At 45.3% G+C, this 141,699-nt stretch overlaps 3 protein-coding genes across 8 annotated transcripts; all 3 read left to right on the top strand.

Annotated features, from left to right (window-relative positions):
* The first annotated feature begins 1,389 nt into the window (after positions 1–1,389).
* LOC136564517 (septin-2) lies at positions 1,390–35,415 on the top strand. 3 transcript variants are annotated; one of them, XM_066562535.1, is made up of 13 exons: positions 1,390–1,471; positions 6,778–6,828; positions 7,924–8,023; positions 9,456–9,542; positions 10,131–10,254; positions 14,289–14,423; positions 14,881–14,998; positions 18,322–18,423; positions 19,226–19,371; positions 20,363–20,446; positions 21,373–21,430; positions 27,928–28,021; positions 34,628–35,415. In XM_066562535.1, the coding sequence occupies exons 2-12, from the start codon at positions 6,802–6,804 to the stop codon at positions 27,994–27,996; spliced, it is 1,050 nt and encodes a 349-aa protein (XP_066418632.1). In that variant the 5' UTR covers positions 1,390–1,471; positions 6,778–6,801; the 3' UTR covers positions 27,997–28,021; positions 34,628–35,415. The 3 variants fall into 3 exon arrangements, with proteins under 3 accessions (XP_066418632.1, XP_066418631.1, XP_066418630.1); XM_066562534.1 differs by lacking the exon at positions 1,390–1,471 and adding an exon at positions 1,918–2,007 and having other exon boundaries at positions 34,625–35,415; XM_066562533.1 differs by lacking the exon at positions 1,390–1,471 and adding an exon at positions 1,919–2,007.
* Positions 35,416–38,644: 3,229 nt separating this feature from the next.
* SEPTIN5 (septin 5) lies at positions 38,645–80,830 on the top strand. 4 transcript variants are annotated; one of them, XM_066562532.1, is made up of 11 exons: positions 38,645–38,720; positions 70,129–70,225; positions 70,745–70,831; positions 71,398–71,521; positions 71,625–71,759; positions 72,435–72,552; positions 72,927–73,028; positions 73,899–73,995; positions 75,201–75,336; positions 76,868–76,970; positions 77,285–80,830. In XM_066562532.1, the coding sequence occupies exons 2-11, from the start codon at positions 70,216–70,218 to the stop codon at positions 77,339–77,341; spliced, it is 969 nt and encodes a 322-aa protein (XP_066418629.1). In that variant the 5' UTR covers positions 38,645–38,720; positions 70,129–70,215; the 3' UTR covers positions 77,342–80,830. The 4 variants fall into 4 exon arrangements, with proteins under 4 accessions (XP_066418629.1, XP_066418628.1, XP_066418625.1 ...); XM_066562531.1 differs by lacking the exon at positions 38,645–38,720 and adding an exon at positions 58,886–58,949; XM_066562528.1 differs by lacking the exon at positions 38,645–38,720 and adding an exon at positions 65,520–65,738.
* Positions 80,831–82,407: 1,577 nt separating this feature from the next.
* GP1BB (glycoprotein Ib platelet subunit beta) lies at positions 82,408–84,715 on the top strand. The gene has a single exon (XM_066562536.1). The coding sequence runs from the start codon at positions 83,253–83,255 to the stop codon at positions 83,862–83,864; it is 612 nt and encodes a 203-aa protein (XP_066418633.1). The 5' UTR covers positions 82,408–83,252; the 3' UTR covers positions 83,865–84,715.
* The last annotated feature ends 56,984 nt before the right edge of the window (positions 84,716–141,699 follow it).

The raw sequence follows: 141,699 nt of genomic DNA on the forward strand, positions 1-141,699 counted from the left end.
AGTCACACACCCCAAACAATTCCACTTCTGTTGCCTGGCATTCCTGGGAACTGCACTTTCATAATGAGTCTCATAACAGGTTTCAAAGGTAACAAAAGTACATTTTCATCAAGTGACTAATGCACTGTAACACTCATTGTCACAGGATGCTCTTTAATGCCAAAAGTTGGGATGGGTTCAAAAAGCAAGAAGAAAAATTCATGGAAGAGAGAACCATCAAGATAAAACTTCTGGCTCAAGAAGCTGCTGAGCTGAGCTGCAGATTGCAGGAATCTGGGAGGATGCACAGGCACAGTGCTGCTGTTATCTTTTCCTAAGCATCTGCTCCTGGGCACTGCAGAGGCAGGGCACTGCCAGGACTGACCTCTGCTCTTACCCCAAGTGCCCTTCCTTTACAGCACTTTCTGGCTGTGGCTTCCCTGAATGTTTTGTATGACAACTGGTCAGCGATCTGATTCAGCCATGACTTGGGAAAATTATTGCCTCAATAGCAAAGGATTTAAAATTTCTGGAGACCCCTTGCACCAAATCGTGCCAAAGGGAAGCACTAACACCCACCTGTCTCTGTGTTGATGGCAGTCTGTAGTTTGGCATTGTCTGTGCCAATTTCTTATAATTTCTTCAAATACTAAGCAGATTGTGATAGCAGTGCATGTGTGCAAAATCTTGTGTCCATCACAGTGTTCTAATTTAGTGAAAGAAAAACTGCCACTGTTGTTTCTCTGATGATAGCACAAAACACCTATATGGAAATCCATGGAATAATTTAAAATAAAACCTTAATTTCTAAGGAAGACTGAAATGCCATCTTTTAACTCCTCCAGGAAGGAAGTGTGAATCAGAACTTTTAGTTATAACATCACATTTTGTCCTAGGAAATGGAACTTGCTTGTGCTTTCACTGGCTTTTATCTTGTTCTTACTCAGATTCCATCAATGCTCAGTTGATAATATGAGCACAATGTGAGTTGCAGATAATGCCAATCTGCCTTCTGCAGCATTTGTTTCACTCCCACATTCTCCTGTTGTGAGCTCCAACCCTGTTTGCTTAATGGATGGGAATACAGACAAAGGAGAAATGTGTTTCTTGGTATTCAGAATTTTTAGTCAAAAGATTTACTTCTAGGTCACACACAGAAGCTGCCCTCTCAAAATGTGTGGATTGATGTCCAGGAACTTTCCTGAACACAGTTCTTGCAGCTGGAAGGTTGGTAAAAGCCTCCCCGGTACTTCTGCTAATACGTGTTTTAGTTTTGACAGTGTTGCATTTAGACTTTGGGCTATGTAACACTGTTTCCCCATGAGATCCGTGTCTTTAACCTAACTGTAGGTGTCATTTACACTCCAGGTTTGCCTGCTGGAGTCCCTGACAGCTCCGAGAGCTTGCAGGAGGATCCCACTGGGCGCTTCAGCGGTGACAGCGACCGGGGCTCTCGCAGAACCAGAGGGAAAGCCGTGAGGGAGAGAACAGTATAAGTAAAACAAGACCGGGATTTTTTGTACAATGTTTGGGAGAGGAATTTGCTTTATGTGTGAATGAGCACCTGCAAACCAACCAGGCTGGTGCTAATGTAATGCTACATACTGCATTACAGTCAAACAGCACAAAGTTTAAGCTCGATTTCCCCCGGCTATCACACCAGCCATGATTACCGCTGGGGAGTATCGCTAAACCCGCTGTAAGTGGAGCAATCCCAAAACTCAACGATGTTTGGGTGGAAAACAGAAACCAAACCATTCCGTGTAGATGTGGCACCTCGGAACATGGCTCGGCGGTGGCTCCCGCCCGCGGGCCGCCATGGCCGCGCTCGGCGGGGCGGGCGGGGGCCGCTCTGTCCCTCCTCTCGCTGCTCCCGGAGCCGCCTCTCGCTGCTGGCTCCGGCAGGCGTGCACCATAGAGTGGCGCGGGGTAGGCGGGCGCTCCGCCGCGGTGGCTGCTGGGATGCGGGAGGGCTGTGGGGCGGAGCGGCGGATCGCGGCCTGGCGGCGGGAGCGGCCGCGGTCTCAGGTGAGCGGCGGGAAGGGGCCCCGGCCCCGGCGGCGGCGCCTCCGTCCCCACAGCGCTGCAGGGGTTCCCCGTGCACGGCACAGCCCCGACCCTGCCTCCCGCCGCTGTTGTGGGGGTTGTGCAGCCGGTGTGTGGGACGGGAGAAGTGTAGCCGGGGCAGGAGCCCCGAGACGCCGCGGTGGGGCCGTTCCGCGCACACCTTGATTTGTTTTTAAAGCAAGGAGGGATTAATTTGAGATGCGGACAGGGCCGTGGGGCTGGGGTAGCCGGAGATGCGAGGAGAGGATGGAGCAGGAAGTGCTGTCTCCACTCAGGCATTCCTCGGATGTTTCTAAACTTGCAGCGCCCACCGAGGGATCCCGGGAGCCGGGGGTGCTGCGGGGATTCACAGAGCCACCCGTGCCTGCTTTGGCAACAGACCCCACCCCTGCTGGACTTCTATTTGTCTTTAATTATTGTGCACGTATAGGTCAGAGACTTCATGGTGTCGTGAGACTTAAGCATGACTTGGAAATGATTTAAGTACAAATTTACCATTTTGCTGTGCGTTGGCAGTATGTACACAATTATACTTCAGCTCTGTGGGTATGAGGCAGAGCTGCCTATTTCCTGATGAGTGATCGTGGCTAATATGTTTATCTTTTTATTTTTAAAAAGCCCTTGTTTATCGCAGTTATAGGTCCGTTTAACAGTGCTTTTTGACACAGTAACTCGGCAAAAATACTGTCAAACGCTGCTTGCATAGAAACAACATCATCCCTAAAACTGATCATTCACAAGAACGGTATCACTGCCTGCTTTGTGCATTTCAAGCGGCTGTTTTCATTGATAAAACAGTATGAAAGGAAGTTGTTTAGAGTCATGTGTTAGCATTGAAATGGAGCTTTAAATAAAATATTTAAGATTAGAGCTTTAGGTTTGTGTCTTGCTTTTTCTTGACCTTTTAAGAACAGTGCTCATACTTGGTTGAACTCCTGTTTAGTCCTTGCTCCTTTTGCTGTGCATATGTGTGCTGTTGAGTCAGAGGCATGTTCCAAATTTTGATGCATTCCCAGTAGTAATCCCTGTACAGTTTCCTTGGTTTAAACACAATACCAGAAGGAAGTCTGTAGAACTTATGAGCTCTGAACATCAGTTCCAAGCCATAGCGTGGTCTGTCTGGAAAAGTCACAGCTGGGTTGTTGCATTTTTGGTAAATTCCATGTTTGGTGGAAGTGATGCAGTCATTTTCCTGAATAAGAGTAAAGCAGAACTGTTATGGTGTAAAAGAGCATTCCTTCAATTGATAATACCTATTTCTAAAGAGGAAAAATGAAACCATCTGGGATTGTTCATCTGGAGGAGGTTTCCCACAGTGGAGGTGAGGACATGCCAGGAACAAACATGGCACACAGAACAGACTGTGCTGGATGCATTTGTTAGAACTCAGTGATTCACAGAATCATGCCATTTTTCCTATTATTATTGATGTGACTCAGATTTGACATTTCTTCCTTGGGTTTTGTAGTTCTTTTAGTGAAAAAACACAAATAGTGCTTTTTTACTGATATATCTTGGTGTTTCTCTCTGCTTTAAATCTGAAAAATGGCTTCAGAATGCTGATGCTGTTGAGACCATTTCCAGCACTGGGAAACCTCTTTAAGTCTTTACTCCTGTCTGTGGCTATTAAATACTGCCAAAAAGTATCTGAGTTATACAGCCTCTGACAGAAGGAAGAAGCTTCATTTGAGCAATCAGGAGGGCTCTTCTGCTTGTCAAGATGGCTGTGAGGTCACTCAGAAGTGATTATTTGAAAATGTTGTCTGATATCCTTATATGGCCAGGCTCTTTGTACATGTTTGTAGTGCTTTCTTTGTGCTGGCTCCTATTGAGAAGCTCCCAGTCTGCCTGTTCCTCACAGTTTACTTCTTGCATCCTGACAGGAACAAAGGAAATGACCCATTTTCCTTCTCCTCTCTTTCTGTCTCCCCGGAATGCTGCTCTTAGCAGAGGACAGTGGGATGGCACGTTCCAGCTGCAGCTGAACTCGGTGGCACTTTGCTCCTTTGCATTGCCAACATCAAATTGTTCAGGATAGGAGTTTGTTGGAATCCAAAATGAAACTTTGTTGCATTATTCACTGTTCAAAACCAGATTTGGACATTCCTATGCTGTAGCACAGTGTCCCTTTTTTACTGCTAGGCCTGCTAAATAAAGCCCAGCATTATTTACAGAGAAAGTTTCACTGCTTTTTTGTAAGTTGTTGCAAATGTATCTTATCTATTCCTTTCTCCTTGAACTGTTTTGTATGTGCTGTTTTGCTTATCTTATGCTGATTGAAAGAGTACTTTGAAAGTCTAAAGAAAATGGAGCAGATACAGTTCTTGCTCTGGTTTGCCTCAGTTGAGGGGTTTTTTTATGCATTTTGTTCTGGACAATTGATATGAAATTAGATGCTACAATTTTCAGGTGTGTGAACTCCCCAGAGTGTTGTCAGAGACTCAGCTTCACCTTGTTTTGGTGTTTGAGTCAGCTGTGTGCAGACAGAGCTGTGAGTTTCTGTGCTCACTGATGCACAGCAGGGACTGGTGCAGTGCCAAGCTCTCACTGGTGAGCAGTGCTGGGAGTGCTGTGCTTGTTTGGTGCTGAAAGAGGATTTAACAGGTGGCATTTTGTTCATTCTGAGGTTTTGATTTGTACTGTATGGTAGAGCTTTGGGAAGGCAGCACATGGTCACCAGGGAAGTTTGGTGGAATGATTTTCAAGGAAACCTCATGAGGGCAGTATTAGGAATTGCAAAATGTCAAGGCTGAGCAATTGAGCTCCCAAATGAACCCTGGCACCTTAACTGTTGTGGAACAGCAGGTGTTTCTGTAGGGTTTTTTGTTGTTGTTGAGGTAACTTTTGGCCAGCACATTTCTGTTCTAACAAAAGACATTGGGAAATCACTAACTGGAAGTGTGAGCTGCAGTCATGATCAGAGCAGCTGGGCTGCTGCTTTGCCTACAGCAATTTTCAGTCAGAGTAAGACACAAGGTGATGTGGTTTGCCTTGTAGGAAACAGGTTTTGTAAGCTGTACTTGTGGAACAGATGATTTTATGAAAAAATGTTCTTTATGAGATAACAGACCCACTTTGAGGCTGTGTGTGTCATAATCAGTTGATGGCAATTTTGACTCTTCTGCTTTTTAATCAAGTAACTTGAGTAATGCAGCAATAGATGTGACTCCACTGTCAGCTTAAAGTAGAGGTAGGGAATTTGCCATACATATTGAAACCTGAATCATCCCCCTGTCTCTCCTTTATCTATGGGCAGTGGGCCTGGGTGATTCTCCTCGGTCATTACTGTGAGAAATGGGTCAGGTATCTCTACATTGGCACTCAGTAACTATGAGCTTTTCTAAACTCTTGAACTATGTTACTAATTTTATTGACAAGGTGACAACAGAGGTTTCCAAACTTAGAAACAAGATGTCAACAGAGTTACTTCTGTCAGTGGGATTGTGAGTGTTTTTAAGGATCTGTGACAATGGTTGGCTGGAGGCTGGAATGAGCCTTTGCGTACTGGTCAAAGGAAAAGAAGTTCTGGTTTTCAAAACCATTCTTAAGGGATGCTTTCCAGAATGTTTTGAGGAATACACAATTAGAGGCTGACAGATAATTAGAATGAGGACCTCCCTATTTTCCAGGCAATGGGTGCATTAGGCTTTCATTAGTAAAAGCAAATGAGCTGGGTATGGGGGAAACGTTGGAGGAGGAAAAAAAAAAAAACCAACTTTCCTTGCTTATAGGGTAGCTGGTACCTGCACAGCTGCCAGGATTTTAAATGCCTGCTGCAGGGCAAATGAAATACCATGGGAACTGAAGATCTGTTTTCTTTAGAACTCCAAGCAGCAATTATGCTAACTTTGACTTTTCCTTCAGTCCAGAGCTTGGACTCTGCCAGAATTTGGCTGTCAAACTGCCAGTGTCAGAAACTGGACTGTATCCTGCTAGAATGACTCCTGCTACCCAACAGGAAGGTCTGAACACACAGGTGCCTGCATAGGTCACTTCCCTACTTTTCCAGGCCAAGAGCTGCATTGTCAACAAACCAAGCTGTGAAGGGCTTCTGCCGCTTCTGCGTTTCCTGTCCCTGCTCTGGGGCTGCTCTAAATGAAAGGGCTTTGCTCTTGCCCTGGTAACTAATCTATAGCACAGCTAACATCCTTGAGTAAAGAGATAAGGCCTTGCCAAAGTCCAGCTGTTCTGGGTGTCTGAAACTGAAGAACAAATCTCTTTTGATAGTCCTTCACCCTGGCAGGAATTTTTGCGTCCAGCATGGGTTAGCCAAGTGTAGTGTCCTGTTCAGCAACAGCACTTTGAAGTCACTGAAAATAATGTTATGTTCTGACCCTTACCTGGGAATCATGTAGGTGTCCTGTTCTCATGAGAATTTTTGGGTGTGGTAATAATTCTCAAATGTAATGTTTGGACAACATTTGCATTACATTCACCTATCTGTGAACCATCCTTCTACAAAGACAGGATGGGTGAAAATTTGTTATGATACTAAATTTTAATATTTTGCATTTTAAAGGAATTTTTCTGTTTTGAAATTTTTAAGTATTAAAATTAAGTACTCCTGTGATTTATTTCAGAGGGAAGACATTTTGATTATGGCTTGTTTGTTCTGGTAATCCTTGAGTATGTGACATTTCATTCTACTAGAATAGAATGTGATCAGTTCAAAATTAAAAATAATTTAATCTTCAAGTCAGCTAACATGCACTATGGCTTTTTTTCTTCCAGTGAAGAAAATTGAAGTGAAGAAACATGTCTCAGTCCGGTGAAAAAGTAAAGGTAAAGAGATGGCTGCATAGCTAATATTTTGTCTACAATCTGTTTAACTTCTGAAAGCATTTGTAGTTTTACTGAAATGCTAAAATTGTGAATAAATGATACCTTATTGCTTCAGATGTGTTTCTTAAAAGCAACTGCTCAGTTGAAACAGAGATTGCATGTGATCCTAGTGATGGACTTTCTGGTGTTCACCAGACATTCAGTCTCTGCTTACAAACCTAAAATGGTACCTTCACCTAAGGAAATTTCATGTGACAAACCTTCATTCGTAGTGTTTTTGCCCACCTGGATGGGCATTAAAAGGATTGTTAGCAAATAAGTAATTATCTTTTAAGTGATTTCCCTTGTATCCCCCCACACCACTGGAAGTGTATGGCATTGTAAAAAACCTGTTCACCTGTTCTTATCATAAACTCATCTGTGAAGAATTCATCTGGTTGCAGATAGCCCACGGGTCCCTAAATCAGGTGGCTGCAGTTCTTATTTAGGCTCCTATGAGGTTTTCAGTCAATGGGTAACAGATGTTGGGGCAGACTGCCCTGTTTATAGCCCAAATCTCTCTGATAAGTTTTTCAGACATGTTTCTTTTTCCTGCTTTTGTGTTAGAAGTTAAAGATTGTGAAGATAGGTGAACAACTTAACCAGCAAAAGATACATCTCTTGTGTGATTGTATCTCAGTAATCCCCCAGTAGTATAATGTTCTTGTTTTTTACCTGTAAGCATATGCATTATTTTTATAGAAGATAGTAGCAGCAGACACCAAATTTCAACAGAAGTTTTTATTCTGAGCTGTATTTATTTCTTGAGATTAATAATAGTGTGTTCTTGCAACTTTTTATTTTTATTTTATCCAAGGGGAGACTTTTGTTTGTGTAGCTCAAGGTACTTATCTGATTTCTATTTATATCAGCCTGCTTGGTAAATGAGCCTTTTTAAGGTCTGCTTTGCTATTGCAGCAAAAATGGTTTCATTCTCTATTCTTCCTTGTGCTTTATATACCCCTGCACTTCATTGTGTAGAATCAAGTAAACTCTTTTTCAGCTTTTTAGGGGGAAAGGGACCTCATTTATATTCAACCTTTGTTTTCTTGTCAGTTTTCCGACTCGGCAGGCTATGTGGGATTTGCTAATCTGCCCAACCAGGTTCACAGGAAATCTGTGAAGAAGGGCTTTGAATTCACACTCATGGTGGTTGGTAAGTGAGCTCTTTAAGTATTTTTGACTGTTATACAACAACATTTCTTTCACATAGATGCGTGCATCTTCCTACTTAGCAATTGACTGTTAGCAGTAGAAAAAGCTTTGAACCTCTGTACACTTTCTAATTACATCTGTTACTGTTTTGTCATGTTCAGTAGGAGGGAGTATTTATAGTGGTTAAAGATGATGACTTGGAGCCAACAGGACATTTTGGCATTCCTGATTCATTGTCACATGACAGGGGTGGTTGTTTAATCTTTCTCTTGTTTCCCCACTGAAGGCATGAATGCACCCAGTGAGTGTCCTGCTGTTGAAATGGTGATACTGCTGTTGTGCTTTCTGCTGTTCTGTACTGACTCACTCTGGTGTCAGAGATAAACCTGTAATTTGCCTTTCTGTCAATGAGCACCTCTGAGTCTCTTCGATGGAGAGTCCTTTAGGCACAAAGCTCTTCCTAGTGAGGTTGAATTATGTTTACATTAAATCAGTTCAATGGTTTGTGTGTGCAAAAGGAGTCCACAGTTACCCTCTTGTAGCAGTCTGAAAAATGAAAATGTACTCTGTAGTACCATTTGGGATTACTTGGTGACAGTACTCAGCAGTGTTTGTGAGATAAACAGGTAATTTGTGATAATTGTAGAGTTCTTGTGTTGTGTAGTTTGTGATGAGAAATACAAGTAATTTTTTCATCTCTAATATCAGGTTAGTAGCATCTAAAATAATGTGGCCAGTTGTCCTAAATGCTGGCTCCTTTGATTCCTTGAGTTAGGAAACAAGCAATTTTTTGCAACTCAGATTTAGTAGTTAAATTTACATGTTTAACTTCGTTACTTAGATGTAGGACAAAATTTTTATCATTTGAAGTTACAGAATTATGAAACTTCTCAGGTGAATTTTGAATAATTTGCTTTATTATTTTCAGTTTCATGCAACTTGTATGGGCTTAAGTGTAAGGCTGCAAAACTTGACTATTTGGGATTGCTTCACTCATTTGTCTTCCCAGCAGTGTTCCAAGTTCAATTTGTAGCTTAGGAAAACCTTCAAGCTCTCAGAAATTTTCAGCAGGAGAGTTACAGCTCCTGATTCTGTAAGTTGAAATGAAAAAGCTGTAATTTCCCTCAAGTAACTGAGCTATCTCTGGATCTATAGTCCAAGTGCTGTATGACCTTTCAGCTTTTATTGTGACATCTGTTACAGTAAACTTACAATTTTCATGTTACATTTATGAAAACACTGGAGGCTTGTTTTTCCGGTGTTTTCAAAGTGCTTAGCTGAACCTTTGATGTTTTTATATCAAAAGCTAGGGTGGATCCTGATGAACAAATTATTTTTCCTCCATAATGTGGGCTTGGAGAAAGACAAGTTACCTTAAAAATCTTGGAGTAAAAAGTATATATGCTTAATAACCTGAATTATTTTGTTTGTAGGTGAGTCTGGCTTAGGAAAATCCACTCTAATTAACAGTCTGTTCCTGACTGATCTTTATCCAGAACGTTATATTCCTGGAGCTGCAGGTAAATGTGGTTTTGCAGTTCCTCCAGCACACTCCACCCTATAAAATTTCTTGTTCTTTCAGTTAATATTGCTTCATTCTTTACCCATTACACCACTTTGTCATGCTGTATTTAAATTTTCTAAATTATGTTTTGTTGAACTGTCATTTTCTTATTTAGATTTCCTTTCAAAGACAGCTTTTGTTTCTTTATCAGCTGCTATTAAAAAAAAATCACCTCCCAAACCTTTTAGGTATCAATATACCTAAATGTGGTTTTGCTCTAATCTCCATTTCTTCTCACTGCTTTTTGTCTGTAGTGCCTTAAATCCTGGTTAGAGGTGTAAATAACCTTTTGACAAAGAATCTATTGTGCTATTGAGTATTATTATTTTATTTTTGCACATTGTCATAGGTAAACCCATGTTTTAGTTCATGGTTTCTTGTTTACTTACAAAAACGTGGTGTTAAATTCTGCTTACTACTTTGTGTATTTTGATAAAATATTTTATGTCATGCAGGTTACACACCTCGAGCTTGCAGTTCCTCCTCTGGGGGTCTCTGCAGGAATTGATAGGCAAATAACAATCCAAATGTTCCTTTATTTTAGAGAAAATAGAGAGGACAGTTCAAATCGAAGCTTCCACAGTAGAGATAGAGGAGCGAGGGGTGAAGCTGCGTTTAACTGTAGTTGACACACCAGGATATGGAGATGCCATTAACAGCCAGGACTGGTATGTGTGGAAATCCTGCTTTGTTAATAAAGTGTGTGTCTTACACAAATACTACTCTAGTGTGTCTGGTACTTTCTACAACTTCCAGTTTCAGTTTTCTAACCACTTCTGATGTTTTTAAAAGTTTTGTAGGGTGTGTCTATGATTCTGCCTCAAAATTAACAGCCTCTCCTTCAAAAATTTTCTCTGAGCACTGCAGTCAGCTTTTTGTCTCTATGGCCTTTCCAATAGAACAAAATTCTGGTGGGGGGAAACTTTTTGTCTTTTACTTTCTGTGTCTCTGGTCCATCCAGTTTCCATGTTTTTAGGACAGTTCTTTTCATTCCCTGTCCTCTATATGTACTACCAGCAACTTGGGTAGAAGTGGTGGTTTTTTATGATGAAGTTACCACTTGGCTCTCTCTGGCCTAAATATCAATGACAATCTTTAAAGGATCACTGTGCAGAGAAATGGAACATAAAGCTAATACAGGTTGATTTGAGTCCTTCACTTAAAGACCAGGAAATAGATAATTAGCAGATAAAATAAACATATATAGTGCTAATAGAATGTTTTGCAATCTTTCAGTGACAGAATGATGTATCTGCAGTGTTCTTTTATCAGATGGATTTTCTCTTCTTTCTATGGTGTAGATGTAGGAACACAGCAAAAGTGAAGGCAGTGAAGTTCTGTAATACACTAAATGAAAGTCTGAAAGTGAAGCTCTAATGAGATTTTTATTTTCCTCCCACTTTTCCTACTTTAGTAAGTAGAAAAAAACTGAACTTTTGGTATAACACAAATGCATCTTTCTGGGCTGCATCATGGTCTTGCTTATTTTGTGCACTGTTGACTAGAGCTTCCTTCCGCTGGAGCTGAGAGCTCTGCAGCCTGTGCATTGTGTTAGAGAGAGCTCTTCCTGTTGATTGTGTTCTAATGCCCTTTGTTTATTCTGCTCAGATGTTTCTTAGAGACCTACGTGTTCAGATTTTCCCCTCTCTTTTTGGAGGTTTTCTGAATAGAATCATTCTGTGGTGATTCAGAGCTGAGTAGAACAAGTTATGCGTGATTTTATGTGACAAATATGAAACATCAAATACACTCCAGGAACAAATAGTACTTACATCTTACAAAATAAAAAGATGCAGTTAATGGTATCTCTTTAGTCCACTTATGTCACATGAAAAGCCTTTCAGCCATGGCATATGTCATTTTGACAAAGTCTCTTAACCTTTACAGGATGTCTTGGGGACTTGGATGGGCAGACCCTTTGTTTTGAGCTGTAGTGAAGACTAACCCAGAGCAACCACCTTCCTTCCTTGCTAGTTCAGAGGAAGGAGCAAGTTCATGTTCTTGAACTTATGTTTGTGTTCAGGAGCATTTACTGCAATCATGGTTCACCAGTAGATAGTGCTGATCATGATCCAAGATTTATAAAGCCTTTTTTTTTGGGAAGGCTGTAATTTATGCAGACTACTTGTTTTTCAAGGTGACAAATTTTACTAAGGCTGTTTTTAAACACAGGTAAATCAAAGTGGCATGTTGTCTCTAGGAGGTAGCAATTGCTGGGAGAGTTTCAAATATCTTTCTCCTGAGTAGGTTCCCTAATGGCTTTTAGTCTCTGTGCATTGATGAAAGGGCTAAATTTTAGAGTTTGACTTTCAGGGATGGGAGCTGAGGTAAATTTTTATGTATTTTATGTCAAAGAAAACGTACTGATTAGGATTCTGTGCTAGTAGGAGTGTGTCCAGGAGGTCTATTGGATTGGATTGGAAAAACACCAGTGTTGGATTGGGAAATGATTTGTTATAGATTAGTACAACATACTTTCTGAAGTAGTGTAATTCTTGTTTTCTGGATGCTATTGTACTTAAAACAGTATGAAAGGTAAGGTGGAGGTGAACCACAGTTAACCATGGTGATTTTTTAAAGATTCTGTGTGAAGCTTTAGTGCTGGCTGGAGTTCTGTATTCTAGAATCAGACCCACAGCTAGGATTGCTCATGGCATCAGTTTAGGGGTGTGTTTGGAGAACAGCAAAATTCTTTGTGGTGGGAGGTTTGACACATTCAGCATCATTCCATGCATAAGTACATTGGGATCATGAGAGAAGTGTGTCCTTAAAATAACATCTTCTATCAGAACAGAGGGGATCTAATCAAGGGAGGAAAAAAATTGCTTGAGGCTTAGATTTACTTTGATATCTGGCCTCAAAAAAGTGGTTGACAAAAACAGACTATGAGTGAACTTGTTAGATATTGCTGATCACACTCTATTTCATCTTGCTTGCAGTGTCACAGGTCATTCTTTGATAGCTGCTCTCAGCTCCTTGGCTGCTGCTAAACTTTTTTTTTCTTTCTTGTTTTGCTTTTTTTTCATAAACTGACTAAGGCTGTATTTTATGGGTTTTGGCAGCTTGATAATATTGTTCATTTTCCCCCAGTGGGCTTAAATGCAACGTTTGTGTTGTTTGCTGTTAGAATACAGGATGTGCTCTCTCCTATGTAATGACAGCAGTGTGGTGTAAGCCAGGTGTTTCCCGGAAGTCAGGAGGAACAGGACACTGACACTGTATTTACAGGGAAAATTAGAGCTGCTAGACCTAGAAAACTGCACGTCAACTAATGGCATTGCCAGAGAAATGTGTGACAGTTCTTTCCCATTGTTCGTGTTTGGTTTCTGCCCTAATATTTGTATGTCTTCAGTCTCGTTACCTTTTACCAGCTAAGAGGGGTATTGAAGATTAACAGGAACAAAAACCATATTGATGTGTTTCAGCACATTTAGATATTAAGATGCTGTTTCCTAATGAGTAGCACTAAGGTCAAAACCCAATGAATTCAGTCTTTTGCTTTGTCTTGTGTGATATGACTTAGAATAGCCAAATCTTGCAATGATGTAAATGTGTGTGTATATATTCTACCATGGATTTATTCCTTCTCAATCCAAAAGCTTACTTAGCTTTAGAGAATCAAATTCCCTCCAGGATCTCTTCCATCATTCTTGTTACTTTTATTATCTCCTTTGCAGCCATGCAGCCCTGGGTAAAACGTTGCTGCCTATTGCAGTGTTTGCCAGCGTTCTGTGTTCATCTTCCAAATTATTAATTTTCTTTTATCTGTTCTGTTTCCTCCTTAAATGTATCTCATCAAGTTTGTGTTTTCTCAGCAACAGAAATATGGGTGTTCCTATTTCTCAAGCTTTCTGCTTAGTTTTTTCTCAAGTAGTTTAAGACATGTTCATGATACACAATCATCTGCCTCAGCTTATCTACATCAGCTGTTCCCTTCCCTTCCCTTCCCCTACAGTACGTAATATAAAGTGTCCTTTTATATAAATGGTGTTTGCAGGTGTCTGCATGCTCTGGAATAGCTTAAAATTATCTTCTTAGTTATGTGTTGCTTTCTTTTCTCTCTAGTTGCTGCTCTCTGGGTCTGATTAATCTGTGATCAGATTTTGTGCTCATTTACTTCTTTGTAGGGAATACTTTAAATTGCCTTGAACTTAGTAGTTTTTTCCTTTGCCAACAGAAAAGAATTCTGTAAGGTAACAAAAATAGCTTAATAAATCATGTGATGCTTGAGTGCATGACTTGCAAATGTAGTTGTACTTAATTCTAACAGAATACCAGAATTTTCAGAGGTAACTATAGAAACCTGGCTTTAGGGTCAGGGTTGTAAATCAAGAGGATATCCGGGATATGTCATTCATCAACCAGTGTAAAAACAAATCTTCAGCCCCTACCACCAGAAAAAAATGCAGAAAGATCCTCAATCTTCTGTTCCTGTGTTGTCTCAGCACTAAGTACTTTTTTCTGAGCTTGCACTTGAACTTTTTATCCAGTGAACAGAGTAACAGTTGAAATTGGCTCTAGGCGTAAGTTGACACTTAGTGGTTCTTATGAAAACACCCTTTGCATTATCAAAATATTTTTCCTCAGTACTGGATAAAATGCTAGGAAATTGAATTTTCTGTAATAGTAGTGTTTTGATTCTTTCCTTATTATTTAAAGCTGATGTAAGATGCCTGTCTTTCTCCCCCCTCCCATACCACAGCTTCAAAACAATTATCCACTACATTGACAACCAGTTTGAGCGATACCTCCACGATGAGAGTGGTCTGAACAGGCGCCACATCATCGACAACAGAGTCCACTGCTGCTTCTACTTCATCTCTCCTTTTGGGCATGGGTAAGAAAAAGCTTGAGCTTTTGTACTTTAGGGTGTTGTACCTTCATAACAGTTCATAAGTCTGTTCATTACTTGAACTGGTAACTTAGCAGTAATGTTAATTGAGTTCCCAACCTGTCAGTTAGTGCAATTAAAACAGCCAATGGAAATTAATGCCCTCCTTTACTTTGTCTCCTTTTGCATTTAATATTGTTTCAAGGCAGTCAGTACTGCATTGTTTATCATCCAGAAGCATAAATGCTTTTAACATCCACTTCATTATATAGAGACAATTTTAATTACAACTTTGCCCAACCAAGTTGATAAGCAAGGGCATTAAGTTTAATGGCTTTATTTATTATGAAAATACTGTTTATGTGGACACTTGAAATAAATAATTTTTAATACATTTGGTCTGTTATAAAACAACACAAGACTCTATGGTTATTTTAATTTTTTTTTCCCTGCTTGTTGGCAGACTGAAGCCATTAGATGTGGAGTTCATGAAGGCTCTTCATGGAAAGGTCAACATTGTCCCTGTGATTGCCAAGGCTGACACCCTGACACTGAAGGAGAGGGAGAGGCTGAAGAGAAGAGTAGGTCTAACACTTGATCATGAGAACAGAGCAACCCATACAATATTAAAGCCAAATATAAAGTAATTTCTAATTGAAGAGGGGTGAATGATATTGGCCAAGGACCTAATCTTGGGGAAGTGTGAGGTGGGAAATCTTCACTGAAGTCTGATGTGCTTTGCCAGTTATACTTGCTAAGAACGTGGCTGTTCTTGGCTTCGTGTATCTTAGCAAAGCAGTGCACCCAGTAGCAACACTGTTTGTAACAAGGGTTCAGACAATCCTGAAAGAAGAAGTTGAGATGTTTCAGACTGTCTCTCTGAGAGCAGCGGCCAGAGTGCCCCTTAGTGCTTGAGAAAGTCAAAAGTGGGGACAGTGTGACTGTATGAACCTTGTCTGCAATGCAGGCAAAGATCCACTGAAGAGAGAAGGAGGTACTTGTACAGAAATGAGCAGCTTTATGGTGAACCAGGTGAAAGGAGAAAGGAAATTTAAAAAAAGTCTGTTCGCTGAGACAAGAAGAACCTTTGAATCTTGCTGGGAGAAATTCTGTCCCAGCTCTTGAACTTTAATTTTGTTCCTCCACAAATACTATAAGGTAACGACAGGTGCACTGCATTCAAATTGAAGGAGCTCATAGGGAAATCATAAAGCAAAAATGTGGCTAATTGTGCAGGTTTTATTGCTTTTCCTTTTCTGTTACTGTAATGACTTTGTGAAAGATTTTTATCTCACACTGTTTGTGTAGCTGCCACTTTTTCTAAAACCCCCATAATTCACCCATTCAGCAGTGTACTTCAGGCTCAGTGTTCACAGTTCCTTACTTTTTGGTTCAGCATTTGGGAGCAGAATGATGTTGAAAGATTTGAAGGAGGCATTTAAGTGAAACATTAATTATTTAAAAATACAATTCACTGGGAATTTACCTAACTTTTAACTAACTGATCTTTAAAACAGTCTGGACTTAGACATATGGACACCACATTTATGCACTGCTAAGTACAAGAAGAAGAAGGGCATCTGTAGTCTAAGGGAGTGGTTAGGGAGCAGGTAAACAAGTTTTATTATTTTTATACTGCTGGTAAAGGTCACTCCGCAAACTGAGTTTATATTAAGTCAAATGTATAATGTGCTTCCAAAGCTTTGAAAATCAAAGCTACTGTATATTGTTCTAACTCAAAGCATCTTGGCCAACAGAGTCTCTAATCAAGAGTAGGAATCAAAGTCCTGCTTTGCTGACGCAGCTTGAAGTCTTACTTTTTTTAGATGTTTCTGCCATTTGGCCATCAATCTGAAGTAAAATGTTTTTGTTTTGCCGCTATGGATTAAGCAGCAAGATTAGCTTGTGGTGCTTGCAAAGGAAACCCAGCTTGGAGTAATTCCTGTTTGGGCTTTCTGGAACTCAAAGTTATTTTTTCAAACTCTTGAGTGGGAAGAAATGCACGACAGTTTCACAAGCTGTGCCATGCAAGGGTGCTAAGGAAACATGCTCAAAAGAATGACTTCATGAGAGGGGAACTAATATTTTGACTTTTTTTTTAATTTCCCATGGGAAGGCTAATCTTTAGGAACACAGAATCCTTTGAGGCCAATAAAATTCAGATTTGAAGAAGCAAAATGCTGTTTCATTGTTAGGAGCATAAAATACAGTTTGTTTTTATTGCAATTCTTTTTCCTTTCAGGAAAGCACTAGGTTTAACAGCTGTAATATATTATTCTAGCACCCCTTGCTGTTGGCTTTCCCGTTATTGTTCCACTTGCATTTTATCTCAAAGATCTCAACCAGGTTAAATGTGCTTTCTTGTTTTATGCAACTACTTAAAGGCATCGAACTGCAGTGCTGCCCCACCCATCCCAGCTGTGCATCTTTTATTGTCATTTGGTGACAGTTCAAGTCTCTTTTATTTTGCAAAATAGTAACAAAATCCATTGATTTAAATGTCATTGTGTGAATGTCTTATTTAATTACAACCCTTACTCCCAAATCTCTTTTCTCTCTACAAAATGTTGCTCTCAGTGTAGATGGGGGCTCGTGGTACTCAGTGCACGCGTGTGTGAGTGCAGGGAATGTTTATATACCTGGCAGGAAAACAATGTCAGGGAACAGCTGTGGCTCATACATGGTCTTTCCTCTGCCAATGGTCTGGAGAATTGTTTTCTTTTAAACACCTGTTAAATAACCAAGTTCTGGTTGGACAATTTTCATTTATACTGTAGCTGTCAGTTGCCATCATGACAGAGGACGGAGGAACCCAGCAATACTCAGAGAAGGTTTATTTTCTAGACTTTTTCTATTTAAAGTCTGCTTGTTTTCATGCTACCAAGTTAATTTCCAGTTGTATACACAGTAATGGCATCACAAGTCCTTACATAGGCTCTTCTGAATATTTTTACCATTACTTTAAAACTCTCTCTGAATTTGCCCACACTTTGTCTGTGCTGAGAGTTCATTGAGCAGGGCAGCTGCTTGGTCCAGGTGCTCTTGGTGGGGTTACAGTTGCTGCACTAGGAAGTTTGCACAGTTCCCCTATTCTGCTGAAACATCCAGGATCCCTTTGGAGAGAGTCATTGTGGAATCTCAGCTTTCTTCATGTTCTCCTTATATCACCACACTTCCGTTACTGAAAGTAACTCTTGTCAGTGCATTTGCTGCAGTGACAAGAGCTGACTTAAGTATATTCAGTAGTGGGGCAGCAGAAACATTCTCTTTGGTTTTGAAAAAGGAATTGACTTGTGCCACCTTTTGAAACTGCAAAAGGCCTGGGGTTATGCTGGCTGCTCACCCCTGCAGTGATTTCATTAGGAAAAGAATGTGCCCAGGAATACAGATACTGTATTTTTTATGTTACCCTCAGACATTAATGAAAACTGTTTTAAGAACAGGATCTTTTTCTTAGTGGATTTTTAATGACTTTCTTCAGTTTAAGCGGATAATAAGCTTTTATCTTTTTTGATTCAAGAGGCACTAGGCACTGTCTTCTACAGATTTTGAATGTATGAAATGCACAAAAATATACTTTGACACAGGGTGAATGGTTTTGATTCTGTCACTAATGAATTCCTTCTTGTTATTTCTACTCTTTTTTCATATTAACCTCACTTTGCTTCTGTATTTGCCTTGTAAATCTTATGTCATTTTTAAATTATTTACTTGCTGTGTTTTCCAAAAATACATTTCTCTTTTGTGCCTTTTAAAAATTCTTCAAGCCCGTGCTATTTTGCAATTTGGACCCTGAGTCAGGTGAATATTTGTGACAGGCTAGTTAATCAATTTCATATATTTTTAACTGAATACCTCTTCAATGAATTAAGAGTATTATTCTTTCTTTTTTGCAAACTTTCAGGTTCTGGATGAGATTTCTGAACATGGCATTAGGATTTATCAGCTCCCTGATGCAGATTCTGATGAAGATGAAGAGTTTAAAGAACAAACTAGAGTTTTAAAGGCAAGTTTCACTCCTAGTTTATAATTTTGCTGCTGTAGTTCTTCAATCTACAACATGCCTAAAGGTACTTTATTCCTTTCACAATGTGTTAAAAATTTCAGTTTCCTTTGTGTGTTGACCCTGAATTATAATCCCTTTTATTCCAGTCTCTGCTTCATCAGAATTCCAAGTGTAGTGTGTCATGACTTTCTCTTCTTTCCTCTTTTAAGTGTAAACCAGTGTTCACCATGAACTTTTCTGACTCAAACGTTTTAACATGTGAGCCAGGAGAGAGATTGTGGGTGTTATAGTTGCTGTACTAATTAACAACTTGCCTTGTGTTAAAGCAGATAATCAAGGTTTTACTGAAGTAATTTCCTCTTTGTGCTTGCAAAGGTGTTTGAAGAATGTGTCTGAAATTCTCTTTCTAGCTACTTCACTCTGCATCTGAAGTATGTTTCTGTTGGCAGTTCTCCATGCATGATGTTATGTCAGATGACACATTATGCCCAAACTGTACTTGAACAACAGTTGAGTGTTCCTAAAGTGAGGTGTCATTTCCTTCTGGGCCTCTGTTAAAACAAATTGACCCTAACACAGCTACACAGGTGCTCATAAGGAGAGGTTCCATTGTCTAAAATGGGATTTGTTCATTTTTTAAAGCGAGAGGGTTTTAGTAGAGAGTGTTTGTCAACATTTCTTTTCCCCCTCTCTTGCCTGTTGCTTGAATTGTTGTGCTTTCTTTAAAAGAAAGACAAAGCAAAATACAAAAACTAACCAGCCAAAAATCAAAACAGTAACTTGTTTTTTCTGTCTCACCTAGGCCAGCATTCCCTTCGCTGTTATTGGATCCAATCAACTTATTGAGGTGAAGGGGAAAAAAATCAGAGGCCGCCTGTATCCCTGGGGAGTTGTTGAGGTTGAAAATCCAGAGCACAATGATTTCCTCAAGCTGCGCACAATGCTGGTGTGAGTAATGCTAAAGTGATCCCATCTCCTGTGGTGACGTAACTGCCACAATGGCTACAAACCTATGGCAACGTTCATTCCTTCATTTAAAACTGGCCCTGATGCCAGCATAGAGTTACATTTTAGTCCCCTGCAGCTTATTTTTCTGCTGTACCCTCTGATCTCTCAATTCAGAAAATATTTTCTATATTTTATGTTGCCAGATATATGTGATGATTTTATGCCTTATGTAAACTTATCTGATGGCTGTACATACCAACTGACGTTTTGTTATATGCAGTTGGTGGGGCAGAGAGGCTTTTAAAATGCTCTTCAAAGTGAAGAGTATTCCAAAAGCAGAGTGCAATTTTCTTGGCAGTAGGGGAAATCCTTTGTTAAATATGATAACCCACCCCGTTATGATACGGATATTCTGCCTGCGTAAATGGTTTTAAGTGATTTTTTTTAAAAACGATGTTTTGCTATTGTTGGAAATGAATTCTGTTGTGTCATTCCAAATTGGGTCTGCACTGGGCAGGGATTGCCCTCTGCTGGGCACTGGGAGCAAGCAGGTTTTCCTTTTTTTTTTCTTGGCAATTGGAAATTGTTAAGCAATGGCAGCTGCTGTAGGAGCCAAGCAGCTCCACCTAGTTCCCAGTTACAAATGATATTTGACAGCACTTAAGAGTAATAAAATACTTTGGGAATTAAAGTATCTTTCTGAATTACTGTCTTTGCAAGTTCTTAATACTGCAAAAACTGGTATAAACAACTCAGCTGAAATAATAATGACCAAGAGGAGGACAGCATCTTTTGGGTCTTTGAATGGTATTGGTGGGGCACTCAGGAATGAATTAAAGATCAATGAACTTGGAAGCAGAGTTCTGGCTGGCTTGGTCTGTAAGGATTTACTTTTCTGCTAAATACATTAGTTAGATAAAACAGAAGCAGAAGATAAAAGAGTGTTTTTCTTTGCTTTGCTGAGTGTTCAACAGCCCTTTGCATGTTGTAGGACTCACATGCAGGACCTGCAGGAGGTGACCCAAGACTTGCACTACGAGAATTTCCGTTCCGAGAGGCTAAAACGCACTGGCAAGTAAGTGTGGGCTGCCCTGGACTCTGCTGCTCCTCACTGCCCACTGACAGGGGACCTGCTCTTCCTCCTAACTAATCCCAGCTGTAAACAATTCCTTCTGATGAGATTTCAGTCTGTGGAATTCTGAAATTTGTATGAAATGCTTTTCTTGAAGAGCAATGATATATAGCGAAGTGCTGTGCTTATAAGCAGCTTAAATCCCCTTTTCTCTATGCATTTAATATGAGTGTGCAGGAAGAAGGTGCCTGCAAGCAAGATAGGTTTTATGTAATGATGTCTGCTTGAAGAAAATGAATGCTAGTGGGCAAATTTAAATAGGCCCCAGTTTATCTTCTTAGGGAGGTATTGCATTCTTGCTCCTTCATGTGTAGCTAAAGAGACAAATCTAGACCAAACAATCTTTTCTGATAATTTGTGTGTTTTGTGGAGTTTATGAAATCTTTTTTAATTCTTGGCAAGGTTATCCTTGGCAACTTAATGCAAAAAATGCACAACTACCTTTGCTTCATCTTTTTGGATAGTAACTTACTTTTGTCCACATTCCACTTGTTTTACAAGTATTCAGCAAAGCATTTTGATGTTAAAGATGAAATAGCCTACACAGCTTTTTAGTGGTTGATTTTTGTACCATGGATGGATAGTGAAGGAAATCTCTTCATTAAAGTAAATTGCAAAAAAAAATTTAAAAATCCATATAGTAGTAAAGAAATCAAATTTTAAGAAATGGAGAGTGAATAGTAGGAGTCTGTGAGGTAAAGATGGCCTTTTACAAAAGGGCAGCATGATTTTTTAAATGTCCTAATTTGCCCTGTATGGAAGAATGTAGACTTTGATGATGTGATATTAATTGAAATATGAGTCTTGAATCTGTTCTTGGAGATTTTTACTTCTGTTTTATGCTGTCAATGCATTTTTTTCTTTACTAGGCCTGTTGAAGAGGAAGTGGTGGACAAGGATAGAATCCTCCAGCAGAAAGAGGCTGAGGTAAGAGGAGCTTTCTAAAACTTGTTTTTTAATGAACCATGCTAGGTTCCAATTTCTGCATCAGCTGCTGCCTGTGGCAGGTAGGATTGGAGTTGTGCACAATAACAGGCAGAACCTGCCCGTGCAAGTGGGACTTAGTGTTTTGTTTATAGTCACTTGCATTGTGGATGGGAGGTACTGTGTGCACTCCTGGTTGTAGGCAGAATGTTTATCATTTCCTGTTTGGGTGCTAATTTTCCATAAGGATATTTGCTATTTTAAGTCTTGAAATCAATTTATGTTTGTCAGCTACACATGCTGGGTGCTGTGGTGGGATAGACTGACAGTCTCATGTAATTTCAGATGTACAGGTGCTTACTGCAAGCACATTACCAATAAATTTATTCTTATATCTTGTGGCTATGGAGTAGAAATAAGCTCTTGAGTTTTAAAAATCCCATAATATAATTAATACATGTGTTTTTTCATCTTAACCTTGACTTACATCATAGTATTTTTGTTGTGCCTGTCAGTTTATGAAATCGGTGTTTTCAAACTCTGATTTCTCACTCTGTTTCCAAGTTATTGCTAGGCTTTTTAACTTAGTATTTTTATGTTGAAGTTGTAGAGACTCAGAAATTTTTGAGCCTGGTATTTAAATTCTAGCAGTATGCTGCCAGTGCTTATACTACTTGCAGTGTGAAAGCTGAAGACTTACTGCCAATTGTAAGATAGTGGGTTTTTTTTTTCTCTTTATCCTTCTTTTATCCCATTCAGCTTGGATCCACATCCATAACTGCAGGAAAGATCATTGCACTTGTGCAGTGATTTGGAATAAAAAGTAAAAAACTACAAACAGTTTTGTGTGTTTCTGAGGTGGAAAATTGATTCCCATACATGGAAATTTTTGAAATTTACTTTGGTCTGTGCATTTCCTTTTTCCCTTATAGCATCCATATTTAAAAATAGCTGACCCTGGTTAGCTATTGGCTAACTCTGGCATGTTGCTATATATAGGAAAAAAAATTCCTATAAGGAAATACAGAAGCCGCTGGTTATCACCATAATTAGTAGTTAATAATATGAATTACTGGAAATTGAGTGAGCTGCATATTTATCTCTATATAACTGCATTTCAGCAGCATAAGCACACTTGTGACTGTACACATACAAGAGTGGAACTTCTGCAAGTGTTCTGTACACAAATTAACTGCCTCCATTTACTGGGGCATGTGCAAAGCAACAGGAACTCATCAGCTGACAGCCAGCAGCACTGAATGCTTCAAAAAGTCAAGAGCATTTTTTGAAAAGATTGTTTGTTTTTCTATTTTTCCTTAATGATTCCAAGCAGACAAGTAGACCTAAAGAATTTAAGGCATAACTGTTTCTCTTGGTGTTTGAACTGTGTAAATTGTATGTGCCTAGTAGTTAAGGAGAATTTTGGGTATCCCTGTAGAACTATTTATTTTAAGATCTATGTCTGAAGAAAGTCTCCTATAAATATTTTCCCTGGAAACTGTTGATATGACAGGCACTATATATATATATTATATACATTTTTTTTTTCTATTTATGCATTGACACAGAGTGGTCAAAATTGACCAGTATATAAATATGTAACGTGTCTTTTATATAACATGGTTTAAAGGGATGAAATTTTGAATTTCTCAGGGGACAGTCTATGTAAGTTTCCTCTGGGGCTAATCATCTCTGAATAATTGCTGCTGAAGTTGCAGGGGATTAGGTTAGAACTTGAAAAAACAAATACATTTTTAACTTCTGCATTCTATTGTTCCAAAGAGATCAAGAGGCTTTGCTGAATCTTCTGTAGATAAGCTGGTATGAAGTCCCTTCATCTCCAAATCATCCCTAAGGTTCAGACTGGGAAAAATCTGTGGAGGAAAGAGGCACAGAGGAAATGGGCTTGCATTCCATGGCCTTCACAGAGAAAACAAATATCCATTTCCCCTCCTGTTCTGCATTCCCATCAGTAACGGTGCTTGATGTTCTATTTACAGTTTGGTGAGGTTTATATAACCTTGGAAGGAATGAATGCTTGAACTACTGCCAGGATCATCTTTATCAAGGCATCACTTTTGCTAAATGGTCTTTTATTATGCCAAAGGATGTGGTCCCCAGTTCAGCCAATTTGTGATTGCTAATCTGTCATTTTGGATTTATTGCTTAGTCTGGTTGTGCTTTTGCTCATTTGCAAATGATGACCTGGTTTTTTTAGAGCTGGAAAATGAAAATAGACATAAAGATATTCTTGTTCCTTACTGTAAAAATGATGCAGAACAGATTATTTTGATGTTGTAGCATAAGTGGGCACAAACTTAGTTTGTAGTTTTGTGCTGTATTTTTCCTACTCTGAAGATGTCTTGTTAATAAAAACCTTTGAAGGTTTTGACAGGTAGTACTTCCAGAAAAATGTTAGGGCTGTGATTGCATGAAAACAGCAAGGAATAAACTCCTCTGGGTTTCTCTAGTGAACTACCCTGAGACTTTGGGCAAATCTTTCCACACTTCTCTTTTCAGTGAAGTTGGTCAGCAGTGGGCTGTATATGGTAGAATGAACACAATGTCCAACTTGTTTTCTCTCTGTTTTTCTACACTCTGAAGGTGTGTAACCCTTTGGCAGATGGGATAAAGAGCCCTGGGTCAGTGTGGGAGTCAGGAGGGGGAGCAGCACTGGGGCTGCCAGGCTGGGGGCAGCAGTGACCCTGTGAGGATGGGACAGATGTGTGTGGGTACCTGCCTGCCCCTGCTGGGCTTTGCCTGGAGAGATAAGGGGCAAACTTCCATGGGAAGAGACAGCGTGACTGCTGATGAAGACCTGCAGACCTGAGGGAAATGAAAACAGGTCTAAAGTTTAATTTATTTTGTGGGATGTTACTGCTCAGTGCAAGGGGGCAGAATGCTTCAGCCTTGCCCTGTGAAGTGTGCAGTTTTAGTCTCTTAGTCCCGGAGAACTTCCTAAGAAGAAAACTCCAATTTGCAATGGGAATCTCTGAGGAATTATAATGCAAAAGTTTTTTTTTTTTTCCTTTGAGCAATTGCTTTTTTTTGTTGTTTTTAGCTGTTTTTTGAAGGAGCAGTGCATGCTTCTTCAAAAGCTCAGTGGCTGTGGCCTAAGTGACTTCTGCTCTCTGCTCTTTGTGAATGTGTCCTATGGAAGACATTTATCTTAATGGTAGCCCCATTTCCAAATTATCAGGAATATTTTTTCCTGTCTTCAGTTAACAAAATTACTTGTGTTCTTTGATATTGGAAGTGTTTTTAATCAAAAGAACTCTTACAGGAACATTCACTAGAAAATCCACTGTCTGCAGTTTTCCATCTTCCCTGTTCTTGCAGCATCTTCACTTCTGTCTTTCTTATGTAAAGGCATGGGCAGAAATAATCAGACTTGGTAGAGGGGAAACGTATCAGTGGGAAGTAAATACTGTTAATTTCTTAATATTTCTCCTCCTCCTGTGATACCTGCATGTTGTCTGAGAAGTTGTTCATGTTGTTTAAATAGGAGTAGTGTCTGTCAGTATTGAGATGCAATCCTGTAGATACAGCAGAGCTGTGTCTGTGGTTTCTGTTTAGGCTGTGGATTCTATTAACCAGATGTATGGTTCACTTTTAACTCTGTAACCTTAGCTCTCATTTTAAATGTTTGTTTCCTTTCTGGTTTGCTGCAGTAGTTACATGATTGTTTGAACTAAATTGTAGACCTGACATAAGTAAACTAAGGGGCATTTATACCAAGGTTATGTTTATTCTTTTGCCTTTTGTTATCTGAGAATTTACAGGAATTATTTGTTTTAACAGATTTCCAAACATTGTTTCCTAGCTTCCTTCCACTCATGATGTGCATTGGCCCTATGCTGTCATGTTGTAGCATCTGTTCTTTAGGGGATGAGCACAAATATATCAATGCTGCTCTTGCAAGTGAGAGGACTCTGCTGAGCAAGATCAAAGTCATTTTCTGCCCTTGATGCTTGCAGTCCCCAACAGCAAAGGGAATGAAGATGTTGACATGACATCAATTTCAGTCTTTGGTGTGATTCTTCTACATCCTCCTTTATTAAGAGCAGAGGTTTTTCTGTCTATTCAGTAGGTCCAGAAAGGTGAACATGAGCTGGTTTTGTTTGTAGTGTAACATGGAGGAGCACCTCTTGTGTCCTGTCCTCTACTCAAAGAGGAATTGCTGAAGAGACTGACGTGGTTACTCCTTGAGCACAATAGAGCTTGATTCCCTTTTCTTAATTTGACAACAATGTACCTTGTTTTTTTCACAGGCCTTGTGCCTGAAAGGTTTTCTACTGGATTATTCTAAAATAGCTTCAGAAACTTGCCATTCCTTGCCTAATGGAAAAGACTGAGACTTCACCACTAGGTCTCAAAAGCACCACATGAGGATGGAAAAGGAAAATCTTTTACACTCTGACTGTAAGAGCAGAGTAGTTTTCCTGGGGCTTTTGTGCTACCTTATATTTGTGTCATATGCAGCATCTGATTTATTCTGTGCTATGGGCATATTTTTATCAGTTAAAGTTAAGAAAATGCAATTCTCAATGCTGTATTTAAGTCTTAAAATATAATGTTGGCTATTAGCAGAATTCTGTGTTTGAGCAATCACCATAATATGTGTGCAGCAGTATCTCCCCCTGTGATTACTGAATGGTTTCTATTTTGGGAATGTTTCATGGCTCAGCTTGGAGTGCTCTTGGGAAAGCTCAAGTAGGAGAGCTTACAAAAAGCTAGTTTTATTCTGATGGTAACTCTGCAGAGAGGCAGTTCAAAAGACCAGGTGTCTAACATATTTACAAGTTGATCTTTGAAGCTTTTCTTTTTTCTTGTATCATGGAATCAATGCAACACACATTTTGGGAACTTTCTGCTTTTTTTTTTTCCTCCTTTCTGCAACATTTTGCCATCTTGATCAGAAGCTTTTTGTTTTAAGTACTTAGCAGAAAGATGTAGATGGGTTTATAATAATCCTCACAGACTTAGCTGCATTTCATGCTGTTCCTGTGTGAATCTCCTTTTGTCAGAGGCCATCTCTGCAGCAGTCACAGGAACCTGAATTAGTCTCTCTGAGCCCTGTGCTGCTGCAGCAAGAGGTTAAGTCCATAAGCCAGTGAGTTTTAGGCAGCTCTGGTACTGCTGGCTGTGCTGCAATCTTTTTTACTCTTTAGTTAATCTTCTGTTTCTTACTTTTTCCTAAATCTGTATCTGGGAGCAGGCAAGAAAAAGTGATATGGGCACTTGCAGTTAGTTTTTCTTGTTCTGTGATGTTTCTTTCAGTTTGTTGGATTTTTTAAACAAAACAAAACAACAGCAACACCACATGCATATATTCAAGCATTTGTCTCAGGCTCTTTTGTATTGAACCTGGTGGAGTAACAAGTATGACAATAGTTAATGTGGTTGACTGGATGAAAATAGAGTATAATTGCTTAGACAGAGTGCTTTTTCAGTTAGTTTCCCCCCTGAAAATAAATGGAAGCACTTCTCTACATAAATTTAAAAAAAGAGAAATTGCTATACAAGCCTCAGATTTATACATGATCTCTGGTTTGAGGTGGACTCATAGGTTATACAATGTGCATGGAAACAGCAGCACATTTCCTTCCCACCTTGGAAAATGGGGCTCTGTATGTGGAGCTTCCCCACCTGCACTTGGAAGGAAGTACCCAGTCATTTGTAAAGCAAATTAGAGGTATTTGCATATATACTTTGAAAATCCATATTAGCGTTCTTTCTTCTGTCTTAGGATCAGTTGTTTTCGTTAATATTTTCTCTTTTTTTGAAAAAAAAACCAAAACAAGCAACAAAGCATTATATATAAAGTGGCCTTTTATGAAATGGAAACTAACTTTTAAGTGTTATAAGAAAATGCCTTAAGCAAACAATTTTTTCCTGGAAGAGTAATTGTTTAGTTGTAAAAAGTATTGCTGCTTAATATGTTTAGTCTGGTGTTCCAAATTTTATAAACATCTTTCTATTTCTCATTTGAAATAGTTTTTAAATCTTGTTTTCATGTTTGGTTTGTACTGCTGCTACAAATTTGCAGAGTTCTCTGATAGTCACAGGATGAGTGTTCTACATGATCTTATGCTTTGAGCACCTGTATCAGAACAAAGCTGCCACATTCAGGTGAAGCTCTTTGCACACCTAAAGGATATGCTTTCCTAATTGTGGGTTAAATGTTGATTCACAGGTCTGCAAGCATAGCTGGCTTCCAAAGATCTGGATTCTATTGCTTAATTTTCCTTACAAGTGTTCTTACAAATCTTTTGTGAAAGTTAGAGGTGCTGAACTGAAGAATAAGAGATGGAGAAAACCAAAATATTCAGTTATGTGAATTATTGAATATTTCCAGTTTGTGAAGAGGAAAATCTGTGTTCTACCATGGCAATAAAAGTTTTAAGGTTTCTTGGATTTTTGGATTATTGGATTTTAAGGATTCTTGGATTTTCTTCCCATGCAATTGTTGTGAACACTTGGGTGCGTTTCTCTTCCAGCTGCGCCGCATGCAGGAGATGATTGCCCAGATGCAAGCCCAGATGAGGATGAAGCCTGGTGATGACTAAGGTGCTTAACAGCTGGATGCATCAGGTATTGCTTTTCTGACTTGTTTCACCTCTTACATAAGATTTTGGCAATGATTATTGTTAATTTTGCACATTGGCCTTGCATTTACTGTACTTAATAGGAAAAAGTGATGTCATGAGTAGACTAGAAAAGATATATGCCAGTGTTATCTTCCAGCTGTTTTTAAGACCTGTAAATCCTTCTCTTCAGTGTCTTACTTTTGGATCATCAGGCTTTGCTTCTGTTAGCACAAGCTGGTCAGAAAGTTAATTTAATATGTAAACAAAAGATAGAGTGTTTTGGGGTATGTAGGCTGCTGAGTTTTTAACCGTTTTCTCAAAGAGCCAGACAGAATTTTGCTCAGGTGTACTGAACATAGACTCCCTTGATATGTCTGATGTATTAGGGGAGATCAGAGCGAGTGAAGAAAAAAATTCCTGTAGCACATACTCATTCTTTCTTCTGGTAGAATTTTTCTTTTAAATGCAAGAACAAAAAATGGAAGGATATGAGAAACCTTGTTGCTTAATACTTCAGTTTAATACTCTAGTTGTGATTGCTGGTCTTGTGGAATGTAAAGCTTGAATAAAATGGATTATATTATCCCTTATGACCTTGTGTCAGCTGCCAACATTCCAAGCCTAAAATAAGGAGATTTTTTGTTGCCTTTATTTGAACCTTCAGTCTTCCTGTTTACATAAAAAAAAAGAAAAAAATCATTAAGAAATAAACTTATTCCCTGGATTCTCACTTAAGCAGAAGTCGATGGTTTTACTGCTATGGGCACTGTTACCTCTGAGTGAAGTACTTAAGGGGAATTCAGTAATTCAGTCTCAGGTTTCTTACAGTCACAGTTTCAACTGTTGCAGATGGAGGAGTCTTCACATCATGTCTTCCAACTTCCATACTAAGATATGTTTTCCCAGAGTTGGAAATCTAAACACTGAGGATAATTTTGTGGCTAACCACATGGTGTACATGAAAGCAGTGTCTGACAGAGAGCTCTCATTGTCCAGCCAGGAGCTGGTCATTTTGCAGCCTGTTCAACATTGTTAAATACTATAGTCTGAATTGAAGGTTCCAAGTTTTCACTGTGACTTTCTTGTCATGTGGCCAAATTCTTACCATTTGTAGAAATAGTTATTTAGTGTAGGAAAGCTTTTTTAGTGTAAATTATTGTTGCTGGTTTTTGCTAAGGAGCTCAGTTCCTTGTAGGTGTTAGAAATCATATTTAATCATATGACACCTTCAAACTGATACTCAATAAGAAAAACACACCATAAATCTACCCTTGTCCACAGTTGTTGTTGGCAGGGCAGAGGATGGCAAGGGATACAAATATATTCAGAGTTCTTTGCTCAGTTCCTAGATGCTGCCTTTGCTGTGCAATCAGTATCTGAGGGCTGATGGGATGTAGTATTCCCATTAATGGTTAGCCAGAAATGGCCCCAGATCCCCTGTGTTTCACAGCTTCTGGCAATACTGGATATGGCCTTTATAAAAAGGAACTGGAGCATGGGTTGTCCCAGGCTCAATTTGCAGCCATGGCTACTTAAGTAAACAGAGTTCTGAGCATGCTCATGTCTGTCCTAGGGAAATGTTCTCCTGTAGATACCTCACTCTGCTAATCTGGAGTGAAGCTTGCACCACTCTGTTTGTTAAGCAGACTTTGCAGATTTAACTGAGTGTTCCCATGATCTTGTTGTGATTTGAACTAAATCTTGAGGTGAAGTTAATTGGGCTGAAATACTTGAGTATGGATGATTCTGAGAAGGATTTGAATGAGATCCTCATACATGGAGGTCTTGCTGTTACTTTGGAATTTGCTAAGCTGCATTTCTGCAGCTGCTGTGGAAATCATGTTTGACAGATTGCTTTTAGGAAAGAGTTTGGAACTTCTGGTTTTGTTACCCTTGAGAGAGAGAGAGTGATAGATTGATTTTTTTAGCGTAATTTGTTGGCCAGTATGCAGTCAGAACTGGAGATGCAGTGCTCCTAAAGCAGGGTGTTGCTTTATGATCCTGCATGTGGAAGGGAATCCTCATCCAGAGCTCAGCCTTGGGAAAGTTTCTCTCATGCATGTGAACTGACTTTGCAACTTAGGTGTGATGAGTTCAACCTCCACCATTCCCATCAGATTTATTTGCTGTATTTTATTGAAATTACTATTTCTAGAGAAACCAGGAAACTTGTAATTAACACAGTGGCTAACAGAGCCAAACTGCCAACAAATTTAAATGTAGTTGGTATTAATCTTTTTGTTCTATCACAGCTTATCTTGAACATCTCTCAGGTTCTAGTTTTACAAGAACTTTAAAGGATCACCTGTTCTACTGAAAGTGCAGTCTCTCCTCCCATTGCTCTTTTGCACCCTTACTTTGTACTGAGAAAAATATATGAGTTTATAAACAGAAAGTTAATGTAAAAATTAATATTTTCACTCTTTCTATTTTGGATATATACCTAATTTTTTGTGTTTTCTTCAAAAGTCCCTTAAAATATTTTCCCCTACATAAAGTACAGTTTTCAGGTATTTTGGGAAAAGTGGGGTGTGGTGTGGTATGTAGACCTTCATAGGTAAGAGCTGGAGAATAAACAATAGGGTAATGAAATGTGTTAATATCAAATATGTGAAATACCCACTTCTGATTTCAGGTGTATTTTGGAGTGGGGAGGAGATTGCTGAATGCTTTGGGGTTTTCTAGGAGGAGCATTGCATAATGATTAAAAAGTGTTAAACCCAAATTGTTGCCAAAAAGACTGACAAGTCTGTGTTACCAGAAAGTGCTACACAGATGGGATGACTGGAAGATCTGGTTTGCCTGATTCCTTTTGAATAGGGCCATCTTAAAAGGTTTTATGGAAAAAGCAAAGGGAGAATTCACTTCAAACAGTTTCCTTTACTTTCAAGGCTGGAGTAAGAGAATAAGGGGAGTGACAAAGGCAAAAATTAGATGCAGGGAATACATTCAAAGTTTCCAAAGAGGACAGACAGATTTCTAGCTGTGGAGAAGTAGAATCCTGAAAGGAAATGAAGATGAGTGCTGGTGGAGACTGGGTTAGAGGTAGAAAAGGAAGATGATTTTGGCACACTGGTTGTTCCTGTTTCCAACTGCAGTTTCTGACAAAAGCCTGTGAGAACAGATTGTGGTGATTAAGATCTTTTGAGTGCAGCCCTGACAAAGGTGTGTTGACCTACACTTTTGTCTCTTTCCTCTAAACATTTAATAGCTTCTGTGTGCAACTAGTGCAGGTGGAGCAGCAATGAGAGCACAGCTAGACACCAGAATATTCTTAGAATAAGCAGTAACAATTTTTTTACCCTGACTTTTGATATACTCCCCTTGCTAATCTTTCTTGGATTTGTTTTTTCTTGCAAAACACAAGACACTGCTATGAAGTGTAGGAGCTTATTGGTTCTTATATTTGACAGTTCACATGAAGGATTGAAAACAAAGATGGAAGGTGGAATAAGGTAGCAAAACCTAAAACATATTTAGTTTTATTTGGGTGCTCAAATATGAAATGCTTTTGGAATAAGCCTGCAGTAACTCCAATAGCATATTTACAAGTTTCTGAACTTATGCATCTCAGATGAGCAATTATTATGAAAATCAGGAATAATTGTACCAAGTGAAATGGTTATTGGTGGATGTTTCTTCCTTTTCCTCCTCTGCTTCTCAAAGTGTATCTCTCTGCAATCTGTTTTCCTCTTGTTATTCTTACAAATCTGATTTGTCTGTCTTCACTCAGTTTCAAGATCATACTGGGACAAATCAGTAACAGAAGCCAGGCTGTGGAATGCTAATACAGCCATCTGGAAATGTAGTTATAGTTAGGAAAATATGTTCAGACAAAAAAGAAACCCAAGCATCTTGCGCTTAAAATATCTGTAGGATGTTGAAAATTCTATTAGTATAGCTTGTGATTTCCACAAGCATTTTAAAACCTCCTGAGCACATTAACACTGTTCTGGTTCTTGATAAGAACAGTGCTAAAGACACCAAACAGCTCCTTCTTTCTCCCAGTGAATTGACATCATTTAACAGAAGAACACAAAGCACTGTCATAGCAACCAGGCTTCTAAAACGATGCTGCTGAATGCTGAATTGATCTGATGAGAAATGTCATTTGAGGAAGTAGAAATGATGTTGTAGTTTTTTTGGCAACTGAAATTGAGAGCCCAGAGAATGTGAAGCTTGGGCAAATTTGTAGTATTTGTAGCAACTGCCTGGCACTGCCAGTGGATGTTTCTCTGGCTAGAAACTAGACCAGGAGAGTGCTGTCAGTGTCCAGCTCTCCTCAGCTCCTCTGACTGTGGGGAAGTCTGCAAGCCCTGCATTGATGGGCTGGCACAAGTTCTTTCACCTCTAGAGAACAGACTTGTGTTGGAAATTGTAAGGTAACATGAGGAACCTGAAAATGTGTCAGGGCCACTTTTCCCTAAAGAAACAGAGGAACATTTCTGATAGTTTTGAAGCTTGGATCCTGATATGTAGATGTGACTCTGTGGTTATCACCCCTATTGACATAAATAACTGATGAGCATTGGTCATCAGTTTAAAGGCCAATTTTGTAATTTTCTGTGAACTGGGCTGATGATGTTTGCTGTGGGGAAGTCTGAGGTCTTGCTACAGAGTAGCAAAGGAAGGGGAACAAACTTGAAGCAGTGAAGTCAACAGAGGGTGACTGAAACACCAGAAAACCAAAATGTTTGGGGTGTGGTGACAAAATGAGTCAAAACCTACAGCAGAGCATTGGTGTCATCCAGTACTCCTCTGCCTTTTGGAAAGATGCCATTTCTCAAAGTTCTTGCTGATGATGGGACACTCAAAGGGCAGTAGTTATCATTAAATGGGTGATATTTGAAGAAAAACAATTGAGATGAGTGAGAAAATGTAGCTGCTTATCAAGCAAATTTCTCTCATTTGGAGTTCAGAAGTGAACACAGAGGTGCCAAGTCACCTTGTGTTGTAGTGGTGTTCTTGTAAGAGCTGAGGGGGAAACAAACCCATTTCTTTACAAGGTGTTCAAAATCTTCACAAATACAGGACTCTGAGCTGTGACCACTGGATCAGGGTGCAGGTGTATGTAGTTCTTGCTAGTTATGCTGCTTACTGAGAGAATTTTGTTTTAATGGCCCACTGGAGGAATATCCTCTTTGTTCAATAGTAGTATGAACTCCTGGTGCAGATGGAGGCATTTGTTAACTCTGGGTGTTGGTGAAATGAGCATAGGGGACTGTAAGGTTGGTCTAGTAAAGCTGGAGGTCAAACTTGGCAAGAATACTATCAACCTAATTGTATCACAAAATATTGCCTTACAAGGAGATGAGGATGAAAGAGCAGTGAAATGAATCCATGTTGAAAGGACACAGACATACTGTGCCCAAATGTGTTCTAGGAGCTTGTAAAATGTAGGCATTTTGTAGCTAATGCTGCTAACATCAATGCGCAGCTGCGCTTAGAACCCAAAGCTTCATGTTTATTGGAAATCCCAGTCTTTTTGTGAGTCTGAAACATGAGTTACAGTTTCTTCTTGAGGTATCTTCTGTAACAGATTAGAGTTGGGCAGGCAGTGGCAGAAACCAAGTTTCTCTTTCAAACTCAAGGTAGCAGTGTAGCACAGCAGGTTGAGTTTGAATTTGAGTATTGAATTTGCTTAGCAATTTATGGACTCTGGCTTTAAAGCCTTATTGCTAGCTTGCTTGTTTAGTTGTTATTAGAAGTGATGGGCTCCTTAAAATGAGAAGGAATTGTGTATTGAACAGAACTCCCACAGTGAGAAGGACAAAGAGCAAAACACATGGCTCTGTATCCCCACTCTAGTCTGGATGAGTGTTACAGTGCATTTTACAAGTGAGTTGGCAAAGAAACACAATAGTGTTTTCTAGGATATTTCTATTTTCTCCATCCAGATGAGCATTTAGATTAAACTAACTTTTTCTGTCAGGAATTAGGATTTTTGGGACTGGAGAATTTGGGGTGTATCCCCTGAGTTCCAAATCTGACACAACTTCTTAAGCGGGATCCAACTTTCAGGAAAAGCTGGGATTCTGCTTTCTTTGTAGCAGCTTTTTTGATTGGCAAGTAACTGTAGAAATACCCAAAACTGATAGTTATTTTTGAAATTACAGACAGTATCCGTTCTGATTTTTTTTTTCAGCCACAGGAACACTGCTGTATGAATGCTTGAAAAAATATCTGCTTTCCTGCTTTACCTTAGCAGTGTTGGAGCATGATGTTGAGCTTGCTGCCTACTGCCTGCCCTGTTTAGCTGAGTGGTTTGTTTCCCTCAGCAGCAATAATGCTTCACAGAGCAGGCCAAGGTCGATGTGCTGTGTGCAGGACTGTTGAGAGGAGCTGGGGGGGTGTGGGTGCCTAAGAAGTTATGCAGCTAAAAATAAGTTCTCATTTAGAAGCTCTTACTGGACATTTGTGATAAATATTTGGGACCAAACTGCCCAGCTGATCTAGTTGCAATGCAGGTGCCTGTGCTGCAGGAACTGCAACTCCCCATTCCCTGGATTGTGCTGCTTTGCTCAGAGGGGCTCTGACAGCCCCCAGTGCTCTGACAGTGCTGAGAGTTTGTCCTTTCTAATGCTCTGTTTTCCACTTTTGTTCCCAGCAGCATACGGTTCTCTAAGTGGATGGGTGCTCTCTTTTCTTTGCCCGTGGTAACGTTCAAATGCTAAAGCTGGATGCCACAGACCAAGACCTGCATTAAAACACAAAGTCTGAAGATCGTGTTGTAAACCTGCTTGTTTTATATAATCATTGTTATTCAACTTATAGTGTATCTTTTTTGATTCCTTTCATAACACTGTCTTCATACTTACCAATGTGGTTTTATTATCCTTCCTGTACCTTTTTATTCAGAAACTGCCAAGAGTACACTGTTTGGACTAGTCATTGTGGTGGGTTTTAAGAATTAATCATTTATCTGCTAGGTTGTTCTGAACAGTTTTGTGGTTAATACTAAGACTTTGTGGCGTGTTTACGGTAAATGTACGTGTGTTTGCACAGTATTATACCTTTCACCTGCCATTTTAGGTTATTATGTATCGTATCAGTTTTTCAGAACTTCCTCTGTGCTTTTGTTGCTTTTGAAGCTTCATCTCTGGTGATTTGCATTTGTGTGATGTATGAGAAAATGTACGAAACGCTGATGAGTCACCAGTGGTTGGAAAAAGCTGACTTTTCTAAATCGCCGTGCCTTAACTCACCTAAACACTCCACACACCAACAACTTGTGTGGATGCCTCTGGAGGTTTGGCTTCATGTTGCAAGAATTGATGGCAAAAATTTGTCACAGGCATTTCTATCTGTCAGCTGAGCGATGGCATGTCCTGATTTTTTATATATACCATAGCACTACTTTGAAGTTTTGTAATAAATTGTATGAATGTGGAAAACGTTGATTTTCTTTTTGGGGTGGTTTTTCTTGTTTTATTTTGCCTTTTCAAGCTAATGTATCAAATGCTGTAATGGCATTGTGCACGGTGCATATTCAAAGGAGTTCTGATGTTTACCCTGGGATATGAAGGTGTTTTCTAAAATTTGTATACCTGCAAACTGCATTGATTTCATTTCAAAACACTTTAAAAAGTGTTTTACCTGTAAGTTAGGTAGCAATGCTTCACATCCATTTTTTTCCAAAGTTCATTAAGCACCTACTGATGTCTTTGGGTGGATGAATATCTTGGAAAATCTGATCACACACCTTACTTTATAAGTTCATAAATGTTGTTATTTCCTTTATGTCATTGCTGAGTATAGCTCTATTCTGCATGCTTTTGTAGTCTTGTGTGTTTTATATATGCACTAGTGTAAGTGACTTTCCAAATACAGGATTGAGACACTTTGTCTTCTTACTAAATTAGGGTGTCTTTCATGTAATGATTACCCCTAATTTTGCTGTCTAGCAATGAGTGTTTAATCAGGATAGGATTCATAAATGATTGGCATTACTGGGATGCATATTTGGCTTGCTTGGAGTTGAACTGCCTAAAATGGACATTACCTTGTTACTTCAGTGGCTGCTGTAACAAAGTTGAAAGAAGAAATGGAGTGACAGATTTGCATTCACACAAATTTTCTGCCATTTTTATGAAGATTTTAATTTACCCATGTCTGTCCAGAGGGCCAAGGTGAGAGACTTAATGGCAAACTTTTTCTCATCATTTGTTTGCTGTTATTTGCACATTTCTTGTTTTTCTTCCAGGATTTTGCATCGTATTTTGCAACCCTCTTAATTATGTGCTGTCCGTTTGTGCTTGTGAAAGTCAGGACAGCCACACCCCTCCTGAGAAACCCAGACTTCAGTTGGAGACCTTAGGTACAAGCTAGATTAGCTCTCTGAGCAAAGGTGGCATGAAAGCTTTGCCTTTCAAAGCCAGCTAGGACAATGGGGAAGCAGACTCTCAAAAGCATGTAGTCTTTAATTTTATTAAAAACTGAGGAGTTTTTTCTCTCTCTTTAAAGCAAGGCACCTAAAGTCACTGTCACGGGTCTTGTGTAGGAAGCCTCAGTGAAAAGCTTTTTACTTGGTGATACTGAGTACTGATTGATAGTCTGTGCTTTCTTTGGGTTTGTGGATTCCAGATGGAGCATTTTGGCTCAAAGTTTGAGATCTATTTTAATAATTGTCCAAGAAGGGCTTGTAGAGCTGCTGATTCCATATGTGAGTATTTTCCTTTCAATGTAGTTTTATTTTTTTATGCTTTCTACCACTTCTTTGATCTTGACTGATGTTAGTTTTCAGTTACATTTGAACTTGGTTTTGTTAAAATACTTAACAGCTTACTGGGGGAATATATAGTTGTTAAGCCAAGTCTTTGTACTGTGGAGCTCTCTGGACAGAGGACACTGGCTAGACCCTGCTTTCTGACTTTGCATTTCAGCTCCCATAGGTGTTGGCAGTCCCAGGGCCTTGCAAGACAAGTCCTTTGCTCTGAATTTCATCCTGGCCTTCTCCAGTCAGATGTTTTCCAGCACTGGGACAAAGTGCCCACATGTAACTTTTTTAACGACTGTTCAGCAGGATCAAAGAGCATTTCACTGCAGTCCTTTCAGTGTTCATTAGTTTTAAAACACTGTGGCAGAGTATAAAACAACTCATGAAAGGCTGATTAGTTCATTGGTGCCTTTAATTGTGGTGCAGAGTCTCTGATGGTCTGAGGCTTTCTAGCATTTAAAAACAAGGAAATTTGCTGACAATTACCTGATTCATTTTTTTCTGATGCTTTGAATCAATGGCTAAAAGTGAACTCAGGGTGAGCTAATGTGGTTTTAAAATGTATGTGCCTTGGATTGCCAGGCCTTGGAAGTGTCTCCTTGTTTTGTTATGAGGGATGTTTTGAATGAGAAGGTGGAAGAAATGCCAAGGTAAATGCTGTGATGACTACAAGGATTTGAACAGTTGGTATTATGGCATCAGTGTCACGTTTGTTCCAGGCAGGGCAGTGCCCTTCAGTTATGCAGCCATCACCCTGCCAAGCTTATCCTGTCCTTTATTCTGAAGAGTTTCAGGTCTGATCATTTGCCTGTCCTTGAAATGGTAAAGGCATGACCCCTCCCTGCAGCCATGGAAGTCAGGGGAAGGATCGGGGTGTCCTTAGTCTTCATATCCCATTCTCCTTTCTTCTCTGCTGTTGAGTTTTCTATGAGTTGTTCTCATGTCATGTGCAACTGCTGCTTTTCATTTAAGTTCTCTCTTGCCTTGTCTTAGAGTTATGCTGACAGCTTTTACCTAAAATAACTTCTCATATAACCTCTTTAAAATTTTTAATGGAAACAGAGCACACATTCCTACTTCACACAGCATGGTTGCAGTATGATTCAGGACTTCCCACTGTATTTTGAGATGTTAAATCTGGAAACACATTTCCTATTTACTCCATTTGTGTTTGGGTTTTGTATTTTTTTTTTGATACTGTATACGTCCTTCTCGATGCTGTGTTTCTATTCGAGAGCAGGGAGTGCTGCCTTTTATAGTGTTTAAACCTTCAGGGAGGTGTAGGGTGGCTGCGGGGGTTATTCCTGCCCATCAGCCGGGCCCGGGGCTGTGTTCTCCAGCCGCTGGCTCGGGGCGGGGCTGGAGGGGGGGATCGCTCCGGTGCTGCGGCCGGCGGGTCCCCTGCCCTGCCCGGCTCCGGCAGCCCCCGGCCCGGCTGTCACCGGCGGGTCCCCTGCCCTGCCCGGCTCCGGCAGCCCCCGGCCCGGCTGTCACCGGCGGGTCCCCTGCCCTGCCCGGCTCCGGCAGCCCCCGGCCCGGCTGTCACCGGCGGGTCCCCTGCCCTGCCCGGCTCCGGCAGCCCCCGGCCCGGCTGTCACCGGCGGGTCCCCTGCCCTGCCCGGCTCCGGCAGCCCCCGGCCCGGCTGTCACCGGCGGGGGCGGGCCCGGGGCGGGCTCGGCTCCCGGGATGGGCGGCCCCGGCCCCTCGGCGGCGGCGCGGGGCGGCCCCGCCGCTCGCACTCCCTCAGTCCCCCAGCCAGCTCGCACACACGGGCACGGCTGTCGCTCCGGGCAGGCACCATGAGCACGGCCATGCGGTACAAGAGCAAGCTGGTCAACCCAGGTGAGGCGGCGGGGACGCGCGGCCGCTCCGCCCCGCGGCCCGGCGCGTCCCCCTCGCCTCACCGTCTCTCCTTTTCTCTCCCCGCTGCCGGTTCCCCCCGCGGGCATCCCGCCCTGGCCGCGCCGCCCCGCAGAGGAGAAGCAGGTAGGTGAGCTCGGCTCTCCGCGGGGATGCGGCTGCTACCTGGGCACGGCGGCCGCTTGGCCGCATTCATCCGGGAAATAGGCGCTTTGCCTGCCGCATTCCCCCGGGTTTTGGCTTGGCTTTCTTTTTTGTCGCTGCCTTTGGGTGTGTCGAGCGGGTTCGGATGGAGAAAGGCGGCGCGGGGCTGGCAGAGGCGTTTGGGTATTGGGAGCACGTCTCGCATCCCTCTCCCCTCCGCAGCACAGATGCGCAGACACAGCCCCGCTCCTGCCGCTCCTTGGTGCTGCAGCCGATCGGCACCTCGCAGGCGGCCAGGATTTGGGTGTTAGGAAACATCTGTTTTGCTTTGCAAAGCTAATAGCTATTTGGAGACATGCCTTTGAGTCCTGGAGAGAGAGGAGGGGTGATGCAATCAGATGACATCGACAGGTTTTTTTGTTGTCTATTTGGTATTTGGAGGGATTTAGGATGTTTGAAAAGAAGATGAATCTTCCTCTGCAGAGCTTGAATGCTTAAGTGAGGGGTTATCAGGGTCCTGTGTGTTCCTCAGTACCCATTATCATGATATAGGGAAGTCTGCTGTAAAGGAAAGAGCCTTTCTGTCTCACAAGGGTGGGGATGGAGATGATGGTTAACGCAGCAGAGCAGTGCATGGGAAGAATCTCACCCATTCCCAGCCTGGTTTACAGTTACCCTTGAGTCCAGTCTTTCTCTAAGGCTCCAATTCTGTATGAAGCAAACACCTTGCCTGCTAAGACCCTAGTACTGCACAGCCTTTTTGGGCCACAAAAAAGCAAACTAGCTTTGTAGCAGCTTGGGTATTTACCTGGCCATGGCAAGAGATGGTGCTTCCCTATATAATGCAGACTTGGCACTGTGCATTTTGTGGGCTGCTGATCGCAGTGATGAGAAGAACAAAGTAAATCTAGGGGTAATAGGATAATGGGATCACCAGATGCATTTTTCCCAAGGTACTTGAAATTTTGCTACTATTTTGTAGTTATTGTGAACATTGTAGTTAATTCTTGGTTTATTTCTGGATGAAAGCAATCCAGAATGTGTTCTGACACTGTGGAACATCTAGTGTAAGCTGTGAAGTGGGGAGAAGCTTTGTGACATCCCCCCCAAACCATGCTTCTACAGTTCATGTTTTTAAATGAAGAAGGAAGGGGGTTATGTATAAGGCTCCTTTCTGTGCATTCCCTAGGGGAAGAAGCGAGGCAGAGATCAGAGGAGTCTGTTGTAGATATTATCATAACTCCTGAAGGCTCTTGTCACACTGCATAGGCAGAAGTGGGCTGGAGTCTGGAGCCCAAAGAGCCCGTGTGTTCAGGCCAGTGCAGTTCCAGCTGGGCAGAGGAGATCTTTCCTGCAGTGTGGAGGAGGTGTGTGTGTAACCGCGTGTCTTACGCTGAGTGTAGAGTGGCTCCTGCATGACAGAGCACAGTTCATTGTGCATTTGGGCCAGGCCTGTTACTTGTGGATGGAAAGGGGAAACCAAGCTGTGAACACAAAGCAATCTGTTAAAATTAAACTGAATACACAAAAGCATAAATGATTTTTATTTAGCATTTTTTAAGAGCGGGATTTTTCTGCCTTTTTTCCAATCTTCTTGCATCTGACAGCAGATAACAATTGAAAGGCTTTACTAAAGCTATAGTTCTTGTCTGAATTGGTTTTTTAAAAACAATTACAAAAGCTGTTTTTTAATGAATATTTGGGAAATGAAGGGAGCTTCTTAGAGGGCAGTACAATAGATTGCATGTAAGTAGGGTTGCTTTTGGTAAAGTCTTAATAATATTCATGACTTACCAGTCCATAGAATGGAACAATGTGGTGTCAAAGAATGTGTGTTCATCCTCCCTCACAGCGTGGTCAGGGCTGATGCATTGTCTGGGTTCAGGGTACTCTGATTTGCAGATTGGGCTCCTAATTACTGCCATTCATCAGGAAAAAATAATGGGAGATTCTCCAGCTCTCTGATTTCCAAGGAATGACCTCTTAATTACTGAAGTCAGTGGAGGTTTCATCCTGGTCTCTGCGTGCAGAGCATCCAGCATTCCCAGGGGAAGGGTTGTGGTTTAAGAGCTTGGGCTGCTGTGGAGCTCTGTGGCAGGTTGCCTGGTGACACCAAGCTCCTTAGTTTTATTGTACCTCAGCTCAGCACCTCTTGGAGAGGGATGGTTTCTTTCCTAGCAATTTATTTACTACTGGATCCCTAAGAGAGATTCTCATGGTGGAGCTGTGTAGGAAATGAAGCAATAACTAATGTCATGTGTGCAGAGGAGTAGGCCCCATGTAGGGAAACCCAGCACTTTGTCAAGAGTTTGACAGGGCAAGTACAGCAGATGGATGCTCTGCCAAAGCCAGAGGTGTTGCTGTGGGAGGAGTAAAGGTGAAACCTTGCAAGTACCTGGTTAAACTGGAGTCTCCTGGCACACTCCTGCAGGATATGCCTCCTATCTAGTGTTGTTGGCGTGTGTGTGTTTGGGGTGTTACCTTGCTGTGTCTCTGAAGCTGGCTCCTGCCCATTCAGGTTCATGTCTCTCATGTTCTTTGAAGTCATTGTTTCTTTTTAAATCAGGAGGATGGGAACCTCTCCTTCCCAAGTTGATCTCTCCCCACCCCATCAACTTGCAAAGTTGTTTGGGTGTGGGAGCAGAGACTATCTGGTGGATCCAGTTCTTTCAGTGGGTTTGAAATTACAGGGCTGTGCCTTTTGCATTCAGTTTAGTCTTTTTTTTCTACTTGAACTTATTTTTAAGTGGTCTGCTTGTCAGTAAAAATATATATGGGGGTCTGTGTATAGAGAAGATGCTGTGCAAAAAGTACTTTGATTGTAGGAGTGGTTTCAGTTCGAGTCATTGAAAACTGAATTCATTGCCCTTATGTTTCAGTTTTGAGAATCTGGGTTTTATATGTTAAAAACTTACATTCAGACTCCTTTGTTTTTTTCTTATAAAAAATGGAGCAAAGATTTCTATCATTCCTGGAACAGCAGATATTGCAACAGCAGAGATGTCTTCTATCTAAAATAGCAACTGTGCCAACACAGAGGATCATTTTTAAGGTCAACTTTCAACCCCAGCCTTGCCTACTGGAGAACACTGGCTGGTGGAAATCCCCCAGTTCCCTGCTAATGTGTACTGAACTGCCTTCTCCTTTTCTCTACTGAGCTTATGGAGAAATAAGCCCAGATGGGCTACAGGTAAGTGAAAGACTGCACTCTGCATAGAGCTGAGACACCCGGGGTAGTTGTAGATACTGCCCATCACACTGAGGGCAACTCAGTGCAGGCAGCTGCTGATGACCAAGAACAGATTAAGAGGAGGGAAAAGTGGTGATTCCTTGTGCTTGCCTTGAGCTTGAGGTTGAATTTGACCTAATGTGACCCTCAGTTCCTATGTAGATACCTATGTGGGGAAAATTGATTAACTGAGTTTTGTGAAACATGTGATGAGAAGTATCATCAGAGTGGTAGGTTCTCTTGTACAGCAACTGTACAACAAAGACCATAAAGCAGAGTTTAGTCTTTACAGAATCTCCCCAAAGTCTCAGCTGGAGTAGCCTGGAGGACTTGTACCTGCACTGTTCCTTTGTAGCATTTCCATCTTTCACCTAAATGTTTTTCTTACAATAACAGTTCTTTTAGTCTTGTGGCTAGAGGAACATTCTTGCTTGTGCAGAAAAGTATGGAATCTGGAAGGAGAACAGACTACCACTGACTCTTCAATTTTCTCAGAATTAAACCAATTATTTTATAATTGTGATTCTTTGAGTCATTGGGAACAGCAGTATGGATCTGTGTTCCTGCTCTGTGTCAATTCAGGGTGGTTGTGGTGAGGTGGCTTTTTTTTTCCCCCTTGGAGAAAGCAAAATTATGTTTGCAGCTGTCTAATGGGATATTTCACCACAGCTGGATAGTCTCTCACTGTGTCATAGCTTGCCCTGGGTGAGGCTGTTTCTCTTTGACTCCCCACATTAATGTCTCTTCCAACCTCTGTGTTTTCCAACCCTGGTCATGCATCCTGGCTACCAAGATGCGCCTGCCAGAAAGGGAGTAGCAAATTAGTCACAGAATCTGGAGGTAAATACTGGAAACACTCTTAAAGCAGCACATCCCTGCTTGTTTTTCTGATGTCCCAGTGTATCTTGGCCAGATGCAACATAGGAGTGGAAGCTTTTACTTCTCTGTGAAAAGCCTTGTGTGTTTCATTCATTTTTTTTGGCCCATTTCAAAAGACAGTGTTGGTGCCTTGCCCTCGGAGCTGGGCAGAGTCTCAGGGCTCAGAACAGTGCTGGGAGGGTGGGACTGCAGCAGGTCGGGAGGTTCAGCCTGTCTGTCCTTCTGCTGTGCATCTGTCCAAACAGCCTGGCTGCAGGAGGCCCTGTGTCACAGCTGGGCTGGGCTGGGAAGGGAAGTTCATCCTGGGCACTTGGACTTTTTTTTTTTTTTTTGCCATTCTTTGTCTGCTTGGCTGCTTGGAAAAGGGCTGTAAAAAGAGGTAAGTGCATGGACTTTGTGGTGAAACAGAACTGCTGGAGAGCTGGGCACAAATTCTGTCTCCTGCTGCTGTCTCTCTTCAATTATTTATGCTCCAAATGGATGAAACAGTTGTGAGTGCAGGGCAGGGGAGAGGTTCAGCCCTCTTGGTGCAAGTACCAATCTGCAGTTTATGGAAAGGAGAAGTAAGTGCTTCCTGCACAGGATTTTTGTCACTTCAATTTCCCCGCTCAGCTACTTGTGCACAACTCCAAAATTCTGCTGTGCTTGTGAGAGTTGTACCGGGCTGTTCCAGTGCTCCAGGCACATTAACCAAATGTGTAAGTTCAACAGATGGTAGGGCTTGATCTTTGCTGATATTGAGGGAGTAGGAACAACCTTCATTAAACCCCAAGAGATGCTGGTGACGCTTGTTCAGCTGCTGGGTTCCAAACTGCTGGGGCTTTGCAAAAGCTTGCAATTGCAGAGGGGAAAATGTTGCTGCCATTTGAACAAAAGAGAAACACAGTCCCTGGGTGCTTTTAGTCTCCAAAGTCAAGGAATCTCTTACAACCACTTATGCTCTCAAAAAATGTTATTGGCTTCATACTGATGTTGTTCTTCATTTGATGCTTCTAGCAGTAAATGTAAGGGGCTTGTGTTGTGACCTCGAAAAGTTGAGGAATGGCAAATCAAGAGAGGGAAACAACTGGTGGAGTTCAGCGTCTTCTAGAACCCATATTGCCCAGTTTCAGTCTAAGGTGCTGTTCATTAAATACCCAGTGAAATGGACATCTTGGAAATGCAGAGGAGATTCCATCTCAGCCAGCTGGTTGCTCACTGTGCCAGGCCAGGCTGGGTGCCTGCTGTGTATCTCAAGAGCTTTGCCAAATTAGTTTTAAATGTTCAGTCCAAGGGGTTTCTCCAGCTGTTTTGGGACACCCCACAGTGGTGGCTCCTGTAACCATGCTGCAGTTACTGTTCATATGTGCTGGAACCAAGCCTGGGGATCTCAGCTCCATCCTTAGTACTTCAGGTACCTCTTGCTGAGATACCTCTTGGCTAAGTTGAGAGGATTCCTCTCCCATTCCCATTCCTCTTCCAGTTCAAGTGGCCTCTGTGTTGCCTCTTTTCTTGGATAACAGAGCATGAACTGGAGGGTGCATTCTTTGCTTACCTGTAAGTTTTCTTTCCTGACCAACACTAAGTGTTTGTCCCCTTCTTGCCCAAGGCAGAGGTTTCCCTGTGACAATGAAACCACACAGTGTAATGCTCTACTCATAAGAGAAAGGTGAGGCACCTCTAAATGCTTGCGTGACTTCAGATGTTTGTGAAGTGTATGCAAGTTGTTTCATAGCATACTGGAATAATTCCCATAAGGGCTGGATTTTGTGTGTGTGTGTGTGCATGTCTACAGTGTGGTTAGCCTTGAAGCACAGGAAAAAATGTTTGTCTGCTGTTACACATTCCTTTCTCCCAGAGATTTGTCCCTGGAGCTGTGAAGAGGTTTGCAGTCATCTTGTTCCCACAAAAGTGTTCAGGAGCTGGATTTGTGTGTGGTGGTGGGATCAGATGCCAGAACATATGCTCCTCATCAGTATGTATGTGTGCTGCTGTTCATCCATGACTTGGCTTTCCAGAAACACTCTTCAGCATGAACAGGGGAAGGCAGCACTGCACACTGAGAGGGAAGATTTGGATGTACAGTGCTGACCACAGGGGCTGGGCTGCAGGAAGTGGAACAGATCTGTTGCTTCTGACTTAAGCAAGAGCTGTCTTTGTTTTAGGACTGAATAGGGTGATACTCTTCATTCCTCCTCTTTGGTATTTCCAGTGCATTAATTGAAATCTGTTATGACCTGCTAACATTCAGCTCTAGACTGCTATCCCTTCCCTCAGTCCTCATTCCTTGCCTGCAAGGCTGGTACCCAGCAGCATCACAGCAGCCAAGTGCTGGGGGTGGCTGGAAGGCAGAGTGTGCTGAGAAGATGCAGGGACTGTTTTGCTAATGAGCAAAGCTTGGCTAAGTGTTGGCCAAGAGCTGAAGAGGAAGTGAAACCCTGCACAAGCATCTGCAAGGGTGTGACGCCAAGAGGGGGGAGGAGAATTGTTTAGTTTCTGGCTTGAGTACAACTGTCCAGTTCTGAAATCAAAAGAAATAAGAGAAGTTGAGTTCTGGAAGAGGGATGTAGCTGTGCTGAGCAGGGCAGGACAGTGCAGGGATGCTCAGGATGGCAGCGACCTCTCTGGATACAGCTGTGGAGCCCTTGGCCTGCCCCAGCCTGGTGTGTACCATGGCAGCCAGGGCTGAGGGAGGCTCAGGGTTAATGCTTGGAAATGTAGCACTGGAGGATCTTGGGCTGTGGTTCATGCAAGCCTGGGGCTCTGGGGGATGTGAGCCAGTGTAGTTGTAAGTCAGTCAGAGGTGGGAAGCCCTTACCAGAGTTAACTCCAGTTGTTCACTCAGCTCTTCAGTCTGGGCTGTTTCTGTGCACGGTGGCTAATGGCAGAACAGCCGTGCTCGCCCTGCCCTGACTCCTGCTGGAGAGGGAGGGGCAGCAGCTGCCTGGCCCTGCCTGTGCTGTGTGAGCCCTCGGTGCCAAGGAGAGGAGACCTGAGCTTTGTGAGACTCAGCCCTTTGCTCTTCCGGGGATCTTCGGGAGTGCCTGTTTGTCGTGCAGCTTGTTATCCAACGTCTCCGGGGTGTGTATGGGGCTGGGATGGCCCATTTCTGCCTGACCCCACCCGAGGCACTTGGTGCCATTCTCTCAGAATGACTCCTGGCTGGGAAACTGGAGCTGAGAGTGCAGGCTGAGCAAATAAACCCCAGGATCATGAGTGCTAGCTCCTGGAGAGTGGCCATGAGGAGTGAGCCCATCCCACTGACCTCTGGACGTTCTCAGTGCAGAAGCAGGGAGGGAAAGAGATCCACTCAGCTTGTGAGACAACAGGCTCCAAGGGTTTAACATCTTCCTTCTGCTTTCTGTGAGGCAAAGCCCATGGCAGTACAGATGTGGCTCCAGTGATTACGTTTCATTTTTTCTTGCAGACCTTTGGTGCATGAAGCTGTATGAACACACATGAGAGCACAAGCCCGGCCTCTTACTGCTATAGTTTGTATTGCAATTATTTTTAAGGTTACTTCCCAGGCAAGTCACTTTGCTTTCAGCTTTTTGTAATGTCTCCTTGCTGTTTCCTCAGCGTGGGAACTATTTTAATCCTTCCTGACGCACTGAGCTCATTCTCGCTGTGATATACGTACACACAAGTAGTCTCTTTAGATCCTGCAGTCTTACATCCACTTTTATTTTCAAATAAATTACATACTACATTAATTATATATTCAGGTGAAATTGAGTCACAAAGGTATCTGCCTGCCCTGTGCACAGTCCCCTTGGCTGTGCTTTCTCTTTGGTTTGAAGTTATCCTGAGTCTCTGCCAGTGATATGAAGTCCTGGAAATGCCCATCTGGACCAACAGTAATTTCCCTCTGCTCAAGGCCTGCTGTAAAAAATGTCAGGGAGATTTATGGCTTTTAAGATTCTATAGATTCTCAGAGGTTCCTGCTGCTTAGGGAGTTTGGTGCCAGCTGGGATCAGACAGTAATGGAAGAAGCATCATAGCCTTCAGAAGCTGATATTTGCCCTGTTTTGTAGGCAGTAGGATGAATCAAGGCAGCAGGAGTTAACTCAAGAGATGCAGCTGGTCTGCAGCAAAGCCTTGCCACGGCTGCACAGGGCCAAGATGAGCAGGAATGTGTCATTGGGACAGTGAGAGATGCTGTCAGGGATGATCTCTTGTCTCCCGGCCATTGTCCTTGCAGTCCTGACTTTCAGAGATGATTTCTGTGATGCAGCTGGAGCAGTGCACTGAAGCTGTAGCAAGCAGAAGAGAAACTGCTTGTGTCCCATCCCAAGGTTTATACCTGGGCTGTTCAGCTGCTTTAAAGAGCTCCCCTCCCCTTGAAGGGAGTCCTTGGCAGCACATGTATTTATGAGGGAAGTGGGTATTGGTGAGGACAGTAATTTAGCAGAACTTGATGCTTTTACTGTGCAGTTAATCCAGGCACATGCTTGGGAAGCACTCCAGGGTCACTGAGCAGCTGAGACCCTCTGGATCAGCTCTTGTCTGCCAACAGCCCTGGGGCTGACACTTCAGAGGCTCAGGGCAGGCCCATGGAGGTCAGTGAGTTAGAGGCCTGTTTGCTGCATACCCCCCATCAGTGCCACATGGACCTGCTTGGGACCCTGATCACCATCACTGTGCAGCAGGAGTGTGTCCTTCTGTCACCTGGATAAGCCTTATCTGCCCTGCCCCACCGTGCTTGACTCACACCAGGTTCACAGCACTGGATCTCAGAGCAATTTGAGTAACCCAGAAGCAACTGGATGGAGCCCAGCGTTCCTGTTCCTCAGTGCTGCCTCTGTTCAGCTGCCAGTCCCCAAATGCACTTGCATGATGGCATTATTTGCAGCAGCTCTCATTAATGTCAGTGAAAGCCTTTCTGTTTGAGGTGATGGGGCTGCTCCTCAGCAGCTGCTCACACGTTCCAGCCAGTGCCAGGCATTTTGCTGCCTCCTTTGAATGCCCAGTGTCCTCTGAACATCTCCCTGCTCCTCCCCTGGTGGCACTGTCATGGGCAGGTGTCAGGCAATAGCAGAATTGTTCTCTTGGTAAACAAGTGATGATGTTATTGGAGCTGCCCCTCATGTGGCAGCAGTGCAGTGTGTGCATGGGGTTGCTAATGAGGGATGTCATGGGGCTTGTTAGTTTGAAAGCTTCATGAGCCATCTTCTGCTTCCCTGCAAAGTGTGTGGATGCTCCTTCCTGTCAGCTGTTCCTGTGCTGCACCTTGCACTTGGGTGTGTTTGGTAGTTAAGTGTGTCCCTGCAAGTTAGAGCTCACAGCACATATTGGGCATTTTGGAGAACCCAGATCCCATTTATCATGACATTAATGGCAGTGGACATCCAGGAAATGTCTGGATGAGACCACTCTCTCGTTTCCTCAGATACCCTGTGTATGCTTGAGAGCTGAGCTTTTTTGTGGCTCCAGTGAATCCATGTGTACTGGGTACATAGAATTTGTCCCTTAGCTGATTAGGGATTTTCCTTCATGACAAATAACTATTTTTCTTCATTATTTTTCAAAAAATAAAATAATTAGGGCATCCACCCACCTCTTGGCTGGCATCCTGCAGTAATAGGCCAGCATGTGTTTTCCTCAGAAGAGGAAGCAGGTCTTGCTTTGTATTTTCAAGGCAATGGTTTATAAATGAGCCTGAAAAGCCTGCAAGGGGCAGTGGGATGAGAACCCACACAGAGAATAGATCTGAGAAAATAAATTCCAGAAGATACATCCCAAGAGATCGTTGTTTGGCCTGGCAAGTCAGAGCCCAGGCTAGAAGCCCAGGAGAACCCCTCCCCACTTTGGATGTGATGGTGGTTCCAGGCTTTGCTTGAAGATAGTTATCTTTGGATTCCTGAAACACATAAAGGTTTGACTTCACGCTGTGCTGCACGTCCTAAGAGCTATTCGTGGGTATGTAATTTGATTTTGCACCCAGTTCTTGTTAAAGAGCTGCAAGTGACAAATTACTCTTGGCCTGGTGTGGCTGTCACTTGAGCTGACATTGCAGGGGGTGCTGGCTCTCTGCTAACCCATGGACTGAGCAGAGCATTCCCCACCCTGCCTCGCTGCTCTGCCTTACCTACACGACTGTTTCCATTTCCTTTGGGTTGCCTTGTAGGAAAACACAGCCCAGCAAATGCAATTTTTTCCACTCCATTGCTCCAAGTTCTTTCTAACATTGCATGTTGCTGCCCCTTGTGTGTCCAACAGCCACAGCTTTTACAGTCAAATGACTTTCTGTCTTCTCTAATATCTTTTTAATCTGGTTTCATTCTGACTTCTAGAAATCCAATGTAATCATCTCAAAGGTGACATCTTCATGAACTCTGCTATTCTAGTGCCTGCTGTGTTAGCATCTCTCATCTTACATCTCATGTACTTCACCATTTTTGTTATTTTCAGATGAGCCCAGAAAGAGATTAATGAAATCAGCAATACTACAGAAAAATTCTCAGGAGGGAGGATTCCACCCTTATCTGTTCCTTACAATCAGGACTCTATTATTGAGCTGCTGATAATGTTTTTTCTACAGGGCAAGTAGAGAGTATAGTGATGACTCTGACTGGATACAGTGGAAATCAAGACTGAAATGGCAGCAAAGACCAGTGTCACAAGGATATTATCAGTAAAGAACATATGTTATGGAGAACTCTGTTTGTTCAATGGTTGGGCTGTGGTCCTGATGCAAGGACAGTAGTTATTCAGTATGGGACACTAACCTTTTGTGATTGCTTTCTCTCTCAGTTTTTAAGGGAAGAAATTGTTATCTTAAGGTGGAAAGGTTTTAGGTGGTGTAGAGAATGCACTTTTGAATGTCTGTCTTTTAATAACCCTCTGCAAGATGTGTGACTTTAGTGTCTGTCTCCTGCAGTCCAGCTGGGTGATAAGGTTTGTTCCTAAGGCTGTAATTTTTGATCAGGAGAGAGGCAAAATGGCAGTCTTTAATTCAGTAGAAAATACCATCCCTGAGACCTTGTCAGGACAATACTTGTATTCCACATCTGTCCTGGTCAAATTGGGTTGCCTGGTCTGGCTGCAGTATTTTATACTGAATTATCAGTGGTGAGATTTGCCAAAATTGCAGTTAGGTTGTAAACCCAGTGCCTTTTTTTGTAAGATCACAGCAGCTCTGATCTTCTTGTTCCAGCTCAATGGGGCCTTGTGGCAAGATGGCAGTTAGTGAGTGTTTGCATGGCAGTGGTGTCTGTGGAGCCTCTCCTGAGCCACAGCCTTGCAGTTTCCCACTGTGCCAGTCCAGGAATGTGGGCTGTTCCTGCCACAAATGAAGTGATCCTGCTTGCAGTGCTTCTGAAATTGTTGGCACATTCTGGATTAACCAAGGAGCTGACACATTCCTCTGGTCTGGGTCGGTGGTGTGGAGATGAAAGGCAATAGGCTGAAACATGAGCATTCCCACAAAGGCCATTGTACAATGTAGTTATTTAAAAGGCAAATTTTTTAGGCAATTTGCAATAATAGGAACCAAGGGATGGCCTTCTTTTAATACAGATGAAAGTGCCTAACTCCTTTGAAACTGAGGAGCTAGATACCTCCTGGATTTTTATAGATTTGGCTCTGGTGAGCAGCCTTGTCACTGCTGTTCCCCCACCATCCCTCTCTGATCTAAGCTGCTGTGTAGCAAGAGCTCTCACCATCTCCCATGAGGAGGCTGCTGCTGCCTCGGCATTTACACACCTGGTGCCAGGCTTACAGCTGCCTTTCATGTGCTGTGGTCCATGGATTAGGTCCAGGAAAGGGCTTGCTGAAGGAAAATACTGTAAGAGGTATGTTCCAGGCTGCTCTGAATGGCCCTTTCATCTTTGCCTCAAAAAAATCAGTGAGAGTTGTAGCTCTGTGAAAGGATCATGGCTGTGCTCAGGAGTGACAGACCCATTTAACATTTGGGTTTCTGTATTGGAATTGAAACTTTTACAGTGCTGCTTCTATTTTAGGGATCTGTTCAACAGATATGTTCTACTGCAGATTAATCTCTTAAGCTCATCCCACCTTCTTTTAAAAATTATCCTCTTTATTTTCCTTCAGACTTCTCCTTAAACCCCTCCTGTGCCTCTCTGGCAGGAGCTGGCTAGTGGACAGTCACTGTTTATCTCAGTGGCTGTTCTGCTTTCTGACCGCTCTGTGTGCCTGGCAGTTGTTTTGTGTGCTGAGCACGGGCCCTGTGTGGCTGGGATGGCCCCTGTGCTCCAGCTCTGCACCCTGACACAGGGATGTGCTCCCTGGGAGTGTGGAGCTGACTGCAGTCTGCTCTCTGGATGACAAATCCAGGGCTGAGGAGCCAGGCAGTGCATTGCCCTGAGGCCTTATGCTCCCATGTGCCTGTCTCTGCTTCATCCAGACTCATCACAGCATGGAAAACTCACACAGGCTTTGCTCTTGCAGATCTTTTCTTATCTTTTGCATGGTTTGGAGCTCTCCAGGGTATCTGGGTGCAGGGTGAAGAGCACAACCCTTCTTCAGTGCTCACCAGCATGGGATCCTTAAGGGCTCAGCAGACAGCATTGGCCCAGCTAGGGCAGGTGTGGGTGTTTGCAGTGAAATTCTCTATGCTCAGAGGTGGTGGAACTGAACCCAGGATATAACAGCTCTGTCTAGAGGCATTTCTGTCTGGAGGCCATGATTTTTAGGGAGACACAGCGTACTTTGATGAAGGAGTGGCTCTGCTCCCCCATGAGTCAATCACACCACAACTAAAGCTTCCCAGAGGCACTTGAACCTCAGGATTCCCCTTAGCCCAAATGTTCAACTTCAGACCTGTTCCTTCCATGTCGTGGTTGGTGCCTCTCAGGGTGTGAAGCACACCCTGCTCCACTCATTGCTGTTGGAGCTCTCTCACTGGGAACTCACGGGCACTGCTATGTGGAAGTTCTGTGGTTCCTAATCTCCCCACCAAGGCAGCCTGTCTGTTGGACAGTCACTTCCCCACCAGATCCTCACTGTGTTGATGACTTCTGCTGGCATCTTACTGAGTTACAGGTGGGAAGCCAGAACTGGCAGAAAGAAGCTGGTGGGAGTGCAGCCAGGGGGAAACAGCCTGCTGCTTCATCTGCTGAGACCTCTTTGTCCTGCAGTGGATTTATTGCTAGTCTGTGCTGAAGAGGAGCTACCTTAACAGCCCAGCTCTGTGCCAGGGGTTGACAGAGATTCCTTTCTTAGACGTCCACTGCTTCTAGAAGGTCTGAAGCCCACAAGAAAAAAGGTCTCACTTTCATTGCAGTTTTGGCTGGTTGTTGTCCAGGGCTGGCCTCTGGAGAGGCTGAGGAACCAAGTGCTCTCTGGGAGATGCAGTCATGCTGTATTTCTCCTGCTGTTCAGCCCCAAGATTGTTGTGTGATCCAAAGAAACTATCACAGGATTGGCAACACACACAACCCAGTCTTCTATCTGCTTGAAGGAAATCTAAAATGATGCAGCATGTGATCAATAGCTGCACTCCAGCATGCTCTGCCCCTTGTTCCTCTACCCACTGCATTCCAATAGCTCTTCCCACCCTGTGGGGTTGTGCCAGTGGCTGTTGTGTCACTAGTGAGGCCAAGGCCATGTGCATGTGTGAGCTGCATTGGATTCCAAACAGGGTATGGATCACAGCAGCTGTATTTGCTGACAAAATGGCCCCATCCAATGGCTGCCATTGCAGTGAGACTGGGAGTTCTGGAAGAGACCCACAAAACCTGGGTGCCTTCCTGTGGTGAGCAAAACCTGGGGTGAGGAGTATGTGTATGACAGTGATGTGTGGTGGCTGTTACTGCCTGAGGCACTGCTGGGTGCTGCAGTTGGGTTAGAGCTTCCAGCAATGAGACACTGATTCATCTGTGGTAAATGTGTTTTTAAAAGAATGCCACTGAACTGTCAGTCTGCTTTCTCCTGGCCAAGTGTGACCACTGCAAGGCTCTTTTCCTTAGGACTCCCCCATGCTGGTGACCTTAATTTTCATTTTTCTTTCTCAGTCTGGTTCCTCAGGCATTTGTGCTGTCTGATCCAAGTGGACAATCCTGCTCCCACCTTGGCCAGTGTGGCCACTTGTACAGTGGAGAATGGGGCTGTGCTGGAGAAACCACAGGGTTGTGGGGCTGGTGCTCAGTGCTGCATTGCCAGTACAAACAATTTCCAACCCTGTGTGTGGGGGGATAGACTTGGGCTGCTGCAGTTGGAGCTGGCACAAGGCAGAGCAGTGTGGCTGGGCTCATCTGGCAACACCAAGCTGTGATTCTTCCCCACTGCTCTGCTTAGTTTTGGGGTTGAGTTTAGTCCTGTGCAGCTTGTGCCATACCCTGCTGTTAATTCAAAGCAGTTTCTGCCAGATTTGTTCTTGCAGGGGAAGGAGGGAGGGTGGAGGGTTCGGATGGCAGTCGACTGGGAGGCAGAGATAAATTAAGTGTTGAGCTCTTAATGGGGAACATGCTCCATTGGTTTGGGTTTCCCTCCCCACCCATCCCACTCTTTTTAATCTGTGGCACAGTCTTGGGAGCAGTTTGAGAACGGAAGTGATTTCAGACTGGAGGTGACCTCATCTGTCTCCAGCTCTGAGGTGGAGCAGTGTTTGGAGGCCCAGCCAGAGCTTATGGTTTGAAAGATGCAGGCAAGGGGCTGAGGCTCCAGGAGAGCCCTGTGCCTCCTGCCCAGTGCTGTACAGCTGTGTGAGGGGGTGGTAAGTGGGTGATGGCTGTGGGGGTTTTCATCTTTCTGTTCTCATCTTTCTTCATGCTAGAGTGGGGGGAAGTAGGAAGGAGAAGCAGAGTCTGAAAGACACAGCTGGATGTGTCACATATCAGAGCAGTTAGTTCCTGATGAGAGGTCCAGCCCTGTCCTGCAGGGTGCTGAGCTGTGCCCAGCTGGAAAACACACTAAGTGTGGTCATGTGCTGTGTGGAAAGGTGCTGAATGTATGTGCATGGATGGAAGAGTCCCTGCTGGGTTCTTTGAATTTGAGGACCCTGTGGATCAGCAGAAAAGGAGATGAGAGCCCTCCTGGAGGGTTTTGCTTTTTAGGACCCAAGATGTCAGTGAGAAATCTGGGAGATTTGAGGATCTGGAGCATGGGGTGGGAGCCAGCTGGGGTGTCAGCTGCTGGTCCAGATAGTGATGAGGAGCACATGAGACCATAGATGCTACTTGCAGAAACTACCAGATAATTCTGCTTCCTGACATGGAAAAGGGCCCTTCCTACTGACTTGATGTCTGCTATTTTGAGGTGGCCAAGATTTTCTGTTGCACAGCTGGAGCCTGGAGTCCTTGGACTCTGCTGGTGTCCAGCAAACCCAGCTCTATCCTGGATGCTGGTCTGCCAGGTGCAGCTCTGGACTTCATAAATGTCCATGTTTTTCAGTAAGGGCAGCTTCCAAGTGCTGTCTCACAAGCTGTGTGGGGGTGTCCAGCCACTTCCCCTTGAGCTCAGTTGTCTTCTGGCTCCAGCTCAAGCTGAAGAGAAGCTGGGCTGTGGTAGGCTATGGCTGGGAAAATAAAAGCAGTATTTTCTCATGTCTCTGTGGCTGTGTGGCTGCAGAAACTCCCTGTAGCTGGGTAGGCAGTATTGGAAGGAAATAAATTGACTGGAAGAATTTGCTTTTTTCTTGGCCTTGTCCCAGGTGGCATCAAGACTCTTGCTTGGAGATAAATTTCCCTCCCACCACTGCTAAATAGGGAGAGTTTAACTATTCATGGGATCTAGCAAGAGACTTTCTCCAGCCTTCCTGCCCCTCTTCCCTGTTGCACTGGGAGCAGGGACTGAAAACGAATCCTGTTGTGACCATGTCACAGTGGGGACAGGAGTTTGCAGACTCCTCCTTCCTGCCTCAGCATTGTCTCCATGCCTGTATGTGATGAAACAGTCCCAAAGTGCATAGACAAACAGGTATTTTGTGTTAAAAATGCCCCTTTTTTTCTTCTCTGCTCAGCATCCCACAGCTGTGCCCATGACACTGAAGGTGACTGGTGCTGGCTGGGTTACAGAGGAGCTCTGCCATGTCTTTGAGGAGGAGTTTGGGTCAGAGGAGTCCCAGGAGAGGTTTGTGCTGCTGTCAGTGGTGACGGATGCACGGTGCCAGTGCTGCCTGGCAGGGCTCAGGACCTTGGCAGCCCCCTGCATCTGCAGCCTCTGTGTGTGAGCCCCAGCAGCATCCCAGAAAGGGACCATTATCCCCAAGCCTTGCCTGCTGCTGAAGTCAGGAGGGCACAATAAAGATGTGTCCTGGCAGCAGCCTGGAGCGGGCTCGTGTGCCAGGAACAAAAGAGGTTTTGTACCAGGCACAGCCTCTGCTGGGAGGTTTGTCAGCTCTGGAGCTGGGATGGTAACTCAGGGCTCTGTGCCCAGCCCTGCTGTGCTGCTCAGGGCCTCCCCTGATTCAGGGCAGGGTCATTGGCTCTTCCTTCACTGGGGGAGGTCTTGGCAGCAGATCCTGCTTGCCTGAGCCCAGCTTTGCCCGGTGGGCTGGGAGCTACAGGAGGCAGGGCTCCCCTGGTCTCTCAGGTTCAGCAGCCCCGTGCTCTGTGGCCTGAAGCTGTGTGTGCTCCCTGCAATGTATCAAATCCCCAAGAGCAGCCTCAGGGTGACTGGGACAGGAATGCAATGGACCAGGATGGCAATGTCACTCTATCTGGAGTTTTGAGGAGAAATGTCTCCTGGGAAGATTTCAGCAGAGCAGGGCTGAGTGGGACAGCTTGACAATATGTGACAGCAAAGCACAGGCAGATTGGAGAAGCAAGGGAAGCTCCTGTGCTACACTTTAGAGAATGCTCTTTTCCAGGTATTGAGAATGGACCTGAGGTCTGGCTGCTCTCCCACCTCTGTCTGCAGCATCAGTGCCATGTTGTTCTGGGACTGAGCATGGTGGTGGCTGCCAAGTGATCCAGAACTGCCCTCTGCAGAGGGGCATGGTTGGAGCTGAGATAACTAAAACCACAATGGGGCAGAGAAGTTGGTGATGGGATTGGGGCAGTAAGACAAGATCATGTTGGGAAGAATCCCTCTATGAAGCTGTTTAGGATGTTTTAGGATTTTGGTTTTGTGGCAGTTTTGTCCAGCCAGTTGCTGCTACTGCAGTATCACAGGGTGTTGCTGTGTTTTATTCATACTATGTCCTGATATCCCATCCTTTCTCACCTAAGAGCAATGTTCTCCAGGAACACTCAGTTCTGCTCTCTCAGTCAAGACTAGGAAGATTTTATTGTGAAGGAAAGGAGAATTTAGGATATGTTCTACTGCTCTCTGCTGTTTTTGTGAGTCCACCACAGGCAACAGATCTTCCAAAGGGAAAGAATCTCTGAAGGGAATTGCAGGTCCCACGGGCAGGCTGAGAGGAGCATAATGTCTCTTCTGGCTCTGAAAAAAAGTGTGCTCAGAGAGGAAGTAGCAAGCACAGGAAAAGGGTAGTTTCCAAACACAAACTGTCAAGAATTAAGCAATCTGTTTTATAGTATGAAACCTCTTGTTGAGAAAGAAGACTGTTTTCCCTCCCAAGCAGGTGTGACTGGTAAAGCAAGGTGGCAAAGGCCTCCCAAAGTTCAGCTGCCAGACAGGACTAATACTTCTATAGCTCTCTCCACACAGGGTGTCCCCAGTTTTTATCCCTTTGTTCCTGCTGCCTTTTTTGGAAGCTGCCTAGACTCTCCCATGGTACCTGCTGCCATTTTCATCCCTACTCTGTGCTTTTGTGTTGCACAGCCATCACTAGCACATTTTGCTCTTTTCTCGGGCTGGGTATGTGGTTTGCCCAAGCAGCATGTATATAAAAATGAATGCATGGAAAAGGTGTCTGGGTAAAGATTTCTTTGCATTAACATGATTTCTGCAGGACCCTGATATAGAAAAAAACAGGGCCTGGTGGCTGTTAATTTAGAGATGTTGGCTTATCAGTGGCAGATTCCTTCTGGCTTTAAGAGGGCAGGCCAAGAGGTGTGTGAACAGTTTTATCAACCCCTCCTCTGCTGTGGTGCCATGCAGAGCAATAATTTGGCATGGGAGCACTTGCGAGCAAGTCCTCTGTGCCTTCAGGGAAGTGGCCTGTAGGTGGATTAATGATGGAGCTTGGTCACAAAATCAAAGGGAAGGGCTGCAGTGCCTCCCAGATGTTCACTTTGCAGAAGGAAGGTATTAGGTCACTGAGGAGGGTGAATTCAGCCCCTGTCCCAACTGGCTGGCTGTTCACTCCCTGTGTGCCCAGGAGAGCAAACCCTCTCTAGAGTCCTTTGCTGTGTAGCTGCTCCTGTGAGCCAGCACATAAATGGAAACAGATGGCTCCATCTCAGTGGTTAGCAGGAATCTCCCACTGCTGCAAAACTGCTAATGAACTCTAGGGCTGGACTGAAGCACACAAGGCTGCTGTGCTGGTGGGCTGTGCTGGGCTCCTGGCTCTGTGCTGGGTGCCTGTTACTGCCCCCCTGTCACAAGAGCACCAAGGTTGCTGAGCTGACCCCCTAGCCTGGCAAACTGTGCTATGTCCTGCAGCAGCCTCAGGCAGGGTGTTCATCTGGGTACTGCAGAGCCACCAGGACCTGTCAGTGTCCACCAGTCTTGGTAAATGATCTTTGTGGTCTATCCTTACTGTGGGCTCCAGATCTTGCAATTCACACCTGTATTGTGGAAGGGCATGGGGAGCCCTTTAGTATCTGACACAATCCCTGCTGAGACTCTGAGCCAGATACTTCTTCATCTGAGGTTCTTTGCTCTATTTCACTACAAACTCAGACTAACTTGTCTTATTTTTGCCCTACTGGTCAACATTTCCCTGATAAGGAGAAGCAACATTCAGCAGTTACTGCCTATTACTCTTAAGCTTAGAAGAAACTTATTTAAATTCCCTTTGACAGCACAGTTTGATTTAGATGTTCAGTGACTTGAAGTTTTCTCCCATCATCACATAAAATGTGACTCTCCAGTCACACTGCAGGGCACAGGGAAGCAGTGAGTTGTGCAGCAAAGGTGTAACCAGGCTTGGTGTTTGCTGGAGCAAGTAGGTGATTGAGAAGGGGAGAGAAAGGTGTTGGAAAGCATTTATTGACTCAGTTTTTGATTATTCTGACAGCTGCCCCCCAGGCACAGCCTCAGTGTCTGTGCTGGCAGGGTACAAGGAGCCAATGTCAATGCTGGATGGCTGCAAAACCACAGGCAAATCCTGGTCCCCAGCTGCCTTGCTGCCCTTACCTTTTCTTCTTCATTCATGCAGCAAACTGCCAGACTCTGTATCTGCCTGGGTGGTGCCACAGCTGTGCTGGGACCTCCTTGGGCAGCCAGGGCTGTGATGCCCATTGGGAACACCATGATCCAGCGTGGGCACCGGTGTGTGCCAGGCCCTGGCAAGCCCAGCCAGGCTGCAAATGGTGCAAGAGGCACCGACTGTTCCATGGCTGCAGTGCCTCAGCCTCGTGGCCTGCGAGCCTGGCACAGCTGGGTAACGCTGCATCCAGCTCTTGGTGGGCAGCCAGCAGTGGGCTGGCATGGATCACAGGGGAGGGAGGCAGCTGCAAGATCCTGGAATCTTCTGAAAGGCATTTCAAAGCTCCTTGCATGGAGCAGGCAGCAGTTTGGTTTTTGCAGCCACATGCAGAATAGAAGCTACCAAGCCCAGGCAGTGATGTGGAGCTGCTGGAAATTTTGCACTGGAGGGCTGTAAGCTCCATGCTCTGCATGGATTCAGTACATTGCCCATGGAGAGCACAGGATGTCACAGGGTACAAGAGGACAGAATTGACAGATTGTCTCTGAAAGCTTCAGTCTGTACATCTCCTGTGAGGGGGAAACTGTGGGAAAGTTGTGGACCCTAGCAGGATAAATTCTCTCTGTCAGGTGGAACTGATGTGTCTGTGCATCTCTGCAGGTCCTGGGGGTGCTTGTGCAACCATCAGGGCTTGAGGTATCAGTACTGCTTCCCAGAAAGCCACTTCTTAGTGGCAGGGGAGGACAGCCAATCTTGTATGCTCAGTGAAGATCTCTTTGGATGCTTCATCTGGGCACACAATCCTCTCCTTCTCTGGGAGCTCTGAGATACAGCTCTGTGTTAAATTACCCCAATTTCAACATTGCTCCATCTCTTCCTCAGGTTTCCTGCAGGAGGGTGTTATGATCTTTTTCTGAGAGCATCTCACACCATGGCTGAGAACCAGGTACGCTTCTTTAGGCCCTGCCCAAAAGGAGTGTTTGGCACCACTGCTCATAAATGGAGCTGTGCTGCAACCCCAGTCCAGCTGATTGCATATTCCTGCTGATTAGCTAATTGCTTCCAATTGCCAACAACATCACAGACATTGAATTCACAATGTGATTCTGTGATTTCTGTGTCACCTGGGGAAAAGGGGCAGGGTGCAGCTATGGGAGGGAAGGCTGTGTTCGCCAGGCTGAAAAGGACAAATGCTACTGCAATGAAGCACTCCAATCATCATGCAGCTCATTCTGCTGTTCATATTGAACCAAGAACAACATCCTGGGGAGGAAGGGAGCAAAATTTCCTTCTGACTAATGCTGCTGGATTGTGCAGGGCTGCGGGGGAATTGCCAGCCAGAGAAACCATCAGGAGGGGAAAGGAAATGGAAAGGGAATCTAATTATCCATCTGCAAAGACAGATGCTAGTCCTGACACAGGGCCCAGCCCTGGGCAGGCTGATGTGGGCAGTGACGTTTGCAGACTGTTTTTATGGTGGGGCTGGGAAACAGGCTCCTGGGGGACCCCTGTGGGATAGCAGATGGTCCAGCACACATCCCAGAGAGCTGGGGCAGACTGGAAGGCACACAGATGCTTCCTCCAGGAACACTGGCCCATGCTGGGCTCTGAGGGACAGCCCTTCACAGCCAGGTACAGCTGTGTTGTGTGGAGAAGGAGGTGGAGCAAGGCAGAGCCGTCCTGGTGCAAAGGGAGGAGGGTGAGTGCATGGCTCCCTCTCAGCAGGCTCATCTCCGTCAGGTGGGCTGGGGCCGCAAGCCCCGGGGTGAGAGTGGGAAGGAAGGGGAAGGTCCCTGTGTGCCTCTGCTGCCTCAAGGTGCACAAGGACTCTGCTTCATGTTACTGAGTGTGCAGAGGCAGCTGACAGCAGGGAGGGAGGGTGTGTGGCTGGAGCCTGGGTGTCTGAGTCCTTCATTAGGGACCTGCAGGAGACCTCCCCTAGGAAGGAGAAGGTGCCTCTACCTCTTTGTTCTGTGCAGCTTTTCGGGGTTATTGCTCACACAGTCTGAGGCCAGCTTTTGTCTCCTTGGGTGCCTCCCAGAACTGAAATTTGCTATAGAGAGCTGACTTTTCCCCCTTAATTAATGGAATTAAAAATTATTTGGTGAGCTGAGTGGGCTTATTCTCCTCTCTTGTGGGCATCAACTACTCCTAAAGTTATGTTAATTGTAGGTGGAAATAAGGTTGAGAATTCTTCCAGGACAGTTGGCTTTCATTCTCCCAATAACGTTTTTGGGAGTCTGCTGGGAGGACAGCAGGGTTAAGAAAGATCTCCTTGCAGACCTGGGAGTATCCATGAGATGGGTGAACTGGGAATGAATCAGGAGAATTTCTGCTTGAGTGGAGCGTCTTTGTTGTCCACTACCTTGCTCTCCATGGTCTGTGCCCAGTGTGCTGTTTCCACGTGTGGTGCCCCAGCCTGGACTGTCTTCCCCTGTGATGCCCTTGGATTATCTCCTGCTGGACCAGGCATAGGTGTCTCACAATGCTCCTCTCCAGTTCAGGATTCAGCCTCTTTGGTAGACAGGCCTGATCCTGCATCCCTTACTCACGTGAGCAGTCGTCTCTATTGCAAAGGGACTACTCGGTGAGTAAGGATCGCAGGATTGGGACCACTACCTGTAACTTAAACTGCACCTTCTGTAGGATCCTGTCCCCACCCTTTTCCTATTCATGTATGTTAACATGCACCAAGAACTTCCAAAACTGATGTTCTTGTCATTTGGATGGAGAACCTGAGAGCTGGAAGAAGCAGTGCCTTTCCATTGCAGAGGATAAGTCACCATTCTTTTCCATCCTCTTCACCAAACTGCTCTCAGCCCAGCCAGCTTTTGTGCCCCAGAGGAATGTGTACCTGTTTGTCTCCCAAACACTGTTGTTCCTGGCTTCCCAGGGCTGGCAGGGTTCTGCTCTACCTCTCCCTGGTTTTCCCAGCTGTAGCTTTGAGAGGCCGGGCGTCTATTTAAGTCTGATCTGTGCTGCAGAGCTGGAGGGTGAATCGGAGGGAGAGATGAGCAGCAGTAGTGCCGAGACTGCCGCAGACCTTCTTGCACCACCCGGTTTCTCCTTCTGTCTTAGCAGACTAAATTTGGAAACCTCTGTCCTGTGCTAAGGAATATGTTCGAAATCGGAGGAAGCAGGGAGGGTGGCAGGTTTGCCCTGTACGTCGATTTCCGTGTGGCCCTGGCCAGGGGAGCCGCCGGGGCTCTCCCCGCTCGGACCCGGCCCTTGCGTGCTCCGGCTTCTCCCTCGCGCGGAGCGCTCCGGTACCGCAGCGCGGCTCCTCCCGCGGACAGGAGCGGGCAGCGACCGAGGGGCTGCGGGGACACATCCGGGCAGCGACCGAGGGGCTGACATCCAGCCAGCTCCACGTCTGCCCAGTTTGTTTTATCGTGCAGATTATCCTAAATGAGGAGCTGGGTGCGAGAAGCTCTGTGAACTCGCTCCAGAGCAAGTCACGGGTTTAAACAAACAGGAGGCAAATTACGGTCGTGGCTCCTTTTTAAGAGCTGGAAGTGGAGGCATGGCATGAGTCACACAGTGCTTCTTGGGAAGCACGAGGCACTTCAAGAGGAAGCAGGGAGCATAAATACCTTTGAAATAGAATTTGATACATTTCTGGAGGGATTATGTGCCAAAGCAGCAGTGATCCTTGAGCGGAAATTAAAAGTTTGACCTGTGGGATAGGTAAAAGAAAACATGAGATCTGGCTGCTGTGCAGATTATGCTGGTGGCACTGAACATACAGAGGATTAATCCTGTGCTTTGGGATTTCTGCAATTCTTGTCTGGTATCTTGCTTTTTGCTGATCATCACAGCATGAAACCTGGCTAAAGAGTCAGGGCTCTGATGCTCCCAGAAGCCACTTAGATGGAGCCTTGCTTGCAAGTTTGAAGTTAAATTATTCATCAGAGTTTAGATCAGCAAGGCTTTTTTCCCTTGGATCAGGTCAGCAGGAGCCTCAGGGTGAGTGTGCAGCTCTGCTGGTGATGGAGCAGCAGAGTTCAGACCTTGCAATACCCATGAGATTCATCTGTCTGAAGTCAGCACTGATGCTCACTATAGTGGGAGAGGAGGCAGCAGGAGAATAAGGTGGTAACTGAGCCCTGGAGGTTCCCAGCTATGCACCTGCATGGAGGATATTGGCTGTACCTCATCCTCCATTGCCCTGGTCCAAGCTGGGAATGGGTTTGCTGCCTGCTGCTGCTCCTGTTCAGCTTGAGCAAACAGCTTCTCTGGAACTGCCCTTCCCTTCGTCCTAGAAAACAGCCAGAGAGAAAACTTCCCTTCTGTGGGGAATACTGAAAATAGCTTAGATGTTTCAGAGGAAGACACATAAATGCTGTTATTACGTGACTGTGTGACCCTGCCAAGCCATAGATAAGCAGTTTCACCACTCTTCCATGCAGGCCAGGCTGGCTGGATGCATCCCTGGTGGGACCCTGTTGCCTGCTCTGTGCTGCTCAAGAGCATCTGTCTCGATCAGGCTGAAGATTTTTCCTTCCATGATATGCTCCAAGGATGGAGCCTGAGCACTGCAGTCCCTAAGCCACAGCACCTCTGCCAGGAAACAGCTCCCCTGCAGGTGGAGGACTTCTCTGCTGTCACAGTTTGACAAAGAGCTGGTCTGTAGGTGGGAAGGACTTGGTGCACCCCAAGTCTGTGTTGCCCTTGCTGACTGTTTGGCAGGTTGGGGCTGGGCAGGTTGGGGTTGTCTGCTCTGACATTCAGAAACCTGGATCCTGCAGCCAGTTTGACCCCCAAGCTGCTGCCTGGAGAGGAACTTAGAGGTGCCAGTGGAAGAAAACACTTTGGATTTGCTCTAGGTCCTGGAAATGCCAAGCTTTTCCCTGCTGAGCTCTGCTGCATGCTTCACAAGATGTCCTCTGTCTTTTTTCTTTTAAGGATTATGTACATCAGATTTCTTGTTGGAGGAGCAGGCCAGGAATTGCACTGGGCATTTCTAGGGGCTGTATGGAAAGAGGATTGTGATCAGAAAGGACAGGGGCAAAACAAGATTGGCTTGGCTCTCTTTGGGAAGTTTGGACACAGATCAGCCTGAGCCAACAGCTCTGGGTGTGTCACACGGCACATCTGAGGGACACAAAGGAGTCTGTCATTTATGGTTTGGTGACTCTGAGGATGCCAGATGAGCATCTCTCCTGTCTCTGGGACAGACAGGAGAGGCTGAGAGCAGTTGAATGTCCTTCAGCATTTTGGAAACCATAGCATTGGCCACTCAGTCTTAAGATGGTCTCTGTAGCCAAGACCTACTCTTCTGTTTCTTTTCCTGATCTGTTCTCTGAGTTGTCAGGCATGGCCTTCTGACTGGAATTCCTCCCTGGCTGCCAGTGCTGAGAGCCTGTATGATGTGTGAGAGCTCAAGGCACTCAGGAGACAGTCGTTCCTTGTTCCTCTCTGCACTGTCAGCACAGCTCCTGGGGCCATGAACAACACTGTGGTTTCGTCACAACCAAATAATTCTTGACTTCATCTGTGATCCCAGCCCAAAAGAATGTTCTGATTTGGTGCAGTGGGCTGGTGGGGACACAGCATGTCTCCATGTGCCTTTGGAAGATGCTTGTGGTTGGTGGCCATGTGGCCTGTGGTACTCAGACAAGAGTTTTCCAAGCCATGAGAATTCATGGGAGTTGGAGAAGGTTTGCTTGCAGCTGTTGTGGTTTATGGTGTGGAAGGACTAGTGAAACCTCCTGTTATCTTAAGAAGGTTTGGATGCACCTTGGGTGTGCCACAAGCCATTGCTCTTGCTGCCCAGTGCAGGCAGTGTGGTGCTGTCACTGCTCCTCAGTCATGTGCCTGTTCCAGACCCTGGTGGAAGAGTGCCCCAGTCCTGGAAAATGAGGATTAGGTGAATCTAGGAGGAAGAAGAGGTGTTGTGAGCATGGCCTCACCTACCACTGGGCAAGGAGACCAATGCAGGGCTGTCAGCTCCCTGGGGAATGGAACAATGCAGCAGAGGGATGTGTTCTGAGCAGTGGCAATTCTTGCCACACCTGGATCTCAGTCCAGGCCTTCTGCTCGACTGCTACCCATGGAAACAACTGGGAACAAAACTCAGTGGTGTAATTAAGGATGCTGCTGGCAGAGTAGGGTGGTTTGGAGAAAGTTTTCATGCATGTGGTATGGCAGCTGTTGTATGGCAGAGGTTTTCCTGCTCTGGGAGTGTTTCCCAGTTCTCCTCCATTTGTTTTTATCAGCCTCTAGGACCTTGTGCCTTTGACTTCTGACATCACCCTCCATCAGCTTATAGGATGGCAGTGCAGATAAAACACTGGGGGGGGTTCCCCTCTTCTTTCATGTGCACACTCACAGCTGCTCCCAGACTTGAGGCCACTGGACCTTATAGTGACTCAGTACCTTATAATAGACCCTGGTGTCAGCCAGACTTGGGGTACATGGTGGAGGCCCTGGGTTGTGGCCCAAGGTGACCAGGGCAGGCCTTGCTGGTCTGGCACTCTATGGAGTCACTGCTGGAGCCCTGCAGATCCCAGAGAAGCAGCAGGAGCTCTGGCTGAGAGTAAGGCAGGAGTATGGCTGCAGCCTGTGTCCTTCCCACTGGTGAGCAGAAAGCTGCTCAGGAACCCGTGAGGCAAGGGACAGGTTCCTCCAGCACCACCAGTGCTGTCATCTCCTGTCACTTGATTATACATGCTGTGGTATTGTCACTTCATTATACAGGCTGTGGTATTAACCCCCCAGTTCCCAGAATGATGTGATTATATGAAATTAGGAGCTTTTGTCTGTTTAATATAAATTCCTGCTCAGTTTCTATGGCTGCACAGAAAAGCTGGAAGGCGTATTTTATAGGAAGGTTCAGAACCCAGATGTGAGATTTGAATAACTTTTTGGTGTGCTGGGCTGTTGTTGGGTTGGATTCTTCTGCCTAATGAACACACAGATACTTCCTTATTCTGAAACATCTTCAGAGCTTGAATGGTTGCTGTAAGATCCAGAATGCATCTGCTGCTATTCCAGTTGGATTCAGAGATGAGGCTGCAATAGAGCCTGGACTATACAAGAGATGAGCCTGCACCACGTGAGGACAGAGCCACGTCAACCAGGACTGCGATCTGGGGGTTATGTTTGAACCCTGCTTTTTGGGGGCTTTGTGGACTCTTGAGACCCTCACCCACACAGCCAGAGGCAGCACTTTTTTGCTGAGAGCAGGTTTCCTCCAGCAAACCTTTGTCTGGGCTGCATCAGGCAGGGTACGTAAGAAATCCTGCAGCTGAATAGGCCCATCTGTCACACGGAGTCAGAGTGATGGCAGGGACAGCATCCGGTACGTGCGCAGCCTCTCCGCGGGACACTGGCGGGGCAGAGACGTAGCCTCTGGCCTGCGGCCGCGGTGGCCTTTGTCCTGTCCTCGCTGGCAGGCTCCTCCCGCGGCACAGGCGGAGGCAGGAAATCCCGGGCAGCTGCCTGGGAGCCTCCTCGCCTTTCCTCGCCTCTCCTCGGCTCTCCTCCTCGGCACCGAGGCGAGCCGAGCCAGCCCTGCGTGTGTGTGCACGCGTAGGCGGGGGGGCTGCCGCATGGATTTAGCGAAGGCTGGGAAGGAACACATGGGTTGGGGTTTTTTCCCTTGGCCCGCCGTGGCTGTCCGTCCGTCCTGCCAGCCGCGGTTATGGATTCGATCATTATTCAGGAGCGGTTAGTGGAGCGGCTGCTGTCTCCCCGCACGCAGGCACAGCGAAGCCACCCGGGCAAGCTGAAGGTACAGGGATGTATTTATAGCACTGCGCGATCCGGGGAGCAGCGGGGACAGGAGGGGGGAGGATGGTGCCCGAGAAGACGCGCGCAGCACAAGATGAGACCTCTGAGGAGCAGAGGAGCGGGAAGCCGCCGGTAAGGGAGGGACGGCGGGCACAGAAAGGAGGGGAGCGGGGCCGAGGGGCCGCGGGGAGATGCGCGGCGCTTTTGTGCGGTTATCGATGCAGTGATTCCCTGCCTGAATGGCGTGTGCGTGCATGGGGAGGCTCAGGGCAGCAGCGCTATGTATGCCCACACGCACTCCGATTTGTATTAATTAACAGTGTTAATGCTGTGCTTTGCTGGCCGCGTTCTTTCTCTTCAGCGAATGCTGGTGGCCGAGTGGTTTTGCCGATTCTCCTGTGCTCAGCCCCAGGCCCGAGGAGCAGATGTCCGTGGCAGATGCCTCGGGGGCTGTTTGTGTTGTGAATTTATGCAGCTTTCTGCAATGAAAGGAAGCAAATGTTCTGCCTCTCCTCCCGGGCTGGGCTGTGCTGGTCCGTGCAGACGCGGATGTGGCGGCCGTGCCTGGCCGGAGGGGACAGGCTGGAGGAAGGGCTGCCTGGGAGGGAGCTGGATGGCTTGTGCTGAAGGCTGTGACACCGAGAGGGCCCCTTCCCCCTGAGGAGGCAGAGGCACCAGGGTCCTAGCACAGCTCCGTCATTTCTGCTCCAGACCTTGACACGGATCATTCTTCAAATTTGCTGTGGTCCCATGATGTTTAATTTTAGCCCTTTTGAATATACCCAGCAAGGCCCCTTTTATCCCCAGGCTGAATGAAGTCACGTGAGATCTGGGTTGGCTAAAACGGCACATCCAGCAGAGAGGTGAGGGAAGGACAGCAGTGATGGAGGCTGTACTCTGCCTGGGAGGTGCAGACAGCCCTGTGAACGCCTCAGTACCAGGACAGCTTCTCCTCTGTGCAACACATCCTGAGGGTTTCTACGCCTCCAGCATGAACAGGGCTTGAGCCCACCCAGGGCTTTGTTGCTTGGCTTGAACTCCCAGGGAGAGCACTGGCTGCAAGGGGAGCCCTGGCCACCTCGGCCGGGTGTTAGAGGATGTGAGGATGTGACATGTTGCTGTAATGTCTGGTGAACCAGCAAGCAGGTGCCAAGGGAGAGTTTTTCTTGGCCTGGGGTGCTTTGGTTTGTGATAGGGTCCCAAAGATTGGCCACAGCTCTTCGTGGCCTCTGTGGTGGTGTGGGGCACGTTCCCAGGCACGTGGTTGCAGGATGTCAGTGGGAACAAAGGCAGCAGCGTGGAGCAGGCAGTGGGAGAGGGGCTCCTTGTGCCAGAGTGCTGCTGGCTTGGCTGGCCAAGGCCCTTTCCTGACAGCTGGAGCTGGCAAGGGAAGCGCAGTGCAGGAACCAGCTGTCCTGGCTTTTGTCAGCTTGATGGGACCTGGCTTGTGAGGGTCAAGAGCACAAGGCTGTGTTGCATTTAGGAACTCCCTCTATCCAAGCCTCTCATCTAACTAATGGATTTTAGCTTTTCATAACCCAGAAAGCCCCCTGTCTCTGGCAGTAGCCCTCCCAGCCTCTCCACCCCATGCATGCTTGCTCTGCAGGTAGTACCTGGAGGGGGTGAGTGGTGTAGTACTTTGAGCAAGGCACACACCAGGCTCAGGAGGCTACTTGGGCTCCTTTAAGTGCCATATTGATGCTGCCATGCTGGCAGAGGTGGTGATACATCCATCTGACCAGCCATGGACACACTGCAGAACCACAAGTAAAGGCTGGTGCAGACACCACGCTGCTGCTCCTGAGAGAGGGCTGTTACAAGAAGGGGATCCCTCCTCACAACTCACTTTGGGTCTCTTGCCTTCACCCTTGACAGGGCTCTGCAGTGTGTCCATGGCTGGTCAGAGGGAGACATGGCTGGGGACAGGGTTTTTCCCCTCACAGGTGTGGCTGCCTCCCATAGTGAGGAAAGCTCTTCTGTTGGTATTGCACTCAGCACTGACCTTCCCTTTTGTAAGGGAAATGACTACATGAGTCATGGGTAAAGGGCAGTGTCCTGCACCAGCTGGGATTTGCTCATTTTGAATATCATGATTCCATGGAGCTATAGGGAGGCAACCAGAGGTACAGCAAATCCATGCTCCCTTTGTTGGGCTGAACAGAAATGAGAGATCAGGTTCAGCCAGTTACACCTGGCAGAAGTAAGTGGAGTTGCACCAGAGCACAGCTCCCCAGTGTCTCCATTGTCAGCCCTTAGTCATCTAGGTTAAAACCCAAGCAAAACAAGAGAAACACACCCCAAGCTTCAGCCATGGTTTCATCAGCACATTACTAGTACTATTTCACATGTCAGATCACTGGAGAGAGCAGGTGATCGTTGTCTTTCCAAAGTCTGGTAAAGATCAGGGCAGGAGAAGCACAAAAGGGAAGTATGTTGTATGTTTGTGGTGCTTGCTGGGAAACACTGGACCTTTTACTGTGAGGAGCTGGCTGTTACGTGTCCGCTTTGGCTGTGCTCATGGATGTGTTTGACCAGGAAGTGAAGCAGCTGGGAGACAGCTCTGGTGCTCAGACAGAGGCTGGAAGCAGAATCTTCTTCCTTGTTTTTGTGACCTTGCCATTATCACATTTCTCACTCTGCTTTGCACACCTCATTGCCCTTTGCTGAGCCCTCTGGGTGGCGGTTTGTGATGTCCCCCAGGCAGGCATTGCTCTGCTGCATGCAGCTCATCAGAGCTGCCATCACTCATCACCCGGGGTCCTGCTGCTGCTTGGGATGTCACTGCCTCTTAGATCAGCCATTACAGCTGCAGTGGAGCACTTTGGGTGCTCTCTTAATTCTCCCCATTTCTTTAATTTAGTTTTCTCTGTCCTTTCCTGCCTTCTGGACTGTGGGGTGGTGAAACAACATTGCTTCAGCTATGGGAGGTGAGGGAGATCAGAACCCACAATCACTCAGGGCTAAAATGACCAAGTTTCAGATCCAAACCAAACCTCAATTGCTGGAAGGCAGTGACAATGCTAAAGGACAGAGTCCTTGGGCCACCATGGCCATCAGCCACATCTGTTCCATTTCAGTGGGCAGCTCCAGAGCAGCCATAAATTGGGAGGAGGAGACTCTCTCTTCCCTGATCAGTGTCCCCAGTGGAACTTTGCAGTCTGTCAGACTGAGGATGCCCAGGGATTCTCACACAGGTGGACATGCAGCTGTAGAGAGCTGCTTGGGAATGACGTTGCCCACCTGCAGTGTGGAAATAGGTGCAAGTCAGCATTGCCCTAAGCTTGGCACAAAATGTGGATCATATTTTGTATTTCTTTGAGTGTGTTGCTCAGGAATGGAGACAGTTAAACTTAGGAACAGAGGTGCTCCCTGCTGTGCCTGGAGAATGGGTGAGGACAGTTATGTCTTTGAAGGCATCCATGGAGTAGGAGCTAGGGCCAGTTTTGAGGAACTCCTGGCTCCTTGGATGTGTCTGTGGTGTGAATACCAGTGGTATGATTATATTCAGTGAAATGCAGAGTCTATGGTGTCTCTAGCTCAGGCATTTGTGAATGGCTTAGTGTGCTTGTACAGAGCATGTGCTATGCTTGTGAGGTGCCTGTGGATTTTGTGCTGTGAGGGAACACTCAGTGACAAGGGGCTCTGTCTTGGGGGTGGTTGGGTGGTAGGTAACACTCCAGTAATACTAAAAGTAATATCCTCACCAAAATCATCTTAGTTCTATTATCAATATTTCCACATCCTTCCACTTCCCATGCTCCTTGAACTTTGGTCTTCAGAAATAACACAAGAGATTACTCAGGATTTCCTCTTATTCAGCCAGGAGTGGCTGTGACACAGCAAGAAATAATCCTCTCTCAGGTCAAGCAGAAGCTGAGCCACTGTACCTTCCTCTAGACAAGGCTCAGGACTGTGCAAGCCCCAGGGTGCTAATTACAGAGCTCTCCATCATGTAGCACACGTGCCTCTGGAGAGAGGGATGTGGAAATGACCTGGGGAGAAGTGGCATTTGGTGACCCTGCTGTGAACGGAGCCTGTGACTGTGCAGATGAAGCCGAGTTAGGAAGGCTGTCTGTCAGCTCTCTGGTGGGAATGGTGGGATGTGCTTTTTCCCTTGTGCTCTCTGTGCTGGGAAGCTGCTGGGAGAGCAGCCAAGCAGGGCTGTGCCTGGGACATGTCCCTTTGTGCCCACCTGTGGGAAGGGCCAAGTCCCTAAGCCCAGAGGAGGTGTGTGCCTTGCCCTGCGCTGCTGCCAGGACAGGGACCCACCTCTCCTCCAGCCCTTGGCTCTGCCCCAGGGGCTTTTTGAGTCCCACTCCCTGTCACTGTGTGAGGCTCAGGGAGAAGAGGTGGCACACTCTGACCTGCTGCCATCCACCTCTGCCCCACAGGACCATGAGAAGCAGTACGTGGGCTTTGCCACTCTGCCCAACCAGGTGCACCGGAAATCCGTGAAGAAGGGCTTCGACTTCACCCTCATGGTTGCAGGTGAGACTGCCCATGGATGGAGGTGGCTGGGCCACACGGTGGGGATGTGGGGGAAGCCAGCTCTCCTCACTTCCCTTAGGTGCTTCCATAGCACCTGGACCCTCCCCTCACTCTGTTCTGGTCCTTCTCTCAGGCCTTGCTTTGCTCCTCAGCCTGTTTCAATTCCCCCAGGAGGAACAGGCCCCTCCTGACCCCTCATAACCCACTCGAGCAAGCTTTTCCTCCAACAGTGACTGCTCTGGGTGGTGAAGGCTCTGGGCTGAACAGGGAACAAGGGAAAGGAAGGAGAGGAAGAATGGGGAGCTGGGAGATCACATTTTTACAAGGATTGAGACATCTTGCAGCAAAAGTCTTTCCACTACTGGAAAAATGTAGTGCCAATAAACAGCTCCTGACAGCTTGTCTCTTTTGCTTCCTCTGGCTCAGGATTCAAAGCCTTGTTCAAAGTTTCATTTGTAAGTCAATTAGTGTGTCATGTTGCTTGCTTATTTCTCCTCCCCTTTGCGCTCTGTCAATTAGGAGAGTCGGGTCTGGGCAAATCCACGCTGGTGAATAGCCTGTTCCTGACAGACCTCTACAAAGACAGAAAGCTCCTCAATGCAGAGGGTAAGTTGGGGGCAAAGCAGGGTGAATGGGACTGTCCTAAGGACTGGCACTTTGGTTCCTTGCTCCAGCAGCAGCTACAAGCTTGGCTGGATCCCAGCCCTCTTGTTTGGCTTTGCTCTCCTTTGTGTTTGCTAAGGCACTAGAATTGAGCAAAAACAGTTTGGCTGTAGGGCTCTTCTGTCCTTTGAAGGGAAGATGAAACTGCAGAGCAGCTGTTTGGGATGAGCTATTGGGGATGAGATGTTTGGGATGAGATATTGAGGTTTGTCTTTTGTTCTTGAATGCTGGAGTATGGTAAGGATTCCCCTTCCCCAGTGACTGGACAAAATGTTCAGAACAGCTGGGCTACAGGCACTTCAGAGCTTTTTGTATCTTCTTGGAGTCTGTCTGCCTGCTGCTGACCCCTGCAGTACCACCCTCCTGAGGCTCCTTAGAGCATGATCTGGGGTTTTTGAAACCTATGTTACTCCCTGTGTTCAGTGGTAAAAGGGAGCTGGCTTGTCATGGGTGTAGTGGGGATCCCCAGCATTACTGTCTGGCTTTAACTCACATGCTCCTGTTCAAAGAGAGGATCAACCAGACAGTGGAGATCATCAAGCACACAGTGGACATTGAGGAGAAGGGTGTCAAGCTGAAGCTGACCATAGTGGACACACCAGGTTTTGGAGATGCTGTTAACAACACTGAGTGGTGAGCAGGGCACTGCTGCCTTCCTTTTAGTCCTTGACCTCACAGCATTAGGAGACAGGAGACACTACTGATGAATTTGTTTTGGTTGAATTGCCCTTCCCAGCTGGAAGCCCATCACTGACTACATTGACCAGCAGTTTGAGCAGTATTTCCGTGATGAGAGTGGCCTGAACCGGAAGAACATCCAGGACAACCGAGTGCATTGCTGCCTCTACTTCATCTCTCCCTTTGGGCACGGGTGAGAGCCCACACTCCAGGCCTGGGGGGTGACTCAGTGCAGAGGGAAGACCCTTGTGCCCCAGGATTGCCCTGTAGCAGCTTGTACACTGCCAGGGCTGTTTGCACAGGAAAGGAACTGTCTGGATGTTCTCCCTCTGCTAAGCATCACAGCACTCCCTTCCCCTCACTGGCAGGACAGACAGCCTGTGAACAGACAGAGCAGATTTCCCTCAGGCCTTACAACCTGATTTGAAAATCAGGAGAAATAATGCCATGCAGACTTGTATATTTCCATCTAGCTAAGCTGGACTGATATGTAGGAAAGGGAGTTTTAAGCTGCCTTTTGTCCCTGCCCCTTGCTGGCTCATGTGTCAGCCTAGCCTGGAGCAGCTGAAGGGACTGTGTTGGCTGCCTGTGGTACAGGACAGCTGGAGGGAGACCCCAGGCTGTGGCCCGGGCAGTATTTGGCCTGCAAGGGAGCAGATACCTAGCCAGTGTCTGTATGAGACACTCAGCAGCTAAAATTGGAGAGAGCTTTCCTGGAGGTGCAGCCCCAGCTGAGGACTGTCCCAGTGCTGCTGCAGGCTCTTGTGACAGTGCTGGCCTTTTCCCTTTGTGCTGGGTGGGTGAGAGAGGCTGGAGGGGGAGCTGCCCAGTGTATCCTTGCTAACAGTGTCCCTCATCCCTGCTGCAGGCTGAGGCCTGTGGATGTTGAGTTCATGAAGGCTCTGCATGAGAAGGTGAACATTGTGCCCCTGATTGCCAAAGCCGACTGCCTGATCCCCTCCGAGATCCGGAAGCTGAAGGAGAGGGTGAGATGCTCCTTCTGTACAGGGTTATACCTGAAGTAGTGGCAGGGATGAGCTGAGGTGGGAGGGCAGATAGACATATATGTATTTATGTGTCTGTACAGCATGTTTGTGTATGTATATATATATATGCAGATAGACATATATGTATTTATGTGTCTGTACAGCATGTTTGTGTGTATACACACACACACACACACAGTATCTGCACATACAGCTGCAGCTGTGCCCTGCTCTCAGCAGAGAGGTTGACTGTAGAAGAAACATCAAATCCTTTTGCCATCTGTAGGCTATAGCAAACCATGGTAGCACAATAGAACAAACCCAGCATTTCTGTATTGTTCAGTTTTACTTCCTTTTGTTTTGCATGGACATAGATCCGGGAAGAGATCGACAAATTTGGCATTAAAGTGTATCAGTTTCCTGAGTGTGACTCTGATGAAGATGAGGAGTTCAAGCAGCAAGACAGAGAGCTGAAGGTAAGGAATCTGCTCAGCAGGGTCTGGGGAATCAGGCTCATGGATTGTGGGTCAGTCCAGAAGAAGCCAGAGCTGCCCTGCTTGTGCTGAAGGCCTGTGCTACTGCTACCCATGGAACAGCCTTGGCTCATGTGGCAGATGGCCTGGAAAAGGTGCTGATGTCCTTGCTGGTGCCATGAAGTCAAGTGTGGCATGAACTCACAGCCCTTCTGCTCTCCCTCCAGGCAGTGTCAGTCTTTCCTCCATCTGGCCCAGCCTGTGTGTTTAATATGAAAGCTGGGTACAGCAGTTCTGAGCCCCTGTTTGTGGGTGATGCCATCAGCAAGGAGGAGAGATTTGTGAGTGATTAGACACCACTGTGGCACATTAGTTGCACTGGGGGACACAACATAGAGGCATATCTGGAGGCCCCAGCAGCCCACTCCTCACTGCCTCCCAAGCCTGTGTGTGCATGCACTATGGCCTTGTTTCTCCTGTCAGAGGGGGGCAATGGGCTTTGACTCCCTTCTGAGCAGAGAGGAGCATGGTCTGTACATTCCTGCTCTTGGCATTCATTGTCCCACTTGCTTGGTGTCCCAGCCTCTTTGCTCTGGCTTCCTTGTAGAGCTTCCCCTTAATGAAGGGATGCAGGCACCTGCAGAGACACAGCTTCCCTCAGGACAGCTGAGCTCAGGCTGGGAACTAGGCTGCCTGTAGATCCCAGTGCTTTCGGCTTTTCTCTGCAACTGGGTTGTGGCACCCTGCTCTGTGGCACATGTGGATGTCCTTTCCTACCAGCACCTTCCTCCTGCTGTTCTGCTGTGCCTGAGCTTGGCCCCTGGGGCAGGGATCCATGGGCTGAGCTGGGCTCAGCGGTGCCTCTCATTCCAGGAGAGCGCTCCCTTCGCTGTCATCGGCAGCAACACCGTGGTGGAGGCCAAAGGCCAGCGGGTCCGGGGACGGCTCTACCCCTGGGGCATTGTGGAAGGTAAGCAGGGAGCCTGGGAGCACTGGGAGGAGGGGCAAGGACAGACAGGCATTCCAGCAGGGATGGCAGGGGAGAGCTGGGACTGTCTGTGCCACCTTTGGCACAAGATAGGGTAGAGACAGAGGCACTGGGACTGGCTCGGGAGGTCTGTGTTACTGGAAGTGTATCAGTAACCCTCCCATTGCAGACTGAGGAAGAGAGGCTCCACTGTGAATTAATGAATGCCTAAGATTTAATGTGCACTAGGACATGGCTTCTCATTAAGCAGGGCAGGCTGGGCATTGCCTGTTTATTTTCTGGGGTGAAGCTGTTGCCCTCAGCCAAACAATCAGAAAACCTCATGCACTCCCTCCTCTGCTGCTGCTCCTGTAAGTGCTGAAATTGCTGGGCTGGAGGCTGTGCTGATGCACAGTGTTTGTCTCCAACTTTCTTCCCTTCTAAAGGGAGAAATTTCATAAAGCTCTTAGGCAGAATAACCCTGGAATGGCTTTTGCTGATTTGCCCGTGCTGGTTTGTTGCTTTAAGACTTTGCAGCTTTAAATCCCAAAAGCTTGTGTTTACACTCATGGGCTGGTGCTGGCTGCTTGAGCTGCTCAGCTATTGGCTCTGCTCCCTCAATAGCTCCAGAGGCAGTTGCATCAACTTTGTGAACCCCTGTGCCCGATACAGCTGGTTTTCCCCAGCCCTGCAGAGAGGCAAATAGAGATCATCACAGCAGCACAGTGCTTCCCACAGCACCATCTGGAGCCAGGCTCCCCATGGCAACAGCAGCTCTTTCAGCTCTCCATTGCCTGCTCTTGGCTTTGCCCCTCAGGGGCTGATTTTGTCTACAGGGGCCTTTTGCTAAGTCCTAAATTCTGATCAGACAAGCAATTTACCTCCAGCACCAGCTGTGCTCACTGCGGTTCATCCCAGTGACATCCCATTACGTGGATCCTCTCTCAGGGCTCTGCTGTATGTGCTTAATTAATCCTTTTACACAGAAAAGGTCCTGGGAACGTGGTGCATTCAGCAGCCTGGCCTCAGTGTTGATAAGTGCAGGGCACCATTGAGGCCTGTGCCAGGGCAGTGGTGGGGGACAATGAGGAAGGAGCCCTGGGGTAGGGTTTTAGTGCAGTCTGTGTGTCCAGGAGCTGAGAAGGGGCTCCCTGGAGAGGCCTGGTGAGATGTGAGATCCAAGCACTCTCCCGTTGTTGCTTCCCCAGTGGAAAACCAGGCTCACTGCGACTTCGTGAAGCTGCGGAACATGCTGATCCGGACACACATGCACGACCTGAAGGACGTCACTTGTGATGTCCACTACGAGAACTACCGAGCTCAGTGCATCCAGCAAATGACCAGGTGGGTCCCCACCTCTGGTGGGAGGGGTCTGTCACCCTCTGTGGAGCTGGGGTTGCTCTCACAACAGCCCAATGGTCAGGAGGCTGTGGATCTGCTGGGGACTTGCTGGGCTGCAGCCTCCAAGAATGGCACTGGGAACTAAAATAGCAAATCCAAGCATGTTTCCCACAGCCTGAACCCAAGGCAGGAATGCTTCTGAGAATCCACATTCCTGTCTGAGGATTCCTCATGCAGATATAAAGAAATAGGCCTGGAGATTCTTTTGAAGAGCTGTTTCTAGCAGTGGATGAAATACATCCAGCCAAATAAAATGGGATAAGCCATCTCTCTGGCAAGGGATAGCTGTGTGCATTGCCAAACAGGAATGCATTCTGTGGTCTGTAGTTATGTCTAAATAATAGCATGACCCTTGGGATGCTGCTGTTTCTCAGACAACAGGGCTCAGGCAATTAGTAAGACAAGACATCTTCAAAGATTTCTCTGCATTGTCTTCCCTTTGCATTTGGTGCTCTGTGGTTTTAGTCAGAATGATCAGAAAACAGAAGAGAGAACACTCACAGGCTTCTCATTTGAGACCTCTCCTTTTCTTTCTCTCTTCCATGACTGCTATACTGATGAAAAAATTTGTCTTTAAGTAGGTCTTGGCTCCTCTGTTGTGAACCATTCCCTTCACTTCCTGCCAGCCCTGGCTGGGCAGCTCTGTGCTGCCACGTTGCAGAGCAGAATGGCTGTGCTTCAGCAAGGAGCAGACCTGCATGTGTGCCAACGTGCAGGTTGGCACATTCTCCTGACATACACTGTATCCCTGTACTTTTGCATAGCAGACAAGCCTGTTTTTTTCAGCAGCAAGTATATGGAGTCCCAAAATAACTATGTTAAATGCTAGAGCTGGGTGAACAGTGTCACAGCTGCTATTTAGTTAGGCTGTGTGTCTATTAAAAGAAAAGCACAGCGAAAAAGTGGTTGCTATGCCTAGAGAAAGCTTCAGTTTGGTACTGATTAGTTCCTTGCCAGTGAACAAGTTTCATAAAGCCAGTACAGGGCCATTTCTAGAGTCATTTTGGTAGGAGATCCTAAGCTCCAAGGCTGGAATTTTCTCAATAATGAGCCAATGGTGACTCCAAGTGGTGAACACGTGCAAGTGGCATCTTGAAGTTCCAATTTTAGCCCAGACTTCTTTGGTTACTACCATTCCCTCCTCATGTACGCAGAGCTCCAGTCATTTGAAAGAAAGTCCTCTCCTTCCTGTGTCCCCTACCTACAGTCATGGGCACCCCAGCCCTCAGAGCAAGGCTGCTGTGCTGTGCCTGTCTCATGCCTCCCACCTGCTGAACAGAAGGTCTCATTCTCCATCCAAGTGCATGCCACAGCTCTGGACTGGATTGCCCTACAGCCCCTCCACTTGGTTGGGTGTGTGATGCTGCACTGCTGGTGGCTCTACCATGGGGAGTGACAGTCATTGTATGGTGACACCAAAGCCAGCCATCCTGGACCACAAGTGACTGCTCTTCCCCTCTCTCCATCTCTCTAGCAAGCTGACTCAGGACAACAGGATAGAAAGCCCCATTCCTATCCTGCCTCTCCCAACACCAGACACAGAGACAGAGAAGCTGATTAAGATGAAGGATGAGGAGGTGAGTACCATTTGTGCCTGTGCCTCCTGGATGTTGGAGCTGGAATCCCAGGAGTCTCTCCAGGGTTGCCCCATAGAGGTGGTCCTGAGGCTTCCCACTCCTGTGTCCCCCTGTGGGCTCCTGGGGTGGAGGACAGGGCTGAAAGCTGTGGCTTCCTCTGCCAGGGAAACACAGCTCCCTTCCACCCCAGACATGGTGCCTCTGTGCTCAGGCAGGAGTTAACACCCCCTGAGGGATCCCCTTGTCAGCTCCAAGGGCTGCCAAGTGTGGATCCACCGGTCCCTTTCTGACTCTCTCTTCTGTGTCTCCTGCAGTTACGGCGGATGCAAGAGATGCTGCAGAAGATGCAGCAGCAGATGCAGGATCAGTGAGAAGCAGGTACCTGGAGGGCAGAGGGGATCCCCCAGTGACCACCTGAGACCTGGCAAGAGCTGTGAACATTTAGAAAAGGTTTCCTGTTGTATAGAGACTTGTGGGCAAGAGCTGCACCCGCACCCTCTAATTTATTAGCAGCAGTGCTGGCTTTTTGACCAGCTGGATTGTGGAGGAGGCTGTTCACTTAACAGTTTACTGATGTGTATTTCTTTTTTAATAATTATTCTTTTGTTTCTTTTTTTCCTTTTTTTTTTTTAAAGAAACTAGCCTGGGACGTCTCTAAGGCATCCTAAAAAAATAAGAAAAGAAAAAGATCCCCCTTTCCTATGTACTAATCTCTTGTTTGGGAATGCTCTGGTATTTAAAGTCCTGGTTTCTCTGGTGTACAAACTTAAAGTATCTGTGTCACTGCACGTAGGTGTTTACTCCCAACTGAGGTGCTGTGCCCTGTCCCTGTCCCCCTTGTCTGGGGCCAGCACAAGCATTGTAAAGGCAGCCATACCCTCCTGTGAGTTTGACCTGTGCTGCTTGGGCTTCTCAGCCTGGGGACAGTGCTGGCCCAGAGAACTGGGGCTGGGGGTTCCTCTGTGCACTGACCTGCTCAGGAGTCCTGATGATTGCCTGGTATCCTGTCCAGGTTTTTATGGATTTTTTGTTTAGTTGGTTGGTTTTGTTCTTCCTATCAAGAAAACTCCAGGGTGTTTGCACTGAACAGCAAGAGACTGAGTGCCTCAAGGAGGCTGGTTACAAGAAAACTGTTCTCAGTTACATCTTTCTGGCAGAGAGGTTGAGTTGTTGACTATTGCCTGCAAGGAGGTGATGGGAGTGAGCACTTTCCCTGCCATGGTTGCCTCCCACAGCAGGCTGGAGGCATTGGTAGAGGAACCCTAAGGCCCTGCAGTAGCTGGGTGAGGGTGTTTCATGGTTTAGCTCTGGTCATCACCGGCAGTGTGTCTTCAGTGTCTGCTCTGAAAAGCACTGTGGCATCCAGAGCAATTGCCAAGACTGCTTTGGAGGGGGTAGAAACCCTAGGGCTGAAATCCAACCCAAAATGCAGACCTGTCCCCTAGCCCCAGGCTTTGCAGTCCCATGAGCACATAGCTGGCTCCAGGCTTCTCCTGGGGGAAGGGGCACATTTGTAGGCTTGTACTGAGATCTGCAGGCAGTCTGTGTGGGCAGGTGTTGGGTCAGCCTGGCAGGTGCAGGACTGTCACTGAGTGGGGCTGAGCACAGCCCAGCAGGCTTGGCTCTTGCTCCCCTGCCCTTCCCCCAGGCACTCAACCCTTCTCCCCCTCCTTATTCCTTGGCTCTTCCTGCCCTAGTGCTGGGAAGGCTGGTGAGTCTGCTGGGCAGAGATAAAAGCACTCTTTGGGCAGCAGCTCCTGTCCTGTTCTTGCTTCCTGCAGTATTTTTAACTTGAGTACAGCCAGAGCAGAGCCCTGGAGTGTGATGTGCCTGACAGGGCAGGGCTCGCCAGCAACACTGCCATGCTCACAGGAGTCAGGGCTGTTGGAGGGAGAGACACTTGGCTCTTCCCTCTGACTCCAGGGACTGCAGCCATGGGCTGGGCCCTTCTGCTCCTTGCCTGACTCCTCTGCCCCCTCTCCCCTTTTGTGTCTGTACCTCCATCTCTGGATCTCCCCAGTAGATCTCCCTGGGTAGGAAGCTCAGTGTTGGCCAGGAATAGCCAGGCCCTAGGTTCTGTTACTAGGCACTGCATTTGTCTGAATCCTCCCTGGGGCTTCAGAGTCCCTGTCAGGGTTTGTCCAGGTGGTGAGTAGGTTGGCTGGTTCCAGTTATTCACTGTACAGAGACTCTGCTTAGCCAGTGCATGGGCTGTAGGGGCAGGGGAGAGACCCTGGCACCGTGTGGAAGGACAAAATAAGGATGGAAGCCCTTTCACAGAACTGTGTATGTTAGGCAAGAGCAGCGTTCAACAATGTTCATGGTTTTTTTTCATGCTCCCTTATTTTGGGCTCATAAGTGGCAGTGCCATGCTAGGAGAGCAGAAGGATTCAGCTTGACTTCAGTAACATGAAGGACTGAGGCACCTGAGAGGAAGTATAACCTTTCTCTGCATGATGTGCTTACTTGGGCAGTGGAGTAGCCTGAAACAGGAGCTTCCTCCAGGTTTTCCTGGAAGGTGGACAGCTGAGTTCTCAGCTTTGTCTGTACTGACATAAAAGGAAACATCTTGAAGTACCTGTCCCCTCTTTTCTTACACTAATCTTGGTGAGGAGGATGTTCTGTTGCAAATGAGCCCTGTCCACCTGGAGATTTTCCTCTTTCAAACAGATTCATTCCTAGGAGACAAAGGAGAGCTTTTCCCCTTAGCATGGACATGGAGCAGCTGACACCTTTGTTGCTGGGCTGTGCACAGAGGTGCTGTGTGCTGGTGAAAGCACAGGGTTCGCTGCTCACAGGCAGGGCTGCTGAGGGTGGATCTGCCCATCCCTCCACCTGGGGATTCTCCATCAGCTCAGTGCCTCCTGCATCAAGTCAAGGGTCACAAACCTGTCCTCTACAGAGAGCTGAAGCCTTTGGCTACCAGCTGGCAAAGATGGTTCAAGTTGCATTTAGGAAAAACCACACAGGAGTGAGGCACCAAAGATGGCTTCCACAGAGGGGTGGTGGTACCACTGAAATCATGTGTCCGTAGGATGTTCCCTGGCCTGAGTGCCAGAATTTAGGGACTGCTTGGAAAGGGATTAGAGACTGATTTTTGGGGACATCAGGGGGTCAGATTCTGACCTGGAAGGTGGAATCTGTTTATTTAAGGAATCTGTTTATTTAAGGAGTGTGGCATCAATTCTCACAGTAAGTGGAGAAGAGACTCCTGAGCACAGGGAGCTTATGTGGCTCTGGCAGCGAGAAGTGTGGATAGGAAAGTAATTTAACACCTCCCCTCATGCAACCCTCCACAGCCTCACATACAATCCCTGCACCCCCTGGCACATTCCCATGCCTCTGCCAAGCTTTGCCCTGCTGAGTGAGTGGCTGCAGGGATGGTGTCCCACCCACAGCTATCCCAGGCTGCAGCTGGGGCTGTTGGTACATCTTGGCCCCTGTGCCTGACAGGATGGATCCATGGCATGAACTCCTTGTGTGCCACTGCTGTGCTGGTCCTGCCTGTGCAGTCCTTGCTGCCTCCCTGCATGCCTCCCCTCAAAGGAGGGGCTCCCACTCGTGCTCTGCAATGGCATTCCCTGCTCTTCCTCACAAACTCTGCTGTGCTTTAATGCTGGCTTGCTCCTGCCATGCACCTTCCTCACCCCCTGCTCCATTCCTAGGCTCTATGTTTCCTGTCCATCTGTTAGGTTATTATAATTATTTTTTTTTGTAAATTTCTGTTTGAACATTTTGTCATTGTGAACAAAGAAAATGAAACCTTTTAAACATATCCATTTTATTAAATGATTATTGTTATTATTATTAATGTTTACTACCTGAATTGATCAGTGAAATAAATACATTCAAAAATCCAACCTCTTTCTGTTTCATCTTCAGCCCCCTTGAGCAGCATTGGTGATACATTATGGGCAGGAGAGAGCAAAACTGACCCTGTTTCTCCTTTTGTCTAATTCAGTCAGAGCAGGTTTCAGGCAGGTTTCCTGCATGGGATTTCTGGCCTGCTTATTGCAGAAGCTAGCAAGATGATCTTGAAGGTTCTTTTATATCCAAGCTTCCCTAGGAATGGTATCTAAATCATCAATGGTCTGCTGGGCAAGATCCAGTCCCAGGAAATCCAGTTTGTAAGCAGCCAGGAGAGCATTGCCAAGTCCATGCTGCATGCAGAGCCACAGATCAGCTCCATGCCACACCTGGCCTGAACACCTGCCTGTGAATAAACACAGCACTGAACACATGAGATGAGGTAAGTTTGCTTAACAAACTTACCCTGCTGTAGTTGAGCTGCTCCCAAGTGGAAAGCAGACTCTGCAGGAAAAACTGGGTTAGTTTGTTAGCCTAAGATATCTTTCCCACTCTGCCCGGCCACCACAGTGAAACAACTGGAATTCTCTGCACCAATTTTGTAGAAATTTAAAGTTTAATTGTTTTCTTCAGAGCATAAAAAATTTCCGTTGGTTAGGGCCACATTCTGCAGCACTCTCAATTCTCTTAACATGAACACATTCAGGGCATTCATCATTTCTGATCTCTAGGATGTCCACGGCACAATGTAACAGAGTTGAGTTCAATGGGGCAACAGTTCCATAATGTGATTCTGGTGGCCTTAGGCTAAGGAGTGCAGTGTATGCCTGGTCAGGCTGATGGCAGAGAAGTGTCTGTGAAGATGCTATGGCCATGAGGAGATGTGATTCTGCCTGAATGCAGTTTTGGTCCTTGGACTTACCTGTTGAAGTATTTGTTGAAGTATATGCAGCTTCTAAATAAAGCATGTGGTCAGTCTTTCTCAGTAACTGCACTTGTCAAGGGCTGTGGGCCGTTTGAAGAGTCTTTCTCTGGAATGATGGATGGACTGGCAGACCATGTCTATCAGCAGATCTTTCACTAATAAGAACTAGATTTGTGTCACTGCCTCAAGGGAAACCTGAGGGTGTGCACCCAGAAAGTTCTAGATGTCACCACTCTGCTAAATTTTCCTGACGAGATGGGAAACCAAAGGTCACAGTGCTGAGGGAGTATGGTACAAACCAGTAACATCACCTTCCAGTCTGAAGTGCATTTTGAGTTCCTGTGCTGTTGAGACTTCATAACATTTCTGTTGGGCTGAGCCTGTGGGCCCAGAATCACAGTTATCAGTACTGGCAGCATCTCCCAGAAAATGTGTTCTTGTGAGCAGTGTCAGCTCCCCTTTCTTGGAAGACTTGCTCAATGAAGCCTCAGCTTCCGGTGACAGGCAGCAGACTTGCAGGAAGACCTCATGTGGGAGGTGTCCCTGGGATGAGGCTGACCCTTATCTTGCCAGCCAGCTGCAAGGGGATTATCTGGGAACAGAGCTCTGCACACACTCTGCACTGGCTGGGCTGCCTCGAGACCTTTCTCTTGTGTTGTAAAGCCAGCAAGAAAGCAAGTATTGAACTACTCTGGTAAGTCAATAATGCTACCTTCTAATCTTTTTTAAAATTTTATTTAATTGATTGACAATTACAATTTTTCAAGCACAGAAAAATGCTCTCTTGTTGCAAGTATGTGTAGTTGTTCTCCTAGAGAAGTTACAGCAGCTCCTGTTCAGCAGTGGCATGAGACTGTAACATATAAAAAGCTCGTTGACCCATGTCTCCCAGCACAGGTGATTATTCACCTGCTGGAGCAGTGTCTAGCATGAAAAACTCCACTGGCCTCTATCCTCAGTGGTCAGCACCTTCACTGCAGCCAAAGACTGTTTATCTCTTCTTTTCAAGGCTAGAAAGGCTATTTTTTACTCATGGTAACAGTAAGTTTATTTCTGAATCTCCTCTTGAAGTTGGCATGAACAAAGCTTTGCTTAAAGATGTAATCCAGAGCTATGATAAGGCATGAGGAAGTTCATATTCTAGTTTTTGATTCCTTGATAGAAATTTTCTTGGCTATCCTGATAATGCACCTCCAGTAAGGCTGAAAACACAAGCAGCTCTGGTACACTTCTGAAGACTAGTGAAAATATCTTTGATTGCTGCATCTAAGCCTTCCACTACCATGTATTCATATCCCTCCTCAAATCCAGGGTTGAAAGACCATGAAAATTCCTTCACCTATACTGAGAGACCAGAATTTGCTCTCTTTTAACTCTGTTCTTTTCAGAGCTCTCGTGTCTCCAGTGGAGGATACCAAATTCACCCAACTGTAGAAGCTCATCCTCAGAACAAAACAACAAAAGACCTTGGCTGTGGTGTCAGCCCTAGAGTGCGTGGTGTCTGGTCTCCACCTCATCCAATCTCACCGGGGAAGTGTTTGCAGGTGAAAATGAACAGTGGAATTCTCTTGTCCCTCCTTGGCTTCCTCCCACTCGTGACACCCACATGCCCTGTGCCATGCAGGTGCACCACCAGCATTACTGACTGCTCACTGAAAAACCTGACTGTAGAAAACCTGCCCACTGCCTTCCGTCCCTCAGCTGAAATCATCCACCTCGCTTCCAACAGGCTCACCTCTATCCCCAACGGGCTCTTTGACAACCTGAGGAGACTCCAGGCAGTCTACCTGCAGGGCAACCCTTGGGAATGCACCTGTGACATCCTCTACTTGCGCTCCTGGCTGCAGTGGCAGCAGAACCGCAGCCTGTACAGGGATGTGAGGTGCAGCTCCCCGGAGCACCTGCAGGGCCGCATCATCGCCTACCTGACAGAGGATGAGATCGTCTCCACGTGCCAGCACTGGTACTGCAGCCTGGCTCTGCTCTCTCAGCTCTCCCTCTTCATCCTCCTTATCCTCCAGTCTATCTTGGTTATCCTCATCATTGTCTACCTGCGGAAATTTCGGAGAATGACCGCTGAAGTCCGGAGCACCACCCGAGAACTAGGCCAGCAGGGAGACCCTTGGGTATCTTCTTCAATAAACCCCTCCAACAATGATTAACATCACGAGACAGAAGACCCTCCTCCCTATGGGGGATGCTGTGCCAAAGTCCTGTAGTTTGTGATACCCAGAGGGGACAATTTAGTACAAAAGCTAATCCTGACTGCAGTCTGAAGCAGGACTTGAACTGATCAGACTTTTGCTGTGTTCCTAAAGAATAAATCTTGTGTTTTTTCAATGCTTTAAATTCTTTAGCATGATCTTGGCTGCTTGTCTGAGCTGGAAGTGGTTTGGTAGACTAAGGAAATCATAAACTACAGCGGCCAGAACTGACTCAAACAGCTCATAAGGGCTCCAGTGCTCGATCCCTCCCCTCCTACAGCATTCCAGCCATATTTCCCAGGATGCTTCTGGTTGTGCTGGGTCAGGTGAGGACAGAGGTGAGCAGTAAACTGTTTGAGTACTGAGCTAGGACAATGGAGAAATAGTTTCCTTCTGCTACCACAGACAGCATTAAGAGCTTTGGACTAGGGATTTAGTCTTCCCCTGCCTTGGTTTCCCAAGTAAAAGAGAAAGGAAATATCTTCTTGCTTGATGCATCTTTTCCAATGTTCTTCTAGGAGAGGGAGGACATGTCTAGAAGCCCACTCACTTTACCTTATCTGCATTCCTTTTAGTTTACTTTAGTTTTAATACTGACTTAATTGAGTGAAACTGGGGCCCTGAATCTTTATGAGAAATTCATCCTGAAGACAAGAATTGTTTGACTGTGCCTGTATGGTGCCTGGCGCAAGAGATCTGGTCTTGAGAGGCTCAGACTACAAACCCCGCTGATGTACCTACTGCTGTTTATGGTGTCCCTTAATTATTTTTGAAATAAAGCAAAATTTAAATAAAATTATGTACGATGATGTAAAGGGCATATTTTTCTATTCAGCACTGGGTATCTTGCATGCTGTTGTGCTCCCTGAGACTGTTCCTAACCCTCAGACTTTGTGCCAAGTAAAACAAATCCTGAGGGCAGGTGGAGAAATTACTGGATGCACCATAGGGTTTAACTTTGGCAGCTGCTGGCTTTTACCATGGGCCAGGAGAAACAGAGAATTTCTCCCAAAGCCGCTTTGTGGCTGCTTGTTTTGTGATGCAGCTGGAATGGGGAGGGTGTTTGTGGGGCCAGCAGGCTGTGGGGTGACCAGCAGGTGAACGACCTGTTTTTGTGCCCTTCAGTCCCCAAACCCAAGTCACGGGGGGTCCGTTCCCCACTCAGCTCACACTGAATGCAGCTCGGCCACGAGAACAGCTCTGCCCGGGGGCTGCTGGCAGCCGTGGGGACGGGGCAGCCGGTGGCAGAGGCTGGGGCAGTGGCCAAACAGGCGGGGGAAAGTGATGGGACATGGGACAGGTGAGGGCAGTAATGGAGCAGTGACAGGACACAGGGCAGGGAGGGCAGTGACTGAACAGGGACAGTGGCGGGACACGGGACAGGGAGGGCAGTGAGGGACCCGGGGCAGTGACGGACACCTCCAGGGGGCGCTGCCCCGCGGCCGCCGCGCGCCCCCTAGCGGCCCGCTGGCCGCTGCCCCAGGCCGCTGAGGGAGCCCGTGACGGGTGAAGGAGCTGAAGGAGCCGGTCCGGGCACTCCGGCGCCGCCTGAGGGGAAGAAGGGAGTCCTGAGGCTTTTCCCTGCCTCAGGCTGCTTCACCTCGGCTCAGCTCAGCCCAGGGGGCCGCGCTAGCCCCAGACGCACCAGGCGTTGCAGTGAAAAGCCGCAGGTGCTCGGGCGGCGGTGCCGATGGAGCTGAGGCGGGAAGATGGAGGCCTGTGGGTCCCCTCACGGGCAGCGCGCGGTGCAGTCGATGGCTCAGAAGGACGTTCCCGATGCTGTGTGTGCCGGGGCCAGCCTGACTGAGGTGAGTAACATGGGGCTCTGCCTTGGGTGTCTCCTTCTGCCATTTCCTTGCTGTGTCCCTCCAGCACTAACCTCTGTGGCATTGGTCTGACTGGCACCAGAACCCCCTGCAATATCACTATGACCACGACCTCCAAGGAGGGACACAGGTCCACCAAGGAACCTTCTCTGTGGAGAGGTCCAGATTGGTGCTCCGTGAGGCCCCATGAGGGGACCCACAGGCCTCCGTCTTCCCGCCTCAGCTCCATCAGCACCACCGCCCCGAGCACCTGGGGCTTTTCACTGCAGTACCCGGTGCTTTTGGGTTCTGCAGATTTTTAGCTGAATTTACCTGGGTTAGAAGGTGCTGCTGGTGCATGTGGGCAGTTCAACAGGTTCAGTTGCTGGGAGAGGCTGAACTGGGAGCAGGCACAGTCCCAGCCCTGTGACAGCTTAGTCTGTTGACACTGCCATGGGGTGCTGAAAATCCTTCATGGCTCAGTGTGTCCAGAGAGACAGAACAACTGCTGGCTTTGGTTTTGCTTCCCTGAGCAGGCAGGAGGGCTCCTAGCTCTGCATCACTAAGTCTTGGCACATGGAAGTTTAAAAGCCTTTTTGGCGTTATTTGCACCTGTGAAAAATGTGACCAGCCATGGCACTGTGATAATGAATTGCACTGAGTGCAGAGTGATTTGTGTGCCATGGCAGCATGTCTAATCCATAAATCCAGAGCCTGCATACCTTGCCTTCTCCTGGCTCAGGAATCTGCATGTCACAGACACTTTCTTGCTCTGCTACCCAGTGGAGGATCTGCTGGGATGTCATTTAAAGGAGAACTAGCTTTCATTCTGAAGGGACACTGTCCAAGAATGCACAGACGCTTTGAAGGGGAAGCAGCAGTGAAATATGGCAAACATAATAAGCACAAGCTATTAAGCTGCTTTGCAAATAATTTTCTAGTATCGAGGCCAATCCAAGCCCATGCCATGCAGGGTTGGGCTGCCAGGCCTGCTGGACAGTCTGCTGCCTTGCCAAAGGTTCAGATGCTTCCAAGCAGCTCCTTTCTCTGAAAGTTACCAGGTTAAAGAAACCTGAGAGACCAGACCAAGGTGTTTGCAGCCTCCATGATGCAGAGCTCCAAACCTGAGCTGTCTAAAAAGCAGGTCAGCACTTCCTGAGTGAAGGAACAAATGGTTGGTAGATGACATTGGGGAAGCACACTGCTTTTTTCTTCCTCCAAATGCCTTGTTTCTCAGTTATCTTTGTGGTGACTTCTGCATGTTTTATAGAGAAAAAGAAGGCTTGAAAGCAGAGCAAGCTGATTTTGAAGCCCAGAGAAATTTAACCCATAATCCCACAGTCCCTGTAGCATACGATGATTGTGGTTCTGTTTTGCTTCGAGATTGCTGCAGGCCCTTGTTTACAGATTGCCCGAGTCCATGTGACCCTTGGGAACCTGTCCCTGTTCTTTTATTTACAATTTCATGGGTTCTGCACCCTCAGGCGTGCAGTGAAAATATCACATCTGTAACACAGGCAACAACTCATTATCACCCTCTGCAGGGCTTGGTCACTGGGACAGGCAATTCCATGCAGCACTTGCAGATTAGGCAGTGCTTGGAGGTAGTATGGAGTGTGGCATATCCCTCTCATGCAGTCAGGGCTGGGTGCTGTGCGTGTGCCCAAGTGAGAACTTTCAGTGGATGCCTTGGTGGCAGCCTGATCTGGCATTTGTTGCATTGTTTACAAATTGTAGAGGCATTTTTCTTGGTCATGAATATGAGGCTGCCTGGCCTTCTCTAAACCCCTCATTTCCCTTCAGGATTGAAGCATGAAGGGCAGCCCAGAGAGAGTGCCAAGAAAACAGCGTTGATTCCACATCATGGGACATCTTATCTGTCCTAGGATGGAAAAACATGGAAAAACAAAGATTTGAGAAATGTTTAATAGTGACTTTTACTTTTTTTATGTCTATATTTGCATATGAAAACAAAGGCTCCCTCAGGTTCATAGGCCTTATTTGAAGGGCTTTAATGGAGAGCACAATTTAATTTAACAGGTTTCTGCAAAAGATAAGTTATCATGGGGAAGTGCATTGAAAGCAGCAGGTTGCATTGTTTTGTTCTGAAGATAGTGTGTGTGTACATACTGTATGTCTAGGTAGGAAGGACAGGATGGAGCACTACTGGAGGATATAAAAGATTTAAGTGGGTTTAGTAAAAAAACCTCCTCAAATTACCCTACAAATTAAATCTACAAGTAAATTTTTTTCTATTTTTTTATATATGGCCTGCTTCTGCTCTGAATTGTTTGTGACTATTGAGAACAGAATATGCTGGGAGGTATTTCTTTGTATTTCCACAGAGGAAAATTAACCTGAGAGTTACAAAACCAAAATGCCAGGAATGCTCTCTGTGGATGTCAAAAGGTTCAGGCTGTGTAGCTGATCTGCCGTCCTGGTCTGTCACAGCTGATGATCACTTCTAACCTGCCCTGTCACAGCTCTTTGGTTCCACACCAGTGCCATTCCTTCTGCATGGGAGCAGCTGTGCTCGCTGAAGGAAAGTGTCTGCAGAGCCACTGCAGTACTGACAGGCACTGGGCCTGCTCAGGAGAGGGCAGCAAATCGCTGTTAAACTCCTGTTTGCTTTGAATAGTAAAATACACATGAGATTTGGGCCTGGGGGAGGGTGAAGGCAAGTGTGATGTCAGCCAGAGGCTAACAGGGATGCTGCAGACTTAGTTGCCCAAGCAGCAGACTTTGCTGCTCTTGAACCAGTAACTACTATTTTTTCTTCTGGGTAGTAACTTAGTTTATTTAGTAGCTACTAAGTAAAAAGCTCCTTATCTCATTGTTGTTTCAAAGCATCAGACTGAAACAGAGAGGGGGGCGGAGGTGGTCATCACGATGTTGTGGCCATGATGTAAATAGGGTTGGTTCTCTGTGTGTGTTTAGTCTGATGAGTTTTGGAGGGTGGCAGTCCATCCTTTGGCAGGTGGTAGAAAAAGCGCTTGCCATGGTCACTGAGTGGTGAGGGCAGTGGGTTTTCACTGACATGCCTGTTGGAGGTGGGAAGGTGCCTGGGCTGTTTTGTACCTCTCACAGGTGAATCTTCATGTTGGGTCAGGAGGATGAGTGGGAGGTGGGTGCTCTCAGAATACCCCAGGGCTATGTAGGAAAGAGGACTCAAAATTGTTGGGGTTGGCTCTGTGCATCTGTGGGACAGAAAATGCAGAGGCTTGAACAGGCAGCTGTGTAAGCACCCATGGAATTGAAATGCCCCTGCACTGGAAGGAGCCGTGGGGAGCTGAAATCTGGATCAAAGGACGGTGAAATACCAACAGCTCCTGTTAGGACACCTAGCCCTTGACTTGGTTGTCTCTCATAGGGTATGATAAGGGATGTGCCTGTGTTTGGGGAGCTTTTACCTCCAGCATTCTCAAGCTCACCAAAGGATTATATGGGTGCCCACACTTGCTCTGTATCTCCATTACCCGATCTTTCAACACAGTGTTAGCAAGCTGGTTTTTTTCCCAGGATGAGACTTTAATTCCTCCCATTGATCATGGCCAAAGAAGAGAGCTCAAATGGAGATTTTATTCCAGAAACAATGGCTCCCTTATGTGCTGTGTCGTGATCTCTCTGAATGAACCTGCTGGTGAAGTGAAGGCTTTTCTCCGGGCTGTTTTGTACCTCTCACAGGTGAATCTTCATATTGGGTCAGCTGCCTTGATTCCTGAAGGGAGAGAGAAGGGAAGTAAAACATGAAATCTTTGTTCTGTGGGGACTGAGACAAAATGAGAGTCAGTGGGACTTGGGCTTTATATTTAGATTCCATAAATCCCCATGTGCTGCAGGGAATTTGTACCCATTAACACCTCCAAAGTGGAGGGCAAGTTCCCTGTGCAGTTGTATGTGTTTTTCTGCCTTAAGACACTTCTCTCCAGGTCCAGCCCAAAGCCTCTTGCCTGGACTGGCTGCTCACTTCCAGCCTAACTGCTGTTGTCCTTCTTGCCTCGTCCTCAGCTCTGCTGTGAGCTGCTGCCTATTCTGTCTGTACCTGCTCTTCCACACCCTTCCCACTGCTGTCAGCATTTCCCAAGTTTTACATAAAATACAGATTGCTGCTTTCCCATGTTTGGCTCTCTGATGGCCGAGCTGCAGCAAACCCAACAAACTTATTAATTTAATCATCCAGTGCAGGAGGAGGCTTTGAAAGCAAGACCTTGGTGTTCTTGATTACTTCCTCTCCTGTCATCCCCTCTTGCCACTATCCATCAAGAACGGCATTTTAATGATCCCTTTGCTTCTTTTCCTTTTTTTCTGAGACTTCAAAGAGCACAAGAAGCAGCATTGTCATTTCTGTGGTGTCTAAATGAAGGGAAACTCTCTCCAAGTGCTGTGTGTGAATTTCAGTGTGCAAATTCCCATGCAGTTTCCTAGAGCAGTGTTTTGTATTCTGTCCATTTCTGGATTTGAGAAAAAAAAAAAAGAATACTGTATTAGTTTCTGTTTCTGTGTTGAGGGGAATAAAGAGATATACTTACACCAGGTAGAGATGGAGAGAGGGCGCTGTATTGTCTGTAATTTGGAAATATATCATGAGATGCGTTTTCCTGTGTGTACATCTGAAAGGAAGCTCCTCAGTAAGTGCAGAACTCTGTGGTGGTGTTCACTCTCTGGAAGAGGTCAGCTGTGGGTAAGTTGCTCTGTGTTGCAATAATCCAGTGCCCTACTTTGTGTTCCAGATGTGTAGTAAAAAATAATTTGGGAATGCATCTGCTGAAAGCATGTGAAACCTGAAGGGAGTGGAGTGAAATCCTGGCCCTGCTCTATTGTGCCATTGACTTCAGTTCAGCTCAGGGTTCAGCCTTTGGAGCATGTGCTGGGCTGTGCACACAAACTGCCAAGAGGAATCTCTTTAAGAAGATCCAATGCAGGGAGGCCCAGTTCTGGGGCAGGAGCACAGGATTATGCATGTCTTGGTAGTGTAACATTAGTTATGTACAGTAAAGCAAGTATTTCTAAAACCACAGAAAGCATCTGAGTCCTGTCAAAATGAAAGAAAATTGGGATGAAGGTTGGGCACTGTATTCCCTAAACTTGTTCCAGTGATTAATTAGCTGTGGAAAAATTAGCATGTAATTTCAATCCCCGTTTGTCTGTGAGTTTCCAGCATTCCTACCTTGCCTTGCCTTTATCTGTAGATGTCTGTAGGGCCCCATCTACTAGGTACTCTATGTTCCCAGGGATGGGAAATTGTGAAATCCATGTGGGATGGGAAATTATCTCGGATGTTTCCCATCTTAGAGGGAAAAAAAAATCTGTCTTGGAAGCAATTCAGCTGAAACCCAGAGGATACAACTGGTGCATTCATCTTCATGCTCACTCGCCTGCCTACTAGCAACACACTTGACTCTCTAAGTGAAAAATAACTAATCCAAAAATTGGAGCCTCAGTATTTGTTAACTGGAAAACAGACAGCTAAACAAGTCCACTGATTTATATATTTTTTAATCTGTGTCTTAAAAATAAATGCATACACCAACTGTTCCTTGGTTGTGCCAAGGCGGGTTTCATATTAAAAAATAAGTAGTTCAAGAATGGTTTCCACCAGCTTTGTATCTTGCACAGCCAGGAGGCTCTGTCTGGGGTAAATGGTCCTTGGTAGTGCAATGACCAGTGACCTCCTGGCCTGCTGCTGGGGGGAGGTGTTTTATGCCATGGGGCACTGTCTTCTCGAGAGCAATGCCCCAGAATGCTTGGGCCACGGGTGGATTCCCCGTGATCCTCATATGGGATGAAATGGGCTGCTCTCCACTGGGCAGTTTCCCCTTGGATTTCCTGAGCCAGGAAGGTTTGACCTGAGCTCTGCAAAGATGAAGAGGTCCCTGGCAGGTGTATGGAAGCATTCCCTGCTGGCTGTTCATTTGCTGCTGTGAGGTGCCTGGAAAAGGTTTCCTCACTCAGCTAAGGAAGAACTTCAGAGTTGACAGCAAACAGCGGCAGGATGAAGTCTGTGCACACAACCAGGAAAAGACCAGGGGTGAGCAGAATAAAGGAGTAGACCTGATGGGCAATTTCCCAGCAACAAGAGCTTGATCTGGGCTGATTACTGAGTATTTACAAACGCTGAATCAGTGCCTACTGAGCTGGCCTAGTTGTCTCCTCAGCAATTCCTCCAGATTGAGAATGAGTGGCAAGAATAACAGAAGAGGAAGGATCTGGTTACAGGCTCAGAGAGGAATGCCAGGACTCCCTTGCCTGTCTGGGTGCTCGCTTTCTCTCCTCTTGCCCTGCCCTCCTACCTTTCTGGCTAATCCAGCCCTATTGCAGAGCACAGGACAGGAAGGCTCTTTTGTTGGAGGCACTGTACCCAAGTCAGTCTATGCCAAGTTGTACATAAAACATATTTGAGCTGCTGCACTTGTAATGGAGAGGAAAACAGAAGAACTTGGGGGCTGCCATGAATACTTCATAGCAAAGCAGCATTTGCAGGACCTTTGTGGGCAGAAGGAAAAAGCTGAAGTCTATTTTATGGAGTAGAGTTATTAAGAAACTTAATCTAGAAAGTTAATCTTGGAAGTATGCTAAGTTTGAACATCTGTAAGTGCTTTGAAATTTCTGAGTGAAAAATGCTGGACAGAAGGAGAGGATATGTCTGGTTCAAAGCAGGGGCAACAGAATGCCTCCTGCCTACAGCTGGGCTGTGCAGTAACTTCTGAAAAACTATTTCTTTGCTTTTGAAATACATTTGACTGCACTAAGTGGCATGGTGTTCTCAAAATGTTTTCCTTGGCTTGTCCAATACCTCCTGGCCTGTCTTCCTTCTCTTTTTCTTCCCTATTCTTTGCAAACAATTCTGTTTGAACCTTACTTTCCTTTGTTTAGGTGTAGTATTTCCCTCAAATATTTATGGCTGTGATACTCATCTTGAGTAGTGAGCCAAGGAATCACAGAAATTCTGTGTTCTCACCCTCCTTTTGCTACACAGTGGCTTTCCCAGGCAGATAGGTAAGCTCCCAACTTGCTTCTTGTTCTATTCTAACACAGCATAAAGAATTTGGTCTTTTATCTTTTGGATGGTGGGACACTTTAAAATAGCTCCAGGCACAGTTCCTCCTTTTCCCTACCTTGTGATGAACCTGCTGTTTTAGGAAGTGTGAGGAACATAATTAGTAAAACAATACCAGCTGTCTCATAGGTCCTTCTCATCAATGGATCTTGGAGGGCTTTGCCAAGCTGGATACCACTTGTTGCAACTATTGCAAAGATGGAGAAACTGAAGCAGGGGAAGAGAGCCTGCTCTCCCAGAACACATCAGCAAAGCTGGGACTGAACACCCCTGCATTTTTCACCACCTTCCTCAGAAGGGAGAGGGAAGGATGTGCAGCCCAAGGTGCATTTTCTGCACGTAGCTCTTCCTTGCTTCCTTCTCAAACACTGGAGAAGAGGCACCATGGTCTCCTGTTCTTCGTGGTTAAGCTAATTGCCAAGCTCCCTCTAGGTTTCAGTAAGTCAGAGGATGGAAAAGTTGGTTTACTGGTTGACATCAGGGGCTGGGAAGCAGTGTCTGTCTCCAGACCCTGGGCTCACATGGGCAGCTGCTGTCACCTCACAGAAGTCTTGTAAAACGCTGCCAGGAGTCTTCTCAAAGTACCCAGATCCTAGGTGCTAGAGGAATAATGGGGAACAAGGGCATTTTTTCATGTGTGATGCAGCTGGGAGCTGTTTCACTGGGAAAAGATCTCCCTGACTCTGCTCTTGTTGACCATGAAATGTATCCTGCAGTCTGGCAATGTGCAAAACTAGCAATGGGAACAGAAGTCTCCTGTCTTGAACACACTTCACTCAAGCGTGCACAGAGATATGGGACAGTGTCCTCTTTCAGTGTGCAAGGGAAGCCAAATCCTGCTTTCATCAGGTCTGCATGGCCTTGGAGTAATTTCATTTCTTTGTTATGCCGCAGTGCTGCACTTGGCTTCCCTACTTGTGAACCCCAGCACCCACTGAGGAATGTGTCTCTAGGCCCCATCAGGCCCTCAGCCATTTTTACTGGAGGCTGAGGTACAAAGACACTTGTGATGCTAGAGAGGGAGAGCAGAGTGTGCGCCTGCCTCCTATGATAATGCATCTCCACCTACGCCTGGCATGGCTGTGTTTTTCTAGCTCTTTTGTGGTTTTGCTGTTCTCCCCTTGCACCCACAAGACCCTGCACTGGCTATAGCAATTGGCTAAACCTTTCTTGTGTTCCTCCCTCAGGACCCAGGCACAAGCCCAGCCAAGCTTTTTGTACGTGTCTGCAGATGGACCTTTGCCCCTCTGGTTTGCCTGGCCCTCTCTTCACCCGTGGCCAGGCACTCCAGTGCATGAAGTGGACGTTTTCCAGCCCTGAGCTGCCAGAGTTAATTAACCCTCTGCTAAGGCCAGGCCAGTCTTTCTGGGAAACTAGATCCATTGGACTGTGCATTCCACAAGCCTCTCTTTGCCTGGCGTCTTGTGTATCTGTACAGGAAAAATCTGTTTCTTCCTCCATGTACTTGTATTTTGGGATTGGAGGGGGCAGAAGCCTAAGGAAGAGAGAAGGGATTAAGTTCCCTAAGTTTCCTTGCTGTCATCAGCTGCCAGGAACTTGCCATGGGAGAAAACCAACCCAAAGCTGCTGGAGATGCCTTGGTTTTTTTCTGGGCAGAGAATGCAATCATAGTTTTCCCCATCTCCTCTTCCTTGTGGCAAAGTTGTCATTGTATAAGGCAGCTGCTATAGTTTCCCACAAACTGCTTGACATGACTGGTCATAGTATTGCCATCCAGCTTAGTCCTTACCTTCTGTCTTCCACGAGGCTTGCCCCACTTTCAGAGGAAAGCAGAAGGTTTTCCTCTGAGGACTGTTTAATTTATGTGGTTTTACTGGCTGAGCCCCTTCAGAATAATGTTGTTAATGCTATCACCCTTTGGGATCATGGGGCTCAATTCCCTTCTGTGCCTTGAGATTTCAGAGGTCCTTGAGGTACCATCTTCCAACAGCCTGAGGAGACAGAAATCAGGGAGAGGGACTGGACTCTCACTGAGACATGCAGAGCTTCAGTGGCTGTGTTCTTGAGGCAAACTGTAGAGTTGAGGGTTGAATTCTTCCCGGGCTGATCTCTGTCTTAAAAGAAAGTACCCCTTTTGCACTGTGCCCCATGCATCTCTGTGTTTTCAGGCTCACACCACCTGTGTCCCTGTGCTTCGTCTCATGGTGAGTTAATGCTGGTGCCAGAGGGAACAAACACGGGGTTGTTCAGGCTCCCAACGCGTACACGCCTGACTCCTGTCCGTGTTGTGCTGTTAAGGTCATTTATCTCCTCCCCGAAAGGCCCTGCAGAACGCTGGCCAGGCCTGTTCCCGTTAACTGTGCCTGTCTTTCCTTGTAAGAAAAAGTAGTGTAATTGTGCAGTCTTCCAAAAATAATAATTAAAAAGTATAAGCTTGCATGAAAGCACGTTATGCTCTGGAGAAAGAAAGATAGGGACCTTTTTGACTGGTGCTGAGGGCAGGATACAGAGAGTTGTTTGCTTAAAGTGAAAAAAGCCAGAATTTACCTGCATGGTCCAGTCCTGTTTGGATAGAGGCTGCAAATCCCCCCTTCCCCACCTAGTTCTGTGAGTGAGTTGCAGTAAATCAGGACAAGCTGAGGGTTTTTTTTGTTGGGTGGTTGGTTGGTTGGGTTTTTTTTTGAAAGGGCCTTGATTGTCCAGCTATTTTTCTCCCTTGGTGCTGCTTCACGCCACTTCTGACTTTGATTAATAGGTCTCTGAATAAAATGTTAATCTAACTAGGGGTCCTTGGCCCAGCCCCCCTGCCCTCCATGCCTTGCTCCAGAAATATCAGAGAAAACACACAGAGGTTTTGTCTCCCTGCAGAGCACTTGTAGCTTTTGATTAATGGGTGGAAGGGCCGAGCTCCAGGTTTGTGGCATCTCTCTCGATGGCAGAAAAATAAGCAAAAAGTCACTGAACATGACACAGAGAAGGCAAGTCCCAGGAGCTGCAACAGGGAGAAAGGAAGGAGAGAGACTAGCCTATAATTTGAGATAAACTGTGCTCTAAGCCCTGGTACTTGTGAGTCCAAGTTCAGACTCTCATCTCCATTTTAATCTTTCTTTACAATGAGCTCAGACCACATTGCTGAATTCAGCAGTTTCCAAACTCTAGAATGTCTTAATTTCTAATATGTGCATCATGAATGTGTGCACCTAATATGTGCATCTAATATGTGCAACTCTGCACGTTGCCCTGGGTCGACACTTCACATGCATGTGTTAAGAGTGGCTAAGATGGCTTAATAATAAAATGAGACCTTACAATTCAAACAGGACATGTGTTTCCCCTATTCCCCTTCAAACTCTTGCCCATTCTCTGAACCAGACTTCTTTTGGAGCTTCTGAAATGATCAGAAACATGTGTTTCATTCTTGTCTTCTGGCCAGTACCGAACTCGGAAGGACTCTTCTTGTATCCCTTTCATGTGGAAGCCAGACCTGGAAATTTTCTTGTTCCCTCAAGGTGGATCATTTGGTGGAACTACAGATATACCAAGCTACTTGTGCAAGGGCTTGTCCATATGGGGCAATTAGACATGAGTGGGTCGGGAAGTCAAACTGAGCTGCTTTGTTAGTCTGAAATAAGAGTAATCATTGAAGGGGTTTATCAGATAAACTGTTCCTCAGGCAAGCCCTAAGTAATGGTGTGGGATATGTGTGAAGTGTGAAGGAGATGTGTACACCACCCTACAGCTCCCTTCCCTTGCAGCCCCTCTGTGGAGCCGTCAGTGCTGTCCAATGTTCCTCTATTTTATGATGGGGTAACTGGGGCAAACTTGTATCAGAGCTGTAGGCAGGTGGGGATTCTTGTATGGGTATTCAGAGACTGTAGGGAAAGGTTCACACCATTCAGAAAAGGAAAAAAGAATCCCTGAATACTTTGAGCCTGGATTTTTTGGTCAGAAAATATGAAGGGCCTTAATTTGTGCAGTTACAATATTCCCTTTTGCCAAAGAAAAGTGCTGCATCCTCAGCTACTGTAGAAATACTTCAGTTAAGAAAAATCAAACCTGATACCAAGAGAATTATGCTTTCTTCACCTGGAAGGAATCTGTGAAGCAGTGTGGCCTTTCCTGGCACTGGTGCAGAGTAGTGACAATCACTGTATGGTCTTTCTTCTCCTCCTGGCATCTCCCCAGAGGCCTCCTCAGTCCTTGACGTGCCTGTCACCCAACTCACTCGGCAGCTGACATGCCTGGAGGATGCAGCCACCCCTGCTGACAACAGCTTTGTTTCCCAGGTGATGGATGGCTTTGTGGCCCAAGCCCGGCCATTGTCCCCTGCCTGTGGCCTTACTTCAGTGATTCTTATCTTGGTCCTGGGCATCCATTCCCTGCAGGGAAGGTGAGCAGTTGCCAGTGCTGCACCTTCTCCCTAGGTGCCTCTCCAGGATGGGTGGGGGGAAGGATAACGGGCATCCCATCCAGACTGAGTGAAGCCAAAGTCTTGTTTACCTGGGCCTGTGAGGCATTGGCTCTTATCACCAGGGGAAGGCAGGCAGTTCCTTAGTCAAACACTCTGTCATTTAGGCAGTGTGGAAGGGCTCGTGTAATTGCCATTCTCTGCTCTCACACTCCTATCTTGTAAATCACCAATCCATCACAGCCCAGGTCCTCGTATTGTTCTATAATTAACTGGACAAACTACAGGAGCATTGTCATAGTTCCCCATTTATAGAGGAGGGACAAAGACTTGAATGAAGATTTCAGTCCCCTTCAGCTTTTTCTTCCTCTCTCCAACTCTTTTTTTCTGTATCTTCTGATCCATTTCCTGACTCTAAAGATGTCTCACCTGCTTCTTTGAATGAGCACTTCTTTTCAAACCAACAATAACAGAGAGAGTGGCCACAAAAGGATAGACCTGAGGATTTTAACCCTTCTCATTCCACTGTGGGTGTGTGCACACAAGGTAACTCACTCCCTAATGCAGGGAGCAGCTCAGTTCTGAACAGGCTTTGGACCCTCTGCTAATGAAAACAGGCTACAGTTGCCTCATCCATTTTTTAACGATAATATGCAGAGGATTTAGCTCCAAGCAAACAGTCTCGTTATGAGTTAGACACTCCCTGGGGCTGGATTATGAGCTACAAGGGAGATGGATGATTTCCAAAGGGTGTGGTAGTGCATAGATTTGGGGAGTTACTGTTACTTTGCTGGTTTTGACCCAGGAAGGTGGATAATGTATTTCAAGGTTCCATATGGCTTTTAAGGCTCTAAAAATGTTTGATGTAGGCTCTGGAGCATGGAGGGAACTGGCAGTGATTTGGAGTAATAAAGCTGGTTTCTTTTCTGTAGACCAGATGAGTGAGGCTGCTGTGCTGCTGGACAGTGTGGAGAGTTGGTTGAAAGGCAGAACTTTCCCTAAATTGGGTCATCTCACTTTAAAAGACTGTTCCCAACAGCCTTTGAAAGGGTTATCCTGCTGTATTGCCCAGTGAGGGTATACAGGGCCCTGGGTAGATCAGGAAAACCAAGCCAAAGCTGTGTTCTCCTTTCTGTATCTTACTCCCTCATGCCTACAGGGACTCCACCACTTCCAAGCAGAGTGTTTCTCTCACTTTGGCTTACAGCACCTGGCATGCTGTGGCCCTGTTTTCAACTGGAAGCTTTAGACACTGGAGCACTACAAATAACAATAGTTTATATATCCTCTGATCCCTTCCCTTGCAAATTATTACAAAAGGTCTCACTTCTCATGGCTGCCGCTTTGACAGCAGAATTTAGTCCTTTGTGTTTACAGTGTCATGCAGCCAACTTTACTGACCTCCTGGGCATCCCTTGGAGCAGATTTTGGCTCCAGTGCTGAAGATCTACTTTTCTTCCTTATTTGAGGTGTCAGGTAGGTCTGATGGATGAAATGTATACTTTTATATTCTGGTAGGCCAGGCCTTTTAATAAACCCCAACAACATTGCTTATTTAACCTCCCTCTCTAAAATATTTTCCAACTCTTCTGAGCTGTAAATTAGAACTGTCCACCCCATGGAAATTCTGAATAAGCGACCTGAGGCTGACCTCCAAGCCATGGGGCACTTCCTAGCACTGCCTGCATCCCAGTGACCAGGTCGCTTCTATTAATGTATGAGCACATTGGATTCCCTCTTGTGAAGCCAGTGAAGTACAGGGTGTCTAAGCTCTGCTTGGAAAAAGGCTTTGCCACTTCACTACATTTGAATGGAAAGGGGAAGATCTGTTCATGTTTATTTTACAGCCCCTTTTATTGACTTGATTTATAGCCTGAGGCTGTGAGTTAATTGAGATCCAGCCCAGGAGAGGGCACCTGGGAAGGGGAGGTGCTGCAGTGCCACCAAAGGGAAAACAGGCTTTAAAGAACAGTTTATTGCAAGTTCTGGCTCTTGCTCTGAGCCAAGTTTTTGCCACCAGAACTGGTTCCTCTAGCTCAAGGAACACCCTTGGCTCACTGTGGGTGGCAAGGACCAGGAGGGCAGTGGTTAGCCAAGAGAAGGTGCATTTCTTTGGTGTGCCCTTCATTAAAGCATCCTCCTGCCTGTCTCTTATGGGTGAAACCTAGTCACCTGTATAAGTGCAACTGTCATCACCTTCTCTAATGGAGACCTGGGAGGGTTGTTCCCACAGCCTGAAAGCAGGTGTCTTTCAGTGCATACCTCCTGGCCTGCAGAGCAGATGCCAAGGCCAGTGCTCTTCTTTGGCACCCAAAGTGTGGGATGCACACTTACATGCACTGAGGCAGATGAGGAAGCAGGGCTCCTACTGAGGTTGGCTGGCTTCAAGACAGGTCAGGGAAAAGGCTCCTTCAGCCCAGTGACACCCTAACAAACAAAGTGGATATAAAATTGCTGTGGGTGGCCAAGGGCTGAATCTGTCATAAGCTGGAGGGTGGCAGATCAATCTGGAAGGGCTGATTCACCCTTTTCTGTGTGGCAAACAGTAATGTGGCTTTGGGGTTTTGTACAACCCTCTAGTGCAGGTGCTCTGAGCCTGCTCCATCTGCTCCTGAGCTGTTGGGTACAGAGACAGGCTAGAGCTGAAGGGTTGCCAGCAAGTGTTTATTCTTTGGAGCTGGTGGGATGTGAAACCTGTGTGCTGCCCCTCCTGAAGCTGTGCTAAGAGGGCAATGTTCTGTCCCAGAAAAAGCCCTGATAGGCCAGGGGCAAAGTTTCAGCAACTCCTCTTGCTTGGCTGGCCCTGCCACAAGAGGCTGGTACACTTCAGCAAAGAGCTCCTCTTCCTCTCTCCTCAGCCCCTTCATCAGCCTTGGGAGGGAAGCTGTTCTGCCAGTCACAGCAGCCATCCCCAGGCAGCTCCGGCCTCTTCACCCACCCTGCAGTCAAACTCCAAGCCCACAAACAGCAGGGCAGGTGTGACAAGGCAGCTGTGGGGTCCCTGCAGACCGGAACCTCCCAAATTCTCAGCCTGCTGATTGGCCTATGGGAGCTCTTTGTCAGAGTTCTTCTCTTCCCAATTCATCACCAGCTGACAAGAGCAGGAAATAAAAAGACCAATTCACCCTCCATTTCTCCTGTGCAATGAGCCCTTTTCTTTAAGCCATCAGCCCTTTTATCTTTTGCCATCAGAGTGGCTGCAGTACAGCTTGTTTTCAGCTGTCTCTGGACATCCCTTGAATCTTCAGGGCACTTGTCTAGCCCCACTCAGATAATCCCCTCTTTCACTCAGAACAAACAAAGTGCTCCTGGGCCGAACTGCCTTCCCCTGCCCCATTGTGGTGCAGGACTGCAGGGGCTGATGCACTTCAGTGTGTGCTCAGGGGGCTGTTCCTGCAGATGCTGGTGATTTTTTTAAATACCTTCGCTGGCTGGAGGGCTGAGGTTCATTCTGAACCTCAATCATCTCATACACGTGATTTTACAGTGACCGTGTCGTCCCTTGGCAGTCGAGTTGCTGCGTGGGGTACCCAGTCAGCCTGGGGAAAGGGGAGGAGCTTCTTGCACCAAAGTATGGTCTGTGCGTTGTGTTTGAGGCCTTTCCATGTAGACTGGCGAAGGCCTGGGATCTTTCTCCCCTCGCTATCCCATCAGGCTCTTCCTCCTCCCGCTGGTCGGCAGAGGGCACCAGTAACCTGGAGACGGCTCTTGGGATGCGCTTGCTCTGCCAAGCACCGGCCAGCGGGCGAGGAAAAGGGACGTCCCGCTCTGGGGCAGATTTCTGCGACATTTGGATAGAAATGTCCCCAGCCGGAACATCCACTCGGTTGCTCATTCCAGCCGGTCAGACTGGGGGAATGGGTCAAGGGGCTGCTTCACAAAAGGATTCTCTGAATCCTATTTCCTGCCCACGGGGCCCATACACACTGACAGAGCTGTGCCCGCTCATCTCCACTGCCGTAGCTGAAACAAATGTTGTTGGCAGGGTCAGTGGCTGGAGCAGATCTTTCTGCCTTTGCTTCATGTTACAGGCGATCTTGGAGGTGTTTCACAGAGAACACATCTCTGGGTCAGGGTACAGGGTGAATTTCTATTAGATCAAGAGACAAGCTATTTAGGAGTTAGTACTGGCTCTGTGAGCACTCCCTACTTAGTCTGCACTTGGCTTTTTCTAACTCTATCCCAAATCTGACCAAAACACAGCTCTGCTAGAATTGTTTACTGCTCTTTTCTATTGACACAGATGAAAAAACACATGTAGTATCACAAGGGCAGCTTTGAAGCCAGACATGCTGCCGTGGCTGGCACTAATGGCATTCATAATAGGCTTTGTGCCCTGGTTTTGAAAGCATGGGATGTTTAAAAAGATATTCATCTTTCCTTGTTTTTATTAGAACTCAAATTCTCATTTCCTTCATGGCCTGCTGAACTCCTTGTCGCATGGCCTTTTTAATGTAGGCTCCACATTGCACACAGTTAAGTTGCTTCTCCAAAGACAACCCTATTTTCTTGTTCTCTGCTCCCTCCTTTGCACTAGATTTAAGCCATGTGGAATTGCAGGGGAAGTTGATAGAAAGTGAAGAAGAAATATATTTTCTTCTTTTTTCCTGGAAATTCTTTCCCCAGCAAATGAACAGTGGAGAGTGAAGCCAGATTCCCTGTTCATTTCAGACTGCTTAGCAGGCAGTGTGTAGAGAAGCCTGCCATCCCTCACTGTGCAACCCATAGAAAGCAGTTCAATCTTTGGAGTCCAAACCAGTTCTGACTGTCAGGCTTCAACTGTTTATAGCATCCCCCTGCCAGAGGCATGTGTTGCAGTACACCAGCTGCAGTGAAACTAGTGATGATACTGCACATCTTCTGATTTATTGTCAGAACTACCTCCTAATCTCTGTATGTAAGTCTGGAAGAATAGCACTAATTGTAGCAGACTTATTCCAAGTTCACATGCTGTAACTGAGTTGGGGTTAGGCTGACTGATGACTCAGTTTTTAGTCCTTCATGGTTTTCTGTCCCATTTTTATTCCCCCTGTTGTTTTCCTAATTGTAGTTGACCAAGGATGAGCAATAAGTCATACAGGAAAGCCTCACACATCACTTAAATCCGAAACCAAGTATGTCAGGTGCTTGATTTCTTTTTCATGCATTTCTGTGGAATTTTAACTTGAACTAGAAAAGCAACAGAAACTGGAAGGCTGCAGTAGAGACATACTTTGGGATTTCTTTTTCCATGTGGAAATGTGGGAAAGGATCTCTAGTAGAAGCCATTTCTTTCCAGTCTTCTGGAGTGTTTTTCCTCAAACAGTACAAGCATAATGTTACTGACTTTGAGTTATGTTGCCTGTCTAAAACAAGGAAGATTTGGTTCATTGCTGGAAATGATTTTGTTTCTGTACTTAATTGCTATTGATACTGGCACACTGTTTAGTTTGTGTAAGTAAGGAATCTTTGTACCAGCCAGTACAGAAGTGTTTGTCTCAAATTTGTTGGTTACATATAAATTCTAGGCAAGCTCTAAATGTGTGTTTCCAGAATTGAATTCAAGATGCTTTGTAAACTCCAGAAGACAACAGTGCTTCTGGAAATATATAGAGCCAGTGGGTTGGGAGTAGTGAGTAATGTGTAGATCTACTGGAAATGATCAAACCTCGTTTGCAGAGGGAGGGATGGGGCACACAGAACCAATTACAGGGGATTTAGGTTAAGATAAGTTTATCTGGCCATGATTTCATGTTATATAAGTTCCTCAGAACAGCTTTATTTGATCAGTAGAGGAGGTCTTAGATGTTCATAATCTCCAGTACATCACCAGCAAAGTCTCTGTACATATCTCTTCAACTTCGTCTTCAAAAGCCCGATGCTTTTGTTTCTGGAGTTGATTGTCCAAGAATACTGTAGTTCTTCATTAGTGCCCTGATTTCTCTCATCTCCACACCATTGTTACTGACTAGATCACCTTTACTGTAGGAAGTGAAATAATAACCTTGCTGCGTGCTTTGGACTTGGCTGGTGAAGAGCATGTGAGCTCAGAGCTGATGGCTTCTGTTGGCACCTGCTGTACACCAACATCTGGCTATTGCTAAAACTCTGACACAGGAAAATAGTTTCAGTCTTCTGAGCTGCAGTCAATGTTTAGATTGTACTGTTTGTTCTTCATGGAAAATCTTGGTGCAGGAAAATATTTCTAGAAAACTGTATTATTTCTAGTGCAACCTGGAAAGAAACACAAAAAAATCACCTCTGAAAAAGTGAAAAGGAAATGCTTTTTGATGTTCTTATGCCATCGTATTTGCACAAATGGCTGTGCCAGGGGTTGGATTTGTTAACCAAGAATGAGAGCAAGAGCTAAGATATTGCAAGTTCTGCAGAAAGAAGAAAGTGAATAGGATGAATTCTCATCTCTCTTGCATTTGATAGTGTTTCATTGAAGTAATCCCAGTTCTTGTATGTAGTTCATTCTTAGAGTGGTTATTGCAAAATAGGAGTCAAAACCATGTAAAGATTATGCTTTTTCTCCTGTCTCCATGATTCCCTGGAACTGTCATGTGCCATGTTTCACAGACCTTGGGTTTCAGAGAGGTTTTGAATAAAATGCTATGAACCCTGTGGCTTTTGGGAGAAATGTCTTCTCTGGTGTCCTGGGGTTGATGGGTTTGGGGGTTGTTTAATGTCCAAGATAATTCCATGTTCAGCTTTGCCCAGTTTAAAATAAGCCATGTTTTTGTAAAATGGTGCTGCTGATATAAGAGAGGGTAGGGAATACAGAATTCTGGTACAAAGAGAAACCCTGCAATGAGGGCGCTGCCCCAGAGGGACTTTGGGGAGAGAGAGCAGGAGAGGGAAGGGGCCCACCCAGCGCTAATTGAAAGCGCATCTTCCCGTCAGTCATGGTGCTTGCCCATCAATCATTCTGGCACCAACAGGATCTGACATCAGTAGGGAATTAAATAAACTCCTCTCTCTTTAGGGATCTGCTGATGGAAACCTGTAGGGGGGAAGTGAGCAGAGAAGAGCAGGAAGTGTGTTCGTGGGGGAGAAACAGTCTCAGCGGTCCCCTGGGATGGTGCAAGTCTGTGTCCTCCCTTTTTCTCACACCAGCATGTACAGCTGAAGGGATTTTTCAAAGAGTCCCCAAAAAGGTGCATTTAAAGCTGGTAATAGGCCAAGCTCACCTCAGTTTAAATAAACAAACTGCAATAACAGTATCCTATGGTGAGTGCCCTGAAAGCTGAGTGATGCACTGTGCAGCTGAAAAGTAGTTCTCACCCTTGGGTGAACTTAGTGTTATTGGACTGCAGTAACTGAGGTGAATCTTGACCAAAGTGTCAGAGCAAAACACTGGGAAGGGAAAGTGGATTAGAGCCGAGGGTTAGAAAATGAGCCCCTGTTTCCTATCCTGCTGTGAAACTGTCTCCACGGTGAATTAGGATGTGATGTGAATTAGGGTGTGATGTGGATTAGGATATTACACATTAGACCTGCCTGAATTCAGGGGTTCAGTGCAGATAAGGGGACTGGTGTCTCCTTTGTCAGGGCTATCAGCAGTCCCTCAGGGTAAGTGGCAGTGTGTGTGCACCGTGCTCCTGAGGAGAGCCCCAGAGCAGCTGGAAACCATTCGGTCACTGACAAGTCCCCTGATGGACCTCTACTGACATGGAGCGGCTTTGGTTTCAGGAAAGCCAAAGGGAACCTGTCACTAATTAGACACACAGCTAATTAACGAGAAGCAAACAAAGAGCAGCAGCTTGTGTTTTGGGAAAGCTCAGCTTTAGTAGCCAAGGACGTCTGCTCCTCCCTTTCAAGCCATTTCAAAAACAAACAAAGCGGGGAGACTTGCATTTCAAAGCAGTGCAAACACTACCAACCTCAGAAAGCCTTCCAGAAGGGACGTCCAAGAGTGGGATTTAGCAGTGAAAGGAAAAAGGGCTCTCCAGGTATAATGAGTCCTTCCCTGTTCCTAGATCAGGGCCTTCTGAATCCCCCGTGTGCATCTCTTACCTATTAGCTTTTAATTTTTCTTTCTCCAAATAAACACTTCTGTTAAAATTTTGGGTGAGTGGATGAGAAAGAAAGGCAGGTGTGGAAACAAGAGCTGCCATTTTGTGCTTTGTTACTTCCCAGATCTTACAGAGGTGTGTGGTATTTCAATTTAAAAACATTTTTTGTGCATTTTTTAAATTGATGTTGTATACTGCTTTATTACTGTGGGGTTGGCTAGAGGTGTATGTCAGTAACAAACTAAGCAAAAATAACCTAGACTGTATAAACAGATGCTCAGGAGTGGATGAGGCTCTGTTTGAGTGCTAAAATCTTAAATAAGAGAAGTGTGCTTTCAGGACAGGAGGAATCCAAAACTGTAATCCCAGTTATGAGTTCTCCAATGACCCTGAGAAATCTTGCTTAGGGCCTGATCCTCCAAAGAGCCTTGTCAGGGTCCCAAGTCCTGCTCAGAGCAATCATTTTGCACTAACTCCAAATACAGCAGTGCTAGCAGGACCCATTAACTGAATTTGCTACAAGCTTTGAACATGAAACATGGTAAAAATGCAAGGTTATGTGATATTTGGTGTATTTCCTAGAGCCATGCATTTAATTAATGGGAAATCTCAGCCTTTGAAAACCAAGGCAGTTTCTAACCTCCTTGTCATAGGAAAAAAGTAATAGCTGGAAAACAAGACTGAAGGTTCAGAAATAGGAGGCAAATTTAAAAGAAACAACAACCCAACAGGTTATGATATCTTAATATTCATGTCATGGGTTTGGAGACAAAATCATAAAATTGAGTGCTCAGGTATGACACTATATGACTATGCTTTAAATATTTACTAAAGGAAATGCATTATTAATATTTTTGTGCATTCAATAGAGAATTATTATTGTTATCACTGTCTAATGTGGAAATTCAGCACAGCATCTGTCATCAGATTAGCCTATCAACCTAACTTTGTCTATTTTCTTCCTTCATCTTGGAGGAAGGACTGTATTCCTGGTTAGGGAAGAGGCTGGGATTTGCAGGCTTAGCCCCAGTGCTGTCAATGGTTTCCTGGAGGAGCATTGTGTGGTCCTGCTGGGATCAGAGTCCCCAGCCCCATAGGGGTGGGAGCAGACATCAGCTCTCTAGCAGATTAGAGTGAAGGATGCCTCCCTGTTTCCATGGGATCTTAGCTCATGAAAGTTTTTAAAGCACTGCAGCCTCCTTGACAAGGAGCTACCAGAGCACCTGGGGTTACACTGCAGTAGTAGACAACTACATGCACTTACATTAGGATTTTTTTCAGCACTCATGTGTTTTTCCTGCTTTATGGCCTGATTTGGAATTGTCTTATACTCTGGTATCAGCACGGGTGTTTATTGCCATCAAAGGACCTGTTCAAGTAATCAGCAAAGCCACAGCAGGATTCCTTCTTATACCATTTTGGCTCAGGTCTCAAATATGTACCAGTAATTAAAAAGAAAAAAAAAAAAAGAAAAAAGAAGGGAGAAAAAAGAAGGCAATGGCTTCAGGTTACAAGAAGTAAGGAGCATATCAACTTTTCCAGACACGGATTGGTTTCGCTATGCCTCTCCCCATGAATATCCTTAGCTTCTGTGAAAAAGCTACTGGAGGCAGATACATGAAGCACTTCATAAAGAAAACATGGGGTGGCACTTTAGTTTTTCTGACTGGGATGTTACTTTGCTGTTTTATTATTGAGACCACAAAAAACTAGCAAGGAACAAAGCAGGATAAGAAGATAATAAGAATTTTCTATCCAGCCAGCACACACACTGGCTGAGGGGTGTTTCAGATGGTATCAAGTTTCTTTAGCCTACTCAGCGCTTGAAAATGTGCCCTTGATTTCAGCCCACAGGAACGTGGGCTTGTTCTGCTTTATTGTCTAATGGATCTTTCACTTGATCTCCTCATACAAACACGTTGAGCATGTGCTTGGGTCACTTAGAGAAAACTGAACCCCACTCATGTTCTTAGAGTGTAATCCCTTAATATTGATTACTGTGTTGCACAGGGGCAACAGGTAACAAAATCCATGTGGATTCAGACTGACAGCTGATCGTCCCACACACGCACGGTTCAGCTGGTGAGCACTTTGCAGCGTCGGGACTGCCTTCCCTAATCGCTTCCCACTGCTGTATGAAACACATAAATATCTTGGAACAGAAATACCAGATTGCAGCAGTTGTTCATGTGAAGGGAACAGATGCAATGGAGGATTTTACTATGGAGTGTGTTCCTCTCTAGATTTATCTTGTAAGCAGCTCGTGTTTATCTTCTGCCAGCTCACGTTGGACCAGAGTAGGGTAACCTTGAAGGCAGTGTGTGAGAAAATTATTTTGTTAAATAAAAGCAAGCAACTAATTATAAAATGTATGGGGTGGGGGGGGCGGGGGGAGACCAAAGTATTTGTGAGAACAACTTTCCAATTACCAGAACAGCTCTGCTTGGATTTTACACATGGTTAGGGCCACGTTTTCCTGACATTTGTGGGGTTTTAGGCTCAGTGGAAGCCTCGTTCTTCTCTATTGGTTTTGGGGACTATGCAGTGATAATTTGAAATTAGATTCATAGGGTGTACATTATAAACTTGGGTCTGAAGGGAGGTAGGAATCTCAGGAACTGTTGTAGCCTGAGGCTGATTTCTAAATATAAAGTATCCTGAGATGATCTGTCATGTTTGAATGTCTCCTTGGTTCAGTTTAATGGGAGCTCAAATACTGGTGGTGGGAAACAGAGGAAAATGGGCTAATGAGAAACTTAACAAACATTTGAGTCAAGATGAGGGACTGGTTAAAGGTAAAGCCTAGTACTTGGTGATTGTTTGGCTATGAAGGGGCATCCTGTGAGGACAAGGAGGGGAGATGGCCACCTGGCTTTCTACTCAGCTTCCAAATATAGCAAGTGCAGATTTTGCACCCAAATGGGAAGAAGTGCACATACAATACTGCTCATCAATAACCATGCACTAGAGTATAAAGGTGCAATCCAGGACACTCATGGGAAATGTGTCCATTAATATCACTGAATCATGTTACTCCCAACAACAATAAAAAATGGAGATAAGCTTAAGTTCATCCTACTTGAAGCATTTATTAGTTCTCTACTGTTTGGTAATAAGAGTGTTTCTGTACAGTGTCCCACATACACCCCTAAATAGGCCTGCAGTTTCTAAAAGCTGTGTTCCCAGCAAAATAACTGGTTTTGGCACTCTTGTTTCCCAACTAGACACCCTGACACTGGATTTTTTTCACAGCATTTTTATTTGGGGTTGTTTTGGCATGAATTTCAAACCTGAATGCATCAGTATCCCCAGGCTATCTTGAGGATCTGATCTAAGAGGCATCTTCACACTTACCCTAAAAGGCTGGAGACGGTATGTGCTGTTAGCTCATTTAAGACCTACAGGTTTGTAATAGACTTGCACTTGTAGGTCACTAATGATCCTTTAGTGGTGAATAAATGACCTTGGCTGTAATGCCAAATGCTGCTGAGAATCATTGTAGCCATGGGGATATTCATAGCTTGCACTTTAAAGCTGTGGTTTCCTTTGGGATAAGGTAGTTTCAGGGGCCACTGTATTTGAATGTGACTGAGAGAAGAAATCAAAATTGGCATGCAGAAGGGGCTTGTACACACAGCATTTTAACTGAGGCTGCTAGCAGCTGATATGTTGTTGCTTTGGGAGCAGATTTGTTATTAATGATTACTTCATTATTAGCTTTATCTAGTTCTCACTCTGTTGTATTGCACTCAGTGTGTAGTACCTGGATCTTCTCCAAGACTTAACTTCCTCTCTATTCTCACTCTCCTGTAATTTGGAGAGATACTAATTGAGAACAAGGTTTCCTGATTTATTATCCCAGAGTCGTGGAAAGGTTTGGGTTGGACTGGGCCTGAAAGACCATCTGGTTCTAAGCCCCCTGCCACGGGCAGGGACACCTTTCACTAGACCAGGTTGCTCCAAGCCCCATCCTACCTAACTTTGACCATTTCCAGGGATGAGACAGCCACCACTTCCTGGGCAGCCTGTGCCAGTGCCTCATCATGCTCTTGGGGAAGAATTTCTTTCTAATATCTAATCTACACATGGCCTCTCAGTTTAGAGCAATTCCCTCTTGTTCTATCACTGCATGTTCTTGTAGAAAATCCCCTTCCAGAGGGACTAGAGCTGTTTAAAAACCCTTTTGTCAAGAGTTAAGGTACCAGCCAGCTGGCCCTCGACTGCACCCAACAGAAAAGAAGGCAAAAATAATTCTTCAGTCAATCCCCCATCTTTTAGCTGACCAATTGCTATCAGAAACAAGCATTTACATAGCAGGGAATCCTCCATTTTCTTGGGACAAAAAATCTAATAGTCTGTATTAATAGAGAGAAATTTTGCCACTTTTTATTATGTCCTGAGCCAAGCAGACACAGGAGATTATTTATTTTTATTTTCTCCTGTTGGAGCCATATTCAAGATAAAATGTACACTGGCAGTTGTTGCAAATGGAGGCTTTATGTAGCTCCACACATTCCCTTTCTCCCTCCTTTCAAGCTCCAACACATGTGATCAGATCAGGAGATCTGATGTCTCAGTGACCTGGTTTACATGAGAGCAGCCCAATCTCTGGACATTTGCAAACTCCTTTCTGAAGCTGCAGCCATATTTAGGGACTGCACTTTCACAGTTTGGCTCTCCTGTTCCCAAATATTGTTTTTCATACTGTATGCTAATAGCCATAGTTGGGGCCACGAATTACAGGAATTTAAGCTGACACCTTATAAAATGTTAGAAGAATCCAGTGGGACATTTAGAACATGAGTGAATTGGAGCCAGCTGGAAACAGAATACAGGGGGTGGATTTTCTCCTGGAGGGGTGCTAATAATTCCTGGTAAAGATCAAAATGAAGGACAGTTGGGTTGGTTTTGGATATCACATGGCTTTGCATAAAGAGAATTTCACTTCAGTCACAGCTTATTATCAGGAGGTTTTTTGCTTTCTAGCGGAGATCCACTTTCCTGTTCTGTTTGCCTCCTGGAGGAGTGTATTTGCAGGTGTGTGCTCTCCTAGAGCATACCACCCCAAAACACAGAGAGAATTGTGTGGGGTACCCAGAGCCATCAGTTTCTTTGTTCCACAGGGCAAGCAGAGCTCTGGAGGGGATCCCAGGAGTGGTTGGCAGCACAGCACGAGTGTTCATCTTCTGCCCCCAGGAGTCCAACACTGCCTCCAAACTGTGCTTCCCTGGGCCTTTGTGCCACATCAGCTTGTCTGTGTAGCAGCAGGACAGCTGGATGGGAGGGTTAGGAGCAGCCTGGGCTGGTTGTTCCCTGCTCCACTCCAGTTTTCCTTCTGAGCTCAGGGATCACAGACCTGAGAGAAGGTGAGCAAGCCACCAGCACTTTCTTTTCTCACTTTCTCAGAATCACAGAATTATTTGGGTTGGAAGGGACCATAGTGGATCTGGTTCAATTGTCTTGATACTGAGGAAATTTAAAACATTTCCTGTCACCTGTGATGTCTCTTGCTACCTACATTTCATCCTGTGATTTGAGTCTTTAAGTGTTTCCTTCCTAGCTTTAATGCTATTCTTTAATGCTCATCAGCACTGCTTTGCCCTAGTGCTGCTTTGTGTTTGCTGCCCATGCCCTGAGACCAGGGTGCACCAGCAAGATGCTCATTCAAAGCCTGACAGCTAAAAATTTGCATTCACTGGTACAGCCAGGTCAGCAGTGTCCTTGGGCATTTGCTTACCTTTGGTGTTGTACTCAGAGGAGCTTAATCTTATGCTGAAACACTTTTCTGAATTGATGCTGAAGGACAGTGCAAATGGTTATGCCACACCCCCAGTGCATTAGACAAATGGTTTTATTAGATGGGGAGGGGTGAGAGGTCTGTGAAGTTCGTTACAACTTTTAATCAGTAGCAGAATGGGGAAAGGAAGAACACTTGACTAATTTTTACATTAGAATTTATTGTATTCCTTAGAACGATAGCTGAGTTTGCTGCTGTATCTCTGATGTTTGCCAAGCAATTTTTATGGCAGCAAATACAGCAGAACTGCTGCCAGGTGTGAGCATGCACCCAGCCTGGGTAAGGAAATTCAGGTATGCAGGATTTGTTACACAAATATTCACCATGAACAGTGACAGGGAGATTGGAATGCTGAGGATTCCTCTGCTTTTCTTATAAAGTTGTAGAAACCTTTTTCTTACAGGGAGGAGAAATACCAAGTACTTAGGTATCTACTGCTGCCCACTGTGCTTTAAACATGAAAAACACCTCCAGTTGTAGCTCATTTATCTTCATGGCATAGACTGTGCTTTTTCTGGTGAAATAAGTAACCCAGGCTCACTGGGGTACTTGTGAATAAAGGGAGGAAGAGACTTTGTTTATCCTCACATGGGGTGCAAGGACAAGGAAGCCATTCCTCAGTGACTTCATTGCTTTGAGTTCAGTAAGTTTTCTTCCTTGTTACTCCTATCCCTAGTGCACATTGTACCTGTCTGTAGGACAGATGAATCCCCTCCCCTTGGCATGCAGGGTGCCTCTGGGAGCCTGCAAACTGTCGAGGCTTTGTCTGTGTTTCCTGTGTAGGTTTGAGTACATGGTGCAGAGTCAGGTCACTGTGCTGCTTGTCCTTTTCCTGCAGTGAGCCCACTCTGTGGCAGGGATGCCTCAGGATGGTAATAACTGCAGGGTCTTTTGTTTGATACACTGAAATTCATTTGCTTCCTCCTCCCACTGCTGGCTAGCCCTGAGCTACTGTGACAGGCACTGCCAAAGAGACCCACAGCAAGCCCTTGTACCCATCGCTATTCCATAGAGCCTCTGTATATTGCTCAACAGACATTATGGTCTTTTCTACAGCAAAAGAGTAATTTAAAAAAGAACTTGATGTAACTCACATTTTTCTTTCTGAGGTCTGATGAATTTCAGGCTACCACCTAGTGTTTCCATACAAAATATCAGGACATGGGCTGCTAGGGATGTGTTTCTTCTCCCTCAATATCTTCTGTGTGACAGATACTGCTCTAAAGAGGTTCACAGAAGAAGTAAGCCTCTTTTCTTATACTTCAGCCAATTTCCTTTGAAGAATTTAAAGCTGCAGCCAGACATGTTGCAAAGTAGCTCCTCATTTTGATCAGTTCCCCTGAATTTTATGTACATGCAGGTTTATTCAGATGACTTATTAAGTCAGTTAATGTAAGGCAAATGCCAAACACTTGGGTGTTCATTGTGGTGTCCTGGTTATTTCTAAACCTTCAAAATACCTGATGATCCATTGGATTGTATTAGCACATAGAAGCTCCAGGATGTCGTTGTCCTGCAGCTAAGCAAACATATCACAATCTACCTGTCAAATACAGCACATACTTCATCAGTGTATTTACAGAAATCATCTATTTCTGTACTATGCTGGGAAGTTTTGCTTGATGTTGTCCCTTTCTAAAATTAAAGGCAGAGTGGTCATTGTATTTACCAGAAAAGGACCTTGTTTTAAATGTGAAGTTTTTTAAGTTGCCAAAATCTTTATGCACATTTTGAGGGAGTGTGATGATTTTGCAATAAGGAGTATTTCCACTTTTCTTGCAAAGGCTTTTTGCCAATTTTTTAAACCCTTAAGAGAAAATTTTTTGCAGGGGCTTGGTGAGAAAATGTTCTTTATTGTTTCAACATGTCTTGGGACAAATAGAAACTGATCCTGAGGCAAGACGGTATTCAGAATTAAAATAATTCTCTTAAATATATTATTCCAAGATACCGTTGATATTGATGTGTTTCCCAAAGTGTGCATGGCACAGTTGTCTGTGTCCCCCCTCCTTTTAATGATACCTCCTTATGCACTTAATTTGAAATGAGAGTTGTTGAATTTTACCTTAATTTTACTCCCTTCAGACACTAACTTGTAGCTGATATATCCTGTATGCTTGGTACATATTCTACTGACTATGGCCCACACACCAATAACTGTTATTTGTAGAGTAAGGAGCATTAGTGCAAAGTGACACAGCATGGTGGGTGCTTGGTTTCACCAGCATGTGACAACAGACAGATCTTGCTCTCTGTAGCTTCTATGATGGCAATGACCATCTTTGAAAAATTTTGGTGTTGTCTCCTTCTGTGCCCCTGTGGTGTCACAACACTGTGTTTTCCTTGCTGAAGGAGAAGCCCTCCATCCAGGCTGGGACACAGTTTCACAAAGACTGTGACTTGGCCATAATATCAAAGGAAACATGAAAAGCAGAGCAGAGGCATCAAGCTTGGAACTTGTGCCTTTAAGGTGCTGTTTCAGACAGTTCCACAGCTGAGGTGCAGGATGGGACCCTGAGAGATGAGTGATGTGCCAAGAGGTCAGCAGGAAGTGATTACAGAGCTCCCCAGCTGGTTCAGTGTCCTGCCCTTCATGCTGCTCATCCTCCTGGGACACAGCACTTGTGGAACAGAAAAGCACCACGTGCCAGTTTATCTCTGCCCTGTGAGTGTGCAGCCAGGATTCCTCAAAAGCACAAAGCACTGAGGAACCCAGGGCTCTGCCAGTGTATGGGAGAGAAAAATGCAGGTATCTGGAATGGGAGAAGAGGTGTCTGTCTGGAGAAGCAAACAGAGAGGCTGGGAAGTTTCCAGGAGGCAGTTCCAGGCTTGCTAATGTATTCTCCAGGGTGCCAAATAGTTCTGCAGAAGTCTGGTTGCAGCAGGAGCTGCTAACAGATATAGCTCATGGCTCTATTCACCTGTGACACACAAATGTGGTACGAGGAGCTGCTTGTAAATTGGATTACAGCTTTGGGAAGATTTTTTTGTTGTGTATTGCCAAGTCCTGGCTGTTCCCTTCTGTCACCTACAGCAGGGAAACTGCTCCGTGGGGACATTGCAAGTCAACTACAAGGGTCCCCTCCACCATGAAGAGCCAAAGCCCAACCCAAGTGCAGGTGACAGTCTGAAAGCATGAAGTGCTGAGGAAGAGGCAGTTAGCTGCCTGAGATTGGTAGCCTGTCCAGAGGGACTCAGCTCCCTGGATGGCCTTTTGCAAATTTATGGAGGTAGATAAGCATCAATGAAGATGAATAATGATGCCACACAAGGTGAAAGAAAACAGCTTCCAGGAAAATGAGGTGTAAGAAGAACACTGAACAGAATGTCAGAAATAGTGTCTATTCCAGCCCTGTAGGTATCTGGCAATAAAAATGTATTGATTAGCTGACATTCTTGCTAACAGATGCTAACAAAGAGAGCCTGTACTAGGCTGATTTTTGACTGAATCATGGCTTGTGAATTGGAAACTACCAAAAAGAAATTCCAGGAGTCTTGTATTCATGTGAGCCCTGCTTCCATTCGTGCAACTGCACCTCTCAGTAGCAAGCACAGGGGCTACTTCCCTTTTCTGCCACTCATAAACACCAATCTACTTCCTTCTTGGCAATCTCTGCCTCTGCTCTCTCTTCATATTCTTGTGCATCTCTCTTTTGTAGCCTTTAGGGGTTAGATGTGCTTTGCCTCCTAAAACCTGTGTGTTAAAGGAGTGTCCTCTCCTGGCCCTTCCTGTGTTTGACCTCGTAGTGCACACTTGCACTCAGGGATAATTCAGAGTGACCTAAAGTGAGGCTGAACTGTGCAGCAGAATGGAGAGCACACAGCTCAGGCAGAGTGAGCTCATCACTTCAGGGGGCTGATGTGGCAGCTGTGGGATCTGTGCCATCAGAGTAGCTGTGATGGCTGCCTGACTGCTGTGGTCTTTTCCTATCTGTATCCAGTAGCTTAAGCAGAGTGGACTTTTGGGTCATGACTTTTTATCAGTGTCTGTGTATCTCAGAACAACCAACATGGTTCCCTGTCTGAGTTCTGAATTTTGCAGCCAAATTCTGTAGTGTTTCTTCAAATTCAATCCCCACTGAAATAAATTTTTATTCAGTGAACTGATGGAGAAATAGTTCACTCTGATTCATGGCAGCAGAAGTCCCTAATCCCGGCTGCTCAGGTGCTATTAGTACCAGTCTTTCAGTTGCATTCACTAACATTTTTACTTTAATTCCTCCAGAGGAATCTGTCTCTTAGATGCCTGAATTATATACCTGATCCCTATATAAGGTGGCCTTCTGTTGTTTTGTAGGTTTGATGAGAAAAGTAGTTAGTAATGGAGTGATAAATTAAATCTGCCTTTTTCCAGGTATAAATGAATTGGATGGGTAGAGAAAAGTGGCTTTTTAATGCAGAGGCGTGTGTTAGCTTAAACAAACAAGAAAAAGAACAACTAAATCTGGGCATGAATTATAGCCTGCTTCAGATTTCAGTGCGTCACGTTTTGAATTGAGCTGGAGTACCTATGGCTTTTTTAAATTGCATTTGAACAAAAGTAAATACAAAGAGAAAGAAACCAGGACAGCAAAAGCCTGCAGGAAATTCCTCTACTGTAAACAAAGTCACCTTATGATTGATGTGAATGTACAGCCCCTTGTAAACATGTCTGTTTACTTGCAGGAAACCAGAAAGAACCCACATTGGGCACTGCTGATTTTATCTAGCTTTGCTTAAATGCTTTTGGCTTCCAGTAGTCATTCTAGAGGGAGCACAGGAATGATGGCTGCTCCCTGGAAAACTCCACTCTACTGTACTTTAAAATCTGTGCCAAATTCTGCAGATGGGCGGAGCCTCACAGGAAAGATTGATATCAACTTTTGTGGCTGTCCTGAACATCAGCAGTGAAAGCTTATTAATAGTGGATGTGAAGCATTCTTTGTGAAGGAGCTCTGGTTTTCAGTGCACCTAGTGAGAGAACATTACACCTCTGAAAAAATAATAATAACCCTGATCCTCCACCATGAGTTTTTTGTAGGCTCCCACTTAAAATTCATTGTTCTAACAAAGATTGTCTGTGCTCCTGAGGTTGATGAGATTTGTGTTGATGAAAAATGCTGCAATTGTTTGTGGGACATGTTTTTCTTTAAGGTTTAGTCATACCTGAGACTGAAATCCTGGCCATGATGAAGTCCATGGCAAGCTGGTCATAGCCTTCAGGGGGTTGCAAGTCACAGCAAGCAAATCTGGATTTTTCTTCTATTAGATATATCAGAGAAATGATGGGGATTATCAATTGTCTCCTTCTTACACCATTATGAAACTTTTGTAAGGGACCTTCATAAAAGGTGGGTTTTTAAAAAAAAAGAATATATTTTAGAAAAGAATATATTTACACAGTATCAGCTGGCTCATTCTTACCCATACACACAGGGAATCCTTCAGAGAGCTCTAAGAGATTGGTGCTATCATTATCATATATTTACAATTAATTCTGTTCCTTAGCATAGTTTCTACTAATTTCTTCAGTACAAAGCCTACATACTCAAATTCCAGGATCATCCATAATTATGAGTTTTAGTGAGCAGACATTTATGATGCCTAAAAATTTAGTTTGACGTCTTTATTAAATGTGACATTTACTCATTCTTTGTGAAGACAATCCCCCTACAATTAAGTTTTCTATTTTTTCATTTTTTGGAGTCTCTGAGCATGTTATAATCAGGGTCATCATCTTGATGGGACAGTTGAGAGAACAGTCCTAATGGTTCCTGTGTAGAAGTACTAATGTTTCTTGGACTGAGTTTAGAGAAGAATAAAATTGGCTTTGAAGTTTCAGCTTCATGAGGAAAGTCCAAAGCCTGAATATTGGCTCTGAGGCACCTACCAGGCAAATGAGTGACAACAGCCATTTCTGGCTCTCTTCAGGGTAATGCCAAGTGAGAAATCTTTGCACTGCTGAAGTGAGTGATGCCAGTAAGAGTAATAAGCTGAAAGTAAAAGGGGAAATTGGGCTAAATACAGGGAAAATTATGCATGCAACAATTAATGTAAACAGACAGATGTATTAGCTGAATAAATAGTTGTCTAGAGGGTGGTACAGATTTCTGTATTAGAAGGGAGCTGAAGATCTGTAGGTGCAGGTTTGGTGTGATCTGTGGTTTAGTGTGAGCTGTGGTTTGGTGTGATGTGTGCTTTGGTGTGATGTGTGCTTTGGTGTGATGTGTGGTTTGGTGTGATGTGTGCTTTGGTGTGATGTGTGCTTTGGTGTGAGCTGTGCTTTGGTGTGAGCTGTGGTTTGGTGTGATGTGTGCTTTGGTGTGATCTGTGCTTTGGTGTGATCTGTGGTTTGGTGTGATCTGTGGTTTGGTGTGATCTGTGCTTTGGTGTGATGTGTGCTTTGGTGTGATGTGTGCTTTTGTGTGATGTGTGCTTTGGTGTGATGTGTGCTTTGGTGTGATGTGTGCTTTGGTGTGAGCTGTGCTTTGGTGTGATGTGTGCTTTGGTGTGATGTGTGCTTTGGTATGAGCTGTGCTTTGGTGTGATCTGTGGTTTGGTGTGAGCTGTGGTTTGGTGTGAGCTGTGCTTTGGTGTGAGCTGTGGATTGGTGTGATGTGTGCTTTGGTGTGATGTGTGCTTTGGTGTGAGCTGTGCTTTGTTGTGATCTGTGGTTTGGTGTGAGCTGTGCTTTGGTGTGATGTGTGCTTTGGTGTGAGCTGTGCTTTGGTGTGAGCTGTGCTTTGGTGTGAGCTGTGCTTTGGTGTGAGCTGTGCTTTGGTGTGAGCTGTGCTTTGGTGTGAGCTGTGCTTTGGTGTGAGCTGTGGATTGGTGTGAGCTGTGCTTTGGTGTGATGTGTGCTTTGGTGTGAGCTGTGCTTTGGTGTGAGCTGTGCTTTGGTGTGAGCTGTGCTTTGATGCTGAGGCAGACCCAGGCCCTGAGCAGCAGCACTGCTACAGTGGCAGTGCTGTTCCAGGGGCAGGAGGTTCTCCTGCTTTGAACTGGGCCATTTTTTCACTCCTGGCACTGCTGATCAGCCTTGTACCTCTTGAATCATGTGCTCTTCTGGTTTGCTAAGGTGGACAGGACAGACAAGAGGAGAATTTATGCCAGACCGAGAACAAACATTGCCTCATGTGGGTGGCTTTATACCTTGGAGGCCAATCCCTCAACTTTCTGACTTGTTTAGCCTCTTCTTTATTTCTGATGGGAGAACAACCCAGAAGGGTGTAAATCACAATGCAAGTCTCTCCCCCCATGTAAAAATGAGAAACCGGAGCAAAAGGGGCTGGCCACATGCATGCAAAGACAGAGACAGCAGAATGAATTTCTTCTTAATAAATTTGACACAGAGACTGGGACTGTGTTTATAAAACCCTATTGGAGAGTAGAGGAGGGTTTGTATCTTTGTTTTTTTAAAGTGCAAAATCAGGGCTGGTTTATTGGACCCATGGGGTTGGACAGTGTGTAGAAGGCCACCCATCTGGAAACCAGCTGATCACTGCTGAAACTTTCTTCCCAGGCTCTGTCCCTTCTCTGACAGGGTGCTGGGGTGTTATGAGAGGCTGACAGCAAGCCTTTTACAGACCATAACTCCTTGTCTCAACAAAAATTGCTATAAATTAGCTGGAAAAAGGACCTGAGGGGATTGTCCCAATCTGGCTCAGGGTGCCAAGTATACAGTCAGCAATTTTAACAGAATAATCTGAGTTTTCAAATCAATTGTGTTTGGAAATGACCTTATGGGAAATGGGCAAGTGGAAGGTAGGAGACAGGGAGCAAGAGGAGGTTATTTCTAGATGTCAAAAGTGTAGTGCAAGTCTCTTCTCCCCACAGACTTTTCAGGGTTTATAAAGGAAGTCAGCTAGTCTTTCATTCTCTGGGAGTTCTTATTTTCTTCAACCTGAAGGCAGCTTCTATATAAAACTTGGATGTGTTTTCAACCTGGGTATTCAAAATTTTATAGTCATTCAGAATCTAAGCTTGCATGTGACCTTCACAGTGGATCCCATTTTCACAATAGCCTAAACATAATGCATCTTGGAACACTCCATTTCCATCAGATAGATGTGGCAAAAAAAACCCCTTCATATCCAAATAACCAATTGATACTTGGTTTGTATCCCAGAGTGGTTCCACAATAAACAGATCAGTTTAGGATGGAAAGAGATAGTCTGAATTTTACACTGAACAGTGTTGGGCAGTGTGTCTGGCCTGTCAGCTCTCTGTGAGGTGTGTAATCAATGGGGTGATGCTACATCAGAGAAAGAAACTGAGAAAGCTTTTCAAAAGAAGGAAGTTAAATACAGGCTAAAATTTCAATAAGTATTAAAAAGTATTAAAATATTTAAAACTTTAATAAGTATAAATAAGTATTAAAAAATATTGTTCAGGAAATTAAGTATTTTGATGCACTATAGGCAAGTAGTTACCTTATTAAATCCCCAAGCAGTGTTTCTAGATTAGTAGACTGAATACTTTCTGATGAAAGCTGTTTATGCCTATGTTTGTTTTGGAGCTTTTGGAAATATCAGTGAAATAGAAGAAAAAAATGCCATTAAAAAGGATCAGACAGGAATTTGTTTGAGCTGAATGTAAGTATTGTTGGAGCAAACTTTTGTGGTGTATTTTCACATCTTATGGCAAACAAGTTGTCTGTTCTGTTGCACACAAGTCTCTTGATCTTGATTTTTGCTTTCTATAGTGGTTGAGTGACTGAGCAAAGCAGTAGAGCAAAAGGATGGAAACCCCTTGGACTTCTCCTCTTGGAGGGAGGAGGACATCTGAGCAAATCAGGAAAATGCTGGTTGGAAGCAGGGACACCTGCAAGAAGGGCTTGTAAGCTGGAGGACAGAAGGAGAGGAGCACCTGGCATCTTGCCTGGATGTTCACAGCAGTTCCTGGCCATGTCCTGTTTGGAAGGGAGAAGCAGAAAAGCCCTTTCAGATCCCTCTCTACCAGAAGACAGCACCAGGTAGGCTGGAGAGGGCTTTGGGTGGGGACAGTGCTGGCATGTGATTTTGAAGATGCTCTGTGAGCTGTGAAGTTTTGTCAGTCATTTCACATTGTCTTTGTCTGAACTCAGTGTGGTTCATGGAGTGGTGGGGTCAGGCTGTTGTGAGCTGTGCTGAGCTGAACTTTGGCATGATGAGAATCAGTAGTAACTGGGGCATGTGGTGGGTGTGGGTTTAAGATGCTTTTTCCCCCAGTCTTTTCCCAGTAATTGTCCCTTCTGCCTTTAGCTGGAATGTGTTTCACTTGTGGTTTGAAATGCTGCTTGAACTGCAATAATTAATTATGACAATGTTTAACATCCAGTCTGGTTTATACAGGAATGTTGACAAGGATCCATGCCCCAGCTACAGCACAAGTCAGAAGGGCAACATCTCCTGTTGGTGCTATCCTTGTACAGCCTTTAGGTGTAAAAGGTGTATGTGCCTTTTGTGTGTGTTAGTGCACAGGGCTGTGTGACTGCATTTTCTTCCACAGGGCACAGCTGGGGAAAAGGCATAGATAACAACTCAGTGCAAAGGTTTAGATAAGCAGAAATTGCCCCAATTTGAATTTTGAAATACATTTGTGGGGCTATTTGCAGGAACACTTGGAGGCTCTCAGAAATGTCAGAGAAAATACACACTTCCAATGTGTGAAATGTCCTGGCAAAAAGCTCAGCACAAAATAAACCAAAACTTTCACCAACTTCCACCAGCTGGAGCTGTTACTGTAGCTGTCAGCCTGCCTTGGTTCAGAAATTACCTGCTGCTGCTTGATCTGTAGCACTGCTGGGGTTGAAAGACAGAGTGAAAAGGGAGCTCTTTAAGTTCTCAAAATGTATTATGTGTGCAAACATTCAAATATACACTTAATTTCAAACAAAACTGTTGAGAATCAGGTTTTTTGCTGTTTGCATACATGACAAGAACTCTGCTCTTTCCTGCAATAGCTCATTCTATAACTTAGTCTGACTGGGGCTGTTCCAGCTCCTATTAAAAGCAGTGGAAAACTGCTGGTGGAAGGTGGATTGGGCTCACTTGGTACCCTGTTGAAATTTGTGGTGATACACCAAAACAGAACAAAGATAACACCTCAGACTGTAAATTTGTTGGAGCAGGGACCCCTGTTTGTGTGCCTTGTGTAGTGTTGAAGACATTTGTCGACACTTCAGAAATAATGAATAATGCCAGTGTGAGGAGGAAATCTCTCCACTCAACCCTAGGTGTTTCTGCTGGTAAGTGTTGAAAGAGAAACACAGAGCCCTGAACTTTGAAGACTTGGCAGGTGAGGAGAAGGAAAAATCTTTTCACTTTCCATTTAAATTTCAGCTTAATCTGCATTTGTTGGGTCTGGTAGAAATATTTGAGCTTTTAATTTAATGTTGTTGGTTTTGGAAAAACTTCTTGGGATGCGTGGCATGAAAACACCTTAGATATGAGGCAAGGTTTTGCTTTAATTTCTCCTTTCATCTGTTTTCCATTACAAACCAGACTAATTGCAGTAAGATTCTCTGTGGTAAAAAATACTTGAGGCAGTGTGAATTTGGAAGTTCTCTCACTTTACAGTAACTATAAAAACAGTCAGCAAACAGGTTTCAAAATGATTTAGTGCGGAAGAGAGCAAAGTCTGGTTGTCTTTCATAGTAGCAGGATTTCACTGGCACTATCAAATTTTCAAAGCTCTCAAATTCAGTTTATTCATATTTATATAAAAGCTTCCTTGCACACTTGAGTTGCATTTATTCCTATTTTAGAGACTTGTAAAATTGAAGCACGAGCTGATGTGGCCCTGGTGTTTGACACACCCCTGTTAAATGTGCACCATTCTCTGTTAATGGCTGACAGATAGGTGTGTTCATGACAGAAAACTGCTTGTTAAAAAAAAAAAAAAGTTAAAAAATAAAGAGGGGGCAGGCTTTAAGCAGTGCTTATGGAGCAGGACTGAAGGAACCCTTGGCATGATTTTTCCACTTGTGCTATAAATCTGGTCATTGAATGATTCTGATTTTAAAACAACGCTCTATAAAAGCACTCTGGGAATAGGCTGAAACAGTGAAAGGCAAGGTATCTCCACTGCCAAAGACAGTGTGTCAGGAGTTTATTGCCTTGGTGATACTTTTCTTTGGCTACAGACTTGCCACAATTTTTATTTTATTTCAGATAGTGTCTTAAGTGGCAGTCACAGGATTTTAAGCTGCCATAATATGAAACTGATATTAAATAATGCCTGCACCACAAAAAATAACATTGGGTTTATTTTGCACCAGAAAAGATGAAGTAGCTACAAACCAAGAAACCTCTGAAGAACACCATATGTTGTGTTTTATCTTAGGCTATATTTGTAGGGAAAGTATAGGACTGTGATAAGCTATCGTTACGCTTTAATTAGGTAGTGTATGCCTTTGAGAAACTCTGGCCTGTAGTGTAAATGTCACATCATGTGTATTTGGTGTGGGGAGCTGGGCTGGGGTCCTGCTCCTTCCTTCAGGCATAGCAGCAGGTAACAGCCCCAGTGACTGTGACAACTGAGACACACATGTGGGCCAGTTCACTTTTGTCCTTGAGACAGCTCAGGTCTACCTAACTTAGCTTTCTGTTTTGCAAGATCCATCTGCATCAGACCTTAACAACACCTGGGACCTTCAACATGAACAGAGCAATAAATTCTGGCTCCCTTATTTCCATGAGATATGATGATTCTATAATTTTTAATGTGTGCATCAAAATCTTTTTGGGGATCACCCTGTGGAAACAGGCTCCTGTGCTCTTTGTGCTTATCAGCTCACGATTCACTATTGTTCTGTATGTGTTGACATCATTTGTGGAGCTGTTGAGAGAAGCAGGAAGGGAGCTGAAATGCCAAGTGAATGTCAAAGTTGTTATCATCATGTGGAAGAGGGACAGCTGTCACATGAAATGTGACAGAATTTACAGGACAGGATCTTGTGCCTTGGTACTTCTGAAACACCAAGTAAACAGCAAGCAGATAGTTACTGAGGTGAGGAAAAAAGGGGTGTCACGTTTGCTGTCTTCAGAAATCCAGGCTCCCAGGATCCCAATGGCTGCTGCAGATTCTTTAAAAAATCTTTTCTGCATTGTTTGTGTGGAAACATGCTGTTCTTTCTGCAGTTTCTGTGTTTTTGTTGCTGGTTGGTTTTAATATTTACATGTTAAAAAACACCAATTACCAGTCTTTATATAGTGGAAAATTTGGTCTGAACTTGGATATGTGAATACATATGTGGGCATTTCCAAGATCTGGGATTCTGTAATTAGGAGGTTTTGGTCTGGGCCTGTCTCTAGTTACAGCTGAGCAAAAACCTCCCCACTGTAAACTTCTTTTTGCAATAGAAAGAAAAACTCCAAAGCACATAAACCATAAAAACCCCTCCAGGTGACCTAATGAGTTGTCATTAGGAGGTGATTCCCCAACCTTGGAGACTCTTGTATGGATCTTAAGCTCAGCCAGAAAAAAAGTATTCTTTCTGATAGTATTTCCTATATCCTAAGGGTGGAGCCTCTCCTTTTGCTAGATGTTACACCCTGCCTTTCTCCAGAGAACCAGTCCTCATACAAAGAGGATAATGCTGGTCTGGCAGTGAGCTACGTCAGCTGAGGGAGTAACTCCTTCCTATAGTGAATCTGTGATGCTGCTGTGCTGGAATGTGTAGAAGGAGCCAAGAAAAAGTTATGGGAGAGTAAAATTGCAGTGTTTGTTCTGGAGACAGGCAAGAAGGAAAAAACACATACAAAGCAATCTGTGTATGCATGTATATGACATAGCAGAATACTTTTTAGACATATGACACATTTGATTACATTAAAAATCCTTTTGTTCCCTTTTCTTCCCTTGCTTTTTATGTTGGGTAGTATTCTTGCTCTAGGGGTGAAGGATGGAGATGGGATGTTAGGTCTTCAAGGCTTTTCCAGACCTGATCAGGCTGATCAGCTGCTTTTTCATTTGTTTCTTGGAGAGCAAAATTAAAATTTAAAGAAAAATACTGTATGAGGCATAGGATTGTCTTTGGGATAAGGAGCTTCTGTGACCTGACTGAGCCAGGCACTCTGAGAAAGAGATGAAGACTAGAAATGTGTAGGAGATAAATAGGGAAAGAAAGTTGATTGTTTTGTTCTCCAAGGTCCTCCTGCCTTGATTGTAAGGGATGAGTGATGCATTTCATTGGCAGATCTTCATCCTCTCATCCTCTCCCCTTCAGGGCCCATCCAGAACAGAGAAGTACCTGGTCCCATCCCAGTGTTCTTTGGGCCTCCCTGATAGCTACTTGTTACTAGTTTTGAAATCCTCTTCTAATTGCAGGACCAGCAGAGATTGGAGCTTCATTCCCTAATGCTCTCCCTGCTCTGTGTCCTTCTGGAGCTCCACCTGTTGGCACAGGATGTGGCAAATTGATTGTGTCCACCCTCACGGGAAGAACTGCTTGTACTGATGATGATTTGCAAGTGTGGTGTTTTGTGGTTAAATTATTGCTTCCACCTGTAATTCCACCCTGTGCCACACAGGGTGTTTAATAGCATCCTTGGGTTAACTCCATGATGACGAATTTGCTGAGGCTGTACAGACTGCTCATGTCCTCTGGTAAGAAGCTGAGTGGCAAGGATTGATTATAGACCTTAGTGCAGGGTTAGGGTTAGGGTTGGGTCGGCCCTCACTTTGCCATGGAGTCAGTGTGTGAAACCAGGCATCCTCCAAGGGAAAGCAGTAGAAGAATCTGTGCTTGCCAAGCAGAGGCATTCATAGACAGGACCTGCCCTGTGAAGTGAGTGGCTGGGATTCCCCTGCCAGCTCAGGCTGAGAGAGGAACACAGCCAGGTTCATCCCGCTCTGCCTTCACCTTTACACTCCATGGTGGCAACGTGCAAGGCAAGAGCTGCTTCTGTCTGTGCAGTTTTCTGAGCAGCTGAGAGCACATCACCCTTCAGCAGCCCAGCCAGAGTCCTTCCTCTGCCACTGGCAGATTGATAAGGAGGGAATTTCTTCCTCCACGACTAAGTGCTGCTCTGATTTACTGCAGCTCTTCCTCAAGCACTTCCGGAGGTCAGAGGGCTGCAGACATTAGCCCATAATGGCAGACCTGAGGTCATGTGTAACCAATGCCGACGGAGCTGGGCGCTGTGCAGCGCGGCTGGGAGTAAATAAAGCTGTCCCTGACTTGCTTTGTAAAACCGCTCACTAATGTGACACAGAGAGGAGGATGGAAGAATAATGGATGGTTCTCATCAGAAGAAATATAGTGCCCAGTGGCTTGTGAAGTGAGTGTGTTTATCTGTTATTCTTGTGGGATGCTACCCTGCAGTGCAGCTGTGCTCCCTAAGCAGGCTCTGGGGGCCGTGGAGGCTGAGGGCTGCACTGCTCCTGCCCAGGCAGCCTTTCCTCAGCCCACCTTGCTCCAACCTTGTTATTTACCATTTGTAATGGAAACTTAGAACATTTCTAATGAAATAACTACATTTTAGTTCCAAGAGCACTGTAAAACTCCTGTACTGTACTATCACTAATTTGTATTTGATGACCTGGGATCATTCATAATGAGTATGAATTAACCTAAGTTAGGTTGACTGTGATAAAATTCCTGATGGTCCTTGCTCCAGTAACTGTTGGAAGCTGCCCAGCTGCAATGACTGCTGATAGAAGGAATTAAAATTGTGGGTGTCCTGTGAGCAGTTCTTTTGGTGGTAACTGAAGGACTGAGCACCATGTGCAAGGAAGTGGACCCAGGCCGCATGCACTACTGTATGTGCAAATGAAGGGGCTAATCCTAAAGGCAACAAGATTTTCTGCATTTCAGTGCAGTAAATCCCACTAAAATCCATGTCAGGACTCTTGGAGGCTGGCTCTGAGGCTCAGCAGCTGCACACCGCTATCCCTGAGTGGCTGAGCAGCTGTGGACTAGGCTGCTGCAGGATTCTGAGCAGGAGGCCTGAGAACCAGCCACCCTTGTGCTGTATGAGCACAATAGGGAAAGTGCCTGGGACAGGGGGGAGAAGAGCTCAAATGGTGATGGAGATACCATTAAAGATACTGGTTATGACTGCAGTGCTGAATGCCTGTGCTTGGTGATGCACTGTCTCTCTGTCAATGCCATCTAAGAGATCTGGGAAATCCCATCTTTAATGCTGTGCTCTGTATTGGTTTACTCATAATCAGAAGAGGTAGATTGATCCTGCAGGAATTACAGAGAAGACCTCCTAAAAGGATCAGGAAAATTGATTTTATTTTGTGGATTTTATATACAAAATTTGGCTGATTTTGTCTAGCAAAATAAATAATGGGGGGATGTGGCTGTGCTATGCCAGTACACTGGGAGGAAATTCAAGGGAAGCAGGTGATTCATTAACAGTGAAAGTTGGTGGGCTGTATTTTAGTGAAAGCCTTCTTAAAGACACACAAGTGAATTGGACGCAGACCTCTGAATGGGGTTTTTTTATCCTCTTGGGCACTTTTGTAACAATCTGGCACATCCACTGGTTCTTCCCAATCACACACCCACCCACACCCAATCAGCAGAAAATTTACAAAATTGAGTTAGGCAAGATGCCTTTCCCTGGGCCTGTGTTGTGTGTGTAATTGGGACAGTGGGCCAAAAATCCCATGCAAATATATTGGACTTTATTGGGCAGGATTTTTACATCTGAAAATGGGAGCTCAGAAGATGGGAAGCAGTCTTTTTGAATCTTACTTGAAAACAATAACCATGCTTAGCACCTCCATTCATGCAATAATCCCACAACAGAATCTGTCATCAAGTGGTACTCAGACCTGCTCGTGTCTGCTCCAGCTTCATTACTGGACATTAGGTGTATTTATACTGCTTTCAATGCTCCACGCAATTCAAGTCCTGAGGAGAAAGACAAGCTCAATAGTCCACACAACGTTTGTTTGCCTGATGTTATCACCATCAGCAAAGGAAGCAATTTTCACAAGCAGCAGGATCCTGTGGTGGCTGCACCTCGAGCTCGTGGACCGCTCGCACCTGAGGCCCGCCCTGGCAGCGCGGAGGTGATGACAATAGGCCTGTAAGGTAAACAAAACAACGGAATAAAAAGTGCTGAAAGCCAGCAGCAGGTGAACTGCTAAGAACAAACCCACATGCCCATCACCCCACCTTCAAGACAGGCTGAGCTGTGGCTGGGCAAAGCTTATCAGTTAGGTTAACACATGGTCTTTCCCTGCCCCCCCTTCCCCCAACACCTCCCTTCCCAACTGTCAACAGTTGTTTGATTACTTGTGTGGTACAGCTACAGAGAAGAAATTATTAGCTGCCCCCACTTCCTCCTTCACACAAAACAGAGGAAGCAACTCCACTGGAGCTTTGTGCAGTAGCCAGGTGCTGTTGGGTGGTTGGTCACTGCTCTCTTCAGGAAGGTAAATATTGGGCTAGAAGCAATTACAGGTGTGTTCAGAGGAGCAGCACATGGTCTGCAGCTTTCACACCCTCACGGGAGCCCCAGCATGCATTTGCATGTCTCCCACTGAACCAGCTCTTGTTGGTGTGTCTTCAGCAGTAATTGGCTCGAGCCTCAAGTAAACATTTGGCTCTGACAGTCAGAGAGATGGTGCACACATGAAGTGCTCTTTGCAAGGGCTGAAGTTGTGTCTATCTCTGCACCTTAATGGCAGCTGTGTTGGGAAGAAAGCAGACAATCCAGCTGAGATGACCTGTGTTCCAAAGACCACTGGTGTCACCAGGACCATGTGCACTCCAGCAGTCTCTGGAGCATATTCCTCTCCTGTTAAATGCTGCCAAGTGCTTGCTTTACTTCAGTTAGATTTTCAAGGGACATGAATGGAATGAAACTCTGTAAGAGTTCCCTGTGGCAATATGCTTCCTCAAGCACCTATCATCTAGAAGGCCAACAGCATCTTGCTGCAAGGCACTAGGTTTCAGGAGAAGGCCTTCCCTGAGGTGGAAGCAGTGATTCTTAGAGATAGGTGATAACAATTTTCAGGATTTGTGTGTCATTCAGCCTGTGTTTATGGGTGATGGCAGAGTCTGCACTAGCTCTTAGCATGTTTCACTGCTGTAGAAAGAAGTCCTTTACTCCATGATGAAGAGTTGTGCAGAACCTGGCTAGCAAGTGTTAACATTATGGTATCAGCCCCTGCCTGTGTCATGTGTACGAGGCTGCAGCAGACAGACCCAGCACAGAGAGCTGACAGGGTAAACAGGGGGGCCAGATAAAGTACTGCAAAGGGAGCAGAGGCACAAAGAGGTGCAGTAACAGGGTCAAGGTCACCCAGCAGGTCAGAGTTGGGCCGGGTCCCGCGGGTCCCAGGCCGATTCAGTGCCCAGCGCAGTCGCAGCCTCACACACTCCCTTCTGCAGCAAAGACAGACACGCTCTGGGAAACTGTTTGCTGTTTTAACAGCTGCAAGCTTTGCACAGAATCGATTCAGGTTATGTGATGTGTTCTTCCAGCTTCTTAGTAGGAAAATGCAGGCAGCACAATGGAAACTCAGGATCTTTTTGGACTAGCTTAGCATGGTGTTAAATCAGTTTGTACTTGAGCAGCATTGTTCATGCAGTCCAGAGTTTTATGAATTGGAAAAAACAGGGTCCCTTCATTGTAGCTTCTGTAGCAGCAGGGAGAGGAGAGTAAATTTGGGATAGACAGATTATTAGAGCTTCTGTGAATCCAGATGGTTCTTGGGGATGGCAAGAAAAAAAAAACACCTTTTAATATTTTGTCCCTGCCAGACATCTGGGTGGTATTGCCCAGTGATGAAGGGAATAGAAAGGGCTCCATTTATCATCTCTTCTATTTTTTCTTTTTATTTACTTTCCTTTTAAAAACACATTAAAAAAATTAATTCAGTGCTGGGGAAAGGTGACAGATTAACAACCCCAGAGATTTCAGCCCTCTGTTTATCCTCTGAGCAGAGAGCTCTGAGCATTCTCAGTGCTGCTCTGGCACTGTGCCCCAGCCCTGACCTTAGGGAGCAGCTCCCAGGGGAGCAGCTACCCCATCCCTCCAGCCCCTCTGGCCTACTGCAGCCACATACCCTCGGATGGAGCAAGAGGTGCTGCTGGCAGTATTAGTGCCAGGGACTCCTGCAAGTGAGGAGACAGGGGGTGTTCCACACCTAGACTGCTCAGCAACAAGTTGTGTTTGTGCGGAGCAGCTCTGCAGGAGTGTTACTCCAGGTCCTCCATGCCACATTTTGATGTCTCATTCACCTTCCCCACCTGTGGTCTTCTGCCTCTGAGGAGGAAAAGAAAGCAAATCCTGTGAGGTCACAATAAAAAAGGCCTTTGGGATGCCCAGGTATCTGTGGATGGGGCTTTTGATCTCACTGAAGTGTGGCTGAAGTGTGGTTGTGACAGTTTGGGCATTTGCAGCTCCTGCCAACTTCTGGAGAATTTTTAGATGCACCATAATCATATGGTTTTATTTTAGGGTATAAACATGCTACATGGATCCTAGCACTAGGTCTCCAACTTTGAAAAGGTAAAATTCATTCCCCATCCCTCCAGCCTTTCTCACTGTCATACTTGGTTAGATTTTGTTTGATAATTCTCACTATGGGTCATTTCAGTTTCCCACCATAAAGGCCTTGTGTTCCCACCTTTTCATCAGCTCTGGTGTTTGGGATAACCCTTTGCAAACTAGGTATTTCCCTCTGCCATAAAGTTGGAGTGTCTGGGAAAGGAAAGCATCCTTCACAAACCAGTCACCATGGTCAGGATGGGGGTGGCACTGGGGGGTATTGCAAGCAATACCTCCTAGCAATTAGTAATGCTGCCACTGCCCCCTCCCCTCACTCAAGAAGTGACATTCCAAGACATGCATTTGGTGTTTGAACTACCCTGTCTCCTGGACTCAAGGGACAGGGGCTGGGACAGCTCTGTGGGAGGCCCCGGTGTTGAATCCATTTTCTGGTGTGCCCAAGGGGCCTTCCATCATCACCTGCCTCCGTCCCAGCAAAGGCCTCTGCTGCACCAGGTGGTGCTCAGGAATTTTATCCAGTGTGAGTTACCCTGGGAAGAAACTCCTCCCTTGCCTTTCTGCCAGTGGTATCAGACGATTGACCCCATTCCCCCTTTTTGCTGAAGGGGCAGAAATTTGATAATGGCCTTAATTATGTCTGAACGTTAAACAAATGCTCTGGATCATCACTGCTGTATCCACTTGTCCATAATTACCAGGACTGGACATGGTGGCTTCAAAGGCCACCCAGTTATCATTTATGTTTACTATAAACACAGCAGCTGTTTTGGGTTACGAGGGTGGTCATTCTCCTGGAATCTGATGAGCCAGACCCTGAAATCCTCACCTGACACCAGCTCTCTCCCTTCTCTCCTTTCCTTCATGAGGAAAATTCAGTATGGGAATGCTCTATGTTGCTTAAAGAGGGAGGAAAGGATGGGCTGGGCCTCATAGCTTTGGGTTTTGCAGTTTTTTGAAGCTCCCTCTGAATTCCAGTGAACTGCTCTGTGTTTGTGGAGCTGTTCCATGTTTGCTCATTTGGCAAGTCACCAACTACTAAAAAAAAAAAAAAAGGAATTGGATCAAACTTAACTAAAGTGTTAAAAACTTCTTCTTTTTGATTCACTTTGCAAAATAGGTGAAAATCCACTTTGCAATCATGTGAATTGATGTGTCTTATGATGTGTGAGCTCATAAACCTCACACTGCTCTGTGCACAGGGGAGCTCTGGGTTTCAGAGTGTGGCTGGTGTTGCTCTGACTGTGCTTCCTTAAGAGGGGATATGCACTATAGCTTTACCTGTTCCACTAGGAGTGACACTGTCCTGTCTTAGTGAGAGTTTGAGAGCTCAGGACAGGTTGATGTTGCCCATGGCTTTGGTATAATCTCTACAAAATTACAAATTGGTAACTCATGATGGCAGAAGCAGAGTAATTTATGAACTGCCTCTTACTGCCTTTCATGTCAGTGCAATGGAACTTAGTTTCTCATAGTTCAGCCAGAAGACGTGGGACTTTTCCAAGTTTTTCTCTTAGTTGAAAGTCTTCCATCTGGCACAGATTTTAAGAAATGCCACCAGAGTGGGTTTTTAAACTAGTTTGTTGCTGTGTAATCCTTCCTGATTTTTGTTCTTACTGATTTTTTACCAGAGGAAACTGAAGTTCAGTGGTTACAGAATGGACTGTAAACAGATGGACTGACAGGGAATGAAAGGACAGCAGCATATTTTGTTGCTATGATAGTACTACTTTATGAGAATTGAATTATAACATGGGAAAATTTCACACCACTTCTTGGGAATAAAGCTCTGCGAATGCTCAGTTCTGGAGGCCAAACACAGAATTCTCCTTCAGGTAGAGAGGCACAAAGGAGCCACTGCTGTGCAAGGCTTATACTTTCTATGAGTGGAAGCAGTGCATTCAGCCTCCCCCATTCTGTGCCCTCCCTGGGAGCGGTCGCAGAAAGGCAAACCACAGCAGCAGGGGAAGGGGGCTGGAGATGTGCAGCTGGTTGGCACCTGCAACCTGACTGCAGGTAATGTGGTCTGACTCAGTTATTCCTCACTGGGAAAGGATGCTTCATCTTATCTGTAAAGCAAAGAGCAAATTGGCTGGGTTGTGCAGCAGGTAACACATTTCAGGATGATGTATTTATAAGGGGAGGAAAGAACAACACAGCCAGTGCCTGTTTGTTTATTTTTTCATGAATTATGAAGGCTAAACAGACTAAACACTATTTCAGTCCAGAAAGAAAAGCAGTGCCAGTACATGGAATTGAGAAATTCTGTAAGGTTCAGACCATTTCATTGTTCTCCTCCCAGCCAATAACTGAGATAAATCATAGCCTCAAACAATAATGTTCACAGAAAAGCTCTGGAGACAAAGCTACAAAGCCAGACTTGTGAGAGAAAGCTCTTCCCTAAGACTCTCTAAAAGCTATGTTAGCTGAAGTTGTCATGCTATGGCAAGTGTGTCTGTGATGTGTGGCACGTAGATTATCAGGAGTTTGTGTGTTGTCAGTATTTGCAAGTGAATATGTTTCATGTAAATTGAGAAAGATGTGTTACACATCTGGAACGTTGCCTCAGGTCTCTTGCAACCTCCAAGGCTTTTTGGCTGTGCACTCCAGCCAGGGGCGGTTAATGTTTTCATGTTCTCAAGGTGAGGATTTCAGTGAAGTCCCCAGAGGACTAGAGAGGGATAAATGATGCAGTGCTATCCTGCACGGATAAAAGTTCGAGGAGAATAAGGAATAGGGAGCTGAAAGGATTTATTTGTAAGGTAAAATGTAAAAAAGGCAAAATAAAAAACTGTCTAACAATACTGTACTGTGAAATGAACTTCAAGTAGGAGATGAACATCAGAGAATAGGTTGCAAAGCTTTGGCAACATAACAGAATGGGTGCCCAAATATTTGATTTTTTTCATTTTCAGCCTTTGCAAAAGCCAAGAGCCAGATCAGACAAATGAAATGTTACGCTTGTTCTCAGGACCTGGCCCACCTCCTGTTTAGCCCTCAGCCCTCCAGCCCTGTCAAATTGCGAAGGATCAGCTGGAGCAGGTGTCAGAGGAGATGTATCAGTGCAGAGTTTTGCTGGGGTTTCTCAGAGCAAGTGGCAGGATCTCTTTTATCACGCTGAGCCTTCTTCTGTCAGCAAAGCAGACAGATTAAATTCCCTTCTCTGGAGACCCCCTCTCTGTTGCTGTGTAGCCAAAGGATTTTGTAGGCTCCTTTACTGTCTTAATTCTCATCAGATTTGCATCATTATTCAGGCCTAGAAAAAAAACATACAGCTGACTTTAAAATAAAAATCTCTCCACAAAGCATATGAAGAACTTCTGATTTTGACATGTTTGGAAATATTTTGGGATATTTTGCTTCTGAGCATTTGGAAAGTACAGACTGAACTGTTTTGTACTAACTTCTACAAATGCTAACCATCTGGCTCTGCTGACATTACTTCAGGTATTCATCCTAGTCATTTAACGTTTGAACTCACATAAAGAGCAAAGGTGTTTTCTATATTTCAGTAAATGTGCTTAAAGTGCAGAAATGGTGCCATGGGTCCAGATTTGGAGTGCTCCAGGGAAAACCTGGAAACAGAATTTCATTTCAGTCCTCTATAAAAAGCAGTCTACTGGGCACTTTTGAACCACATTCAAGTTTTTGATTTTTTTTGAGTGCTTTAATTTTGGGGCATTTTATTCAGAGTTGTCTTTATTTTCTACCCACTGAGAAAAGTGAAAGATTGCTCGAGTGTCAAAATGCATTGAACATGAGAATTAAGCCTTAAACCCCATAACCTTTGTTCTTTCAGGTGGTTGGTAGTTTCAGAATTAACAAGGCAAGAAGGTCCACATAGGGGAGGAATAAGGAATTACAAACAGAATCCAGCAATCAGCTTTAGAGAGTGAATGAAGAAGACACAAAAGGTGCAGCAATGGTAATTCTCAGGTGCTGCTGTTTCCTTGGGATAGTCTTCTGTGGTTCTTGTCATCATAAAGCAAAGTAGAGGGGTTTTGTTTATTCTTTTTTATAGACATAGTTAAACACTAACAAAAGGCAAGAAAAAGACCACTAAATCAGAAAGCAGAGCATCCTTGGTGCCCTGTGGTGATCAGCCAGCAGGACTTCTCTATTTCAAGGCTATAAAAATGATTATGAGAGCAGGAGGACTGAGCTGGTGCCCTGCCATACTTTGTTTGGGATGCTGATTTGCACACTCATGTTCCAGTCACTGCTGAAATGTGCAATAAAACACATCAGCTACTTGACAGGACATTAGGCCAGGGTGAAGAGAGTCTTGAAATGAGGAGCGCCCCTTGCAGGCTGGCCGGGCCTGGCGTCCCCAGTGTGAATCCAGCTGCACATTGCTCTTTGCTGCCCTCAGCTAGAGGGCTCTAGCACCACCGACTCATAGTGTTTGTCTTGCTTGCAGAGCATTGCAGAGCAGGAATCCCACAGCTAAAGTATTGTATCCATGATTTATCCAGGATGCAGCCCTTCTATAGCCTTTGGTTCAAGGAGGCTCAGTGGCTCCTGCAAGAAGAACTAGGAGGAAGGCTGGGAGCTCAAGTTGACAGCTCCTACCAGAGGCAAGAATTAGTTTGTATTAATTTGATTTATTGGTTTTTCTTTCATAAATATAAGGTAGGAAATTCTTGCACTGATTTAAAACAAACAAACTTTCCCTACTGAGTGGGAAATTCAAGATAGCAGAATCTCTGTCCAGAGCTGTTATTCCAGGCAAAGGAGTTGGTATTTGTTATGTGGAGGTGTTTATTAAACACTTCTGATATTGAAAAGGAAAATGTCAACAGTTTTTATCTGTAAAAATGAGATGTTGCACCATGGAGTTGTCAAACATCAAAGAAAGGAACAGTCCCACAGCCCAGCTACAAACACATTTACAACCAGGGTTAATGATATATGGATTTAATTTAACTTTTTTCATTACAGCTTTTATAAAGCCCTCTTAGGTTACAATAGAGACAATAAGGTTTGAGGGAAGAAAGCAGTTAAGGAGAATAAAAGGAAAGGTTTAACAGAAACCCAGGACTGAGGTATGTTTATTGGGCTGTAGGAGACCTGTCCAGCTGGAATCAGCATCAGCAGTCACCCTGACGGGTGCTATTCCAGTGATGTCTCTATTCAGATGGGATTAGACGCCTGTCTGGCTGCTGCCTGAATAATCATTATTTTTAGTGCCGTGTCCCTCTAGTCGGTTTTCATTCCCCTCCTGATAATGTGCAGTTGGGATACATTTTATCTTCCCCCTCCCCTTATACCAGGTTTTGAACAAATAGAATTCTCTCTGGTTGTTAAGCGGCTCTCCCTGGCCCTTTTTTCTCGTTTCCTACCAGAGGGTGATGGATTTGGTAATTTCTAAGGGCCTTCCCAGCTGTTTTGGACATGAAGACAAAAACAAGCTTGGAGAGATTCATCGATATTATGGAAGATTAGCCTGGGAGTTTAAGGATTTCTTTCAAAAAGAATTGGTTTTTTTCCAGTTTGACTCTTTCCTGGTGTGCATGACTAAAACACCCATGATATGGGATCAGTGCAAAGACAGAGGGATCTAACCCTCAGCTGCTGTAAACCAGCATTGCCCAGTAAAGTTCACTACAAGCTCCCCATGTTTACACCTGCTGGCAAACCACCCATGACAGAGGCTGTGTGTCCCTCTGGGGCCAGGGAACACACACAGCATGGCATTCCCTCGCTGGCTTTTCATCCAGAGCCAACAACAGAGAAGGTGGCAATCTCTTCTCTTTGAGCCACAGGTCCAGGTGTGGCAGCGAACTGGGGGCATTTGGTTTTCCTCTGTCCTCCCCCTCCCCTGCTTCTCCTGGAGCCGGGCAAGCTCTCCCAGCAGCACTCAGGCTATGGTTGGAGGGCATAGCTGTCATTCCATTAGGCTTGGCTAGGCCTGCGTTAAAGCATGTCATACAAATTGAGGGGATCCAGCACATTGACAGACAGATATTTAGCATGTAATTGCACTGAAAGTGCAGCACAAAAGCTCTGGGAGGTGGGAGAGTGGAGGATTTGGATTGCATGAGATCTAGTTGAAGTGAGGTTTGGACTTTTTTTGCAAAGTGCATTTGAGCTCTTAACAGGTGTGATGGTAAGGCACAAATACATCATCTCACAGCCATTGAGGCACTGTGTTAGTCCTCTTCCAGCCTGCTTGTCCCCTTGAAGAAATCCTGTTTGAGGCAGTATCTGTTACAGACCAAGCAAAACCATCCTGTGGGCTGGTGCACAGCTCCCACACGCTCATACTTGGATCCACCTCTCAGAGGAAGCTGAGCTGCACTTCTCTGGCCCTGGCCCTGCCTGACACAGTCTCCTGTCCCTCAGCCACATAGCAATGAATGCCAAACACCTCATGCACTACAGCTTTCTTATCATAAAGATACAACATAAATTTAACATGTATTTGGCAGTATAGGAAAAGGAACATTTCAATTTCTGGCTTTAGCAGAATTGAGCATTAAGGACCAGTTCCAGTTCTGGTGAAACTCTTGTTTGCAGATGCAATCAGGTTAGTTGTTACTTGATGTTCCTGGTGCCAGTCTGCACCCACCTGCCCTACCAGGGCTTTTAGTAGCCAAGGGTTTTAGGAAAGGCACTGGGTCTTAGGAGTTCAAAATTCATCAGTGACTTTCAAAGACAGCTCACGCTACCAAGTCAGGTTATTTTTTAAAAAACTTGGCACTGAGTGGCTGTCAGCTGGTGGCATACCTGGGACATGGGCCCAGGTCTGTGGGCCCAGGTGCTTCTCTCGCCTGCACCTGCCATTCCCCTTCTACAGGTGTTCCTAAGGACTGAGCCCCGGTGTCTGCAGACTCTGTGACTTTATCTGAGCCTGTAGCAGAACTACTAAAGAGAAAATCACAGACTGACTTCAGAAAGGGCATCTGAACTGGAACATGCCCAAATAATCCCTCAAAGTGGCCTGATGTGGGAGAGCTGTTCAAACATATTTTTTGGCCATGGTCATATGATGTGACTGAAGAGGGAAGGAATCACTGGCTTTTCAGTCTATGTGGTAGGGCAGGTTGCAGATTAAACTGCTTATGTCAGCTAATGAGGAAATAGATGAAAACCAGTCAGTGGTCCTGTGCTGGAGTCAGGACCAGTGGTGAGAAAATGAAATAATGCTTTTGCACTGCTTCTTTGCACCATACCTCTGCTTATATTGCTTTGGTGAGCTGTACCCAACCAGCCTTTGGCTGGAGGTTATAAAGCTAAACTTATAAAAAGAAGCTGCTAAAATAGGCTACTGAGATCTGATTCTGTGTTTACTTTGAGCTTTACTGATCTTCTGAATTTTTAAATCTATGGTTTTGAACCTAGCTAGAAAGCAAAAACAGAGAGGTGCAAAAGGGTGGGAGCACTTTAGTTAGGAGATTTCAGGGACAATGACTAGGCCATGGAAACCTTAATTGAATTTATTAATTTACACAAAGAGGTCCTCTCTTAACTCCTACCAGCAGCTGAGCAGAGCCAACATTCCTCAGTGGTCAAAGCCCAGGGTCTGGAGGTGTGTGTTAGGTGCTGTACACCCAAGTAAGAGGGGAATGTTCCTGTCACTGCACAGCCTACATGGATGATATAATATTATAAGGAGCTGGGTGGAACGTAGCAACAAGCAGTGTGATTGATCATTGATGATAAGCTCTTGTCATGTTCACTTGATTTAGATTGTTTTAAGTGTATCATTTACCAATGTACCATTTACTGTCTCTGTGAGAGAGAGAGGAGATTCCACAATCAAGGAGGGGTTTTTTTGGAAAAAATTGTGTTGTTTACGGTATTCATTTTTAATGCTCAAACTGAGAATTTAAAGGGATCTAAATTATACGTGTGCTATGTTGTCTAAAATAGGAGGAGATGCTTGAGGATCTGGATCCACAGATCTCTTCCTTGTTAAAGCATAGCTTTTCTAAGAATTGTGGAAGAGCTGTGAGTGGGCAGTGCAGATAGCACTGGATGTGTCCAAATGGGCACATCCCAGGGATGTAAGTAATGATGGGACATACCTCGGTCCCAGCTTACACCAGGTGAGTTTGCTCCATTGACTGGGATGTCAGGACTCAGTTTATTCCAGTTAAACTGAGGTCAGAGGGGACTGAAGGATTTCTCTGGTGCTTCAAGATCACCCAGAAGGAACAGTGCCCATCTTTTATGACAAGGACATTACTAGTCTTGGGCTGTTTCTCTGCTGTTCACAGCCACACCTTCTGTATGCTTCCTCTTTGTACAGCCTGGGCCCAGGTTGCTGTCAGGGAACATGATAAAGGAATAAAGCTGCAAGTGGGATCACGTTTCCCTTCACTCCTTGTGTGTATGTGTGTGTGTCTTTGTTTTTTCTGTGCTGTAGCTCAGGGGGGCTCGTAAATCTTGGAGACGAGTGTGGATTTTTTTTTTCTCCCCCTTGTATGACTGATTGTGCAAATTTATGTGTGGTATTTCTCTCCCCCAGCCTCACTCTGTTAAAACGAGACAGGAGGCCACTAAATTTGCAGTGGGAGCTGTGCAGGGTTCTGGGTCCCTCACCCCCTCCTCTTTGCAGCCTGAGGGCTGGCTGTTCTTTAAAAGATAATGATTTTGGTGTTTCTGCTGGGGGTGGGATGCTGTTTGCAGCATTCTGGTTTGCTGAATGAGCATGCTTTGACCCCCAGCTTCAGCACAGGCTGGTGTTTAAGAGAAAGGTGCTCTCAGGGAAAAGTTACAGTCTTCCAGGTTAGTCTCCAGTGTGGGGAAGGGGAAAATCTTGAGGTCAGTGTCAGTGTTTCAGAAGCCTGTTGTGTTACAGGAGGAAGCAGAGGGGGTAAAAACTCTTCTGGAGTCACGTCATAAAACTATTTGTGTCCACTTCTAATTCCTAAATATTCCCGAAAGAGGCCCTGCCTGTGCCCCTTTTCCTGAGGTGGAACGATGCCCTGCACCCAAGCAGTGGTTTTTGCCTTTCCTCTGACTCACTTCAGCTCTATTAATCCCACATAGCTCACTCTGTGACTGGGAAATCCAGCTTCAAGTCTGAATGCCACCTTGAATTTGAACTCCAATAGGAGTATTTCCCTTGAAGAACAAGTTGATATTTTTTAAAGCATTTCCAGGTTTATTCCAGATTTATTCCAGTAATAACTGCTGTAGTATCAGTAGCAAAAACTGGAAATTTTGGTTCCTTGTTAGGGTTGAGAGGCAAAATAATCATTCAAGTTCTCATCTCCACCTAAAGCCATGTCACATGGCCCAGCTTAATCAGTTTAAAATGTCCTAAAACCAATCTGGTTTTAGCTAAGCTTATTAAATGCATTCAGTGAACTACATCTGTATCCCTGGGTGATAACACATCTCGTGAACTTTAGAGCTAGAGCTGTTTCAATAATCTGAGCCAGTTCCAGCCTGTGCAGGAGCACAACCAGACTTTAGTGCTGCTGTCCAAAGCTCCAAGTAGACTGTCAGGACTGGCCTCCACCTGGGACAGTGAGGAGCTGGGTACACTGGGTGGGACAGGGGAACAAGTGAGAGCCTCTGGAGGCTGGGCTGGGACACTGGTACCTGTCAGGATTTATAAGGAAGTCAGATAGCACTGAGCTGCTAAACTGAAACTTGTTCCTTTCAGTTTTATCCTTCTGATTTGGAAATGACAAGGGTTCAGGGCCAAAATCTAGGACTTCTATCCTGCAGGTTGGTGCCTTGTATCTTCCATTAGGACACACATTAACACTGATTGATCAAAAATGATGATTTATATTAAAACCCCAGTGTGAATCGAAGTGTGGGCAGTAGCCTCTCACAGCTGTGTCTCTGTGAGCCCAGTGTGCTGGGTCTGTACAGTCCTTAGGTCAGATTCTTGTCTTGGCTCTGCCCTGGGTCTGTTTTCAGACTGTGGTCTGTCTCTTAACCCTCTGGGTGGCATTTTAAAAGGCACTTAATGGCCAGCTGCAGCTGAACATCCAGGGAGAAGTGACTCCCCAGGACACCATGGAGCTCCAAGGCCATCGCTGCTGCCTTAGAAGTGTGCAGGTAACAGCTCTCTCCAGCCAGGCCAGACTGAGTGAACACATCTGAGCTCTGTTATCCTTCCAGAGCATGAAGCTCACCTACCCTGAGCAGGATTTGGTTGCTGGAAGGACCATGCAGACACTCATAAATCTTCAGTGTAACTCTGAAGCAGCTTTGTTGACAAATTGGCACCCACCTCTCCCCCCACCTCGCAACATGACTCTCGCACTCAGGGCTGCTAAGAGCTATTTCAGGCCCCGTAACAAATGAAATATTCATCTCCCCTTTGCCCTGGCAATTGCCTCCACACCACCCTTTCCCCTTCCTGCTGAGCTGAGTTCTTTAGCACAAAACCTCCAAGCCAGCAGTGGCAGCTGCAGAGGACAGGAGCAGGCTGGGTGACTGCCACTCTCCAGCCCCTCAGTGCCACTGAGCCCTGGCCACTCTCTTCACGTCCCCCTGTGACTTTGCAGCCCACCCACTGCTACTTCAACCTGGCTGAGAACCTGGCTGGAGATTTTCACCTTGTCATCCCTCCCCATCAACAAACCATTCCTTTTGTATGGCGCATGATCCAGAAGTCTCAGCTGCTCTTTGCCTCTCTTCCCATCCCCATTTACCAAGAGTTGGGACACCCAGGGTCTATCCTGTGACTGAGGCAAAGGGGACCTAAAGAGCTGTTGGGTGAGAGATGTGTGTTTAGCAGATGTACAGAGAAAGAAAAGATTATATGTGGTCATTGTGCTCCATGCCATTGCAAAACACCAACTGCTGTATAGCATGCAGAATAAAGACAGCAGACTTTCTTTGAAGCCTTTGCTTTGACTATATTTTTTTTCCTTCTACAGTGCCAAAATGCTCTTAGACACACATCTGCCTTAAAAACAACAATCTCCCCTTCCATTAGCTCAGTCAAAGCTTTTTTTTCAAGCTTTTCATTTTGAAAAGACAAGGAAAACCAGAAAAGGAGAATGAGCCCAGGACAATCAGGCATGTGGTTCTTGTGACAAAAAAAAGTAAATTGAATTTTAGTCAAGAAATGTGAGAGATTTAGAACAATACAATTAGTACTTAGTGGAATAGCTGCCTGACAAGCAGGTAAAACCAGGGTAATCCTCCATCAGTATGTAAAGCAGACACAGAAAAAGAGCAAAGAAAATAGAGAGCAGGCTCTTTGCTTGACAATTTAAATCCTTATGGTACAATAGCTGTGTAGAGCAGCATCAAGCTGCCTACATATTATACATATAGCAATGTATAATAACTTTCACTGTGGGACATGGGTATAACCTATCTAACACCAGTCAGTGCCACTGTGGATGTGGCCATAAAACAGACTCCTCTTGCCAGTGCAGCTGTGCATGTGCTGTCACTGTGAGACATCAGCTAAAGCTCAACAGACCTGGGACAAATAAAACCTTGCTGAGAGAAGCAGAGGCAGGCAGCCTTGGAATAATCTAGGAATGTTATGATATTCAGAATTTCTTCCTTTTTTATGGAAGTAAGTGGTGACTGGAAAAACTCAGCAGGCCACAGCCCCCCCCAATACTGCTACATGTGCTGGTGGAAAACTCCTGTGGATTTTTATTTTCAGAAGCTACCAGGGAGGAATGTACTGTTCTTGCAAGAAGCTGTGTGTCAGATGAGACAGCAGTATTACTGCAGCCATATGCAAAAAATACTACCCAGTAAAGCCAAAGAGTGTTCAAGCATTTCAATCTCAGAGAATTGATGATTCAGCCAGAACATATTTATTTAGCAAAAGATATTTGTTTTTGCAAAAGAAATGCTGCATGTCTGCAATGCTTCTGCAGGCCAGGTTCTCAGAAGGGGCACCACAAGCTCACTCACAGAATGGCACATAATTGTCTCAGGTAGAACAATTTTCTGCACTTGCCAGTCATTTTAAGCCTCACATATGGGTGGCTGCCTTTGTCTTCCAAGTGCCTGCTTGTACAATGAGATTTACCTGTTGTGTTATGACAGACAAGTGATTAACATGAGAAAGACAGGTTGGATCTGGTGTTGAGCTTCCTGCATATCTCCCTTGCATACCCTCACAGACATTTCCTCAGAAGAAAAAGGACCTGTCTGTGCTCCTGGTTGCTCAGAGTAAAACATTGTGATGGAGCTTGACTCTTCTTGTGGTGCTACAGCTCTCGTGCCAAAGGAGTGAGACGTCCATGATGGTCACTGTAATACAAACACTGACAGGGCATTGATTGACTGCTGCCTGCACTCTGTGGCATGTTTGTAACTAGAAAAAAAGAGCTTGGATTTGTGTCTCATGCAAAGGATGTGCTTTACTGTTCCTTCTTCGATGGAGTTC

This window comes from Molothrus aeneus, chromosome 18 (assembly GCF_037042795.1).
Source record: "Molothrus aeneus isolate 106 chromosome 18, BPBGC_Maene_1.0, whole genome shotgun sequence".
Classification (NCBI taxonomy): Eukaryota; Metazoa; Chordata; class Aves; order Passeriformes; family Icteridae; genus Molothrus; species Molothrus aeneus.

Excerpts from the sequence above, each read along its gene's own strand:
- GP1BB (XM_066562536.1), top strand. The coding sequence starts at position 83,253 with ATGAACAGTGGAATTCTCTTGTCCCTCCTTGGCTTCCTCCCACTCGTG.
- LOC136564517 (XM_066562535.1), top strand. The coding sequence starts at position 6,802 with ATGTCTCAGTCCGGTGAAAAAGTAAAG. Across the intron at positions 10,255-14,288 it reads GCCATTAACAGCCAGGACTG|CTTCAAAACAATTATCCACT; the intron begins GTATGTGTGGAA and ends CCCATACCACAG. Across the intron at positions 21,431-27,927 it reads TCCAGCAGAAAGAGGCTGAG|CTGCGCCGCATGCAGGAGAT; the intron begins GTAAGAGGAGCT and ends TTTCTCTTCCAG.
- SEPTIN5 (XM_066562528.1), top strand. The coding sequence starts at position 65,649 with ATGGATTCGATCATTATTCAGGAGCGGTTAGTGGAGCGGCTGCTGTCT. Across the intron at positions 70,832-71,397 it reads AAAGCTCCTCAATGCAGAGG|AGAGGATCAACCAGACAGTG; the intron begins GTAAGTTGGGGG and ends TCCTGTTCAAAG. Across the intron at positions 73,029-73,898 it reads AGCAAGACAGAGAGCTGAAG|GAGAGCGCTCCCTTCGCTGT; the intron begins GTAAGGAATCTG and ends CTCTCATTCCAG.